The sequence below is a fragment of the Chiloscyllium punctatum genome, chromosome 23 (assembly GCF_047496795.1).
Source record: "Chiloscyllium punctatum isolate Juve2018m chromosome 23, sChiPun1.3, whole genome shotgun sequence".
Classification (NCBI taxonomy): Eukaryota; Metazoa; Chordata; class Chondrichthyes; order Orectolobiformes; family Hemiscylliidae; genus Chiloscyllium; species Chiloscyllium punctatum.
Genome location: NC_092761.1, coordinates 58,023,272 through 58,125,078, shown reverse-complemented (window position 1 = coordinate 58,125,078; position 101,807 = coordinate 58,023,272). Strand labels below are relative to the sequence as shown.

The 101,807-nt window shown below is 43.2% G+C and overlaps 2 protein-coding genes and 1 non-coding gene across 4 annotated transcripts; all 3 read left to right on the top strand.

Annotated features, from left to right (window-relative positions):
- The first annotated feature begins 13,109 nt into the window (after positions 1-13,109).
- tirap (toll-interleukin 1 receptor (TIR) domain containing adaptor protein) lies at positions 13,110-37,602 on the top strand. Of its 2 annotated transcripts, none has more exons than XM_072593050.1 (5): positions 13,110-13,236; positions 13,843-13,924; positions 24,408-24,545; positions 25,655-26,245; positions 33,534-37,602. In XM_072593050.1, the coding sequence occupies exons 3-5, from the start codon at positions 24,539-24,541 to the stop codon at positions 33,641-33,643; spliced, it is 708 nt and encodes a 235-aa protein (XP_072449151.1). In that variant the 5' UTR covers positions 13,110-13,236; positions 13,843-13,924; positions 24,408-24,538; the 3' UTR covers positions 33,644-37,602. The 2 variants fall into 2 exon arrangements, with proteins under 2 accessions (XP_072449151.1, XP_072449152.1); XM_072593051.1 differs by lacking the exon at positions 13,110-13,236 and adding an exon at positions 13,475-13,548.
- A 5,124-nt stretch (positions 37,603-42,726) lies between these two features.
- dcps (decapping enzyme, scavenger) lies at positions 42,727-97,858 on the top strand. The gene is made up of 6 exons (XM_072593038.1): positions 42,727-42,949; positions 48,542-48,710; positions 79,514-79,659; positions 87,491-87,604; positions 89,839-89,949; positions 95,146-97,858. Exons 1-6 carry the CDS (start codon positions 42,764-42,766, stop codon positions 95,410-95,412), a joined length of 993 nt encoding a protein of 330 aa, XP_072449139.1. The 5' UTR covers positions 42,727-42,763; the 3' UTR covers positions 95,413-97,858.
- Positions 86,565-86,748, top strand: LOC140494280 (U2 spliceosomal RNA). Its single transcript, XR_011963925.1, has one exon. It is a non-coding gene; the product is annotated as a U2 spliceosomal RNA (small nuclear RNA).
- Positions 97,859-101,807: the final 3,949 nt, after the last annotated feature.

The following is a 101,807-nucleotide window of genomic DNA, read 5'->3' as shown; positions in this document are numbered from 1 at the left end:
TGAATCCTAACTGATCAGCTGGAGTGGCAGTTAAAGGCAATGAGGAATTTACAGGAGTCAAGGGATGTGATGGATGGAGTTGCAGGGAGGGAGATAAACCAAAGACACACTCAGGTAGATGGGTGACCACCCGGAAGGGTAGGAGAGGGAAGCAGGTAGTGCAGGAGTCTCCTGTGGCTATGCGAACGTAGCACTGACAGGCTGGTTCTAATTTGGGGGGGGGGGGGGGGGTCGGACAGGCAGGAACAAGATAACAAGAACTGATAAATTAAACTGCACTTATTTCAATGCAAGAGGCCTAAAAGGTTAAGGCAGATGAACTCAGGGTATAGTTGGGATCATGGGACAGGGGCATCATAACAGTTACAGAGATGTGGTTCAGGGATGGACAGGACTAACAGCTTAATGTTCCAGGGTGTATTCCAGATGCTATAAGAAAGATAGAGAGGAGGGGTGTAGCATTTTTGATTCATATCACGGCTGTATTTAGGGAGGATATTCCTAGGAACGTATCTGGCGACATTATTTGGGTGGAACTGAGAAATAAGAAAGTGATAATCCCCTTTCTGGGGTTGTAGTATAGACCCCCAGATAGTCAGCGGGAAATTGAGAAGGAAATTTGTAAGGAGCTTGCAGTTATCTGTAAGAATAATGGAGTGGTTGTGGTCGGGGGATTTTAACTTTCCAAACCTAGATTCTGTCTTAGTATTAAGGGCTTAGGTAGAGAGGAATTTAAGTGTGAACAAGAAAATCTTCTGATACAGAATGTGGATGTCCCTAATGGAGATGGTAGGAGAAAGCAAGGACTTCAGATGCGGGAGAGTCAGAGTTGATGAAGCCAGGTGTTGGGAAAAGTGCATGAGTCAGGCAACATCCGAGGAGCAAAGAATTGATGTTTCGGGCAGGACCTTTCTTCAGAACTGTTGCTTCTGGGATCCTGTCTGACCTGTGCTTTTTTCCAGCGCCACACTTTATCCTACTGGAGAATGTGCAAAACTTGACCTCCTTTTGGGAAATAAGGCAGGCCAAGTAACTGAGGTGTCAGTGAGTGCATTTTGGTCCAGTGATCATAATTCTAAGTTTTAAAACAGTGATGGAAAGGGACAGACTTAAAGTTCAAAATTGGAGGAAGGCCAATTTTGATGGTGTTAGGCAAGAACTTTCAAAAGTTAATTGGGGCGGATATTCACAGGTAAAGGTACGGCTGGAAAATGGGAAGCCTTCAAAAATGTGTGTGTCCCGGGACAGTATGTCCCTGTTAGGGTGAAGTGCAAGGCTGATACATGAGATCACGGAATAGGGGGAGATCTAGCCATTTGTATACAGAACTGGCTTGAAGGTAGAAAACTGAACGGTGGTGGAGGGTTGCTTTTAAACTGGAGACCTGTGACCAGTGGTCTGACACAAGGATAGGCACTGGGTCCACTGCTTTTCATCATTTATATAAATGCTTTGGACGTGAACATAGGAGGTATGGTTAGTAAGTTTGGAGATGACACCAAAGTTGGAGGTGTAGTGGACAGCGAAGAGGGTTACCTCCGATGACGACAGGATCTTGATCAGATGGGCCAATGGGCTGAGGGCTGGAGTTTAATTTAGATAAATGTGAGGTGCTGCATTTTGGAAAGGCAAATCAGGACAGGACTTACACATTTAATGGCCTGGGAAGTGTTGGTGAATAGAGAAACTTTGGAGTGCGGGTTCATGGTTCCTTGAAAGTAGAGTCACAGGTAGATAGGGTAGTGAAGAAGGCGTTTGGTTTGCATTCCTTGTTTGGTCAGAATATTGAGTACAGGAGTTGGGAGGTCATCTTGCAGCTGTACGGGACATTTGTTCGGCCACTTTTGAATACTGCATGCAAATCTGGTCTCCCTGCTATAGAAAAGAAGCTCTAAAACCTGAGGTGGTTTGGAATAGATTTATAAAGGTGTTGCTGGGGTTGGACGGTTTGAGTGATAGTGAGGCTGAATAGGCTGAGGCTATTTTGCTTGCAGTATTGGAGGTTTATAAAATCATGAGGGGCATGGATAGGGTCAATAGACCAGATCTTTTTCCCTGGTTTGGGAAGTCAAAAATTAGACGGTATAGGTTGAAGATGAGAGGGGAAATATTTAAAAAGGGACCTAAGGGGCAACTTTTTTACAAGAGGGTGATGCATGTATGCAATAAGCTGCCAGAGGAAGTGGTGGAGGATAGTACAATGACAGCATTTAAAAGGCATCTGGATGGGTGTATGAATAGGAAGAAGGGTTTAGAGGGATATGGGCCAAGTACTAGCAAATGAAACCAGATTTGTTGAGGATATCTGGTCAATATGGACATGTCGAACCAAAGAGTCGTACAGCACAGAAGCAGACTGTCGTCTGAGTTTGAGTAAGCATCCTGAGAGGCAGACTTTGAGATTCACAACAACACAAAATCACTGAGCAGTGGCTGATAGCCAAGTTCTGTACCCATGAGCACGGCGTCAATTGTGATCTTGGGTTCTTGTCGCACTACAGGTCACCCTCTCACCCAAATTAACACACACTCTCGCTCTTGCACGATTAACCCTCTTGCGCTCTCTCTCTCTCTTGCTTTCTCTCTCTCCCTCACCCCGTCCCTTTCTCTCTCTCATACGTGCATACACTCCTTCCACTTTCCCTGAAGTTCACCTGCACAAGAATACCCACAAATCTGTGGGGTGAATTATTTCATCCAAGATGTTTGTGTAGTGGCAGATGCATTATATTTTTGTTCGAAATAAATAAAACCAGCTTGATTCCAGCTTAAAATGTAGACTGAGTCTAAGCATGGCCTCCCACTTAAAATGCATTGTCTGACCAGATACGCTGATATAACCTTTTATTATCTTGAGACAATGACTTGAAATAAATCTGGATTTTGCATTTCAACCAATAGAAAGTTGTCCCTTTTCTAACTGATTAAAGATTCAACAGGAGGTGCCAGTTTTAGGGTAGCTACCTTTTCTGCTAATAAATTTTATCAGTATTCCTTTCCCCCCGCCCCCCCCCCCCCCCCCCCGCAAACTACACCGAAGGATGGAGCAGAGCTCTGAAAGCTCATGTTTTCGAATAAAGCTGTTGGTATCATGTGATTTTTGACCTTGTCCAACCCACTCCAACACTGGCACCTCCACAACATGTTTATCATTCATGGCACAGATTAGTGCTGGGATGTTATCTGAAAGCTGTACAAATCTTTTTGTTTAGCCACAGCTAGAGTATTGTGCACAAATCGAATCACCAGACTATCGGAAGGATATGGTTGCATTGGAGGGGGTGCAAAGGAAATTCACTAGCATGTTTCCTCTGTTGGATAAGTTTAGCTGTGAAGAGAAGCTGGTTAAGCTGGGTTGTACTCTTTATTGCAGACAAGATTGAGAGGGAAATCAATTAAGGTTTGTAAGAGTGAATAGAAAGCTATTGCCCTTGCTTGTAGGACCAAAAACAATGGACATAATTTGAAGTTTAAAGACAGTTTGAGGAAAATTACTATTAACTGAGGGTAGGAATTTGAAATGCATTGCTTGGGAGGGTAGTTGAGGTGGGGAACTTCACAACCTTTTCAAAAGTTCTTGGATGAGCATTTGAAATGGTTAACATTCAAAACAATGCGCCAAGGGCTGGAAAGTGAGACTAGTGTGGATTTAAAGTTGTTCTCGGTTATTGTAGACTTTGTGAACCAAAGGGCCTCTGTACTTTCTGATTCTGTGAAGACTAATTGATGTTCAGCTTCTGTGAAACCTCTTGTAGTGGTTTGAGAGAAAGTGAAAACTGCAGACGCTGGAGATCAGAGTCGAAAAGTGTGGTGCTGGAAAAGCACAGCAGGTCAGGCATGGTCTGAGGAGCAGGAAAATCAACATTTTGGGTATAAGCTCTTCAGGAATGTGAGCTGGGGTGGGGAGAGATGGGGAGCAAGGGGTTGAGATAAATATGGTGGGGGTGGTAACTGGGAAGGCAACAGGTAGATGCAGGTAGGAGGGGGTGATGGTGATAGTTAAGAGGGGAGGGTGGAGCAGATAGGTGGGAAGAAAGATGGACAGGAAGAACAATTCAAGAGGACAGTGTTGAGTTGGAGGGTTGGATCTGGGATGAGGTAGTGTGAGGGGAGATGAAACTAGTGAAGTCACCCTTGATGTCACGTGGTTGGACGGCCCCAAGGCAGAAGATGTGTTCTTCCTCCAGGCGTTGGATGCCTTGGATTTGGTGGTGGAGGTGGCCCAGGACTTGCTTGTTCTTGGCAGACTGGGAGGAGGAGTTGAAGTGGTCAGCCACAGAGCGATGGGACTGTTTGGTGCGTTCCCAGAGGTGTTCCATAAAACATGCTGCGAGTTGGTGTCCTGCCTACCCAATGTAGAGGAGACCACATCAAGAGCAACAGACACAGTAGATGAGGTGCTTAGACATGCAGGAAAATCTCTGCCAGGTATGGAAAGATCCTCTGGGGCCTTGGATGGAGGTGAGGGGGGAGGTGTGGGCACTGGTTTTACACCTCTTGTGGCAAGAGCACGTGCCAGGAGTTGTGTGGTTTTGTGGGGGGTGTGGACCTAACAACTAAGTCGCAGAGGGAATGGTCTTGCAATGGTTTATCTATTAAAGTACAATATTCAATATTGTTTCAAGTTGTTATTGTACATTTGACAAATTTTAAAAGGATGTTGTGCAGGAATTTGAAGAAAATAAACTTGCAGGGCAACAAGTTGGAGAAGGGTCGCTGACTGTATTCCACCATGGCAAGCCTGTATGTTCCTGATGGGCTGAATTATGTCTTCTCGTGTTTGAAGTGATGCTATGAGAGGGGTTTTACTCAAGGGCGAGCTGAGTAACACTCCATTATGACTCAGGATTGAGTCTGGGTTTTGGTCACAACTTGGCATTTCTCATTGGAGCACTGTGATCTGTGAAATCAGGACCTCATCTGTACTGTTGCAGATACAAGTGTTCTTCCTACAACAGCACCTAATAAAAGTATTAATTTTAGTGTTAATTGGGTTGGCCAGACCCTGCATATGCAGCTGTTAGAAGTTTTCAGAATCGTGAAAGGTGTGGATAGGCAAGGAAAAACAGTTACCACTTGTAAAAGGATCAGATTTAACGATTTGGAAATGTGATGTGTGGCTAAGGTTTTTCACATGACAAATGGTTCAGGTTGAAGAAAACTGCCTCAATGCGATGGAGTCGAAGAGTGTGGTGCTGGAAAAGCAGAGCTGGTCAGGCAGCATCCAAGAAGCAGGAGGATTGACATTTCGGGCAAAAGCTCTTTGTCAGGTGACGTGCTGTAGCTGTATGATGTGGGAGCTGGCTGATTCCATTGTGAACGGCAGTGACCACATCTGCAGCAAGTGTTGGTTGCTGGAAGTACTCCAGCTCAGAGTTGGTGATCTGGAATCTGAGCTTCAAACACTGCAGCACGTTGGGTCGGTGGGGGGAAGGAAGGGAAGGAAAAGAGTTACCTGGACACTTTGTTTCAGGAGGCAGTCACACCCAGTAGATGAAGTAATTCGAATTCCGTTAGTGATCAGGAACAACAGGGTGTGACTGCAAATGAGACAGGTAAGGAGGATTCTGAGTTCAGGAGTGCAGGAGCCTCAGCCCTTGACCTTGTCCAACAGGAATGAGAGGCTCTCTGCCTTTATTCCTGATGAAGGGCTTTTGCCCGAAACGTCTATTTTACTGCTCCTCTGATGCTGCCTGCACTTACAGCACCACTAATCCAGAAACAGGTAAGATTCTTGCTTTCTGTACGGATGAGGGAAAGGGCTGACACATTTTAAAAGGAAGATGAGCCAGCTGACCACAGCACCATGGCGCAGAAGGCCATTCAGGAGGGAGGAACAAAAACACAAGTAGTTGTTATAGGGCATTCTATAATTAGAGGATAGATAGTATCCTTTGCAAGCCGGATCGGGAGTCCCACATAATGTGTTGCCTGCCCGGTGCCAGGGTACAGGACATTTCTGACTGGTTTGAAAGGATATTGGAACAGGAAGGGGAGGATCCGGTCATTGTGGTCCACATTGGGACTAGCAGCATAGACAAGGCTAGGGTGAAGGATCTGTTTGGGGAGTATCAAGCACTAGGAAGGAAATTGAAGTACAGGTCCTCAAGGGTCGTAATCTCCGGATTACTGTCTGAGCCACATGCTAATTGGCATTGGGATAAGAAATTAAGGAAGTAAACACGTGGCTAAGGGATTGTTGGAGGAGAGAGGCATTCCATTTCATGGGACATTAGCATAAGTTTTGGAACCGGGGCTGGAACCATTGTTCTGTGGTGCAGGGGTAGGGTGAAGGTAGCTGAGGATACGATAGGTAAATGAAGGTAGGGGTGAAGGTGATTGGTCCACCTTCTCCGACCTGAGAGGTGGGAAGGAAGATGGACGGGTCAAAAGGGCAGTGCTGGGTTGGATCTGGGATAAGGTGTAGGGAAGAGAAGTGAGGAAACTGGTAAAATCCACATTAAAACCGTGGGTTTGGAAGGTCCTAAGGTGGAAGATGAGGCATTCTTCCTCCAGGCACGGGTGGTAAGGGTCCGTGTCCTTGGTGGAGTGGGAGGGGGAGTTAGTGTTCAGCCACAGGGTGGCGGGGTTGATTTGAGTGTCTCCCAGACATGTTCTCGGAAGCATTCCGCAGGTCGGCATCCTGCCTCCCCAGTGTAGAAAGATCACATCAGGAGCAATGGATCCAATCGGTGACGTGTGTCAAAGTGCAGGTAAATCTCTGACGGATGAGGAAGGCTGCTTTGGGACCTTGGATAGAGGTAAGGCGTGAGGGGTGGGCGCAGATTTTGCAATTCTTGCGGTGGAAGGGCAAAGTGCCAGGAGGGGAAGGTGGGGTTTGTTGGGAAATGTGGGCTTAACAAGGGAGTCACAGAGGGAATGGTCTTTGTGGAAAGCAGTTAGGAGTGGGGAGGGAAATATATCCCTGGTGGTGAGGTCTGTTTGTAGCTAGCAGAAATGGTGGCGGATAATGCAATGTATCAGGAGATTGGTGGGGTGGAAGGTGCGGACTGGGGTGTTCTATCCTTGTGGGTGGAGGGGCGTGGTTTGAGGTCAGAGGTGTGGGAAGTGGATGAGATGCATTGGAGGGCATCATTGACCATGTGGGAGGGGAAATTGCAGTCTTTGAAGAAGGAGGCCATCAGGTGTATTCTGTGGTAGAATTGGTCCTCCTCGGAGCAGATAGAGTCATAGAGATGTACAGCACGGAAACAGATCCTTCAGTCCAACTCGTCCATTCTGACCAGATATCCTAACCCAGTCGAGTCCCACCCGCCTATGCCAGAGGCGGAGGAACTGGAAGTAAAGGTTAGCATTTTTACAGAAGGCAGGGTGGGAGGAGGTGTAGTCCAGGTAACTTGGAGTCGGTGGGTCCTAGATGACTGTAAAGTTGATCACTATTAATGGAGATGGGGAGGGAGTTGTCTGAGATGGTCCAGGTGAACTTCAGGTCAGGGAGGTATGTGTTAGTGAAGTTGGTGATCAGTTCAACTTCCTCATGGGAGCATGAGGTGGTGCCAATGCAGTCATCGATGTAGCAGAGGAAAGAGTGGGGATTGATGCCAGTCCATGTATCCAACCAAGAGGGCAGGCATAGCTACCCCTTTGGTCTGGAGAAGGTGGGAGAATTCAATGGAGAAATTATTGAGGGAAAGGACCAGTTCAGCCAAACGAATGTGTGTGTCAATGGAGGGGTACTGGTGGGGACGACTGGACAGGAAGAAACAGGGGGCTTGGAGGCCCTGGTCATGTCAGATATCTGTGTATAGGGACTGGATGTCCACAGTGTAGATGAGGCATTGGGGGCCACGGAAACGAAAGTCACTGACGAGGTGGAGGGCATGGGTGGTGTCCTGAACATAGGTGGGGAGTTCCTGGACTAGAAGGTTAGGACGGTGCCAAGGTATGTAGAGATGGGTTTGGTGGGGCAGGAGCAGGCAGAGACTATAGGTTGATTGGGGCAGTCATATAGGCACAGTATTTTTACTAACATTTACTAACTTAAAAGACAAAAGGACTAACACATCTTAATGCAAGCAAACCAGACAGAATTCTTAATCCCATCAGAAGTAGCAGTCAGCATTTAGCACGTTTCAACCCAGCTCCTGTCTCCCAGGACAGATGCCCTTCAAACCTTTGTGTACTTTAGATAAAACGATGTCACACCATAGTAATGGAATTGTAATATATGCAAGAGCTGTCTATAAAGGAGCTCTTATTAGAGCTATATTTCAGGATTCTATTGCTGCCTGCTACCTGTGCTATGATTCCTGAATAAAAGAGGATTTTCTCCGCCACTCACTGATTTTGGTTGTCATTTGAACACAATTCCACAGTGTCAAAAGATCATAGAAACAGAAATAGGCTCTTCAGCCCATCGAGTCGAGATTAGATTTTTTTTTAAGATTAGATTCCCTACAGTCTACTCTGTCTTTTAATGAGATCTTGGTTGACTTTGTAATCCTCAACTCCTTTTGCTCAGTTTTCCCCACCATCCTTGATTACCTTTCAGATTAAATATCTGCCAATCAGACCCAGCCTCAACAACGCTTTGGTACAGGATTCCACAGAGTAACAACCCCTGGAGACGAAATTCCTCATCTCTGTCTTAAATGTGCAATATTTTACTTTGAAATTATGCCTTTGGTTTAGGGTGTAGGTTTGCTCGCTGAGCTGTAGGTTTGATACCCAGACGTTTCATTACCTGACTAGGTAACATCATCAGTGGCGACCTCCAAGTGAAGCGAAGCTGTTGTCTCCTGCTTTCTATTTGTATCTTTCTCCTGGTTGGGGTTCCTGGGGTTTGTGGTGATGTCATTTCCTGTTCATTTTCTGAGGGGTTGATAGATGGTATCTAGATCTATGTGTTTGTTTATGGCGTTGTGGTTGGAGTGCCAGGCCTCTAGGAATTCTCTAGCATGTCTTTGCTTAGCCTGTCCCAGGATAGATGTGTTGTACCAGTTGAAATGGTGTTTTTTTTTCCCCCTCTGTGTGTAGGGCTACAAGGGAGAGAGGGTTGTGTCTTTTTGTGGCTAGCTGGTGTTCGTCGTGTATCCTGGTGGCTAACTTCATTCCTGTTTGTCCTACATAGTATTTGTGGCAGTCCTTTGGTCCTAAACTCTCCCATAAGGGACAAAAATATGCCATATTTACCTTGTCAAGTCATTTAAGTATCTTGTATGTTTCAATATGGTCACCTCTCATTCTTCTATATTTCAGTGGGTACAGGCTCAATCTACTCAAGCTCTCCTCCACCTACTGTAATCTAGTTAACCTTCTCTGGACTGCCTCCAATGTCATGTCTTTCCTAAGACAAGGGACCTGAACTGCTCTCAATTGTGCGGCTGTGGTCTGCCTAGTACCTTGTGCAGTTTTAGCTAAACCTCCCAATCTGGAGACTCCATTTTCTTTGAAATAAAGGACAGCATTCCATTTGCCTTCCTGATTACCCACTGAGAAAGTGAGGACTGCAGATGCTAAAGATCCAAGTTGAGAGTGTAGTGCTGGAAAAGCACAGCAGGTCAAGCAGTGTCTGAGGAGCAGGGGAATCCTGTTCTTGGATGCTGCCTGACCTACTGTGCTTTTCTAGCACCCCACACTCACCCACTGAACTTGGATGCTCGATTTTTGTGATTCATGGACGAATATTGTCAAATCCCTTCATTCTGTCACTTTCTACAATGTTTCTCCATAAATAGTCAGTTTTATTCTTCCTGCCAAGGTGCATAACCTCTCACTTTCCTACGATATATTCCATCTGCCACTAAACCTATTGGCTTTGCTCTGTAGACTGTCATCTTTACCACTTGCCTTCCCACCTGTTATGTCATCCACAGACTTTGCTACAGTCTATTCACTTTCCTCATCCCATTCATGAACATACATTGTAAATAATTATGGCTTCAGCATTGATCCCTGCGGCACACCAATAGTTACAAGTTGCCATTCTGAAAATGTCCCCCCTTTATCCCCCTTATTCCCCTTATCCCAGGACCTCCTGGGCCTCCTTCACCGCTGCTCCCTCACCACCAGATGCCTGGAGGAACAACGCCTCATCTTCCGCCTCGGAACACTTCAACCCCAGGGCATCAATGTGGACTTCAACAGTTTCCTCATTTCCCCTTTCCCCCACCTCACCCTAGTTCTAAATTTCCAGCTCAGTAACTGTTCCCATAACTTGTCCGGACTTGTCCTACCTGCCTATCCCCTTTCCTACCTATCCACTCCACCCTCTCCTCCTTAACCTATCACCTTCATCCCCTCCCCCACTCACCCATTGTACTCTATGCTACTCTCTCCCCACCCCCACCCTCCTCTAGCTTATCTCTCCACGCTTCAGGCTCACTGCCTTTATTCCTGATGTAGGGCTTTTTCGAAGCTCCATGGATGCTGCTTGAACTGCTGTTATCTTAAGTAGCCTAATGTGTGGGATCTTGTTAAAAGCTTTCTGAAAATCCAAAGGTTCTCATTTATCTATATTGTTTATTATCTTCTCAAACATTCCCTTAAATTTGTCATGCATGATTTCTCCTTGAAGCCATGCTGACACATGTCGTCATATCATTCTTAAATGCTCTGCTTTTATATCCTGTAACATTTTCTCAACAATAGACATTTAGCTAGCTGGCTTATAGTTACTTTTTTGTCTCCTTTCCTTTTTAGGTGTTATATTGGCAGTTTTCCAAACATCTGAAACTTTTCAATAAACTAAGAATTTCTAAAAGATTGTGACCAGTACAACCACAAATACTTCCTTTAATATCCTAGGCTGCGTCCCATCAGGTTCTGAAGATGTACTGGTCATTTGCCTTCTTAGTTTTCCTGGCACGTTTTTCTCTAGTAATGGTTATTGTATTTATTTCCTCTCCTCGTTTTTGCCCCTTGACTAAGTAATTTTGGGTTGCTATTTGTATCTACTCCAGTGAAGACTGATTTTGTATTTATTCAAGTCCTCTGCCATTTCCTGGCTTCTCATTATTATTTCCCTAGACTTATTGTCTAAGAGGCCAATGCTCACTTTGGCTTCTCTCTTTTTATATATTTGAAGAAGTCCTATACCATCCGTCTTGATATTATTTACAAGTTTACCTTCAGTTTATTTTGTCCCATTTTTTGGTTGGCCTTCCTCACTGAAATATGTCTTTGCTATGAGCCATGAACTGTTTTCTAAATTGCCTACCATTGTTCCTTAACCATCTTTGCTGCAAAGCTCCTTCCCCAGTTCACTCTAAACAGCTATCTTGTTATTCTTTTATACTGTTACCCATATTTAAATGTAGTTGTTTCCAACCCAAACTGCTGCTCCTCAATCTGAATGCTAAATTCCATCATGTTATGGTCACTGTGCCCGAGGGGATACTTACTTTGATGTTTATTAAAACAGCTTGATCACAGGTTGCAGCCACAGCATGATGTGCTCAGAAACGGTCCCAAATACATTTTGAATTCTTCCTCATGGCTACCTCTACCAATCTAAGTATCTCAATCTACATGAAGATTAAAGTCACTCAGGATTAATGTGCTGTTTTTCCTATATGTCTTCATTATCTCCTGATTTACTCTGTTTCGCTGCATTGCTACTGTTGTGGGCCTATAGACTGCTACCAGTGTCATCCCTCTTTTTTTTATTTTCTTCACCCATATGGATTTTGCCCCTTTCGATTCAAGATCATTTCACCCATTGCTACCCCAACCATCCTTTCCTTCCTGCTTGTTCTCTCAAAAAGTCACATGTCTCTGAATATTTAATTCCTGACTTCAATCTCCTTGTAACAATGTCTCTGTAATAGCTGTAAGATCATACCCAGTAAGCTGTATTTGTGAAGTTAATTTATCTATTTTGTTCCAAATACTATGTACATTCAAGTAAAAAGTCTTTAAGTTTTGTGTTCTGATGAGGAGACACTAGTTTTGAAATATTGACTGATTTTCTGTGTACATGCTGCCAGTCCTGCTGGGTTTCTCAATGAATTTCTGTTTTCGTTTCAGATTTCCATCAGCTGCAGTTCTTTGTTTTATTTTGGCCATTAACTTTGCCCTTTTACCATTTAGTCCCCTACTAGAGGGTATAGGTTTAGGGTGAGGGGGGAAAGATATAAAAGAGACCTAAAGGGCAACTTTTTCACACAGAGGGTGTACGTGTATGGAATGAGCTGCCAGAGGAAGTGGTGGAGGCTGGTACAATTGCAACATTTAAAAGGCATTTGGATGGGTCTATGAATTGGAAGAGTTTGGAGAGACATCGGCCAGGTGCTGGCAGGTGGGATTAGTTGTGTGATTTTTAACAATCACCAGGTTATAATCCAGCAGGTTTAATTGGAAGCACTAGCTTTCAGAGTGCTGCTCCTTCAGGTGGTTGTGATGACCAACTGATGAAGGAGCAGCACTCTGAAAGCTAGTGCTTCCAATTAAACCTGCTGGACTATAACCTGATATTGTGTGATGTTTAACTTTGTACACCACAGTCCAACACCGGCATCTCCAAATCAGGATTAGATTGGGTTCGGATATCTGGTCGGCATGGACTGAAGGGTCTGTTTCCATGCTGTACATCTCTATGACTCTACTTTGTTCCACTCTGAATATCATTATCCAAATTGCTGCCCTATAATACTGGCATACCCTTTGTAAGCCTACATTCTCTGCCCTAGGGTGGTGCAATAGCTCAGTGGTTAGCCACTGCTGATTCACAATGCCAGAGAGCTAGATTTGATGCCACCCTCAGGGTGACTCTGTGTGTAACCTGTACATTCTCCCCGTCTCTGTGTGGGTTTCCTCTGGGTGCTCCGGTTTCCTCCCACAAGCCAAAGATGTGCAGGTGAGATGGATTGGCCATGGGAATTTGCCCATAGTGCAGAGGGGTATGCAGGCTAGGTGGATTCGCCATGGGAGACGCAGGGTTACAGGGCTATGGTAGGGGAGTGGGTCTAGGTGAAATGCTGTTTGGGGTCGGCATGGACTCAACGGGCCGAGTGGCCTCCTTCCGCACCCAGGGTTCTATTGTTTATGGTTTGTTTTTTTTAACAAGTGTGTAAATCACAGCCGGGTTTCTATTCTGTGTAACCACCAGAGACACACACAGCGATTAGTTGAACAGCTTCTCTCTAACGCGAGCATTTCAGAAGAAATTCATTGGTTGAGGAAACGTCTTTGACGCAGTTTGTATTGAACGTATCTCAGTGGCACATCTTCCTGCTTTCAGGTTGGCCTGAAATTAAAGGAATTAGCATGGAGCAGGTAAAGCAGCATGGATTGTTGGGCGTGGGAGGGGTTCGCGATCTCTCTTTTTTAGGCGAGTTTGTTTCTTTTTATTTCAAGTATTTACTTTATTCATATTCACCTGCACAGAAGCAGTTGGGTTCGGCACAGCTGCATATGAAATGAACACCCACAACGCTGGGGTTGTTGACGAGATTATCTTTAAGTTGTTGTAACTTTGATCACACCTCTCTCTCCCTCCCCACCCCTGGTCAGTGTTGATGGGCTGTACCACACGCGTCACCAAGTTGCGAAGTAACTTGGCCATTTCCCAGCCTGAGCGGGGTCCAGGTGAGGTCCGGGTCGCTAGGCGAGAGTCGCGACTCCCAACACTGCACCCCAGTCTCTGGGGCTCGGTCTGAAAGCTCCCCACCTCCCCTGAGGCCGATCTGTACCGGGTGGCTGTCTCTCTCTCTTCTTCTCCCCCCACCCCACCCCTTTCCCCTCCGGCTCTGCTTCACTTTGTTTGTAATTCATTCCGGATGAAGATTGGGCCAAAATTTACAGCCCTGCATTGTCTGCCCTACGCTTTAAATGTGTTAAACTTGTGCTGTGAGACAAACAGAGCAAACTTTTCTTTCAAAGGTGAAATGGAGTGTCTTGGGAGTTTCCGACACTGTCTCTGATTCAAGCAGTGATCGTGCCTGAGAGTTCCTCTTGTACAGAGGTGAGTGTCCAGTACCAGATAACGTTGTTCACCTGACCACTGTTGTAGCTGAGCTGTGAACAAGCTAACATTCAGACATATCGTGAGGCTCCGTTTTGTCAATCAAAGCACCACTCAGACGCGTGATGTCTGCAACAGCTTTTTATAACTAACTTCCTATTTTCAGTTTATTTTTACATACCTAATCTTAGTCGCCATTACATAATGTTCATGACCCAGTTGCTGCATTGGATGATACATGTTCAGAAGATTTCAGTTATTCCAATTTTTAAGGTTTAATGATGGTCTAGTGATATTATCACAGGACTGTTTTAATCCTGGAGATCAGAGTTGAAGAGTGGTGCTGGAAGAGTTACAAATCTCTCAATACCAGGCTATAATCCAACAGGTTTATTTGGAAGCACTAGCTTTTGGAGTGCTGATCCTTCATGTGGTTGTGTAGTATAAGATTGTAAGACACAGAATTTGCAGCAAATGTTTACAGTGTGATGTAACTGAAATTATATATTAAAAAAGACCTGGGTTGTTTAAATCTCTCCACCTTTTAGAATGACCATGTTGGTTTCAGTGTTTTCATGTGTAAATCTGAGAACTTTTTTTAAAAATTACATTCTCAAGTCAATTTTAAAAATTGGTGTCAAGTCGGCCCAGATAATGCATTGAAGGTGTGAGGTGCTCTGTGTGAGGCTTTCTGTGCCACAATGGTCAGACTGATTCTAATCTAAAACACTGATTTATAGAATCTTGGATTCATGCAGTTTTTGAGCAAAATAAAATGTAATTCTGCAAGTACAAATTCACACCACAAATTTGTGAATGTGTGCATGTGAGGGGAGGTGGTGTTTGGGGGGGGGTGGGGGGGTGTTATGCGTGTCTGTGTGTGAGAGTGTATGTGTGAGCGTATGAGAGAGGATCTGTATGAGTGTCTGCGTTTGTGTAGTGTAGTGGGGTCGCCTGTAGTGTGACATGAACCCAACGTCCTGTTTGAGGCCATCCCCATGGGTACTGAACTTGGCTATCGGCCTCTTCTTGGCCACTTTTCGTTGTTGCCTGTCCCAAAGTCCACCTTGGAGGACGGTCACCCAACGGTCCGAAGTCCCGGACAGCTGGAGTGTCCTCGACTGGGAGGGAACACTCCTGTCTGTTGATTTGTTGTGCAGTGTCAATTCATCCGTTGCCATAGCCTCTGCTTGGTCTCGCCAATGTACCATGCCTCAGGGCATCTTTGCCTGCGGCGTATGAGATAGACAACGTTGGCAGAGGCATATAAGTACCTGCCACATACACGGTGGGAGGTGTCCACATGCGTAATCCATGTTGACAGTCTGACACGTCTTGCAGCTTCTACTGTGACAAGGTTGAATGGTGTTGTCCTGAAAGCCAGTATCTCCAAATCATGACTACCATCGACACAGCGTGTACAAGATGATTAGGGGTTTAGATAGGGTTGACAGTGAGAACCTTTTTCCGCGTATGGAGTCAGCTGTCACTAGGGGACACAGCTTTAAATTACGGGAGGTTGGTATAGGACAGATGTTAGGGGTAGATTCTTTACTCAGCGGGTTGTGAGTTCATGGAATGCCCTGCCAGTATCAGTGGTGGACTCTCCCTCTTTATGGTCATTCAAACGAGCATTGGATAAGCATATGGAGGTTATTGGGCTAGTGTAGGTTAGGTAGGCTTCGGTTGGCGCAACATTGAGGGCCGAAGGGCCTGTACTGCGCTGTATTTTTCTATGTTCTATGTTCTAAATCAGTGCTGGCAAACTACAGTCATTCGGGCTGTGTCGTAACGAGCTATGCTTTTCCAGCACCACACTCAACTGTTAATCCAAAGAGCCAGGTTTGAATCTTGCCATGGCAGTTGGTGGAATTTCAATTCAATAGAAATCTGGAATTCAGAATCATGGATCTATTGCCAATTGTCAAGAAATAAAAACCACCTGTTCACTATTGTCCTGCTAATTCAACTGCTCTAGGGAAACTGCCATCCTTCTGCTCAAAAGCTCGGAAGAGCTTATGCCCGAAACGTCGATTCTCCTGCTCCTGCTCAGCATGCTGCCTGACATGCTGTGCTTTTCCAGCACCACACTCTTGACTCTGATCTCTAGCATCTGCAGTCCTCACTTTCTCCCAAACTGCCAGCCTTACCTGGTCTGGCCTATGTGTGACTCCAAACCTGCAGCAATGTTGTTGACTCTTAACTGCCTTTTGGGGCATTAGGTGATGGATAATAAATGCTAGCCCAGCTGGTGAATGAATTTTTTTAAAAGTTTGGATGTTTCATTCTCAGAAATAGAGTATGAACTTCTGTTTGGCCGAGGTGACGAATATGACCACTAAAATAAATCCTAGTTCCTTTTTTTAAATTTTCATTTCAATCAACATGTTCAGAGACATAAAAATCACCTCCTGGAGCAAGTGGGACTTGAGTGCTGGCCCAGAGGCAGGGACACTGCCGTTTTTATATTATGCAATTTCATTTCTCTCTCTGCTGTGGTCTCACTTGAATCCACATTTCCGAGGGGAAAATGCAGACACAGCCAGAGCACTTCAATATTTAGCTTTTGAATATTTCTTCCTTTTTTATTTGCTTGCTTTTGTTCCGAAACTATTTATGCTGAATGTTGAATTAGAGTCATAGAGATGTATAGCACGGAAACAGACCCTTCAGTCCAACTCGTCCATGCCAACCAGATATCCCAACCCAATCTAATGTCATCTGTCAGCATCCGGCCCATATCCCTCCAAACCCGTTCTATTCATATACCCATCCTGATACTTTTTAAATGTTGCAATTGTACCAGCCTCCACCACTTCCTCTGGCAGCTCATTCCATACACATACCACCCTCTGCATGAAAACGTTGCACCTTAGCTCCTTTTATATCTTTCCCCTCTCACCCTAAACCTATGCCCTCTAGTTCTGGACTCCCCTACCCCAGGGAAGAGACTGTCTATTTACCCTATCCATGCCCCTCATGATTTTATAAACCTCTATAAGGTCACCCCTCAGCCTTCGACGCTCCAGGGAAAACAGCCTCAGTGTATTCAACCTCTCCCTATAGCTCAGATCCTCCAACCCTAGCAACATCCTTCTAAATCTCTTCTGATTCTTGCTGGCAGCTTTATCAGGTGGTCGCTTACAGTAAGTGACCTCAACTGCTTGTTATGATTGAAATAACTGCACGGTTCACTTGTCATACATGAAGCTGTGACAGGTCACCCACAATAAGCTATCTCCCTGCCGTTTTCTGGTCAGACACTCACAAGACTCAAAGGATCGAACGTTAAATGGGTGACTGTTTCCAAGAAAGAAAATTAGACTTCTGTTTGTATAGAGAGAGCCTTTACAACCTTGGGACAATTTGTGTCTCATGGGTCAATGAAGTGCATTTTGTTGGCAATATGGCAGCAACTTGGGCACAATAAGGTCCCAGAATCAGTGAAAGAGGTAGATACATGGCCAGTTCATTTGATTTTGGTTGTACTGATTGAGGAAGCACTCTTCACTCTCTTCCAATTGTGGCACAGGATCTTTTTAAAATCCATCTGAATAGACAGACAGGGCCTCATCCGAAAGTTAGCACTTTTGATAGTGGGATTTGCAATGAAATATCACACCGGGTTTTTCTGAAATCTGGGAACATTCTGACAATGTTCCGATGCGCGAGCCCCCAAGAATTGACTCGGGTTTAGCAGAATCAACATGATCTGCTGAAGTCAGATGTTGCGATGAGCATGAATAATAATGAAATACAATGTGTTGTAATATTGTGGTTCCATAAACCTAGAAAATCCACACCCTCTTTAAATTTGAAAATTTTATTCTGCTTTCCAAAGAACCTTAAATGCTTCAAAAATAGGTCTATTAAAAAAAATAGAGAATGATTAGGGTAAAGGGATGTTGATGGGGCCTGTCTCTATGCAGTAGTACTCTGTTACAGGCAGGTCCGTGGCTCAGCTGCAGGCACTAAGTTGCAAAGCCTCTGCGTCAATTAGATCCTCTGTCGATTACTGCTATCTTATCTGGATCAGGCAGCAAATCTCGGATGGGGTGTCCTACATTGCCAGCCCATGGGGACTGTAACATATCTCCTCTGTGGTGCAACTGACGATCAAACAGGTATGAGATGACTTGAAGTGCCACTCTGCTGTTCTAAGCTGAACTACACAGACTTGCGAAACTGGCATGTCTGAAAGGTCAATAAATCTCATGATTAAATGTTTCCTTCCATCATCTACCACATTATCTCCTGAGTGTAAAAGACAAGTCAAGAAACTAGGAGCCAACAGGACAAAATATTTTGGGGAATTCCCTCAGATGATCTTACCTGCTTTATTGCATGATCTCTGCCCCAGTCAAGATTTTGATCAGTGTTTCTCTTTGGTAAATAGTGGCAGCTACTGGTGCCAAATAGAACTTTGATTCGTTTTCAGTACTTGCCAAAACCATTGGTAGGTGTGTGTAAGCAGGAAGGATGTGCTGAGCAGCTGAGTGTACTTTAACTTCATGTCTGCTGTGCAGTAAATCAGCAAGATTTGTCACGTTCCAGGCCAGTGGAGTTCTTTTATTTACCCTTGCACATAGACACGTATTTGATTGTGACATTCACTTCTGCAAAAGTTAAAACTATTTTGTGCTCATTCTCAATCAATTGGAGCTATTCTAGCCTCCTGATTTCTTAATTTGACTAAAACATCCAAGTCAAACTGTTCAGTGAAAGGCACTGGTTGAAGATAAGGTTGAAAGAGTGGGAACAAGAATATCAGGTAAATCTGAAAGTTTTGAAAATACCAGGTATTGAATTTAAAATGTGGTGTGAGTGACGAGTTATGGTGATGAGGACCTAGTACGTTTTAGACAATAGACAATAGATGCAGGAGTAGGCCATTCTGCCCTTCGAGCCTGCACCGCCATTCAATATGATCATGGCTGATCATTCCTAATTAGTATCCTGTTCCAGCCTTATCTCCATACCCCTTGACTCCACTATCTTTGAGCTCTATCCAATTCTTTCTTAAAAGAATCCAGAGACTGGGCCTCCACTGCCCTCTGGGGCAGAGCATTCCACACAGCCACCACTCTCTGGGTGAAGTAGTTTCTCCTCATCTCTGTCCTAAATGGTCTACCCTGTATTTTTAAGTTGTGTCCTCTGGTTCGGCACTCCCCCATCAACGGAAATATGTTCCCTCCTGCCAGAGTGTCCAGTCCTTTCATAAGCCTATACGTTTCAATCAGATCCCCTCTCAGTCTTCTAAACTCAAGGGTATACAAGCCCAGTCGCTTCAGTCTTTCTGTGTAAGGCAATCCTGCCATTCCAGGAATTGACCTCGTGAACCTACGCTGCACTCCCTCAATAGCCAGAATGTCTTTCCTCAAATTTGGAGACCAAAACTGCACACAGTACTCCAGGTGTGGTCTCACCAGGGCCCTGTACAGCTGCAGAAGCACCTCTTTGCTTCTATACTCAATCCCTCTTGTTATGAAGGCCAGCATGCTATTAGCCTTCTTCACGACCTGCTGTACCTGCATGCTTGCCTTCATTGACTGGTGGACAAGAACACCCAGATCTCTCTGAACAGCCCCTTTACCTAATTTGATACCATTGAGGTAGTAATCTGCCTTCCTGTTCTTGCCACCAAAGTGGATAACCAGACATTTATCCACATTAAACTGCATCTGCCATGCATCTGCCCACTCACCTAACTTGTCCAGGTCACCCTGTAATCCCCTAACATCCTCATCACATTTCACCCTACCACCTAGCTTTGTGTCATCAGCAAATTTGCTAATGTTATTGCTGATACCATCTTCTATATCATTTACATATATTGTAAAAAGCTGCGGTCCCAGCACGGATCCCTGCGGTACCCCACTGGTCACTGCCTGCCATTTCGAAATGGAGCCGTTAATCACTACCCTTTGTTTCCTATTAGCCAACCAATTCTCTATCCAATCTAGTACTTTGCCCCCAATCCCGTGCGCCCTAATTTTACTCACTAACCTCTTGTGTGGGACTTTATCAAAAGCTTTCTGAAAGTCCAGGTACACTACATCCACTGGATCTCCCTCGTCCATCTTCCGAGTTACATCCTCAAAAAATTCAAGAAGGTTAGTCAAGCATGATTTCCCCTTCATAAATCCATGCTGACTCTGTCCTATCCTGTTACTATTATCCAGATGTGCCGTAATTTCATCCTTTATAATAGACTCCAGCATCTTTCCCACCACTGAGGTCAGACTAACTGGTCTATAATTTCCTGCTTTCTCCCGCCCACCCTTCTTAAAAAGTGGCACAACATTAGCCGCCCTCCAATCCTCAGGAACCGACCCTGATTCTATTGAACTCTGGAAAATAATCACCAGCGCATCCACGATTTCCCGAGCCACCTCCTTCAGTACCCTGGGATGCAGGCCATCAGGTCCCGGAGACTTATCAACCTTCAGACCTAACAGTCTCTCCAACACCAAATCCTGCCAAATAGAAATTCCCTTAAGTTCAGGTCCTTCAGCCACTGTTACCTCAGGGAGATTGCTTGTGTCTTCCCCAGTGAACACAGATCTGAAGTACCCATTTAATTCCTCTGCCATTTCTTTGTTCCCAGTAATATATTCCCCTGCTTCTGTCTTCAAGGGCCCAATTTTTGTCCTAACCATTTTTTTGCCTTGGACATACCTAAAAAAGCTTTTACTATCCTCCTTTATATTCTTGGCCAGTTTACCTTCGTACCTCATTTTTTCTCTGCGTATTTCCTTCTTACTAATCCTCTGTTGTTCTTTAAAAGCTTCCCAGTCCTCCGTTTTCCCGCTTATCTTCGCTAAGTTATACTTTTTCTCTTTTAACCTTATATGTTTCTTTACTTCCCTTGTCAGCCACGGCCGCCCATGTCTCCTCCTGGGATCTTTCTTCCTTTTAGGAATGAACTGATCCTGCATCTTCTGCATTATACACAGAAATATCTGCCATTGTTCCTCCACGGTCTTCCCTGTTAAGGTATTAAACCATTGAACTTTGGCCAGTTGCTCCCTCATAGCTCCATATTTCCCTTTATTCAACTGAAATATTGTCACTTCAGATTGTACCCACTCCCTCTCAAATTGCAGATTGAAGCTTATTGTATTATGGTCACTACTTCCCAATGGCTCCTTCACTTCGAGGTCACTGACCAATTCTGGTTCGTTACACAATACCAGATCCAGAATCGCCTTATCCCTGGTCGGCTCCAGCACCAGCTGCTCTAAAAATCCATCTCTGAGGCACTCCACAAAGTCTCTTTCTTGAGGCCCGATACCATCCTGATTCTCCCAGTCTACCTGCATGTTAAAATCCCCCATAACAACTGTAGTAACATCTTTGCGACAAGCCAATTTCAGCTCCTGATTCAACTTACCTCCAACATCCAGACTACTGTTTGGGGGCCTGTAGATGACTCCCATGAGGGTCTTTTTACCCTTAGTGTTTCGAAGCTCTATCCACACTGACTCTACATCCCCTGACTCTAGGTCCGCCCGCGCAAGGGACTGAATATCCTCCCTTACCAACAAGGCCACCCCACCCCTCTGCCCGTCAGTCTATCCTTACGATAACACATGTAGCCTTGAATATTCATTTCCCAGGCCCTGTCCCCATGAAGCCACGTCTCAGTTATCCCCACAATATCGTATCTGCCAATTTCCAAAAGAGCCTCAAGCTCATCCACCTTGTGTCTAATGCTTCGTGCATTCATATATAGAATTTTTAATTTGTTACTGCTCTCACCCTTCCCCTCAACCCTTATTTCACTCAACTTTACAGCATGATGCTTTTTCCAGTTTTCTGCCTCCTTGATACAGTTGTCTTTCTTGACTTCTCTTGTTCTAACTACCCCTTCAATTTCCTTTTTAAACATCCAGCTTGTCCCCTCCCCCCCGCTACTTAGTTTAAATGTAGCGGTGTTGCAGCAGAAAACCTGCCTGCCAGAATGCCGATCCCTGTTCTATTAAGGTGCAAGCCGTCTCTCTTGTAGAATTTTGAGAAGTTCTTGTTTTGTTTGAGAAGTTCTGAGAACAGTGCAAGAGTAGAGTCTGGTGTCTTAATTTTGCCTCTATTCTGAAACACAAGGACTTCTGTGACCTTCACACATAGGATTAGACTCGTGTAGTAGCACTGCTGAAGGTTTTTGAGGTCCGACTGCAGTCAGTGTATTGGTTGTGGCTTCAGACCGCACACTAAGCTAAGTCCAATACAGAAATTGTCATTCCTTTCCTGCTATCGTAGAAAGCACTGAGGGCAGGACAATAAAAGGGGAGGCAATGGCCTAGTGGTATAATCACTGGACTCTTAATCCAGAGACCCAGGTTCAAATCCTGCCATAGGGAATTTGAATTCAAAGAAGATCTGGAATCAGGAGCCGGTGATGACCAGGAATCCATTGTCGTTTGTTGGAAAAACCCATCTGGTTCCATAATGTCCTTTAGGGAAGGAAACTGCTGTCCTTACCTGATCTGTCCTACATGTGACTCCATGCCCACAGCGATGCCGTTGACTCTTAACTGCCTGCTGATATGGGCAATAAATGCTGGTTATCCAGTGACGCTGTCATCCCATGAATGAGTTTAAAAAACAGTTCAGAGTGCAGCATCTAGGGGCTGGTGTCAGATTCTGGATTAGTGGTGCTGGAAGAGCACAGCAGTTCAGGCAACATCCAAGTAGCTTCGAAATCGACGTTTCAGGCAAAAGCCCTTCGTCAGAGCCAAGCAAAGTTTTGACAACTCTTGCTGCCCAACATTATTTGTATATGATGCATCAGAAAGCTTTGGTGGTTCACTCAGAGAGTCTGAGATATTGTGAGAACATGCACCTTTCCATGTAGACTGGAGCTAGGCATAGTGATGGTACAGACAGTAATTACTTTGTGTCTCAACCGACCAGGGATCACTCCTCTCTCACCACCTATTTCTGGTGGGTGTTCAAAGGATTTGCAGATTGATGTTCACCTGCTTGGATACTTGATAAAATCTATTTTATTTGGCCGGCAGGTCCTGACTTGTGACTTGAACCCAGACCCTCTGGCTCAAAGGCAGGGATGTTACCCACTGTGCATGCAACCTTCACATTATAAGGTTATAAAGCTGGAATAGAGACTATCTTATACCAACAGGAAGTGGATAGCTCCCTGTTCTGAACCACTTAATACAGTATAGGCTGTGTAAAAGGCACTAGAAAAATGTGTAGAACAATTGGATAGAAGAGCCAGTGCTGACTGGCTTTGCTTTTGTGTTGGACAATTTGATGTTTATAGCTGAGGTATTTCAGTGACTTGGAAAGACTGAATAAGATGAGATTTTTATCCTCAAAGCAGAAATACGTAAGGAAGGATTAATAGATGTCAAAAATTATGAGGATTTCAATAACTGAGAAACTCTCCTTGTCCAAGACGGTGACTCAGCACAATTTGAGAAACAGATGCCTCTTTGTCAGCTGCTTGTTGGGTAGCTGAGAGTTATAAATAGCTACTGAACAGTTACTCACGATAAGCTTTTCTGGCAGGTTGCTAAGTTTCCCTTACCACAAAGTTAGATGCAAAAGTGAGACTCCAGTGCATTGGGTGTCCAGATCAATCATTCCCCAAATTGTTGGTTATTTGGGCCAATTCAATGGATTTCATTGCAGCTGCAGGTCAGCATTTTGTTGGTACATCTCATTCAGTTTCTTGAACATCAAATGACTAACGTGGATACATACTTATGGCTTGATAGTATCCATTTGTGCCCCTGTAGTATTCAAAATATTGCAATTGATGGAAGGGATATACTCCCAGGGCAGGTCCAGCATTGGATTAGATTAGGTTATTTAATGTGGAAACAGGCCCTTCGGCCCAATAAATCCACACCGACCCGCCGAAGCGCAACCCACCCAGACCCATTCCCCTAGATTTACCCCTTCACCTAACACTACGGGCAATTTAGCATGGCCAGCTTACCTAACCTGCACATTTTTGGATTGTGGGAGGAAACCGGAGCACCCGGAGGAAACCCACGCAGACACTGGGAGGATGTGTCACCTGAGGCGGGAATTGAATCCGGGTCTCCGGCGCTGTGAGGCAGCAGTGCTAACCACTGTGCCACCGTACCGTGGTATGGTGTAAATCTGCTTAACTGTTCCATCAAACGCTTGTAGGAGACACAACAGCGATTTGATCTGTTGTAAGTTTCCCATTGTACTGATCACATCAAAGAATCCTAGCACTAGTCCAGCTCTCCTTTTGGTACCTAATAAAGTGCTCTATATTCTATCGCATCAATATCCTCTCACAATGTCGAAGATGTTCTTTCTCCCATCGAGCACTCCTGAAGCCTCTTGGTGTGCTAGCATCAAATTTAAAGCTAGTTTTGCACTCTGGACTTATGTCCAGTGGAAATCAGCCTGGAAACAAGAGGACTGGTGTGAAGTTGTCAGTCAATAATCTTTTAGTCAAAGCTTCTGTGGTTCTTCATTACAGACATGACCATGTTTGGAGGGTGGATCTTCTGACTAGAACTAAGGCGTCAAACACAGGAAATGTCCCAGTCTGCCTTGAGGATTAAACTGACTGCTGCATTTTAATGTCGTGGCAGAGAGAGAGTGCTCCAGATGGCTCGTAAGTGAATCTTGGTAAAATATGCAAATAGATTGAACTATCCATTGGAATCCAACAATGCTAAGGGTGGGCTGAGCTACACATCAACCTTTAGGATAGGAGTTGCATGAAAGAGGACCTAAAACAGTTCTGTACAGTCTTTATAGAGAAAACTGAAACAATACATTAGAAGTTGACTTCCTCAGAGTTTCCCAGCTGTTTCTACTCAATTTACAGGAAACTATTTACACTCATTTTGAGGCAGAGGGGATCTGGGAACAGATTGGACCCTTGTTATACTTTGGCAGGAAGACCTTCGCGATCTTTCCTTACCAGGTGGTTGGATCCCAATCTGAATCTTTGCAGCAAGTTGCTGGCCTCAGGACAGTTACAAACAAAAAAAAACTTGTGCCTTTCAGTTTTGAGATGTTCCAAGGTACGCTGTAGCCATTTAAGTTATAATGCTGTATGTCCACCAGACTGAGTAGCCCATGTGTTTCACCTGAAAAACAATACTTCAGACAGTGCAGCACTCCCTTCATACTATACAGGACTGTTAACCTGGATTTTGGACTAACGTTCTGGAGATGGTCTTAAAACATCAACCTTCTGATTTGAGAAGTGCTACCACTGAGCTCCAGTCTGGTCCCTCCTTAAGCAGGATAAGTGGAAGGCTATGCAGGAAAATAATTGAAACAAATGATTTGTCAAACTATGTAGGCTACTGTGCCACCTGAACTGATTTGCAAATTGAGAAAAATGAACTTGTGTATGTGGAGCCAGCTGCTATTGAATAACTGTTGTACAATTTCTCTTGGTACTTTTCGAGAAGGCAAGTGGCAAATTCAGCCAGAATTCTCCAGCAATCTTGTATACACAAATGTTTGGAATCCATGTATGGAAGCTGTGAATCTGATCAGACCCAATGTGCAGCTTCTGTGTTGAATGGCCATTACGCAGTCTCTGTCCAAGCTCTTGTCTGATTGGCTACTTGGTGAGACTGGGAGGCAAGGAATTCTGTCCCTGACAGAACCTGTAATTTGAGGAATGGAGAGATGAGCAAACAAGGAGAAAAAAGAAAATCACTAACTAATTTTATTGTCTTGTTTCTTTAAAAAAAAACTTCACAGGCTTCTTCAGATGGCTCGTAGACTTTAAGAGGAACAGGAACTCAAGTCCGAACTCCAGGTTGAATCCATGTTCCAGCCTCCAGACGAGTGACAGGACGAAAAGTCCATGTGGAGATCTAAGATACTGCAGCACCTCACTGCCCACAACCACCTTGTCTTCATGGAAACTTGACAGCAGTGCCCGATGGAGTAAAGAGTACGACGTGTGTGTCTGTCACACTGAGGATGATATAATGTACGTACAGGACCTCGTGTCTTTCTTCGAATTGCATCCTCACAGTCTGCGCTGCTTCCTGCAGTTCAGGGATGCAACTCCAGGGGGTGCTGTCTGCACTGAACTTTGCCAAGCTGTCAGGGAGAGCCATTGCTGGGTGTTGGTCATCACACCCAGCTTTCTTAAGGACCCATGGTGCAGGTACCAGATGCAACAGGCACTGTCTGAATCGCCAATGGCTAATGGACGGATTATTCCTGTCCGCAAGCAACTGGAACGGAAGGATTACCCCCAGGAGCTTCGCTTTATGTTTGGTATTGATGTCAGGCAGGACAAAGAAAATGGATTCCAAAAGATCAAGTGTGCTATAATGCATTGTAAGTACTATCAGATGCAAATAAGTGTATACCTTCACTTTTTAGTCCATTGAGTTACTTGTTGACAACTAAAAACTATTATTCTTCATTGGTGAGGGTATGGTGGAGATTTCCCAGAATGATGCCATGCTGAGGAAACTGGGTGGAGACACTGGAAAAACTGGGATTGTTCCTTCAAGGAATACTGATGTGGAGGAGTCTGTGTTGGACTGGGCTGGACAAAGTTAAAAATCACACAATGTCAGGTTATTGTCCAACAGGTTTGTTTGGAACTACAAGCTTTCGGAGCACTGCTCCTTCATCAGGAAGCTGTGGAGCAGGACCATAAGACAAAATTTATAGCAAAAGATTGCAGTGTCATGCAACTGAAATGATATATTGAGCAAACCTAGACTACTGTTAAGTCTTGCATGATGAAGGAGTAGGGCTCAGAAAGGACAATGAGAGAGATATGCATGCATACTAAAGTGATAATCAAAGGTGAAGCAAGATTTGGGATTCTGTTTAGTTGCTTCCAAAAATCTTAACTTGATCCAAACATTAAACAAAGTCTTAAGAGACATGTGGAGCCCATTCATGCCAGGTGTAACAAACATCGTTTGTAGACCACTAACCTTGGACGTTGTGTTGGGTTTGAATACTTGATCTTAAAGTTATTGATGCATTGAAACAAAGATTATACTATGGGTTAAAACCTATTCTGTTACCATTGTGGAGCTAAAATTACTGAGGAAAAAAAAAGGATTGGGAGATAATCTGGTTCTTCAGAAAGTTCAAAAAGGATGGATAACAAGGTGCTTCAAACTGGGCTACCCACAGAACAAGACGACATTTTTTAGACCACCACTTTCAAATCTCAACCTTTGCTGTTTAGAATAGAAAGGACAGCACAATATACAAGATCATAGAATATCTTGACAGAAACTCCTTTCTTATCAACTGTGGTTGTCCCTCCACCATAGGGCCTGCGGAGTCCAAAGATGAGAGTCCATCACCTTCTCAAGGGCAGATAGGTTGGCTAATAAATACTGATCCAGCCAGTGGATGTCTAAATGTCATAAACAAAAAGGTTTGAGTTTGAGGGAAAAGTTGCCGTTTGTAAAAGAAGAAAGTCCCTCACTGAAAGATCCTCATGGCAAGAAATGGTTAACATGGTGTCAGTTTGTCCCTTGGATGATCTGTGAATGATGTACAATTGAGACCAGTTAGACATTACAGATAATTAGTGATTAAATATTTATACCATTGGCCAGGCCATAGATGTTGGAAATAATTACACAATGAAACTTGATGTGGATTAATGTAACATGAACTCGCTTGCAACACGGAGTTCTCATGGCTTCCAAATCTCTGCTCAGCCTGATCTGACTCCCTGTTCCGATTCAATTGCAACACAGTCATGGATCCTGACAAACTGTGATAACAGGCTCTCACTATGGAATACCGCTCTGGAATCACACTTTATCATGAACTTATGACAAGACTTGGCTGAAAATTGGGTAGGTTTGGCAGCTCAGCATTCCTGGTTATAGGGTATTCAAGGGAGAGTGAGGGGACTAGAAGGTGGGGGTGAGAGTTGCTATATTGATCAAGGAATCCATTATAGCAGTGCAAAGAGATGATTTGTTGGATGATCAACAAATGGGGCCTTATGGGTGTAAATTTACAAAATGAAATGCTATTTGGGTGTACTTATAGGTCCAAAATTGTCATGGAAAGATCGAAGATTACATTTCAGAAGTGAAATATTAAAAGGACGGTAAGAGGAGATTTTAGCTTGCCAAATATTACTTGGACGAATTTTAGTGTGCCAGGAAAAGAGGGATCAAAGCTCTTAAATTGCATTTATGAGAAGCTTTTCATTAGTATGGAGAAAGCCCAACAAGGGGGAGATCTGGACCTAATATTTTGGAAATGAGCCCAGGTGCGTGAAAAGCATGTCAATAGTGGAGCACTTCAGAGATAGTGACCACAGCTCAGTTAAATTTAGGGTAGTTATGGAAATGGATTAGGATGGGTTTGGAATAAAAGATTTTAAACTGATTAAAGGATAACTCTACTAAGATAAAATACAACCTGGAGCAAATGGACTGGGAGCAGCTACTTGCAGATAAACAGTCAGAACAGGGGGAGGAATTAAAAGGGGGCGAAAGAAATGTTTAGGGCAAATGTCTCCCCATAAAAGGACCAAGGCTGGAGAACCAGGATATCGAGGAGCACAAACATTTGGGATAAAGGTAAAAGAGAATTTTATTGTAGATCCCAATAGTTCGGTATGGCAGAAGAGTATTGAAAGTGTTGTGGGGAATATTTAAAATTAGGAAAACTAAGAGCGTGGATGAGATTGCATTGGTGTGTAGAATAGTGTTTAAATATATAAAGATCAAGAGAATATCATTGGTTATAATATCTCCCATAGAGTTAGTGTCTGTGGACTTGGAAAATGTGGGTACAGTCCTCAACAAATACTTTGAGTTGGTCTTGATAGTAGTAAAGGATGATGCAGGAGGATGGATGACTGTGAAATACAAGACTAAAGTAACAGAAGGGTGAGGTAGGGGTGAAATGGAGTTTAGCAATCTTTAAAAGTGGATAAGTCCGCAGGCCTGGATGAGTTTTAGGCCAGGCTGTTGAGGAAGGCAGAGAGGTCCAGGCAGTAATTTCCAAATCCTCTCTGGCCACAAGTGAGGTGCCATAAGACTGGAGAACTACTAATGTTGTTCCATTATTAAAAAAGAAAGCACAGACCGGGAAATTACAGGCCTGTCTCATCCAGTGATGGAGACATTATAAACAATTGAGTGACCGATAATCTGTTTCCGAATGCAGATATAATCAGGGATGGTCACCATGGATTTGTTAAGGGAATGTCATGTTTGACTATTTTGCTGAGGGTAAAGCCTGTATATGGGCACCACGGTGGCTCAATGGTTAGCACTGCTGCCTCAGCGCCAGGGACCTGGGTTCAATTCCAACCTCGGGTGACTGTGCAAACTCCACACAGACATTCTCCCCGTATCTGCATGGGTTTCCTCCGGGTACTCCAGTTTCTTTCCACAATCCAAAGATGTGCAGGTTTGGTGAATTGGCCATGCTAAGTTGTCCATCGTGTTCAGGGATGTGTTAGTTAAGTGTGAATGTAGGGGATTGGATTTGGGTGGGTTGGCGTGGGCTTGTTGGGCCGAAGGTCCTGTTTCCACACTGTAGGGATTCTTCTTTAAAATATCATCTGGATGAAGTTTGGCAAGGTTTTTCATGAGGCCCCAAATGACCACTAACTGGTCAAGGAAATAAGAGCCCACAGGATCCAAGGCAATTGGCACTTTGAAATCAAAATTGGCCAAGAGACAGGAAGCAGGGTATGATGGTAGAAGGATGCTTCTGTAACACACAGTCTGTTTCTACTAGGTTCCCCAGGGCTCAGTGCTGTTCGTGATGCAAATCAAAGATTTGGACTTGACTATAAGGAATATGAAAGGTGGAGCAGAAGCGATGAGTTGAATGGCCTAATTCTGCTCCTATGCCTTATGGCCTGTAGTGTGTTCAAGAAGTTCACGGATAGCATGAAAATTGCTAGGGTAGTAAATGTAGAGGACCATAGCTGAAAATTGCAGGAGGATCTTAACAGACTGGTCAGCTGGGGAAAGAAGGGGTAAATGGTAGGACACTGGAAAGGCACCTTGGTGCACATATCCGCAAATCCTTGAAGGTAGCAGGGCAGGTAGATAAGGTCGTCAAGAAGGCATTTGGGATACTTGCCTTTATTAATCGAGGTATAGAATACAAGAGCAGGGAGGTTATTCTGCAACTGGATTACAACAGTGGTTTACCACAACTGTGTTACTAGATGCAGTTCTGTTCACCATGTTATAGGAAGGATGTGATTGCACTAGTGTGCAGCACAATTTATCAGGATGCTCCCTGAGCTATGAGGAAAGATTGGATAGGCTGGAGCTGTTTTCCTTTGCGCAGCAAAGTTTGAGAGGGAGCCTGACAGAGCCATATAATATTGAGAGACACAGATAGGCTGGGATAGGACAGCACCTTTTCCATTAGTAAAGGGGGTCATTAACCAGGGAGCATACATTTGTAAGGTAGATGACAGAAGGCTGAAAGGAGAGCTGAAAAGTTTTTCAGCAGAGGTAGAGTGTGTCTGGAATTCACTGCCTGAAAAGGGTGGTTGAGTCAAAAGCTCTTTTAACATTTAAGCAGTATTTAGGTACTAACTTGCTTTGACATAGACTCCAAGGTTGTGGGCTATGGCCTGGGAAAATGGGATTAGTGTAATCAGATCTTTGACAGACCTGGACATAATAGGTGGCCAATTGATCAGAGATGACGAGCTCTATAGATCTGATGAGCAATGTAGAGGGGAGCAGAAGGAGTAGTTAACCTAAGCACTATTGGATGACAATGTCACTGAAAGGTTACAGACGAGCTCCAGTATATGGTTGAGGATGGAGCAAGAGACACAAGTGTGGCATATCATGACAAGATCTAATGGGAGTAGCTACAAACAGAGCTGTGTATACAATCTTCGGCATCCCATTGTGAAAAGATCTTTCAGAACAATGTGAATTCACCACAATAATGTCAAAATGGGAAACTACAGTTTTTTTTTAAAGGGGATACACCAGATTCTGTGCTTATTGTATGTGGAACAGAAAAGCTAATGCATTATGATATGAATTATATTGTTATTGGCATGTATACGTAAGATCCCAGGATACCCCATGACTCTCAATCAGTGCGCAGAACAATGTATCATTCTGCAGGAAGATGATGTTTCACTGGTGAAAGGAACAAAAACAAGAAGGCATTGATTTAAAGTGATGTGTAAAAGAAGCAAGTGTCATGGACAGCACTGCCTGGAGATATGGTGGCTGCAGATTCAGTCGAGGCATTCAAGAGACCGTTGGATGACTATTTGGATACAAATAGTGTGTAAGTGTATGTATGGTGGAAAATGTAGGAGGTTGGCACTAGGTATTGGTGGTGATCTTTCAAGAGTCACTGGAGTTGGGGAGGATCACAGAGGACTGGAAAATGGCTAATGTAACACCCCAGTTTAAGAAGGGAGGGAAGCAGGAGATAGGAAATGTTAGGGCAGTTCGCCTGACCTTGGTCATTGGTAAGATTTCTAGAGTCCGTTAACATTGAGTTTGCAATGTGCTTTGGAATTGCATGATAAAATATGGCTGAATCAGCACAGTTTCATCAAGGGGAAATCACGCCTGACAAATCTGTTAGAATTCCTTGGTGTTGAGCAAGTTAGACAGGGACAGTCAATGACATGATCTGTTTAGATTTCTAGAAGGCCGTTGACCAAGTGCTGCATAGGAGGTTGCTAAATAAGATAAAAGCCCACGGTGTTGGGGGCAAGGTACTGCCATGGTTAGAGGGTTGGCTGACTAACAGAAGGCAGAGACTAGGGATAAAGGGGTCTTTTTCAGGATGGCATCTAGTGATCAGTGGAGGTCTGCTGGAGTCAGTGTTGGGACTACAACTGTTCCAGTTATACATTAATGATCTGGACAAAGGAACTGAGGGCATTGTTGCTAAGTTTGCCGATTGCACAGTGAAAGATGTTGAGAAAGCAGGGAGGCTCAGAACAACTTGGATAAGCTGGGAGTGTGGGCAAAGAAGTGGCAGCTGGAATACAATGTGAAAAGGTGTAGGGTTATGCGCTTTTGGTAAGAATAGAGGCATAAACTATTTTATAAACAGAGAAAGACTTCAGAAATCTGAAGTACAAAGGGACTTGGGAGTCCTAGTTCAGAGTTCTCAAGGTTAACATGCAGGTTCAGTTGGCAGTTAGGAAGGCAAATGCAACGTTAGCATTCATTTCAAGAGGGCTAAAATACAAGAGCAGAGATGTACTGCTGAGGCTATATAAGGTTCTGGTCAGACCATATATGGAATATTGTGAGCAGTTTAAGACCCCATTATCTAAGGAAGGATGTGTTGATGTGGAGGGGAGTCCAGTGGAGACTTACAAGAATAATCCCAGAGATGAAGGATTTGTCAAATGAGGAGTGATTAGATTAGATTCGATTCCCTACAGTGTGGAAATAGGCCCTTCGGCCCAACAAGTCCACACAGACCCACCGAAGAGTAACTCACCCAGACCCACTTCCCTCTGACTAATGCACCTAACACTAGAGGCAATTTAGCATGGCCAATTCACCTGACCTGCACATCTTTGGACTGTGGAAGGAAATCCATGTAGACATGGGGAGAATGTGCTGAAAAATGTGTTGCTGGAAAAGCGCAGCAGGTCAGGCAGCATCCAAGAAGCAGGAGAATCGATGTTTCGGGCATAAGCCCTTCTTCAGGCTTACAAAATACTGAGAGGCTGGATAGGGTGGACATGGAGAAGATGTTTCCACTAATAGGAGAGTCTAGGACCCAAGGGTACAGCCTGAGAGTGAAGGGACGGCCTTTTGGAACTTAGATGAGGAGCAATCTCTTCAGCCAGAGGATGGTGATTCTGTGGAACTTATTGCCACAGAAGGCTGTGGAGTGTATTCAAGACATAAATAGGTTCTTGATTGGTCAGGGGATCAAAGGCTATGGAGAGAAGGAGGAAAATGGGGTTAAGAAACCTATCAGCCATGATCAAATGGCAGAGCAGACTCAATGGTCCAAATAGCCTAATTCTGCTCTTGTATCTTCTGTTCTTGGAGGTAATGATGCTCCTATGAAGAACTAGTGCAGGCACAATGGGCCAAATGTTCTCCTTTTGCGTTGCAAAAATTCTGTGATTGTTATTCTTCTAAATCCTGTCTTGGCCAAGTGATGCTACAAGAAGGTCTATCTATTTCCCCTGAGTCCCAGCTGTAAGAGCTTCTTCTACCCAGCCTTTTGTTGACTTTCACATTGCAATTGAATTCTAAACATGTTTTGATTTGGTCTTTGGCCATATATCCATGCCCTCCAACTCTAATCTCCTGAAGCATTTTAGTTTCAATAGGTAGCAGTATTGTCGGTCAACCCTTTACCCACTGCATCAACCCTTCGAAACCTTCAGCTTTCAACAAGCTTTGCATCAACTCTCCTAATTGCTCTGTAGTTCATCTCTGAAGCACCTTGTCATGTTGAACCAAAGGCAGGTTATCAAACTAGATGCAGAGAGCCCATGCACCTGAATTTCAGGTGTAACATTATACTTGTGTTCTAGCAACCTAATGTAGGTAGTATTTTACCTGCTATGAATTCTACCAGCCAGCAGGCCATGGTTACCTCGAACACAACATGGAAACTGATTTCTGTCTATTTATGCCTCCAGATCTCGAGGAACTCAGTAGGAAGGAGAGTGAGTACATTCCCAGTTCACAGGATGACCCAGAGTTCAACATGGACACTGCCAGTGAAACACTGGACTCAAGTGGGAGTTAACTTTTGCCTGAAACGTTGATTTCGCTGCTCGTTGGATGCTGCCTGAACTGCTGTGCTCTTTCAGCACCACGAATCCAGTATTTGCTTTCCAGCATCTGCAGTCATTGTTTTTACCTCAAGTGGGAGTTGTTGAGTGACTGAAGGACAATGCTTGCTGAAGTCTGCTATCGAGGAGATGGGATACTGAAAATGGAGTTATTTTTAATTTTTCCAATACTTGGGCGAGCTTGAAAACTGTGTTTATGTAAGGGTTTAGGTAACTGTCTGTTTTTGTTCTTACATGTGCGTCTCTGTCTTTATCTGTAATTGGTGTGATGTGTGAGTTTGCAGTGTTGTTTCTCCTTTTACTTTCCCGGTGGTGGAAATCTATTCCCAGTCAAGGGATAAAAACTGACTTTAAACTGACATGGTTCAATGCTTGGCTTACTGCTGAGTTTTGGCTCTAAGCGGCATTGAGTTCAGGTAATTAACAGTGGTGAACCTAGGAGATGGGGATTTTTGCAATGTGTTGTGGTGAGCTTTTCCTTGTAGTTGGCACTGATGGGAGAATATGATGGAGAGTCTTGATCAGAGAACCAAAGTTTATTTTTCCTTTATAATCTGTTGCGAGTGATGCATAAATGTCTTCCTCTGAGACAGGCAAGAAGGGATAGGATAAAGGAACCTTGGATGACGAGAGCGGAGGAGCTTCTCGTCAAAAGAAAGAAGGCAGCTTTCGTAAGGTGGAGGAAGTAAGAGTCTTGCTCAGCTCTAGAGGATTACAGGCAGGTGAGGAAGGAGCTCAAAAATGGTCTGAGGAGAGCTAGGAGGGGGCACGAAAAAGGTGTGGCAAGAAGAATTAAGAAGAATCCAAAGGCATTTTATATGTATGTCAGAAATAAGAGAATGATCAAAGAAAGAGTAGGGCTGATCAGGGATAGCATAGGGAACTTGTGTATAGAGTCTGAGGAGATGGGGGAAGCTCGAAATGAGTTTTTTGCTTCTGACTTTACTAAAGACAAGGACCTTGTAGTGAATGAAACCATTGAGCAGGTGTGCATGCTGGAATGGATGGAGATTGAGGAAGCTGATATGCTGAAAATTTTGACAAACATTAAGATTGACAAGTCGCCAGGGCCAGACCAGATTTGTCCTCGGCTGCTTTGGGAAACGAGAAATGTGATTGCTTTGCCGCTTGCAAAGATCTTTGCATCCTCTCTCTCCACCGGAGTCGTACCGAGAACTGGAGGGAGGCAAATGTAATTCCTCTCTTGAAGAAAGGAAATAGGGAAATCCCCGGCAATTACAGACCAGTCAGTCTCACATCTGTCATCTGCAAGGTGTTAGAAAGGATTCTGAGGGATAGGATTTATGACCATCTGGAAGAGCATGGCTTGATTTAAATGCAGTCAGCACGGCTTTGAGAGGGACAGGTCATGCCTCACAAATCTTATTGAGTTCTTTGAGGATGTTACTAGACAAGTTGATGAGGGTAGAGTGGTGTATATGGACTTCAGCAAGGCATTTGATAAGGTTCCCCATGGTAGGCTCGTTCAGAAGGTCAGGAGGAATGGGATACAGGGACATTTTAGCTGTCTGGATACAGAATTGGCTGGTCGACAAAAGACAGCGAGTGGTAGTGGAAGGAAAGTATTCTGCGTGGAAGTGAGTGGTGTTCCACAGGGCTCTGTTCTTGGGCCTCTACTCTTTATAATTTTAGTTCACCAAACTTGCTAACCCATCCTTCAATCTCCTCATCCAAGTCATTAATAAAAATTAAAGCTTGGAGGTGTCGTTGACAGTATAGAGGACTGTTGTAGGCTGCAGCGTGACACTGACAGGATGCAGAGGTGGGCTGAGAGGTGGCAGATGGAGTTCAACCTGGATAAATGCACAGTGATGCATTTTGGAAGGTCGAACTTGAAAGTTGAGTATAGGATTAAAGACAGGATTCTTGGCAGTGTGGAGGAACAGCGAGATCTTGGTGTGCATGTACATAGATCCCTTAAAGTTGCCACCCAAGTGGACAGGGTTGTTAAGAAAGCATATGGTGTTTTGGCTTTCATTAACAGGAGGGTTGAGTTTAAGAGCCGTGAGATCTTGTTGCAGCTCTACAAAACTTTGGTTAGATCGCACTTGGAATACTGTGTCCAGTTCTGGTTGCCCTATTATAGGAAAGATGTAGATGCTTTGGAGAGGGGGTTCAGAGGAGGTTTACCAAGATGCTGCCTGGAATGGAGGGCTTACTTTACAAAGAGAGGTTGACAGAGCTCGGACTTTTTTCATTGGGAAAAAAGGAAGAGAGGGGACCTAATTGAGGTTTACAAGATAATGAGAGGCATAGATAGAGTTGATAGCCAGAGACTTTTTCCCAGGGCAGAAATTGATAACACGAGGGGTCATAGTTTTAAGCTGTTTGGCGGAAAATATAGAGGGGATGTCAGAGATGGGTTCTTTATGGAGAGAGTTGTGAGAGCATGGAATGCGTTGTCAGCAGCAGTTGTGGAAGTGAGGTCATTGGGGATATTTAAGAGACTGCTGGACATGCATATGGTCACAGAAATTTGAGGGTTCGTACATTTAGGTTTACCTTACATGAGGATCAATGGTCGGCACAACATTGTGGGCTGAAGGGCCTGTTCTGTGCTGTACTGTTCTATGTTCTAATTTTTTAAAAAGGGAATAAACAGTTGTCAGAACAATTGTCTGTGCTGGAACAGAATGTCTGAGCACTGATTTGGGGACAAAATGAGGTTTACTCTGACCTGTTCTCAGTCCCAGCCTCTGAAAAGCGCCACCATATTACATTTGTGTAAAATATTCGACTTCCCTGCTCTCTGATGTCTGAACAAATAGATTGGAAAACCGAAAGAACTGGCTGATCTTATCTCTGCCTCAATTCCACTTTCCCCCTGCTCTCCATGGCCCTTTGACATGCTACTGATGAAAAAATCTGTATCTCCTTAAATTTACTCAACATCCCAGCATCCACCACATTCTGGGGTAGTGAATCCCATAGATTATTGACCTTTGAGAGAAGTAATTTCTCCTCATCTCAGTTTTAGGATAAGTGGGAAGCAGATTTAAAACAATGTTCTCTCATTGTAGATTGCCCAACATGTCTCCATTTCTCCTTTGACAATCCTCTTTAATATCTCATAAAGTTCATTTCGGTTTCCTCTCCTTCTAAACTCCAGAGAGTATAAATCTAAATTGATCATTGTTTTCATAATACAAACCTTTTATCTTTGAAATCAATCTAATGAACCTCCCATGAATTGTCTCCAATGAAACTGCATCCCTGCTCAAGTAAGGGAATGAAAATCATAGGCTTTGTTCCAGTTACAGTCTCACTTCTTGGCTTGTATTGTTGCAGCTACACTTGCCCTTGCCTATTTTTATACTCTCTTCCTTTACCAATAAATGCCAAAAATTCCACTTGCCTTTCTTATTACCTGCTCTAACTGCATACTCTTGCATGAGGATACTCTGGTCCCTCCGTCTCAATAATCAGTTGCTTTTCTACTCCTCTAACCAAAATGGATCATTTCACATTTACCCACGTTAAACTTCATCTGCCACATTTTGGCCCACTCACTGAACTTATCCAAGTCCACTTGCAAATTTCTTACTACTTCATTGCAATGAACCTTTTCATCTATTTTAGTGTCATCTGCAAATTTGGATATTGTACTTTCTATCCCTGTATCCAAGTCATTACCATGGATTATAAATAGTTGAGGCTCGAGGAGTGAACCCTATGGTACCCCACTAGTTACATCTTGCCAACTAGAAAAAGACCCATTTTTCTCAACACTCTGCTTTCAGATGGTTAGCCAAAGAGGTAGACTTTTGTCTTTTCCATTGAATGCTTCCAATGTACCTGAACTCTGGTCTTGGACTGAATTTGCTGAAACCTGGAGATGAAAACATACCGCATACCTGTCAGCATTTGTTGGAAAAATAAATGAATTATTTTGTCTGTGTTGAATTTCTCTTCATTGCCTTTCTCCATCCTACCAGTCTAGTTTTAGCTTCATTTTGGTACTTAAGTTCAAATTTATTGTGTAACCCAATGTAAGACCCAACTGACACTGGACGTTAACATTCCAAGAGGTATCTAACATTCATTTCTCAACCAGCATCTGGAAAAGAAATTGGTCATTTATCTGCCCATCTACAGAACTTCTCAGTCACGCTTTAGTTGCTTGCCACCTCAACTTTTCTAATGCTTTTTTGGCCAATACACGATCTGTAAGTTTGACTTGCACTAAATCTCTTGTCTCCTTAATTGGATCAACTGCAGTTAATTGATCATTGTGTTCACTGACATTCATTGTTTTCCCGTTCAGAATCCTTGGTTTCGAATCTTTCCACTGATCTCACTGCTCCCTTTCTATCTAACCAGCTCCAGACCTACAAACATTCAAGATGGCACAGCAATTATGTCGTGTTACGCATTCCGTTTTTTACTTTGTCGAATTGGTAGCTGTGCATTAAGCTCTCTTAGTCCCTCCTTACCATCTTTGTGTATATTTCTCTGCTCCTTTTCATCTTGTCCTTAAATGTGCTAACTTTCCATTGCATGTCCCTAATATTTCACACTCTGGCTCAGTGTCAAATTTCTGTGAAGCATGTTGGACTTTTGTTTTGAAGACGCTGTATAGCATCTGTTTTCACTACCACACCTGAATCCTGTGTATGTAATATTAAGTCTTTTCATCAGTCTAAGTTGCTTCATAAATACAAGTGCCTTCACTTTGGTTTTTGCTGACTTGGTTTCTGATATCCTGTTTTCCTGAGAACTCTCCACTACTGTCAGCAAGTAAAACAGTATGGTTTTACAGGTGACCTCCAAATGCTTTCAGTATTTGCTAGTGTGAGCAGGTTAGTCCCCTTATTTAAGGAGAGGCAGTTCAGAGAAGGTTCACTGGGATTGCTTTATGAGCAAAGACTGAACAGGTTTCTACTTTACTCACTGAAATTTAGAAGAATGAGAGATGATCTCATTGAAACATATAAGATTCTTAAGGGGCTTGACTCAGTAAATACTGAGAGGATGTTTCCCCTCTAAGACTAGAGGATATATTTGCAGAATAAAGGGGTGCCACGTTTTGATTTAACTGTATAGCAGTTAAATCAGTTTTGGTCTCTCTATCTAGGCACAGGTGTACTTGTGTCAGAGATAGTATAGCGGACATTGAGCAGATTGATTCCTGGCATGAGAGGACTGCACCATGTGGATAGATTGATTAGAGTAGTCTCAGGTTTAGAGGAATGAGAAGAGACCTTTTTGCATCATATGAGATACTAAGAAAGCTTGACATTTAGCACCAAGGACCACAGTCTTAATATTAACAGATCAGTTAGAACTGCTGGCACAAGATACTTTCTCAGAGTTCAGAATCTGTTTGAACGCTGCATCTTCAGAGAGCTGTGAATACTCCATCAAGAAGGTCAGGTCGGGAAATGGAGTTGAAGTAGATGATCAACCTGATATTATTAAATCGGGGATCAGTCTTGTAGGATTGAATTGGAAACTGAATTGATTTCTTGATTATTTTTATGTAAATACCTCAGCCATTAGCTCATTAAATGGCAGAACTGGCTCAAGGACATGTCTGGCCTACTATATAATTAGAGTCAAGAGAGTAGTACTGGAAAAGCGCAGCAGGTCAGGCAGCATCCAAGGAGCAGGAGAATCGACATTTCTGGCATAAGCCCTTCATCAGGAATGAGGCTTGTGGGTCGGGGCTGAAAGATAAATGGGAGGGGGTGGCGTTCGGGGGAAAGTAGCTGGGGAAGTGATAGATAGGTGAGGGAGAAGGAAATGGGTCGGGGGGAGTGATGGACAAGTCCAGAAGGCGATGCCGAGTTGGAGGCTTGGGACTGGGATAATGTGAGGGGAGGGGAATGAGGAAGCTGTTGAAATCCATATTTATCCCGTGTGGTTGCAGAGTCCCAAGCCAGAACATGAGGTGTTCTTCCTCCAGGCGTCAGGTGGTAACAGTTTGGCAGTGGAGGAGGCCCAGAACCTGCATGTCCTTGAAGGAGTGGGAGGTGGGGTTGGTGGGTGCGGGTGTCCCAGAGATGTTCTCTGAAATGATCTGCAAGAAGGTGTCCTGAATCCCTGATGTAGAGGAGACCACACTGGGTACAACGGATGCAGTAGATGACACTGGTATAGGTGCAGGTAAATTTCTGACTGATGTGGAAGGATCCCTTGGGGCCTTTTACAGAGGTGAGAGGAGTGGTGTGGGCGCAGGTTTTGAACTTCCTGCAGTGGCAGGGAAAGGTACCAGGAGTGGGGTGTGGGCCTGACTAGGGAGTCACAAAGGGAATGGTCTATCCGGAACTCTGTGATAGGGGTGGGAAGGGAATTATGTCTCTGGTGGTGGGGTTCATTTGGAGGTGGAGAAAGTGGCAGAGGACGATGCGTTGTATGCGGAGGATGGTCGGGTGGAAGGTGAGGACCAAGGGGGTTCTGTTTTTGTTGCGTTGGGAGGGGTGGGTTCAAGATCAGTGGTGCGTGGAGGAGATGTGCTGGAGGGCAACATCAACCACATGGGAAGGGAAGTTCCGCTCATGGAAGGAGGAGGCCATCTGGGACTTTGAGGTGGAATTGGTCACCTTAGGAACAGATGCTGTGGAGGTGGAGGAATCAGGAATAAGGGATGGCATTTTTACAGGAGGGAAGGTGGAAGGTGTAGTCTAGGTAGCTGTGGGAGTCAGTGGGCTTGTAGTATATATCTGTGGTTAGTTGTTCGCCAGAGATGGTGATGGAGAGGTCCAGGAATGGGAGAGAGGTTTCTGAGGGAGTCCTCTCTCTCTCCCTCTCCCTCCCCCTCTCTCTCTCTCTCTCTCTCCCTCCTGCTGTATAATTAGTCTACTTGAAGGTTGGTATAGAATCTGGTATTGGTATCCAATTAGTGAAGGGGATAGCTTCTGGATCTGTACCAATTTCCTCAATGGTTTTTAGAGGTAATGTCAAATAACTCCAGAGAGGTCTGAGTCTTGTCACCAAGTCACCTTTTATTTCTACATGGAGAGTCCTTGACCCTGATCCAGCTCACAGTGAACAGAATCTGACACTCCTGTTTTTTTTTACTTTTCTCAAGTTACTAAATGATATGAAAACTTAACAAATTGTGAAAGAAAGGTGGTGGTTACATCTGGGACTATTATATCTGTACCTTTGTAGCTTGGCCCATTCTTGTGTGTAGAATGGTGTATATTATCTTCATGACATTTTATAATGTACAGATCCACTGCTGTACAAACTCATGCGCCAGCAATACTTCAGCAGTTACTATGTTCTCCTGAAGCTAGGATCACTCCCGTTTACTTTTTTTCGCCTAACTGCGGTAGTGCTTATTTCTTCCCCCAGCCCCCCCCTGTTGTGTGTGTGTGTGTGTGTGTGTATATGTAGGTGTGAGACACAGTGAAAGACACAAGGTGCACAAATCTTTATTCAATTTCCACCATCAGGAAGGAAACACCCGAGTGGCCAGTAACAAGCAAATGCCCTTCTCATCAAAGGGTAATGCTGTGTGATCAAACAGTGAAGGAGAGGGCAGGGATTAAATCAAAATAAGAGTTGGAGGGGGAAATAATACACTCCACTCCCTGTGGCGCTTACCTCTCCCTGAACAATTCCAGCGTGTTGGTGGAGACCATGTTTTTTCTCCAGAGCCACCTGGGCTCTAACGTAACAGTGGAAGAGGGTCACTCTGGGTTTTTTTTTTCTGGTAACTTTTTAATATATATTCTTTTTTTAAAATTTTAACCCCTACACTATTGCCAAACTGCGGTAGTGCTTACTCTGCCCCCACCACCCATGTGTGTGCAGGTGGGAGAGACACCAGGTGCACGAATCTTTATTCAATTTCCACCAGCAGGAAAAAAAAGGAAACACCCGAGTGGCCAGTGACAAGCAGTGCCCTTTACAAATGGCAATGCTGTGTGATCAAACGGTGAAGGGGAGGGCAGGGACTTAATCAAAATAGAATTGGAGGGGAAAATAATGCACTCCACTCCCTGCGGTGCCCACCTCTCCCTGAACAACTCCAGCGTGTTGGTGGACACCGCGTGCTCTTTCTCCAAGGACACCCGGGCTCTAATGTAACCCCGGAAGAGGGTCACTCCTGTTTGTATGTCAGTGAGGGCTCCCTGATTGGACCAGATTAACAGCCCCAATCAGGGAACCCCTACTCTGTGATGTCCATCTGGCTGAGCTCACTGCTATCACTGTAGTATGTGCATTGACTTTACACCATTATCAGTTGTATAAAGGGAACTGGCAGAATCAGGGTAAAAATAATGACTGCAGATGCTGAAAATCAAATACTGGATTAGTGGTGCTGGAAGAGCACAGCAGTTCAGGCAGCATCCAACGAGCAGCGAAATCGACGTTTCGGGCAAAAGCCCTTCATCAGGAATAAAGGCAGTGAGCCTGAAGCGTGGAGAGATAAGCTAGAGGAGGGTGGGGGTGGGGAGAGAGTAGCATAGAATACAATGGGTGAGTGGGGGAGGGGATGAAGGTGATAGGTCAAGGAGGCGAGGGTGGAGTGGATAGGTGGAAAAGGAGATAGGCAGGTCGGACAAGTCCGGACAAGTCATGGGGACAGTGCTGAGCTGGAAGCTTGAAACTAGAGTGAGGTGGGGGAAGGGGAAATGAGGAAACTGTTGAAGTCCACATTGATGCCCTGGGGTTGAAGTGTTCCGAGGCGGAAGATGAGGCGTTCTTCCTCCAGGCGTCTGGTGGTGAGGGAGCGGCGGTGAAGGAGGCCCAGGACCTCCATGTCCTCGGCAGAGTGGGAGGGGGAGTTGAAATGTTGGGCCACAGGGCGGTGTGGTTGATTGGTGCGGGTGTCTCGGAGAATCAGGGTAAGCCTACTGCATCTCATCAGGGCTCTTCCATTAGTAAAGCACAGCTAGGAAAAGGTTGTACCGACCTCCAGCCGTCAGGGGGCAGCGTCCAGGAAGAGTTGAAAGTTGGTGCCTGTAGTCCATCTTTCAGCAACCAGTCCTTGTTATTTCAATAAGGTCCCTGCTGATTGGCTGGGGTTGAGTAAAGCTATCGCCTATTCACCTACTCTGTTAAGGCTCCCGCTGATTGGTGGAGCGGGTGTGGGTTTGAAAATGGCAGAACAGCAGAGCGAGCTGGCGCCGGCTCCCGATGAGAAGAAGCGGAAACTCTGCCAAAGCGGGCCCGAGGCGGCGGACTCGCCGGGCTCCGAAAGCACTGACTTCAACCTGGAGCGTTTCCGTTTGGAGAAGATTCTACGGGAGAGCGCGCGGGACAAACTAGTCTTCATCCACGGCAAGGTGAGAGGGGGCAAGGGTCATGGGGAGGGCGGGGCCTGTGTGTGATCGCGGTGGAGGGGGCGGGGTCAGTGTGGAGGGGGCGGGCGTTACGGCAGGGGGCGGGGTCAGTGTGGAGGGAATGGGCGTTATGGCAGGGGGTGGGGTCAATGCGGAGGGGGTGGGCGTTACGGCAGGGGGCGGGGTCAGTGCGGAGGGGGTGGGCGTTACGGCAGGGGGCGGGGTCAGTGCGGAGGGGGTGGGTGTTACGGCAGGGGGCGGGGTCAGTGCGGAGGGGATGGGCGTTACGGCAGGGGGCGGGGTCAGTGTGAAGGGGATGGGCGTTACGGCAGGGGGCGGGGTCAGTGCGGAGGGGCGGGGTCACTGAGGGGATGGAGGGGAGGTGGTTGTAAGCTGCTGCCTGTCACAGAGATGTACAGCACAGAAACAGACCCTTCGGTCCAACCTGTCCATGTCGACCAGATATTCCAATCCAATCTAGTCCCACCTGCCAGCACCCGGCCCATATCCCTCCAAACCCTTCCTATTCATATACCCATCCAAATGCCTTTTAAATGTTACAATTGTACCAGCCTCCACCACTTCCTCTGGCAGCTCATTCCATACACGTACCACCCTCTGCATTTAAAAATTGCACCTTAGGTCTCTTTTATGTCTTCCCTCTACTCCCCCAGACCCTCTAATTCTAGATTCCCCCACCCCAGGGAGATGCTGTGTGGTTGGAGTGCCCCAAGGTGGAAGATGTGGCATTCTTCCTCCAGGCATCGGGTGGCATGTATTTGGTGGTGGAGGAGGCCCAGGACTTGCATGTCCTTGGCAGAGTGGGAAGGGAGTTGAAGTGGTCGGCCATAAGGCAGTGGGGTTGTTGGGTGTGTGTGTCCTGGAGATGTTCCCTGAACTGTTCTGACATTGGGGAGACAGGACACCAAGGTAGGCCTTCCCAAGCCCCATCACCTCCTCCCATTAATCTCTCAGCCCCCTTGGACACCCCCCCCCCTCCCATTCCTGATGAAGTGCTTATGCCTGAAATGTCAACTCTCCTGCTCCTCAGATGCTGCCTGACTGGCTGTGCTTTTTCAGTGGTACACTTTTTGACTCTGATCTCCTGCCTCCATAGTCCTCAGTTTCTCCTAACAGTGACATAGAGCTCAGTTTCTAAGTGTGGGTGTAGATACCAGGCATCTTTTTATTGAAACTCATTGACTGATGTTGAGGTGGTTTCTGGTGTTGTATTGAAGGCAGCATGGGTTGAATAGTTTCTGAATGTTCTGTGGAGTTCCTGTGAAATATTTTCTGGAGATTAGATATAGTCTTTTCACAAGGTAGATGACAAACTGGTTAATGTAAAGACAGCCCTTTTTGATCCCCAGTCTTCACTCAGAAAATAACTATGCATGAACAGCAGGATATCTTGGAAGATAGTGACATATTCGTCAGGGCAATCAGTATTTCAGGAGAATTTCACAGATTCACGGCCCTTTGGGTGAAGATGTTGCTCCTCAACTCAGTCCTAAATCTGATTTGCCTTATTTTGAGGTTATGCCCCATAGTTCTAGTTTCACCCGTCAGTGGAAACAGCCTCTCTGCCTCTACCTTATCTATTCCCTTTATAATTTTATATGTTTCTGTAAAATCCCCCTCATTCTTCTAAATCCCAACGAGTCTACTCAACCTCCCCTCATGAGTCTCCCAGTCTATTCAACCTCTCCTCATAAACCAACCCCCTCAACTCTGGAGTCAAACTCATGAATCTCCACTGCATCCCCTCAGTGCTACTGTACACAGTACTTGAGGTGTGGCTTCAGTACTTTCTGCAGCTGCAGCATAACCTCCCTGTTTTTAAACTCCATCCTTTAGCAATCAAGAAAAATATTCCATTTGACAGGGTCAAGTGCACTCTTGAAGTGGGAAAAGTCTATGTGCAGGGATCCAGGTTGTACCATGCACTCTTTTTGGATTTGCCACAATGAAGATCATGTCTGTAGTACTCTTAATGGCACTGCCATTCAGGAAGGAGCTCTTTGACAGTTTGAAGGATCCTTACATGAAGTTCCCTTTTGAAGGTAGTGGAAATACGTCTCTATAGTTATTGCAATAGAATTTGTCTCCTTTCTTGAATAAGGTCAAGACGAATGTCACCGAAGGACTCCTTGCAATAACTCCATGCCAGGAATGTAGAGTCATAGAGATGTGCAGCACGGGACAGACCCTTCAGTCCAACCCAATCTAGTCCCACCTGCCAGCACCCGGCCCATATCCCTCCAAACCCTTCCTATTCATATACCCATCCAAATGCCTTTTCAAATGTTGCAGAAGTACTAGCCTCCACCACTGCCTCTGGCAGCTCATTCCATACACGTACCACCCTCTGTGTGAAAAAGTTGCCCCTTAGGTCTCTTTTATATCTTTCCCCTCTCACCCTAAACCTATGCCCTCTAGTTCTGGACTCCCCACCCTAAGGAAGAGACTTTGTCTATTTATCTTATCCATGCCCCTCATGATTTTATAAACCTCTATAAGGTCACTTCTTAGCCTCCAATGCTCCAGGGAAAACAGCCCCAGCCTATTCAACCTCTCCCTATAGCTCAAATCCTCCAACCCTGGCAACATCCTTGTAAATGTTTTTTGAACCCTTTCAAGTTTCACAACATCCTCCTGACTCCTGTACTCAACACTCTGACCAGTAAAGGAAAGCATACCAAACACTGCCTTCACTATCCTATCTACCTGTGACTCCACTTTGAAGGAGATATGTGCCTGCACTCCAAGGTCTCTTTGTTCAGAAATACTCCCTAGGACCTTACCATTAAGTGTATAAGTCCTGCTAAGATTTGCTTCCCCAAAATGCTGCACCTCGCATTTATCTAAATTACACTCCATCTGCACATTGGCCCATCCGATCAAGATCACGTTGTAATCTGAGGTAACCTTTTTCGCTGTCCACTGCATCTCCAATTTTGATGTCATCTGCAAACTTACTAACTATACCACTTATACTCTCATCCAAATCATTTACATAAATGACAAAAAGTAGAGGACCCAGCACCAATCCTTGTGGCACTCCACTGGTCACAGGCCTCCAGTCTGAAAAACAACCCTCCACCATCACCCTCTGTCTTCTACCTTTGAACCAGTTCTGTATCCAAATGGCTAGTTCTCCCTGTATTCCATGATACCTAACCTTGCTAACCAGTCTCCCATGAGGAATCTTGTTGAACGCCTTACTGAAGTCTATATAGATCACATCTACTGCTCTGCCCTGATCAATCTTCGTTGTTACTTCTTCAAAAAAACTCAATCAAGTTTGTGAGACATGATTTCTCATGCACAAAGCCATGATGAATATTCCTATCTGAAGTATATTTGAGAACTTCAGCTAGGATTTCATCGGTTCCAGAAGCTTTGTTGTTGTATTGTAATTTCAGATGAACATGGTCTTCTAAGATACGTTGTCCACTTGTGACCACATTGTGGGCACAAACGTGGAGGAAATTCCTGGCCATTATTTCCAAATGTGAGTGTGGTAACAGTAACTGGTGGGACTCTCTCTCCACTACTCCTTTCCTCACTTTCTGCCTCTCTCTTTGCTCCTCAGGCTCTCCTTTCTAACTTCCTCTCTCTTCCATTCCTCCCCCTCTCTCTTTCACCCCCTTCCTCCCTCTTCCGGCCCCCCCTCCTCTCTCTTCCGTTTCCTCCCCTCTCTCTTTCACCCCCCCCTTCCGTTCCCCCCTCCTCTCTCTTCCGTCCCCCCTCCTCTCCCTTCCATATCTTCCCCCCGTCTTCGTCCCCCCTCTTTTCTCTTCCACACCCCCACTCCTCCCACGTCCACCCTACCACCTCCCGCGTCCACACCACCTCCTCTTGCAACCACACCCCCTGTTTTTTCAGCACCCTGTCCTCTCTTTTTCACACCCTTTTTTCCAGCTCCCACTGTCCTTATAGTGCAGTCTCCCTCTTCTGCCCCCTCAATGCCCTCACTTTGCATCACCCCTTTTGCCATATTGTATTAATATCAGTTTGGTGCTGCAATAAATTGAGCCTTTTCATTTCTTGTTGCACAATGTGTAGTTTTTGGGGTTAGATATTTTACACCAAATAGGTGATTCTGAGGGCCCATATAACCTGAGTTGCACCTAGCAATTGTAAATCCCACAGCATATTTAGAATAATGTCTGATATACTGGACTATCTGCTTATTTGCCCAAGACTGGTTTCACAACAGAAAGGAGTAACTTTAATCCTTAATAACTAGTGGAAAAAGTTCAGCGTGATGAATCAATAACGGCGTAAGACGTATCACAAATATAAATACTTCTAGTTCAACCTCAGCTTGTTTATGAACAGTTGTTCTGGAAAGGCTGGTCAGCCTTTTATTAAATCTTCTTTCTTTGAGAGCAGTTTATACTTAATAACTTCAATTTGGGTCGAAGAAACCTGGCAACTAGAGGGCGCCACAAGCCTCAATTTTCTATGGATCATTCCCTGCAACTTCAACCACCACCAACATGGCCACCCCCACCAATACAAATTTCCAATCTCCTCACTTTCTGCATTCTGAAGGGCATGTTCTAAATTGTTACCCTGAACTACACCTCAATCATCTGCTGCAATATCTGCCCTTTCATCTCTTCTTCTCTTGCTATCCAAGGCACCAAACATTCCTTCGCATATACCACATTGGCTGCTCACAATGCGATTTGCTCAATACTAGGGAGACCAAACACAGATTAGACAACCGCTTTTCAAACACCTCATCTTCTGATTGTATTTAATCTTAAATCGCCACCTTAATGTCACAAGGGCAGCAGGTACATGGAATCACCAACCCCTGCATGTTCCCCTCCAAACCACTCGCCATCCTGACTTGGAAATATATCCCTATTCTTCCAGCGTCACTGAGTCAAAATTCTGACTGCCTGCCGAAGGGGATTGTGGGTCACAACTCTGTTTTCAGCTTGTTGGAATGTCCAAATGAAGCTCAATGTAATCTCAAGAGACAGCACCATGTCGTTCCATATTCAGCATTTAGTTTCTTTCAGACCATCATCTCTGACTCCATTTTGTTTACCAGTTTGCAGGTTTTGGTTTTACTCCTGTTTTTCTCCTGGTTGTGCTTCTGGACAGCATCTGTTCGTGATGTTGGCATTCATGTCTTCTCTAGCCATATCTTTGGTTTCTCTGTTTGTTCCATTCCCACTGCCTTTGGCCCTAAATATCCAACTCTTCTTTTTAAACTTAATTTCTCGTGTCTCCCATCCTTTAACAGATTTTTCCTTTTGTTCTTTTTCACATCATCCCACTCCCTTTCGTTTGCTTAAAACCAGCTACATTCCGAACTTTTTCCAGCTTTGCTGAAAAGTATTGACTATTTCTCTTTCCATGGACCTGCAGAGAATTTACAGCATTTTCTGTTCTTATTTCAAACTTAGTGTCTGCAATAACTTACACTTTTTCCGATGTAGTGATTAACCAGTAAAGATTTCCATTTGGCCAGTTAGGTTTGGATAGCATATGTTAGAGCAGACATGCTTCTTGTTCTGGTTGGGGCTGAAGACTTTGTTAGTTGTGGTAAACAGGTTTTTTTTAATACCACAGGTTGGACAGAACAACGGAGAAGCACGGGATGCTGTGATCATTTTAGAGAAGACGCCTTTCTCTGAGGAAACCTTGCCGCATCTTCTCAACAAGGATGCAGATCTCCGTCTTCAATTCAGGAATGACATTTACAGCACACACCACCTCCATCCCCTTCCAGCTTTCAATGGTACGGTGCAGTCCAGCCCAACCCAACCCCAACCCTGCTGTCCACTTTAAACAGGGTTGGGCTGTGGGTTAATTACAAGTATTGGTTAAAATTTGAGTGGTTTCTCAATGCGGTTGTATCCTTAGTACTTAGCTGAATTAATGAGGGTGAGAAACTTTCATATTTAAGTGAAAATGTCAGAAATGCAGTAAATCTTCTTGAAAACATTTGCAGAAAACCTCAGCTTAAAATACATTTTTATCACACTTGTACTGTAGTTAAACAACCAAAGGTGCATCATAGTATTTTAAAGCAGAGCATGACAACACCGAAGGAGATATTAGGACAAATGACCAAAAGCTTAGTCAATGAGGCAATTTTTAAGAAGCGTATATAAAGAAGAAAGTGATAGGAGCATAGGAATTAGGAGCAGGAGAAAATAATTCAGCCCTTTGGGTCTACGCTGCCATTTAACATGATCATGGCTGATCTTATCTTGGTCTCAGTTCCACTTTCCTGCACTGCTCCCCATCGCCCTTTATCCTGTTTTTCGACAGAAACATATCTATTTCTTCCTGAATCTGTTGATTGATTCTGCATTTACTTCTCTCTGGGGGCAGTGAGTTCCACAGATTTACAACTCTCTGAGAGAAGTAGTTTCTCCTCAGCTCAGTTTCGAACCTAGCTACTCTCGCTCTACATCAATGGCATCTTGTTTGAGACTGTTTTATAAGGGGAAACATCTTTCAGTATCCACCTTATCATTCCCCTTTAGCATTTTATATACCTCTCATTCTTCTGAACTCCACTGAGTACAAGCTCAAGCTTTTCAACCGTTCCTCGTACATCAGCCCTTTCATCCCTGGAATCAATCTAGTGAATCTCCTCTGAAACTGCCTCCAGTGCCAGCACATTCTTCCTCAAGTAAGGAGACCAAATTGGACATAATACTCCAGATATGGTCTTACCAACGCCTTATAAATTTGTAACAATGCTTCTTTAATATTCCAACAAACCAGCATCTACAGGAAAACAACACGTATGGACCACATACTGAACTACAGAAGCAATCATCCCAACACCTACAAACGAAGCTGCATCAGAACATTATTTCAACAAGCCACACCACATTGCAGCACAAAGGAACTACGCAGAGCAGAAGAAAATCACCCATACAGCGTATTCAAAAAGAACGGATATCCAATGAGCACAGTCTGCTGATTTCTCAGTAACAAACCCAAATAAGCAGACAAAATGCGCCCAGAAACCCTAGCCATTTTCCCCTACATCAAAGACTCTGAAATGTCTGCTAGACTACTCCGACTTCTTTGCATCATGGTAGCCCACAAACCCACCAACACACTAAAACAGCAGCTAATGAACTTGAAAGATCCTATACAGACAACAAGCAAAATGAAAGTCATTTACAAAATACTTTGCAAGATCTGTAACAAACACTACATTGGACAAACAGGCAGAAAATTAGCCACCAGGATACATGAACATCAGCTGGCCTCAAGAAGACATGACCCGCTCTCACTAGTATCCTTACGTACAGATAAGGAAGGACACCACTTCGACTGGTACAACACATCTTAGATTGGATTAGATTAGATTACAGTGTGGAAAAGGCCCTTCGGCCCAACAAGTCCACACCGACCCGACGAAGCGCAACCCACCCATAGCCCTTACCTAACACTACGGGCAATTTAGCATGGCCAATTCACCTGACCTGCACATCTTTGTGACTGTGGGAGGAAACCAGAGCACCCGGAGAAAACCCACGCAGACACGGGGAGAACGTGCAAACTCCACACAGTCAGTCGCCTGAGGCAGGAATTGAACCCGGGTCTCTGGCGCTGTGAGGCAGCAGTGCTAACCACTGTGCCACCGTGCCTCCCACATCCATCCTCCAACAAGCCAAACAGAGACACTCACAATAATTCCTAGAAGTATTGCATTCCAACAGTAACTCCATCAACAAACAATCGATTTGGATCCGATCTACCACCCTCTGAGAAAAAGAACGGGAAATGATATCACCATGAGAAATTACATCACCAACCCAAGGAAACCAAAACACATAAACAGAAAGTGAGCAATAACAACACTGCTTCACCGGAGGCTCACTGATAATGTTACATAGCATGGTGATGAAATGTCTAAAAATGAACCTTCTAGCTCAGTGATCAAACTAACATCAAACTAACATTTTCATTTTCTGGCCAAAATGGAAAACCTCAACCTTATCCACATTAAACTTCATCTGCCAGATTCTGGCCTATTCTCATAGCCTATCAATATCTACCTGTAAATGCTTTATCTCCTCATCACTGCCTGCTTTCCCACCTATTTTACTATCATCAGCGAATTTTGCTATGTTACATTCTGACCCTGCTTCCTGATCATTAATGTAAGTTGTAAATAGTTGAGATGCAAGAACTGAACCCTGTGGCACCCAACCAGTTACAGTTCACCATCCAGAGAAAGACACATTTATCCCAACCCTCTGCTTTCTATCAGTTAGTCAATCCTTTATCCAAGCCAAGACTCTACCCTCTGGGCTCTGGGCTCTAATCTCCTGGATCAGTCTTTTATGAGGCATCTTATCAAATGCCCTCTGGAAGTCTAGATATACCACAACAGCTGGATCCCCATTATTTCTTGCTGGTTACATCCTCAAAGAAGTCCAGCAAATTTGTGAAGCACTCCTCTCCCTTCATGAAGCTGTGCTGACTCTGGTGAATTGGGCTTTGTTTTTCCAAGTGTTTCTCATTCTTTATGATTGACAGAGGTCAAACTAACTGATCTGTAGTTTCTCACTTTGTGCATATTTCCATTTTTTGAATAAGGCTGTCTAACTAGCATGTTTCTAGTCCACTGGTATCTTGCCAAAATATAGGGAATTTTGGAATATCAACTATCTCTGGTACCACTTGCTTCAATACCCTAGGTTGCAGGCCATCAGGCCCTGGGACTTATCTGCCCTTAATCCCATTAGTTTACTTGATACTTTTTCTCCAGTTATAGTAATTTCACCAAGTTCCTTTGTCATAACTGCAGTTTTATCTTCCATGGTGAAAAAGTGCCAAAATATTGGTTTACTGCCTCTGCCATTTCTGAGTTTCCTATTATTACCTTGCTATTCTCTTCCTTTTTATATACTTTTAGCAGCAGTGATCATGTTTTCTGCTAGTTTTCTGTTGTAATTCATGTTAGATCTTTTGATTTTGTTTTTAGTGGCCCTTTACTGACGTTTAAAGTTCTCCCAATCCTCTAGAGCGTCACATTTGCAGCATGATAAGCCCTAACTTTTGCCTTTATGTTTTCCTTGACTTCTTTGTTAAGGCATGGATGATTTTTCACTTATTTACATTTCCTGTTCCTCTCAGCAATGTACTTTAATTGAGAAGTATTTAGCATCTTCATAAGCATTTGCCACCGTTCTCCAACTGTCCGGTCCTTTATTTTTGCCCGATCCATTGGGCCCAACTCCTTCCTGAGGCCTGTAAAATTACCTTTTCCCAACACCAATACGGTTGAATGTGACGCTGTATTCACTATTTAAATCTGAATTTGAAACTCTAGTATATTGTAATCACTCCTTCCAAGAGCATCCTTAACTACAAGATCATTTATCAATTCTTCTTCGTTGCATAATACCAAACTAAAGTAGCCAGTTCTCTGGTTGCTGTCAGAAACAATCCCTCAAATACTCCATGACCATTTCCTTAAAGCTACATTTGCCAAGTTGATTAATCCAGTTAATGTACATGTTAAAATCATCCATAATTACCATTGTGCCCTTCCCACAAGACCTCATTCTTTCCTGGTTTATTCTATGCCCTATTTTGCAAGTGCTGTTCAGGCACCCTAATTGTAGATGTAGAAACAAAATTCCAGATTCTAGGCAACTGAACACATTGTCACCAGTGTTGAAGCAATTAAAATTGGGATTGTCCAAGAAGGCAGAATTGAAGGATCAAATAACATTGAGGATTATGAGTCTAAAACAGTTTACAGAGCTGGGGTGGATTAGACTGGCTTCATCTCCAACTATTGCCAGGGAGAGGAAGGATTCGGGAGCTAATGTTATCATTGGTTTCTGAAAGCATCTCCACCATCTACGAGGCTTAAGCCAGGACTGAGATGGAATGTCCGCATTTAACCTAGATGAGTGTAGCTCCAACAACTCTAAAGAAGCTTGACACCATCCAGGACAAAACAGCCTGTTGATTGGCATCCACTGGTTCCACCACTTATGCTCCATAGCAGTGAAGTGTATCATCTACAAGATGCACTGCAGAAATTCACTAAAGATCTTTAGACAACACCTTCCAAACGTATGATCATTATGACCCTAGAAGGACAAGACCAATAGATACCTAGGAACACCACCACCTGCACGTTCCCCTCCAAGCTACTGACCATTCTGATTTGGAAATATATCACTGTTCCTTCACTATTGCTGGGTCAAAATCCTAAGTTCCTTCCCGAAGGCCAGTGAGATCTACCTGCAGCACATGGACTTTAGTGGTTCAGGAAGGCATCTCACCGCCATCTTCTCATGGGCAGCTAGTGATGGTTAATAAATACCAGCCCAACCATGTCCCACAAGTGAATGAAAGGAAAGTAGGCACATTTCTGTATAATATTGGAGTACAGAACTGATTGGTATACAAGAACAAAGAAAATTATAGCCCATCAGCCCTCCAAGCCTGCACCAATCCAGATCCTCCATCTAAACCTGTCGCCTATTTTCCAAGGATCAGTATCCCTTTGCACCCTGCCCATCCTGCCCCACCGAACTCATTTCTGCATACCTTGACACGGTCCTGTCCCCCTTAATCCAAGAACTCCCCACCTACATTCGGGACACCACCCACACTCTCCACCTCCTCCAGGATTTTCGCTTCCCTGGCCCCCAACACCTTATCTTCACCATGGACATACTGTCCCTATACACTTCCATCCCCCATCACGAAGGCCTCAAAGCCCTCTGCTTCTTCCTTTCCCGCCGAACCAACCAGTACCCTTCCACTGACACCCTCCTTCGACTGACTGAACTGGTCCTCACTCTTAACAACTTCTCCTTCCAATCCTTCCACTTCCTCCAAACCAAAGGAGTAGCCATGGGCACCCGCATGGGCCCCAGCTATGCCTGCCTCTTCGTTGGATATGTGGAACAGTCCATCTTCCGCAGCTACACTGGCACCCCCCCCCCACCTTTTCCTCCGCTACATTGATGACTGTATCGGTGCTACCTCGTGCTCCCACGAGGAGGTTGAACAGTTCATCCACTTTACTAACACCTTCCACCCTGACCTCAAATTTACCTGGACCGTCTCAGACTCCTCCCTCCCCTTCCTAGACACCTCCATCTCTATCTCAAACGACCGACTCAACACGGACATATACTATAAACCGACTGACTCCCACAGCTACCTAGATTACACCTCTTCCCACCCTGCCCCCTGTAAAAACGCCATCCCATATTCCCAATTCCTTCGCCTTTGCCGTATCTGCTCCCAGGAGGACCAAGTCCAATACTGAACAACCCAGATGGCCTCCTTCTTCAAAGACCGCAATTTCCCCTCAGATGTGGTTGACAACGCTCTCCACCGCATCTCCTCCACTTCCCGTTCCTCCGACCTTGAGCCCTGCCCCTCCATTCGCCACCAGAACAGAACCCCACTAGTCCTCACCTACCACCCCACCAACCTCCAGATACATTGGATCATCCTTCGTCGTTTCCGCCACCTCCAAATGGACCCCACCACCAAGGATATATTTCCCTCCCCACCCCTATCAGCGTCCCCGAAAGACCACTCCCTCCGCGGCTCCCTTGTCAGATTCACACCCCCCAACAACCCAACCTCCACTCCCGGCACCTTCCCCTGCAACCACAGAAAATGCAAAACTTGCGCCCACACCTCCCCCCTCACCTCCCTCCAAGGCCCCAAGTGATCCTTCAATATCCATCAGAAATTCACCTGCACCTCCACACACATCATTTACTGCATCCACTGCACCCAATGTGGTCTCCTCTATATTGGGGAGACAGGCCGCCTACTTGCAGAACGTTTCAGAGAACACCTCTGGGACACCCGCACCAACCAACCCAACCGCCCCGTGGCTGAACACTTCAACCCCCCCTCCCACTCCGCCAAGGACATGCAGGTCCTTGGCCTCCTCCATCCCCAGACCATGGCAACACGACGCCTGGAGGAAGAGCGACTCATCTTCCACCTTGGAACCCTCCAACCATAAGGGATGAATGCAGATTTTTCCAGTTTCCTCATTTCCCCTCCCCCGACCTTTTCTCAGTCCCAACCCTCAGACTCAGCACTGCCTTCTTGACCTGCAATCTTCTTCCCGACCTCTCCGCCCCCGCCCCCTCTCCGGCCTATCACCCTCACCTTAACCTCCTTCCACCTATCGCATTCCCAACGCCCCTCCCTCAAGTCCCTCCTCCCTACCTTTTATCTTAGCCTGCTTGGCACACCCTCCTCATTCCTGAAGAAGGGCTTCTCCTTCTCCTTTGATGCTGCCTGACCTGCTGCGCTTTTCCAGCAACACATTTTTAAAAACATGTTCCAGGTGCCACCACTCTCTGCGTAAAGAACTTTACACGCATATCTCCCTTAAACTTTTCCCCTCTCACCTTGAACTTGTGTCCCCTAGTAATTGAGTCCCCAACTCTGGAGAAAAAGCTTCTTACTATCCACCCTGCCTGTACTTCTGATGATTTTGTAGTCCTCAATCAGGTCCCCCCTCAACCTCTGTCTTTCTAATGAAAATAATCTACTTGACTTCTCTTCATAGCTAGCACCCTCTCTAACAGGCCCCTCTCCAAAGCAACCACATCCTTCTGTTAATGTGGTGACCAGAACTGTACGAAGTATTCCAAATGTGGCTGAACTAAAATCCTATACAATTGTATAGGACTTTGCCAGCTCTTGTACTCAAGACCGTGTCCGATGAATGAAAGCATGCCATATGCCTTCTTGACCACTCTATCGACCTGCATTATCACCCTCAAGGTACATTAGATCTGAACACCCAGATCTCTCTGTACATCAGTTTTCCCCAGGGCTTTCTATTTACCATATAGTTCACTCCAGAATTGGATCTTCCAAAAGTGCATCACCTCGCATTTTCCCAGATTGAACTCTATCTGCCATTTCTCCACCCACCTCTCCAATCTATCTATATTCTGCTGCATTCTCTGACAGTCCCCTTCACTATCTGCTACTCCACCAATCTTAGTGTCATCTGCAAACTTGCTAATCAGACAACTATATCTTCCTCCAGATCAGTCTTGCATATCACAAACAACAGTGGTCTCAGCACGGATACCTGTGGAACACCATTGGTCACCGTTCTCCATTTGAGAAACTCCTTTCCAAGACTACTCCCTGTCTCCTGCTGCCCAGCCAGTTCTGTCTCCATCTGGCTCGTACACCCTGGACCCCGGACATCTTCACTTTCTCCATCAACCTATCATGGGGAATCTTATCAAATCTTAACAAGGTATAATTCTGGGATTCATGACAAATCAGCATAAAAAGATGTGAGTATCAGCAATTTCTGATGAGTACAAGTTAAGGAGAACTTGGATTTTAACCTTATATGTTCTACTCAATGCACCATGTGATGCAACCTAAGTTATCTTAAGAGTTCATTTCTTGTGACTGGCTGTGCTGAAATTAAGCATCAAATTGCATCGTCTTGAGTTAGCTAGTTTATATGACTGAGTGGCATCAGTTATGGCACACAGGGCAGTACTATTTGATCTCTGAGTTTCAAGCTTTATCAAGATTTGAGTACAAAATCAATATGGCTCTGCAGTACTGTACTCGAGTGTTGTATTGTTGGAGGTGCCATCATTTAGTTAAAGTGTCAAAATGTAGTTTTGTCAGTGAATGTAAAAGATACTATATAATCATTCAAACAAAAGCAGAGTAGTTATCCCTCAACCAATACCACTAAGACAGATTATTGTGCCATCATCATATTACTGTTCGATGTCATCAGCTGAATGAGAACATTTGGTGCTTAGCACATACCCTTTGGAACTGATCAACTTTTTGATCTTATTCTCGTATTTCAGCTTGATACCGTGCTTCTCCAGCATCTTTCCAACTGTGATTCTATTGTAGTGCTTTTAAATTAACAAGATTCCAGAATTGTGTGCAAGGGAGGCGCTGGGTGGTTCGCGGAGAAAGGTAGGATTGCAGGTGTTGGAGATATGAGTCGAGAGTGTGGTGCTAGAAAAGGACAGTAAGTCAGGCAGCATCCGAGGAGCTGGAGAATCGATGTTTCAGGCATAAGCCTGATGCTGGGTGGTTCTAGGGCTGGTGTTGCAGCAATATTGAAATTGTCTTTTCCAGTGTCACCTACCTTTTTATACTAATTGATCCACAACATTGATATATTTGACATAGAAGCATACCTTAAAGCACCAATCTATGTTCTCCTGAAATCAAGTTTTTAAGCAATGAGGAGGGTAGCAACAAAATATACTGTTTCATCTATGTGGGGAGTTTCCCTGAATCTGTTCCAAATATAACTAAGGGAACATATTTCATTCTAGTGAAGTTCTATCAACCAGTTCAGTTGCTAAAATTGAATATTTGAAAACAGTATGGAGGTAAATAATTTCTCTTGGATTATGAAGCCTATGGGACAGTAAAAATGATTATTTTCTTCAAAAATCGTAATAAATGAGTAATTCCTAAACCCTGGGTCACGGCCCCCATTGGGGTTCTGCGATAAAAGTTTGGAGCTGCAGTTTGCAAGACCATAAAGGTAGCTGTGGCTGAATTACTTCCGGGTGTAATCTTGGCTGTTTGTCACGAGATGTCCTGGAGCCAGCTTCCATTCTGGTGCCTCAGGTCTGAACTAGCGCTAATCACCATTCAGTGATCTGAAAGAAGGCAATGATCTTTCTGTTTCAGGTAACTCTATTGCAGCCTAAATTATAACTGTTCTCCTTTCTGCTCTGGTACATCAGTTGACCCATGACATTGACATGCATACGGCAACTGAAATTAATGCACAGAAGTACAAAGAGAGGTAACATAAACTAAATGATACAATTTTAAAGGGTGTTCAGGAACAGAGACACATAGAAAATCTTTGGCCCAAAAGGAGACTATTCACCACATCACATCCGTGGCAACCAAAAAAGAACAAACCTCTGTAATCCACTTTTTTGGGGAAGAAGATGAAATGTGGGGGTAAGCTAGCCAGCAGTACAAAAGAAGAATGCAAGAGTGTTTTTAGATATATAAAAGTGAACAAAGAGAGAGACAATTGAATTGGTGGAAAGTAAAGCTGGCGAATTTGCAAAGAAATAGCAGAGGAAGTGCAGAAGTACTTTGCATCAGTCTTCACATTGGAAGACACCGGTAGCATACCAGAACTTAAGGAGAATCAGAGTAGAGATGAATGTAGTGGCCGTCCCAGAGGAGAAGGTGCTCAGGAAGTTGAAAGATCTGAAGCCTGATAAATTACTGGACTGGATGACCTACACTCCAAAGTTCTGAACAAGATAGCTAAGAAGATTGTAGAGGCAATGGTGGGGATCTTTCAGGAATTACTGGAGTCAGGAGGATCCCAGAAGACTGGAAAAAGGCAATGTAACACCTCTATTTAAGAAGGGAGGAAGGCATAAGGTGGGAAATTATAGGCGGTTAGTCTGAACCAGGTCATTGGTAAAATTTTAGAGTTTTGCAGATGATACAAAGATAGGTGGAGTTGTGGACAGTGAGGAGGGCTGTTGTCGGCTGCAGAGGGACTTAGATATGATGCAGAGCTGGGCTGAGGAGTGGCAGATGGAGTTCAACCCTGCCAAGTGTGAGGTTGTCCATTTTGGAAGAACAAATAAGAATGCGGAATACAGGGTTAATGGTAGGGTTCTTGGTCAGGTGGAGGAACAGAGGGATCTTGGGGTCTATGTACATAGATCTTTGAAGGTTGCCACTCAGGTGGATAGAGTTTGTAAGAAGGCCTATGGAGTATTATCGTTCATTAGCAGAGGGATTGAATTCAAGAGTCGTGAGGTGATGTTGCAGCTGTACAGGACTTTGGTTAGGCCACATTTGGAGTACTGTGTGCAGTTCTGGTCGCCTCACTTTAGGAAAGATGTGGAAGCTTTGGAGAGGGTGCAGAGAAGATTTACCAGGATGTTGCCTGGAATGGAGAGTAGGTCGTACGAGGATAGGTTGAGAGTTCTCGGCCTTTTCTCGTTGGAACGGCGAAGGATGAGGGGTGACTTGATAGAGGTTTATAAGATGATCAGAGGAATAGATAGAGTAGACAGTCAGAAACTTTTTCCCCGGGTACAACAGAGTGTTACAAGGGGACATAAATTTAAGGTGAAGGGTGGAAGGTATAGGGGAGATGTCAGGGGTGGGTTCTTTACCCAGAGAGTGGTGGGGGCATGGAATGCGCTGCCCGAGGGAGTGGTAGAGTCAGATTCATTGGCGACCTTTAAGCGGCATTTGGATAGGTACATGGATGGGTGCTTAATCTAGGATAGAAGTTCGGCACAACATCGTGGGCCGAAGGGCCTGTTCTGTGCTGTATTGTTCTATTTTTACTTAGGATGAGATTGTGGAGCACTTGGTAAAATAGAAAATCACATAACACCAGGCTATAATCCAACCGGTTATTTGGAAGCACTAGCTTTCAGAGTGCTGCTCCTTTATCAGAAACCACCAATGAAGGAGCAGCACTCTGAAAGCTAGTGCTTCCAAATAAATCTGTTGGACTATTACCTGGTGTTGTGTGATTTTTTTTAACGTTGTACACACCCCAGACCAACACTGGTACCTCCAAATCATGGTAAAGTAGCATTGATTCAGCACAACTTTGCCAAGTGTAAGACATACCTGACAAATTTGTTTGGATTCTTTGAGGAAATAATGAGCAAGTTAGACAAAGGAGAGCCAATGAATGTGATCTACTTGGATTTCCAGAAGGCTTTTGACAAGGTGTTGCAAAATGAATTAAGAGTGCATGGTATTGGATGCAAGGTACTGGCAGGGATAGTGGATTGACTGACTGACGAAACGATGGATGCTGGTGACTAGTGCAGTTCCACAAGAGTCAGTGTTGGGACCATAACTACTCAATACAACTATTATATAACTATTTAAGAAAGGTGGTAAGGTGAAGCAAGGGGACGATAGACCAGTGAGCCTGATGTTGGTGGTGGGGGATAGCACATAGACGTATTTGGAACGGCAAGGACTGATTAGAGATAGTCAACATGGCTTTGTGCATGGGAAATCATGTCTCATGAAATTGATTGAACCTTTTGAAGAAGTATCAAAGAGGATTGATGAGGGCAGAGCAGTGGACATGATCTCAGTAAGGTGTTCGACAAGGTTCCTCATGGGAGACTGGTTAGCAAGGTTAGATCTCATGGAATACAGGGAGAAGTAGTCACTTGGATACAGAACTGGCTCAAAGGTAGAAGACAGAGGGTGGTGGTGAAGGATTGCTTTTCGGACTGGAGGCCTGTGACCAGTGGAGTGCCACAGGATTGGGGCTGGGTCCAATACTTTTTGTCATTTATATAAATGACTTAAATGTGAACATAAGAGGTATAGTTAGTAAGTTTGCAAATTACACTAAAATTGGAGGTCTAGTGGACAGCAGAGAAGGTTATCTCAGATTACAACAGAATGTTGATCAGATGGGCCAATGGGCTGAGAAGTGCCAGATGAAGTTTAATTTAGATAAATGCAAGGTGCTGCATTTGGAAAAACAAATCTTAACAGGACTTATACACTTAATGGTAAGGTCATAGGGAGTGTTGCTGAACAAAGAGACCTTGGAGTGCAGGTTCATAGCTCCTTGAAAATGGAGTTGCAGGTAGATAGGATAGTGAAGAAGGTATTTGGTATGCTTTCCTTTATCGGTTAGAGTATTGAGTACAGGATTTGGGAGGTCATGTTGCGGCTGTACAGGACATTGGTTAGGCCACTGTTGATATTGCATGCAATTCTGGTCTCCTTCCTATCGGAAAGATGTTGTGAAACTTGAAAGGGTTCAGAAAAGATTTACAAGGATGTTGCCAGGGTTGGAGGATTTGAGCTATGGGGAGAGGCTGAACAGGCTGGGGCTGTTTTCCCTGAAGCGTCGGAGGCTAAGGGGTGACCTTATAGAATCATGAGGGGCATGGATAGGATAAATAGACAAAGTCTTTTCCCTGTGGTGGGGGAGTCCAGAACTAGAGGACATAGGTTTAGGGTGAGAGGGGAAAGATATAAAAGGGACTTAAGGGGTGACATTTTCATCCAGATCGTGGTATGAGCTGCCAGAGGAAGTGGTGCAGGCTGGTATAATTGCAACATTTAAAAGGGATCTGGATGGGTATATGAATAGGAAGGGTTTGGAGGGATATGGGCCAAGCACGGTGGCACAGTGGTTAGCACTGCTGCCTCACAGCGCCAGAGACCTGGGTTCAATTCCCGCCTCAGGCGACTGACTGTGTGGAGTTTGCACGTTCTCCCCGTGTCTGCGTGGGTTTCCTCCGGGTGCTCCGGTTTCCTCCCACAGTCCAAAGATGTGCAGGTCAGGTGAATTGGCCATGCTAAATTGCCCGTAGTGTTAGGTAAGGGGTAGATGTAGATATAGATGTAGATGTAGATGTAGATGTAGGGGTAGGGGTATGGGTGGGTTACGCTTTGGCGGGGCGGTGTGGACTTGTTGGGCCGAAGGGCCTGTTTCCACACTGTAAGTAATCTAATCTAATCAAAATGGGATATCTGGTCAGCATGGATGAGTCTGTTTCTGAAGGGTCTGTTTCTGTGCTGTGCATCTGTATGGAACTGAGGTTGTTATTGCTAAATTTACAGACGATGAGAGTGGGCAAAGTGTGAGATAATGCACTTTTTTTAAGGACAAATAGAGCTGTAGACCATTTTCTAAATGGGAAAAGGCTTTGGAAATCTGAAGCACAAAAGGATTCAGGAGTTCCTGGTTCAGGATTCTCTTCAGGTTAATATGCAAGTTCAGTAGGCAATTAGGAAGCCAAAAGCAATTTTAGCATTCATTTTGAGAGGGCTGCTCAGGTTGTGTAAGACTCTGATCAGACCACATTTGGAATCCTGTGAGCTGTTTTATGCCCCACATTTGAGGAAGAATGTGCTGGCCTTGGTGGTGTCCAGAGGATTTTCAGAGAATGACCCCAAGAATTGAAGGACATCGTCATATGAGGAGTGTTTGAGGACTTCAGATCTGTATTCAGTGGTGTTTAGAAGGATTTGGGAGGATTTCATCAAATCTTACAAAATCCGATGAGCGGATGTGGAGAAGATGTTTGCACTAGTAGGACACAGCCTTAGAGTGAAGGGATGACCTGTTCGAACTGAGATGAGGAATTTCTTCAACCAGAGGGTGGTGAGATGTGTGGTGCTCATTGCCACATAAGGCTGTAGAGCCAATTTAAGTCAGAGATGGATAGGTTCTTGAGTAGAAAGAGAATCAAGGGGTAAGTGGAGAAGGCAGGCGAATGGGTTTGATAACATATCAGTTACGCTTGAACGCAGAGCAGACACAAAGAATAGTACAGCACAGAAACTGACCTTACAGTCCAACTAGTCCATGCTAACCGTAATCCCAAACTAAACTAGTCCCACTTGCCTGCATTTAGCCCATATCTCTCCAAACCCCCTCTCCTATTAATGTACTTAGGAGAAAGTGAGGACTGCAGATGCTGGAGATCAGAGTCAAAGAGTGTGGCACAGCCGGTCAGAAGGCATCCAAGGAGCAGGAAAGTCGACATTTTGGGCCTGGGCCCTTCATCAGGAATGAGGCATGTGTGCTAAGGGGGCTAAGAGATAAATGGGAGGGGGGGGGGAGGTTGGGGCGGGGGGAAGGTAGCTGGAAATGTGATAGGTAGATGAAGATGGGGGTGAAAGTGATGTCAGAGAAGAGGGTGGAGCAGATCGGTGGGAAGGAAGATGGACAGGTAGGACCTCTTGAACAGTCCTATCTGTCCATCTTCCTTCCCACCTATCTACTCCACCCTCCTCTCTGACCTATAACTTGCACCCCCACCTTCTTCTACCTATTGCATTCTCAGCTACCTCCCCACCAGCACTCTTCCAATTTATCTCTCAGCCCCTTGGGCCCTCAAGCCTCATTCCTGATTAAGGGCTTACGCCCGAAACGTCGACTCGTCTGCTCCTCGGATATTCATGTACTTATCCAACTATCTTTTAAATTTGTAATTGTACCTGCATCCAACACTTCCTCTGGCAGTTCACACAGGAACTACTCTCTGTGTAAAAAAAAAAGTTGCTCGTCATGTCCTGTTTAGAACTTCTTCCTCTCACCTAAAAAATATACCCCCTAGTTTTGAACACCCCCACCCAAGGGAAAAGACCAATGATATTCACCTTATCCATGCCTCTCATTATTTTATAAGCGTCGAAAAAACCCTCATCTTCCTACGATCCAATAAAAAAGTTCTACCCTGTTCTTATAACTTGAGCCCGCCACTCTGGACAATATCCTGGTAAATCTTTCCTGAACCCTCTCCAATTTAATAATATCCTTCCTATAATAGAGCATACAGAACTGCACACAGTATTCCAGAAGAGGCCTCACCAATGTCCTGTACAATCTCAACGTGATGTCCCAACTCCTATACTCAAAGGTCTGAGCATTGAAGACAAGTGTGCTAAATGCCTCTTAACCAATCTGTCTACTTATGATGCAAATTTCAAAGAACTATGTACCTGAGTCCCTAGGTCTCTCTGTTCTACTACACTACCCAGGTCCCTACCATTAATTGTATAAGTGCTGCCCTTGTTTGTTATCTCTCATTTATCCAAATTAAACTCCATCTGCCACTCCTCAGCCATTGACCCAATTGATCAAGATGTCTTTGTAATCTTAAATAACCTTCCTCACTGTTCACTACACCACCAATTTTGGAATCATCCTCAAAAATACTAACCATGCCTCCTAAATTCTCATGCAAATCGTTTATAAAAATGACAAATAAAAGTGGGACTCATTACCGATCCCTTTGGAACACTGCTGGTCACAGGCCTTCAGTCCAGAGAGAAAACTCTCCACCACCATCCGCTGACTTCTATGGTTAGTCCAATTCTGTATCTAATTGGCAAGCTCTCCCTGAATCCCATATGACTTAACTTTACTGATTAGTCTACCGTGCGGAACCTTGTCAAAGGCTTCACTAAAGTCCATGTAAATAATATCCAGCACTCTGTCCTCATCAATCTCTTTGGTTACTTCTAAAAACGCAATTAAGTTTGTGAGACACAACTTCCCTCACACGAAACCATGCTGACTATCCCTAATCAGCCCCTGCCTCTCCAAATGCATGTAAATCCTTTCAGAATCACCTCCAACAACTTATCCATCACCGATGTCAGGCTAACAGCTCTATAGTTCCCAGGCTTCCTCTTACAACCTTTCTTAAATAAAGGTACAACATTGATAAAATATTTCCTCAAATCCTCCATAAAACAATTTTGCACCTTACCTTAAAGCTGTGATCCCTTTTACTAATGTGAAAAGCTTCTCCCTGTCTACCTATCAATGTCCCTTATAATTTTGTACCTCTCAATTGGATCTCCCTCACCTTCTCTGATCTAAGGAAAACAACTCCAGCCTGTCTAGTTTCTCTTCCTAGCCTAATCCTCTTGCCCAGACAACATCCCGGTAAATCACCACTACATTTTCTCTATTGCATTCACATCCAAAGTGACTGAAAAAAAACTAAGAATTTATTTTGATGCAACATTATTCTATGGTTCTTGACTGCTGCAGTATCTTTTCCTTGGCAGAAGGTATTAATCTAGTCAAATATACACCTCTTCATGGCCACCAGATGGTGGTATACACGTACTTGGGTGGTTGCTGCTGGCATCAAGTGTGTCTGCCAGCAATAATACAATGGTAATTACAGTGCAGATGATCAATGGTGCAAGATTCTATGGCGTGTCTCCACACTGGCAAAGGAAAAAATAAGTTTTAGTGTAAAGCAGGAGTGAAGCCAACAATTTATAAAAACAAGAATACAATTTGGCCCGCTAGCTGTGGAATTCATATTTGGCTTTAATTAAGCAATTCAAAGTGTCACACAATAACATTCTGTGCTTTTCATCTGATTTATGAGGCCTGTGTGTGAGGAATACTTGTCTATAAATAGTACATTATTGAGTTAATGGCCTGGAAGATGTTTTTAGTCTTTCATGGGGTATCAGCAGTGAAGAAAAGACCACATTTGTTTCTGTCCCGAATTGCCCTGGAGAAGGTGGTAATGAATTACCTTCTTGAATCATGTGGTCTAAATACACCCATAGTGCAATTACAGAAGGAATTCCAAAATGTTAAGCCAGGGATGGCAAAAGAATGTTGATATAGTTTTACATAAGCATGGAAAGGAACTTGCAGGTGATGGTGGTCTTTTGTTTAAATCCATTCATCAGACATCAGCATCGCTGGCTGCCCAGCATTTTACTGCCTGTCCTGAGTTGCACTTGAGAAAGTGGTTGTAAGCTGCCTTCTTGAACTGCTGCAGTCCATGTCATAGAGTCATATAGATGTACAGCACAGACACAGATCTTTCGGACCAACTCATCCATGCCAACCAGATATCCCAACCCAATCTAGTCCCACCTGCCAACACCCGGCCCATATCCATCCAAACCCTTCCTATTCATATACCCATCCTGATGCCTTTTAAATGTTGCAATTGTACCAGCCTCCACCACTTCCTCTGGCAGCTCATTCCATACATATATCACCCTCTGCGTGAAAACTTTGCCCCTTAGGTCCCTTTTATATCTTTCACCTCTCACCCTAATCCTATGCCCTCTAGTTCTGGACTCTACCACCCCAAGGAAGAGACTTTGTCTATTGATTCTATCCATGCCCCTCATGATTTTATAAATCTCTATAAGGTCACCCATCAGACTAGGGGAAAACAGTCCCAGCCTGTTCAATCTCTCCTTTTAACTCAAATCCTCCAACCCTGGCAACATCTTTATAAATCTTTTCTGAACCTTTTCAAGTTTCACAACATCCTTCCAATAGGAAGGAGACCAGATTGCACACAATATTCCAAAAGTGGCCTAATCAATGTCCTGAACAGCTGCAGCATGACCTCCAGCTCCTATACTCAATACTCTGACCAGTAAAGGAAAGTGTATGTTCCAATGTATCTGCTCCATTTCCTTCTAGGTGGAAATGGTTGTGGGTTTGGAAGGTGTTCGAAGGGTTTTTGGTGAATTCCTGCAGTGCACCTTGTGGATTGTACATACTGCTGCTTCTGAGCTTTGGTGTTGGAGGGAGTTGATGTGCTGTGGATGTGGTGCTAATCAAGCTTTGTCCTGGAGCTGCACCCATCCAGGCAAGTAGAGTGTATACCATCTACTCCTGACTTGTGCCTTGTAGATGGTGGACAGGCTTTGGGGAGTCAGGAGGTGAGTTACTCGCTTCAGTATCCCTAGCCTCTGACCTTCTCTTGTAGCCGCTGTATTTATGTGAAGAATCCAGTTGATTTTCTGTTCAATGGTAACCCCCAAAATGTCAATAGTTGGGGACTCAGTGATGGAGGTAGTTGGATTGTCTTCTATTGGAGATGGTCATTGCCTGGCATTTACTCGGCATGAATGTTTGTCAGCCCAAGTCCAGATATTGTCCAAGCCTTGTTTTATTTGAATATGGAGTGCTGTGGTATCTGAGGAGTCATGTATTGTGCAGAACATTCTGCAATCATTGGCAAAGATCCTCACTTCTGACTTTATGATGGAGGGAAGGTCATCAATGAAGCAGTTGAAGATGGTTGGGCCTTGGACACTAAGTGAAGAATTCTGCACAGATGTCCAGGAGCTGAGAGAACTGACGTCCAGCAACTTTCTATGTGGCAGTACAACACCAAGCTGTTTTTACTCTTCTAGGTGGTAGGTGTTGAGGGTTTGGAAGATGATGTTTGCAGAACCTTTGCACTGCTGGCACATCTTGTCCTGTTTTCTCTTCATTTATCAGCCCCCTGTTTGGGCTAGTAGTTTAGTTGTCTACCATCATTCACAATTAGACGTGATTGGATTGCGGAGCTTCAGTCTCATCCATTGGTTGTGAGATCATTTAGCTAAGAGCACATGCACAAGATGTTTCTGTTTCTGTCCTGTTTTCTAGCATTCTTCCTTGAAACCCAGGCTGATCCCCTGGCTTGACAGTAGAATAGATTTGCCAGGCCATGCTTGTCAGATTGTCGTGGATGGTAGTGGACAATTCTGTTGCTGATTGCCCCACAGCACCTTATGAATGCTCAATTCTGAGCTGCTGGATCTGTTTAAAATCTATCCCATTTTGCACAATGGTGGTGCCATGCAGCACACTGGAGGATATCCTCACTGTGAAGATTGTTTGCAAAAGGACTGTATGATGGTCACTTGTACCATACTGTAAAGGACAGATACATATGCAAAACGTTAGTTGGTGAGCAGTCAAATAGATTTTTCTCTCCTTTTGGTTCCCTAACCAACTTCCAGTGGTCAACACAGGCACATATGTTTTTCTGGACTCAGTCAGCTTGGTCACCATGGTGCAGTCGAGCCACTTTTGGTGATGTGTACTGAAACCTCTCGCCCAAAATACAGTCTGTGCTTTTGCCATCCATCGTGGGACTTCCAGGTAATATTCAGTATGGAGCAAGTCAGGGGGAGGTTTCCTTGACTACGCTTGTCCAGGTATTATGGTATTTCATGGAATCTGGAGTCATTTGAGGATCACCAGGATCTCAGCCTCCTGACTGTATACCACTGTGCTGGTGGATCTACCCTGTCAATGGGACAGAGTGTATCCAGAAGTAATGATGGAGGATTCTGGGTCATTGGCTTAAGGTATGATTTGAGAAGTGCAGATCAGGGGTGGGACATGGCAAGCAGGAGAATCTGGAGTGAGAAGCAATGAGCAGGAAGTAAGTCGAAAGAGTTTGTTATTAATAGTTGGTAAAAGGGTTTTTGACTGTATTAGACTCAATCCTAATAGGTTTTAATGTCAAAATTATAGGTCAGGAACATAATCCATCCTATTACATTTTCTTATTGGCAAGTGATTTTCATTTAACACATTTTTGTTTCGAGTTATAGAATCATTCATTAGAGAAAAGTCACCAGTCACCATTGGGTCTGTACTGCCAAAAATATACTCAATCTATAGTAGTCTCACTTTCCAGCACTAGGCCCATAGCCTTGAATGTCATGACATTTTGTGCTCATCCAAGTACTTTTTAAGTGTAATGAGATTACCTGCCTCAGCTGCCCTCCCAACCAGGGTATCCCATACCCTTACCACCTCGCTGGGTGAAAAAGTTTTTCCTTTTTTTAATGATAACATATTTGGATTGCTAAACAGGGGATAGTTCTACTTAAATAATGATCAGTTCTGGGTTTGAAACCTGTTGAAATATTGAACCTATGTGATGACCTCTGGATGCCAGCTCCATAGCAGCAGACTGGTGACATCCAGTGCCAGACAAGTAATGCTGCAACGGAACCTTTCACATTTGAAGCTTAGGCTAAATGGCCTACTTCTCTTTCTGTCGAAGGTTTTTCCCCATTCAGAGAGATCACGGTTGATTTTTCATCTCCTTTTGGTTAACCTGTTTACCTGCGTCGAGTTATATTCGTTAGTACTGGAACTTCCTCTTCACCCTACCCAGGGTATTTCTGATTTTCATTGGTCTTGATTGTGTGAGAGGTCAGGTTGATGAATACGAGAGACTCTTGGCAAACACAAACTTGCTGTAGTTGTCTTTGGCAGAATGTGCTTTCTTCTTTTGACCATTGCAAACCCATTGCATCATGATCTGCATCATTTATTTTATTTGGCTGCAGTGTTTCTGTTCTCTCCAGGGTGTTGATCACAGTATGTTGGACAGTACTCAATTTTGAAACAACACTGGTGTTTTTATTTGCAGCTGTTTATAGTTGTTGTGCTATCAATGCTTGTAAATTTTCAGTTCATCTGTAATATGTCACAAATAGCAAATAATCTAGAATTGACCTGCTAACCATGAAATTACTCCTGCCACTCTGAATTATGATGTCTGAAGTGTAAAGCAGTCATGGCTCAGTTGGTAGTACTGTAACCCTAAACAGGCAGCTTATGAGCTTTGGTCCCACTTCAGAGATTGGGGCAAATAATCCAAACTGATGTTCAATCCAGCGCTGAGAGAGCACTGCACTATTGAAATATATTTTTTGAAATAAGACACTTAACTAGGGATCACATCTAATCTCTGAAGTGGGAGTAAAATATCCCATAGTTCTATTTTACCAAAAAAGAGCAGGGCATTGTCCCTATTTTCTGAGGCAATATTTATCCCTCAATCAACAACTCTCCCTTCAGCATTAATGCCGCCATTTCCCAGTTACTTATGGTTCTGATGAAATGTCTGTGAACTTAAAGCTTTAACTCTGCCTTCTCTCCACAGGTGCTGGCAGACCTGCTGAGTTTCTCCTGCAATTTCTGTTCTTATTTGTTTTAGATCTCCAGGCATCTTTGGTTCATTGTTTTATTTCAATAAAGTAGATGATGTGGTCGTAATCACATTGCCGATTTGCGTGGTTTGGAACCTTGTACTCCATAATTTTGCTGCTGCATTTCCTCTGTTATAATAGTGACAATGCTTCTACAGCATTGAAAAGCACTTTAAGATACCCTCAAGTTGTGACAGTCAGTATGTAAGTGTAACCTGTTTTGGAGTATAAGGTCACTGAGAGAAGCTGAAATACAAATACAAACACAAACCTGTAAATAGAAAAAGCAGCTTGAAGCACATGAACGTGTGCCAAGAAGTACAGGTGAAAGCCCAGGAACTCTTGCTATGGTTACCAAGTGAGTATAAATGCTAAAAGCTGAAGCAAATTACATGTTCAGAGATTACTAAAAATTTTCAGTGTCTCAAAATTCCCAGAGGGGTTTTGGAACAAACTGCAATGTGGATTGGAGTTTGTCGAAGTGGTTAGGCAATGAGATTGCTGTTTGTGGACACAATGTTGGGTGCTTTTTTGGCTGCACCTGTGATGTAAGCATCTGACAATTGCCGTCTGTAAAGGAAATTGCTAACTACATTACAACCATTCAGACTCCAGAATGACACATCAGGTAAGAAGGAAGGTGAGATTACATATAATTTCATGAAATTATAGATATTTCATCACTTTCTATTCTGGCTGCTGGACCTGATTTAAGGAAGATAATAGGAGAAGTAACTATAATCAACTGTTTTGATGAGCAACCAGCAAGTTCACTACAACAGTAGAGTCTGATCTACATAGTAATGTACCTGTTGACTTGATAAAACTAAACTTTCCAAGTTTGTACCTTTCCCACAGTCTTCAATCTGATCCAGATGTTTTAAATTACTGTTTTGTATTGCGATCTAAAGCTAATGAATTCTCTGGCTTCTTTCCTTTAATCCTTCCTAATTCTGTGCCAGATTTAATAACACATTTTCTTTAATTTTGCATCCAACCTCTGACTTTAATCATCTCTGTTTTCCTTTTTTATTGCTCTAGTACTCCCCTCTATGTTTCACAGTGCTAGGAATTGCTGTTTAAATTATCCCAGTAGGATACTGGGAACTGAGTCTTTAAGACTTTCTGCCTTTATTTTAATGGCTTATATGAGGACTAGAGACAAGATGGGCAAACAATGTAAATTTCAGAGATTAAAAGATTGCTAAAAAAAATAAATGTGTTATAATTTACAAACTCCCCCAGTGGATCACGATTTCATTGAGTGATTAACAGCTTTACAAAACCTAGGTGGTCCAAGGTTCAGCAGCTGGACTGTGCTGAGTTTAATATACTTCAGCTGAAAGAACCAAGCAGCATGTCTCTCCCTGATGACTATGTATTGGCCCCTGCTGTACATACATGGATGTCACAGAATCATGATGAACGCCTATGTTCAAAGTGAACACAAAGCTGTTTAATAATACTTACATGAGAATAATGGCTGAGAGTATTTACAGTAAATTCAGTGTTTTCCATTTTTCTTCTGGTTTGGCACTTACAACACTTGAAACTGATGCTGATTATAAGTAAATGAAAACACAGCTGCAATACCATGACAGCCATGTAATATTAATGAGGTTTGAGCAGCAGCTGTGGCCCAGTAACATGAGATCTTTCAATTAAAAACAGCACAGGAAAATTATTCGCAACTCTTAACTACAAATCTTGTTTCTTGTGAAGACAGAGGGATGAGCAGTGACCTAATAAAGACCTTTGAACTTACAAAAGGTTAAAATAAACACAGATTTTGGAGAGGGGCAAAATGGTTTGAAGAAATTCTATGGTGCTACTTCTGCAGGGTGCTTTCCTTTTTTCATTACAACTAACCAATTAAATTCTCCTTTACATCATCAATATTGATCACAGTAAGGTCTTCTGGCTGCTAAACATTGGGAAGGTTAAAGCCATTGTTTTCGGTCAGTGCTACAAGCTATGTTCCCTAGCAATCCATGTTCGTTTATCAGACATTTCGTCATCATAGTACAGAACACCTTCAGTGAGCCTCAGGATGAAGCACTGGTGGTGTAGCCTGCTTTCTATTTATACGTTTGGTTTTCTTTGGGTTCGTGATGTCATTTCCTATGGTGACGCCATTTCCTATAGTGATGTACTTTCCTGTTTTTTTTCTCAGGAGTTGGTTAATGGGAAATTACAACTCCCAGGATGTGGACAAGAATTTTTTTTTAGCAGCATTAGAAACAACACTGAAAGATAACCAACTCACAGAAGACACCTGCCAAACCATCAGACAGGAAGTTGCACCAACACTAAGCAGGAAAAAGGAAGGAAACACACTCAATACACAAGAAAGGAAAGCACTAAAAAGACTAAAAAAAAGATAAAAACATTGTTATCCTACCTGTAGACAAAGGACGCTTGACAGTCATTTTAAATTAAAAAGACTACATTCAGAAAGCAAATGCACTACTTGCAGATACCAATACTTACCAACTGGTGGCGATAGACCCGACCCCACAACTACAGAACCAAATCACAGCCCTACTCAAAACACATCAGCAATCTGGAGAAATAAGTCTGACTTTCAAAAAATAAAACCAGACGGATCCAACACAACACGCTTCTATGGATTATCCAAAATTCACATATCAGTAGCTCCCCCTCAGACCCATAGTCTCGCTACCTGGAACACCAACTTACAGACTGGCCAAGGAGCTACACCAAAGACTAAAACACTTATGCCACTCCATCCACTCCACCCAAGAATCCCTGAAGACCATCAAAGACACTAAGATAGAAGAGGGCGAAATAATGGTCTCCTTTGAAGTAACAACCCTGTTCACATCCATCAACATCAAGCTGGCCAAGGAAACACTGACTACACTGTTAGAAGCCCCAAAGACACTTGTACCAAACAATATCAACTTCATCAGCAAGGACAGTATCATCAAGCTCATGGACCTATGCCTTACCTCACACTTCACCTTCAACAACAAAACCTACAGACAAACCAAAACACCTGTGAGATCTCCAATATCAGGGTTCTTAGGAGAGGCAGTAATGCAGAGACTTGAACTAACCATCCAACCCAAACTTTGGGTCCGCTACATAGATGACACCTTTGTCATTACTTAATGAAACAAATTACAGGAAACCTTCAAGACCATCAATAACACTCTTACTGGCATAAAATTCACTAAAGAGGAAGAAAAACAACAAACTGCCATTCCTAGATGTCGCAGTAGAGCGAACAGCCAATGGAGAACTTCAGACCAGTGTCTACATGAAAACAACACATATGGACCAAATATTGAACTACAGAAGCAATCATCCCAACACCCACAAACGAAGTTGCATTAGGATATTATTTCAACGAGCCACTACACACTGCAGCATAGAGGGATTACGCAGAGCAAGGAAAATCACTTACACCGTACATTCAAAAAGAATGGGTACCCAATGAACACAGTCCACCGATTTCTCAGCAACAAACCCAAACAAGCAGACAAAACATGTCCAGAAACCCTAGCCACTCTCCCCTACATCAAAGACATCTCAGATATGACTGCCAGACTACTCAGACCCCTTGGCATCATGGTAGCCCACAAACCCACCAACACAATAAAACAGCAGCTAATGAATTTGAAAGACCTTATACAGACAACAAGCAAAACTAAAGTCATTTACAAAATACTTTGCAAGAACTGTAATAAACATGACTTTGGATAAACAGGCAGAAAACTAGCCACCAGGAAACATGAACATCAACTAGCCACAAAAAGACATGACCCACTCTCGCTAGTATCCTTACATACAGATGAGGAAGGATGCCACTTCGACTGGGACAACACATCCATCCTAGGACAAGCTAAACAGAGAGACACACGAGAATTCCTAGATGCATGGCATTCCAACCGGAACTCTATCAACAAACACATTGACTTGGATTTCATTTATCACCCCCTGAGAAAAAGAACAGGAAATGACATCACCATAGGAAATTACATCACCGACACAAGGAAACCCAAACACTAAATAGAAAGCGGGCTACACGGCCAGTGCTTCATCCCAAGGTTCACTGAAGATGTTACCTAGTGTAGTGACGAAACATCTGGAAATGAACCTTACAGCTCAGTGAGCAAACCTACATCCAGAGCCTTGTAACATTAAGGACAGAGAGGATCTAGTAAAATGAAACCAAAGTTTAATAGGTGCAAAGTGGTGAAACAATCAATGATACTTAAGGAAGAGTTGTTTTTGACAGATGGAACATACAATCCAACAAGAGGGAAGGTCAGGGGAACCAAAGCCAGAGCTCCATGGATGTCGAGGTTGTTAGAATTTAATGAAACTGCAAAAGGATAGACTATGCCTGTCAATTAAAATCTTCAAGTGAGAACTGTGCCAAGAACTTTGGAAGGGAAAGTAAGTAGAAAAATAACACTGGTAAATGGAGAGCATGCGGATAGAACAGCAATAGATATAAAAAGAAACACCAAACTTTTCTGTGAATCTTGAACGTAGTAAGAGATAATAGAGCCTGTTAAGAACAGAGAAAGTGATACATGCATGGACGCACAAGGGACAATCCTAGAATATTTAACTTGTAATTCGTGCCAGTGTTTACTCAGGAGCTAGATGGTTATAAAATATCGGTGAAAAGTGGGAGTATATGGATGGGGTGAGAATTAAGCAAAGCCATGATTAACTCGAAAAGCTAGGGTGTGTTTAAAGGCTTCCTGGTCTGGATCCCATGTTGCCAAGGAAAATGGAGTTTGAGGTAGCAGAAGAATCTGCCAAAATCTTCCCAAGGTACAGGGAAGATGATAAAGAAAAGACGTAAATTTAAAACTCTTGTTCAAGAAAGGGTGATAAAGTCTGTCCTAGTGACTACAGTTTGGTTAGTTTAAGCAGTGGTCAGTAACAGTTTGAAAACATTAATCAGTGGAAAAGATTATCAAGCACCTGGCGAGGTTTGAGTTAATTCAGGGGAGCCATCACAGACCTGAAATGACTTTTTATGTTTGACTAATGTAAATGCATTGATTGATGAAGTACAGAAGAAATAAAAGGAATAAAAGAAATAAAGACAACATGGCTTTATGCTTAGGAATTTTAATGGGTCTGGGTGGGTTGCTCTTCAGAGGGTCAGTGTAGACTTGTTGGGCTGAAGAGCCTGTTTCCACATTGGAAATAATCTAATCTAATCTAAAAATAGGGGCAGCACGGTGGCATAGTGGTTAACACTGCTGCCTCACAACGCCAGAGACCTGGGTTCAATTCCTGCCTCGGGCGACTGACTGTGTGGAGTTTGCACATTCTCCCCGTGTCTGCATGGATTTCCTCCAGGTGCTCCGGTTTCCTCCCACAGCCCACAAATGTGCAGGCTAGGTGAATTGGCCATGCTAAATTGCCCGTAGTGTTAGGTATAAGGGAATGGGTTTGGGTGGGTTGCGCTTCGGCGGATCGGTGTGGACTTGTTGGGCCGAAGGGTCTGCTTCCACAATGTTAGTTATCTAATCTAAATATCATGTCTCACAACCTTGATTAAGTTTTTTGAAGAAGTAACAAAGAGGCTTGATGAGGCCAGAATGGTGGACGTGATCTATATGGACTTCAGTAAGGCGTTCGACAAGGTTCCCCATGGGAGACTGATTAGCAAGGTTAGATCTCATGGAATACAGGGAGAACTAGCCATTTGGATACAGAACTGGCTCAAAGGTAGAAGAGAGGTTGGTGGAGGGTTAAACCAATGTTGTTAGTAAATACATAATCTTGCTGTTGTATGCAATATCTCTGTTTATAAAGACTAAGAATCTTTACGCCTTTCTAACCACCTTCTAAGCCTGTCCTCCTACTTTAGCAATCTAAGAACTTAATGCGCCCAGATCTGTCTGATCCTCTACCCCCTTTAGACCTGCATTCTTTGTTTTACATTGCCTTCCCGTGTTTTTCCTACCAAAATGTATGACTTCACATTTCTCTGAATTAAATTTCATCTACTACGTATCTGTCAATTTCATTATCATCTATCCTTATCAACCTTCAAGCTCAGCCTTAGTAGACAGCTCCTCATTATAAATTTATAGTTCATTTCGTATCTGAACTGCCTTCCCTTTCACCAGTGACTTTGGCATTTCTCTTGGTGAAGTCAGTTGTGGAAGTAGTTATTTAGTTCTTAGCCATGCTTTCTGCTTTTTTGATCCCAAATCTATTCCATTCTTCTGACCCTTTTGATATTTATGTGACTATAGTTGATTTTTGGATTTCCTTTTCTAGTCAATACCAGTCTCTTCTGAAACTCTCTCTTTGCCTCACTTACATCCTTTTCTGATTTTGCTCTGAACTTTCCAAATCCTTTCTGGCTCTCACTTATATTGTGAACTGAGCATCTGACAGATACTCCTTTTTCTGCTTCATCTTACTCTAAATCCAAAGTCATCCAGTGTGCTCTGGTTTTGTTTTCCCTTCTTTTCCCATTTGTGCATTGTCTCTCAAACTATCTTCTCTTTTAAAGACAAACAATTGATTGATGACAGTTCTGCCTGCTAATCTTTGATTGTAGTTTACCTTGGACAGACTTGTTCTTGTTCCACTGAAATTGAAAGTGGACATGTTTGTGGAACCGCCACATTTAGGTTTTTTTTCAACTGATGTGTCAGTATTCACAACCGGATATGGAGGGACTGCAGAGCTCAAATTTAATCCATTTGTAGAATAACAGTGTGATGTCGTATGTTGTTTCCATTATGGCCCTGTGTTGTAAATTCACTGGGTTGGCAACTCTGTAGATTCATTATTGGGCCAGTGTTGATAATCTAACATGATTGTGAAGGGCAGGATAAGTAGACTTTGCAGTGAAAGATTGGTATAGAATTGTGCTGCTGGTGGTCTGCAGTACCTTGTTGATTCCGAGCACTGAATCGCTGAATCTCTCCTGTTAAACACACTTGTGATTGTAACGAAGTCAGCCAGGCGGGTCTCATAGAATATGAGTTCCCTGATTGGAACTGTTCACCTGGTCCAATCAGAGAGCCCTGGCTGACAGGTATAAATGGGAGTGTCGTGTACGGTAGGGTTTGGGGTCTGGCCTTACCTCCCCTTTTCCCTGTAAATTGCTGTTTCTTGTAAACTGCTCTTCATTGTTAACTGTTTGTAATTTGTACCGGTTAATAAAATAAAAATAAACAGATTCAGAAAATAATAATAAACAGTAGTGTCAGAGGTGGCCCTGAGGAAGCTTGCTCAATGTCAAGTACTATACACAGGTAAATAAAGGGTGACTTGGTGATGGGATACTAGCCTCTGTGGGGTTACTTCAATGGTTATGCACCTAAACAGGCTCTAACTGATTTCTACTAGCCTATGTTATTCGAGACTAGTGCTTGATCCATAATAATGAAGAGAAAGGTAAAGTTGGCACCATCCCAGAGGACCATATGGGCATTCTCTCATTGGAGGGAGATGACTTGTGGTACGTTTAACCTGAAGGTCACCATGCATCAGGTGCGGGATGAGTTTAAGAAGGCAGGACCTTCATGGTAACCTCAGAATATACATTGCTAGAATGTCATAATCCACTTTATATCTTTGTGGATGCTCTCAGAGCTGTCTACTTCTAGCATTTTCTCTACTCATTTCAGACTTGCAGGTTTATCTTCAGCTGCTTGATCTCTCCAACCACAATTTTCATTGTGAGCTGATTTGGTTAGATTACAGCCAGAAACTGTTTAAGAAATATAATGAGTTGATACTTTTTCACTGTGTTTACATTTCTGAATCTATTGTTACATTACTCTTAAACATTTTGACTGCAAGACACATCAGAGGTTGGGAGGTCTGTGGCGAGTAACTCCCCTTTCAGCTTCAAACAAAACTGTTGCCCATCTCCAACACACAAATCAGGAGAGTGATAAAATATTCTTAAATTTGCTCGGATATATGCAGCTCCAAAAAACTCAAGAAATTCAGTACCATCAAGCACAAAAGAGTTTATTGATTGGCACCCCCCACCCTCCATCTTAAACATTCACACCTTTCACCATCATTCCACAGTGACTGCAGTGTGTGCCATATTACAAGATTGACTGTAGCAACTCATCAAGACTTTTTGATTACATGTTGCAAACTCATAGCCTCCACCACCCAGAACAACAAGGGCAGTAGATGGATAGGAACACCACCATTTATAAGCCTTCCAAGCCACAAACCATCCTGACTTGTGAAACAGTACTGCGGTGTACCTACACTACATGATAGTTATGCAAGAAAGTGGCTCACAATCACTTTCACTAGAGCAGTCAGGGGCATGTTATAACCTTGCCAATCATGACTGAATTTAGAAAATGAATATATAAAATGCAGACAAGGTGAAGCTAACAGTTAAACAATAATCTTTTTGGAGGCTAAGTCTAGCATTTTAAGCCCTCCCCTCGTTCCAAGTTTGGTGGAGTAGGCATTTAATCAGATGAAAGGGTGACGAATGTTATCCTCTTGCCTCTGCCTCAATTAACATCAGAGCTCATAGACATGAAGCCTAATGGTATCACTTGCAATCTCCCCTGTTACCACACGGCAGTAAACTCCTCTGCTAATTCAGCCAAACACCCAGACTCACCTCATCTCATAATCTGTTAAAGTGTGAGTGACAGAGAACTCCCACATTCCTCTATTTGAAGAAATAAATCAATTTATTCTCTAACTCTAAAAGTGAACATTAAGCAACAACTATTTACAACTCTAAGTCTCCTTTCTCCTAACTGCTTGTTATCTGCCTCCAACTCTATAACAATATACTCTTCCTATACATACCACTACTAAAATTGCATCAACTTAATTTTCAAAACCCTACAGCGGTTGTCGTCTCTGGTGAATGTCTTCCTCTGACTGTAGATCTCCCTGTGTCGTCTTTGGTCTTTTGCTGCAAAGATGTTTCACATGAAAAGATACTTTTGATAGAGAGTGTTTTGCTAACAGATACTCTGACAATGGCAGTTGGTCGCTCTGTCTGGCTAACTCTCAAAATACCAGCTTCTTTATACCTCAAACGTCTGATGTTGACAAGACAGTAAAATTCTAATTTGGTTTAGTTTTAGTATCCTGGAGCATAGTTTAAACCAATTGGCTAAATTCAAACTGTTGTGAAAGCATAGCAACCAAAAGTCAGGTATTTGTTTCACAGCCAAATGTTACAGATTTTCAATTTTCTAGTACACGCTGAGACTGCTAGTCAGTCACATGGTGTGTCCCTGCAACCTTTCAGTGCAAAACAGCTTTCACTGTCTCTTAAAGTATAGTTCACACCTTCAACTCCATAGCACCCCGCATTCAAAAATCTCAGTGCTAAGCGAGGAGCATAGCGTCATGTTTGGAGTAGCTGCTGAGACCCTGCTACAAACATTCCTGAAGCAGGAGGCATGGTGGTCATGTTATTGGAATGGTAATCCATGTTAATGTTTTGGCGACATAGTTTCGAATCACTCATGGCAAATGGTGAAATTTGAGTTCAATAGAAAAAAATATGAAATTAATATTTTTAAAAACTGGTCTGATGATAGCCATCTATCTATCTTGATTGTCATTTTGAAAAAAACAGATTTACTAATGTGATTTAGGGAAAGAAATCTGCTGTTCGCCACATGTTCATTGACAAAAAGATCTGCAGATGCTAGAATCCAAAGTACCAAGCAGAGGGCTGGAAGAATACACCTAGGCAACAGCAGGAGGTGCAGAAGTCGAAGTTTCGGGTGTAACCCTTCTTCAGGAGTGGCTTGCTGTGTCCTTTCAGCCTCCTGCCAGTCCTTACGTGTTCTGGCCGACATGTGACTCTAACAATTTGCTTGAATCTTAATTACCCTTTGAAATGGTATGGAGAGCCAATCAGTTCTAAGTCAATGGAAGATAGGCAACAAATGCATACCTTGACAACCCAAAAGTAAAATAAAATCTATTTTCCTTTTCCCTGCAACCCTCAACCTGCCATTACTCACCCGAGGCCTTGATTGTTTGCATTCCTGGCATTTGCTGCTGCTTTCCCATTGGCTGCGTGCAGTCTGTTGCTGGCCAGTTAAGTGCCTGATTAGAGAAAACTAGGGGTCTTAGCAGCTCTTAATATGTGTGAACTTTGTTGCTTCCAGTAAATACCGCCCTAAGAAATGAGCCTAATGTTTAATGTCATGTCCAACAAACATACCATGGTAAGTGAAGAGCAAATAACAGTTGATTTAAAGAATGTAAAGAAGTACATTTTTCTCATTCTAAAATGAAGTCTGCATTCTTTCGCAGAGATAAAGACTACAGTGGTATATCCAGCTACAGAGAAGCACATCAAGAAATATCTAAAGCAAGAGATGTACCTCATTAATGAAACAGCAGAAGACTACAAAACCATCACCAGTCCATACATTGAGTCCCAATCCTTTAGTATTCAGGTATTTTTCATTTCAGTTAATTTCTCCCTCTGCCTTTTGCTTTTTTTTGAAGATACTGTCACAAGTGAATGTGCAGACAGGCTTGAGTTCTGTCCTCTGTCCTCGGTATCTCCCAACACCATGGCTTGTTAGGATATTTGGAGATATATAAAAACAACATTGAGATTGCTTTCCTTTTTATTAATTTTCCTGCTGGAAAGTGGGGCTACTGTAGATTTATTGTAGTTTTTTTGTCATGGGGGGGGGGGGGGGGGGGGGGTGCAGATGGATGGATCAAAGGGCTTTTGCGATTTTAATGCATTTTCCAAATCTGATAATAGTGATTCATATTTGCTGACACAAACCTATCTAATCCTTTGTGAACTCTTTCAGGTCAATCTATTACATATCATCATTCTGTGTTTAACTGAGAATATTTTGCCTAAGTTCCTTTAATGTCATCCTTTATATGGAATGATTGCCCTTTGCTCCTGATGTTCACACAAAACATAATGTCTCTAAATCCATATTTTGCAAAATCTTAAATATTTTCATTAAATCATCCTTTAACTTATCTTCAGAGGAGTATGTCCCAGGGTAAACCATTTGTTCTGAACTCTATGCTTCTTTTGTTCTGGAGTGAATCGAGTCATACTTCATGTATGTTTCATCCAATAAATGAATAGTTTTTAAATGAAGAGACAAAAATTTCACAGTACTCTTAAATGTTTCACTGAGGCCAGATATAACCTCAGAATTATATCTCTCAACATATAAATTATGTCCCTACTTAAAGATCCCAACATTCTGTCTGTAGTTAGGGTATGATTGAAATACATATTTAAGATTTGAGCCTATCACTAAACATGGATTAGGAGAAGGTGATCTGCCAAATATGGACTTAAGGAATAGTAGACACAGCCAGATGCATAATCCAGAGGCCTGGCTAGTACTAGGAAAATGAGCTTAAATCCTTCCACAGTAGCTTATCGCATTTTCCAAATTCAGGTACTAAATAGGATCATAACAGTTATACAGCACGGAAACAGACCCTTCAGCCCAACTCATCTGCATTGACCAGATTTCGTAAACTAAACTAGCCCCATTTGCCAGTATTTGGCCCATATCCCTCTAAACTCTTTCTCTCATATACCCATCCAGATGCCTTTTAAATGTTATAATTGTACCTGTCGTCACTACTTTTCCTCTGGCAGCTCATTCTGTACACGTACCACCCTATGTGTGAAAAAGTTATCCCTCAGGCCCCTTTTAAATCTTTCCACTCTCACTTTAAACATATGTCCAACAGTTTTGGACTCCCCTATCCTGGGGAAAAGACCTTGACTATTCACCCTATCCATGCCCTATGATTTTATTAACATCTATAAGATCACCCCTCAGCCTCTGATGCTCCAGGGAGGAAAGCCCCAGGCTATTCATCCTCTCCCTGTAACTCAAACCTTCTAGTCCCAGCAAAATCCTTGTAAATCTTTTCAGCACCCTCTCACATTTAACACCATCCTTCCTGTGGAAATGTGACCAGAATTATATATAGTATTCCAAATGTAGCCTCACCAATGTACTATACAGTCACAACATTGCATCTCAACTCTTGTACTCAGTACACTTATCAATGAAGGCAAAGGTGCCAAATGCTGCCTTTACCACCCAGTCCACCTGCAACTCCACTTTCAAGGAACTATGCATCTGTACCCACGTATCTGAAATGTAAAGCTAGTTTCAGTAATGATAACCATGACAACCATTATTGGTTGCAAAAACCATCCAATTCAGTAATGTCCTTGTGAGAAGGAAATCAGCTCTTATGTGGTCTGGCCTCAATATATTCCAGTAAGGACAAAAGATTCTAAGAGAGGGATAAACCAATCATGGTTAACCAAGGAAGTTAAGAAGAGTATCCGCTTGAAAGGAAAAGCATTTAAAGAGGCAGTAGTCAGTGATAGTCCTGAAGGCTGGGATAATTTCAGAATCCAGCAAAGGAGATATAAAAGATAATAAGAAGAGAGAAAATAAACAATGAAGGCAAATCAGTGAGCAATATAAAAGCTAAGAATAAAAGCTTCTTTAAATATAAATAAAGGATTAGAGAGGACAAAAAGTGAAATAGGCCCTTTAGAAAATGAAACTGGAAAGTAGTTTTGGGGAACAAGTAAATGGCAGAGGAGTTAAACAGAAACTTTGTGTCAGTCTTTACAGTGGAAGACACTTCAAACATTACAGAATATGGAGGAGGAATTAAGTGCCATCACCATCACTAGAGCAGTAGTACAGCAAACCTTTTATTATCTGGCACCTATGGGACCAGGAGTTGATCAAGAGGTCTACATAATCAATGTAAAAACACACACTAAGTAATAGAAATGTAATGCAGGGGGTGTACACATCACTGTTGTACTATATTTACAGCAGAAATCATTTAAATAATAATGCAATTTTGCCTTAAATAAACTTAGTGGCAGAAAGCTTCTCACTCATACCCTCAGCCGACTACACGGACATTGTGGAAATTGTGATAATACAATAAACTTCCGGTATTTAATGTATATGATTTTTTTGGCCTGTTTATCGAGAATGCTGGGTCATAAGGTGCAGGTTAAAACTAAGTTTTCTGAATTAGAGGCCAATGAGGCTAAAGTTAGATAAGTCCCCTGATGGCTTGCATTCTAGGATCCTAAATGGAGTAGCTTTAGTGATAGTGGATACATTAGTTGTATTTTTTGACTCCCAACTTGTTTAACCTTTCCTCATAAGATAATCCGTCTATATCAGGGATTACCCTAGTAAACCTTTTCTGAACTGTTTATAATGTGGTGATATATTTCCCTAAAAAAAAGAGGACCTACACTGCTCTCAGAATTCCAGATTTGGTCTCACCAGCATCTTGTATAGTTGTGGAAAGACTTCCCCTTGTCTTATGCTCCATCTTCCTTGAAATAAGGGTCAATATTCCGTTAGCTTTCCTGATAACGTGCTGTACTTGTTGGACCAAAGGGTCTACTTCCGTGCTACATGACACTACAACGAGTCCATGCTGAACATAATCCTAAACTAAGCTAGTCCCGCCTGCCTGTTCCTGGCCCATATCCCTCCAAACCTTTCCTATTCATGTACTTATCCAAATGTCTTTTAAACATTGTGATTATACTCACATCCACCACTTCCTCAGAAAATTCATTGCACACATGAACCACCGTCTGTGTAAAGAAAAATTGCCGCTATTGTGTTTTTAAAATCTCTCTCCTCTCACCTTTGAAAATGTGCCCCCTAGTTTTGTAATCCCCCATCCTAGGGAAAACAAAACAGCAACCATTAACTCTATCTAAACCCCTCATTACTTTATAAACTTCTATGTGGTCATCTCTCAAACTCATAGACTGCAGTGAAAAAAGTCCCAGCCTATCCAGCCTTATTTTATAACTCAAACCTTCTATACTCCGCAACATTCTGGTAAACATTCTGCCTCACAGTGCCAGAGACCCAGGTTCAATTCCCACCTCGAGCAACCGTCTGTGTGGAGTTTGCACATTCTCCCCGTGTCTGCGTGGGTTTCCTCCGGGTGCTCCGGTTTCCTCCCACAGTCCAAAAATATGCACGTTAGGTGAATTGGCCATGCTAAATTGCCCGTAGTGTTAGGTGAAGGGGTAAATGTAGGGGAATGAGTCTGGGTGGGTTGCTCTTCGGAGGGTCGGTGTGGACTTGTTGGGCCAAAGACCCTGTTTCCACACTGTAAGTAATCTAATCTTGTAATCCGCTCCAGTTTAATTGTGTGTTAGCTGTTTGTGTTTCATGCACAAGTACTGCCAGGTCCCTTTGTGTTGCAGCTTTCTCCAATTCTCTCCATTTAATTAATATTCTATTCTTTTGTTCTCCCTTTCAAAATGAACAACTTCACATTTTCCTACATTATACTCCATTACCTTTATCCACTCTCTCTAATTCAGTCACATCCTTCCTTTATCACACCCTTCATCAGAGCTCGATGCAGTAATCTTCCTGGACCTAATTAGTGGTTTAAACAACAGCTAGCATTACCCCATGACTTTTGTTCTTACTTTGGCTGTTAGAGTAAACCTCAATTTCCTTAAGTGAAACATTAAAGGCTAATGTCTTAGCCTTAATTACAAACTCCACAACCTTGCCATTGATCCTGTTATCCACCCAGTCATTATATCAAGTCAAAACAGATTATTTGAAAGCTGTTAAACTTATTTAACACGGAGTTGAATTTCTATATGCACATTTCTCCCACTATAAAGACTAGAATTCCCTTCACAGCTCACTCTGCCTTTGAGCTAAAACCTTTCTTATAGCCCACGTCGTTGGAATATTTTAATTGGCCCTCCTCATCTCATTCTTCCATGTTCAGTTATTTTTCATTTTGGTTTTGTGGAGCACCTACATAGAACATAGAACAATACAGCACAGAACAGGCCCTTCGGCCCACGATGTTGTGCCGAACATTTGTCCTAGCTTAAGCATCCATCCATGTACCTATCCAATTGCCGCTTAAAGGTCGCCAATGATTCTGACTCTGCCACTCCCACAGGCAGCGCATTCCATGCCCCCACCACTCTCTGGGTAAAGAACCTACCCCTGACATCCCCCCTATACCTTCCACCCTTCACCTTAAATTTATGTCCCCTTGTAACACTCTGTTGTACCCGGGGAAAACGTTTCTGACTGTCTAAATGACTGTCTGACTGACCTAGGGATTTTTTTTCTGTACTAAGTGGGAGATAAATGCAAATTGTTAGTGTGCAAGATCATGTTTTACAGCAACCCAACAGTCTCTCGCTCACCATTACTGAGACCTTAATTTTAGATACATTTTTGTTCCAGAATTTTTGGAATTAGCTGTGTTTAAGTTTGCTAGCTGCTGTGAGGGGGTTGAAGTCAAATCCCCAAATGTTAGTACAGGCCATTGAGACACTGGTCAAGAAACATAACTCCTACCTATGATAGATTGAATGCATGTTGTAGGTGTGCTGCATTTACATGTTGGATATGTTTTGTTGAAGTTACTGATTAAATGTCCAAGCTTTGGAGCTGAATCTTACTGTAGTTCGGATTAGCACCTGGCAGAGACTAAAACTGAATCGCGTTCAGAATGTTGACTGTAAATGATTTCCAGTGCTGGTCTATCACATGCTGATAATGTTTTGGCAGCTTCACCTAATAAAAAAATTATATAATCTGTCATCTGCCTCCCCCATAATTTTCTTTCCAGGTACCAGGTGAAGGTTTTAATGTAGACCGACACAATAGCAGTTGCATCAGCATCGCTCCACGGCTTTTCATAAGCAACGATTCTTTCCCATTCATAAACAAAAAAAACCGAAGGATTGCAAATGCTGGTAATCAGAAGCAAAAATTAAAATTGCTTGAGGAACTCAGCAGATGTAGTGGTATCTGTGGGGGGAAAGCAGAGTTAATGTTTTGGGTCTAGTGCTCATTCTTCACTTTTGAAGAAGGGTCACTGGACCCAAAATATTAATTTAGCTTTCTCTCCACAGACACTTTCCTATAGTTTCCTTACCTCTGAGTACTGCCAGGTGACGAAATTGGAAAAAAAGAGTCTGTTCTCAGGGTGTGTATGATGTAGGGAAGCCTTCAAGGTGCATAACTCAGTGAAAGTACAGTAGAATATCTGTCCATCAGGTTTGTACGTGACTTAAGGGGGAGTTTAGAGATGATAAAGTTCATCCCAACACCAGGAGCTATTTTCGACAAAAACATTGCAGCCGATGGATGTGGGCTCCATTGACAAGGATCCTGGTCCGGAAGGTTGTCCTGAGTAGTGTTCAGTGCTTTTGAGGGACCTGTGTGTTTACAGCTACTGCAGTCATCCAGGGAAGGAGCTGACATTCCCTCACAACTGTGTTGACTTCTAACTGATGGAGAAACTTCATGCCTTTCAATCACAACATTGATATGGTTTGTTCACTTAAGGTTCAAGGAAGTTATGTGGGAACCTGGTGATAAAGGTGTTGCTGTCCGATAGGGTGAGATGGATCAGTCATTTCCTGTTGGATATGATTGCCTGATACTTACGTTGCTTGTTTTTTATCACCTTAAGTCTGGATGTTGTCCAACACTTGTTTTAGATTGCAGTGGGACATCTCCTTATCAGAGGGTTTAAAATTGGAGCTGAACATGGTGAAGTTGTTCATGATCAAACCCTCTCAAATCTTATGATGATGGGTAAGATCTAATGCAGCTGAAGGTGATTCATCACAGCTATTGTCCTTATGTTGCATGAGGTAACCTCTAATGACCATGCTAACTTCATTTTGTGTCAAGTGTTAAAGTGTCGGTCTACATTAAAACCTTCACCTGGTACCTGGAAAGAAAATTATGGGGGAGGCAGATGACAGAATATATAATATTTTTATTAGGTGAAGCTGCCAATAATTTCCTTTTAACCCCTGTTGACCTTGGTTTTGGTCCAGCTTCTGAGGGCCATGCTCTCAATGTCATGCTGCCTTAAGGCCATGGGCAACTGCTCACACCTCTTCTCTTGCATCATCCTCTTATATTAAAGGGAAACAGCTATCCATCTTGATTCAATATTTACTTAAAGTCTACGCACACTCATTTTTTGGGGAAACGGATGTGTTGTTGGATTGTCAATATGAGTGAGAATCATTGCAGAATATTCAATGACAGCCTTGGCAGTTCAGAGATTGAAGCTCTGACCTTCCTGGTCTGTAAAGCATTAATACATTTGCTCTTTTTGGAAATGAAGAAGCTAATTTTAAACCTAAATTATTGTGTTTGAGAGAGGATGAAGGTCATTAGCATTGTGCAACCATTTTAAAAAGTGAAGTATTAATGATTGCACAGTGGTATCAGAAACATTATAGAATCAGGCTCATAGTACAGTTACAGCATAGATGGACATTATTAGTGCTTCACCATCTTTTGGCTAAGATCCAGTCAGTATTTTCTTATCAGTGTAATATCTGATACATCCCTTAATTGGGGATCATATTAAATTGATTTTTCGAACAAGGACATGGTTAGGAGACTTCAGAAGACCCTGTTCTGAAGAAGGGTCATAGGACTCAAAACATTAACAGTTTTCTCTCTACAGATCTGAGTTTCTCCAGCAATTTCTGTTTTTGTTTGTTTCAAATCTCCAGCATCTGCATTTAATTTTAAGAAAATGTTTCTACTAGTTTTGTGTTTCTAGTCCTCGAGGGGCATCAAATGGAGAAAGATCTGGTGAAGAGTGGCACACATGTGACCTGGCAGTCTGTCTGGTTTTAAATGCAATTGAGATCCATTAGTTGAGCATGCTTCACCGTTTCCGACTTCCCTCCATTAAGAATACTCAGGTGATCCAAAAACCCATGAACCAAAGGAACTGATTTTCTGATTAAGTTTTAAAAGTGCTGGCAGCTTTTAAAATGCTGATATGTGCAAAATGGCTTGCTTGTGAAGTGCATGAATTGAAGAGCAATTGCAGATGCACCAAATGGCTCCCTCCTGCATATGCAAGAGATATTGCACGTGCGGTTCATTTTGCATTGTAGTATACAAAAGGTCAGCACCCTAATTTTGATGGTAGATTACTTGGTGATTGTGACAGTTTGGATTCAAAAACAATTTGAAGAGCAAAGATCTCTTTCACTTACTTGGTTTATTCTCTGGAGATAGATGTGGTTAAGTAAATGTTTTTTAGTCAAAAACAAGCTACAGTTCCCTTTTTCCCCTCCCGTGTCATAATATCATTCAGGGGTTTTCCTAGCATTGTAATGTATAATGGTTTCTGTTGATCTTTTTCAAGTTTCCTGAGGTCTCCCACATTGATTTATGTGCTTTCTTTCAGTGGGTGTATAACATTCTGGAAAAGAAGGCAGAAGCTGACCATATAATTTATGAAAATCCAGATCCACAAGATGGTTTTCTCCTGATCCCAGACTTAAAATGGAATCAGAAGCAGGTAGGATTGTGTATGAGGAGTCCGTTTGTTCCTTCTGGGATGTGTGAACTGGCAAGGCCACATTCATTGTCCAGCCCTAGTTACCATGAACAGGTGAGAGTCATCTTCTTGAATCACTTTCGTTCTTGTGGAGATGACCATCCACTTTTACATGGAGCAGTCCTGAACCAGCAGCAAAGAAGTAACTTTAATTTAAAATCTCATGGGAATGATATGGATAAGCTATCACTCTAACTTTGCTGCATTTGTTGTTCCCAACAACAGTCAACAAAGCTGAAAGTTCTGTTGAAGTTTTTTTTATGTAAACTACAAATACTCATGTTTGTGCAGAAAAACATTTGTATCTTATCCTGGGCCCAGATGTTGCTGGCTCCCTTCTAAAATACCACTGCGATGATCCGTGTGCTGGGAATAACTTCATTTGGAGATGTATTGGTAGTGTCACTGTTGATCCAGAAGCCCAGGCTAATGTTTTAGAAACATGTATTACATGGCAGATGGTGGAAATTGAATTTAGTAAATACTTGGAATTAAAACCTGACCCTAATGATGACCAGACATGTACTGTTGGTTGTTATAAAAACTCATCTGTTTCACTGATGTCCTTTAGGGAAGGAAATCTGTCTCCATGTAGCTCCAGTCCCACAGAAATCTGGTTGACTCTTAGCTGCCCTCTGAACAATTAGAAAATAGGCAATAAATGCCAACCTAAAGAGTGTCACTCATATCCAGCGAATAAAAACAGTTTTTGTGTAAAGTCCCTTTAAAAGCAAAGTGGACTGCAGAGTATTTTGAAAGAGGGTTTCATGATATGATGTTATTAGATTCCAAGAAATGCTTGTGTGATCTGGGAGATGTTGTGGAAATGAACAGCTCGGAAGCAAAGGTTAAGTACAAGGTATAGGATCAGCCTGCTGGGTAGTCCAGAAGACTAGTAATTTGTGAAAGGAGAAAGGCTTTACAACCAGAGGACTCCACTGGCACACTTGTAGAAGCAGGAAAAAAAAACTTTCCAAATTTCCTCTGGGTGAGCTGAGTTCCGTCCAGCTTAATGTTGGGGATTGGAATTGAAAGAAGATGGTGATGTCAAAGGCCACTGACTGAAGAAAAAGAATGGATAGTTTGCCATTACCGAGTCATATAGAATGTCATTTATGTCTTTAATAAGAGCCGTTCAGTTATAGCATGGATGGAGACTGACTTGGAAAAAGCACATTCAAGGACTTTAGTGAAGAAAGAGGGTTTGGAAATAGGCTATTGTTTAGATTTCAGAGGTGTCAAGAGGAGATTTACTAAAATGTTGCTTGGGCTGAACTGTTTTATCTGTGAAGAGAGATTGGAGAAAGGAGACTGAGGGGGCGACGTGATTGAGACGTATAAAATTATATATAGATAGGATAGACAGGAAAGGAGCTTTCTCCTTGATGGAGAGATCAATGATTGGGGCATAGATTTAGTATACAGACCAGGAGGTTTAGATGGATATAGGGAAAAAAGTATGTCACCCAGAGAAAAATGAAAATCTGAATTCTGTCACTTGCAGATTGGTAGGGGCAGAAACCCTGTTAACATTTAAGTATTTAGGTGTGCACAAGGCTATGGGCCAAGTGCTGGTAAATGAGATTAGAATAGTTATGTTCTTGATTTAGATGGGTTGAAGTGCTTTTGTCTGTGGTATAGTCTCCTATGACTAAAAGTGAGTTTTTTGAGGAGTGGATGATGATGAAAGGTTTCAAGGAAAGAGCAACAATACTTGAGAACTATTAACAATATTGGGGTTTATAGGGTCAGAAATGGAAATTAAGTGGTCAGTTGGATTAAGCTGGGTCACTGATGAGCTCAGTGAGTCTAGGGTTGAGAAACAGGAAGTTGGTGTCATGGACAAATGAATTTGTACAGGAAGTCAGCACAATAGGAGAGAAGCTAGAGAAGAATGCAATATTAGAGTGAATATTAGGGAAAGTTTGGCCCACTCAGACAGAAGAAAGCTCTCAATGTCAGTGATAGAGCTTCAGGTGATCCTTGTACTTCCTGTTGAAGGTGAGGGGATGGGACAGAAGTTTGAAGATGTCAGCTTGCAGATGGTAATAAGGAAACAAAGCCAAGGATTATCGCTGCATTCCAGGGTGACAATGATCAGTTTTTATGGAGAACCTGTAAGTGATGAGTAACTAAAGTAGTTGTCTGCCATACATGTTATGAAATCTATTCACCAATTCTGTTGTGTACTGTAGGTGGATGACCTGTACCTGATTGCTATTTGCCAACGGCGTGGGCTGAAGTCCCTGCGGGACCTAACAGGAGAACACCTGTCAATGTTGCAGAATATATTGCAGGAAGGACAGGTGAGTGTGAAAGTGTCTGAGGCTGAACCAGACCATCCATTATCTTGTTGTTATGTTTGATCATAGGATGGACCTTCTTCAATCATTCGTACAGTCTCTGACACCAGCTGTTTCTACCCCAGTAACATCACCCAACTCCAACCTTGCCTCAGCTTACATATTGCTGAAACCCTCATCCATGCCTTCGATACTTCAAGATATAATCATTCCAATTTGCCACTGGCTGGTTTCCCACATGTGATGCTCCACAAACATGATGTAATTGAAAACTTGACTGCCTATGTTTTAACTTGCATCAACCCTGTCACCAACCCTCTCTGTGTTTGCTGATCTACATTGGTTCCTAGATAAGCAACATCTTGATTTCAAAATTCTCAGCATTGTTTTCCAATGGCTATCTAATCTTGACCTTACTTCTTCCTACGTCTGTATTCACCTCTAGCCTTCTGCCCAATTGAGCATTCACAATTTTACTCCCTACATCACTGGTGGCTATGGCTTCAGCTTTATTTGGAGGCAACAGCCTAGTGGTGTTATTGCTGCACTGTTAATCCAGAGAACCAGGTAATGTTCCGGGCACCCAGGTTTGAATCCTGCCACAGCAGAGGGAGGAATTTGAATTCAATAAAATGTGGAATTACGATTCTAACGATGACCATGAAACCATTATCAATTGTGGGGAGCAAAAAACCATCTGGTTCACTAATGTCCTTTAGGGAAGGAAATTTGTGCCATGCTCACCTGATCTGGACTACATATGACTTCAGACCCACAGCAATGCAGTTGGCCTAGCCAGTGCTACCCTTATCCCATGAATGAATTTTAAAAAATACCCTAATGTAAAATTTTCTCCTTATTTCTGTTTGCCTCTCTTCCTTATTTTCCTCCTTTAAGTTTTTCCTTCACCCCTTTCTCCGTGATGAACTTGTCTTCGTTGCTTGACACTTCTGAAACATTTTATTATGGTGAAGGTACTGTAAATGAGAAAGGATTTGACTGCTCAATTTTGCTTTCTTGGGGAAGTAAAGAAGGCTGAGGGGTGACATAGTAAGACTGTTTAAAGTTATACAATTATTTTAATAAGATGGAAAAGAGTGTTACTTATTGGCCTTGAATGTAAGAATATATATAATATATATATATATATATAGGGATATAAAAAGAAACCTGTTCATCCAGTTAGTTGTTGAAGTGAACAGTGTAGATTAATTTCAAGAAAAGCTACACAGCAGTTGAAGGACAAGGGAGCAGAGAGCTACAGTTGTGGATTTATTAAAGAGGATGAACTTGGAGTAGAACATGGATTGATTGGATTGAATGGACTATTTCTGTGTTATATATCCTGCGTAATTCATGTTGTTGTCTGATCAATGTATGGCTGATGCTGTTAGAATTTATCAGCCAGCTTTCAGCTTGCAGCTGGCTACATGAGATCCATGTAGAGAATTAAACTACTGAGGTTTACAGCTCAGACAAAGTCATTATGCATGTTATGTCTGTGACAGCTATGGGTTAGAGCAGTCCAAAAACTGATCCCACTCTCCATGCTGTCAACACGTTCCTTTATATTGTGTTCAATTTCTGGTAATTTTGCTCTGGCTCATGCTCAGCCAGTTTTGGAAAAACAGCCAAAATCCACTGTCCCTTTCTTCTCTTTAACGGTCATTGTGGCTTAATCTTGTGAATGGGTCGTGTGTGTAAATGTTACTGAGGGGATAAGTTAACCCTGTCCCTGAGGAATTCACTCATGTATGTGTGACCATATTTTACACCAACTCCGAAAAATATACTTGCTGCAGTTTGTGGGCAGTATGGTGGCTGAGTATTTAGCACTGCTGCCTCACAGTGCCAGGGAGCTAGATTTGAAGCCACCGCAGGCGGAGTGGTGTGGAGTTTGCACGTTCTCCCTCTGTCTGCAAGGGTTTCCTCCTGTTGCTGTAGTTTCCTTCCAAAGTCTAAAAATGTATAGATTAGATGGATTGATTGGCCATGCTAAATTGCCCAGTATGTCGAGGAATATGTAGGTTAGGTGGCTTAGCAATGGGAAATTTAGGATTACAGGGATAAGGCAGAGAAGTGGGTCTGGGTGTGCTGCTCTTTGGAGGATTGGTATGGATTTGATGGGCCGAAAGGCCTACTTCCACACTGGAGCTTCTATAATTGAAAAGCCGATTGAATGATACAGGAAGACCAGCTACAATCATTTTTGAGCTGAAAGCAAGGTTTTTGTTTTGATTTTTAAAATGATTAAATACATTAGAGAGCACTAGGCCACAGTGCTGCTGGCTGAAAAAGAAGTCAGGCATGCCCTGAAAGCGAGGCATTAGGATTTTAGACACCTAAATTTCTAACTATACGGAAATTGCCAGGAAGGATGCCTGATGGGCATTTACCAGATATTTGGAATTGTCAATAAAGAACCCCTGATTATGAGTTAGATTTGGAGACTTCAGAGGGTGCTGAATCCCTTAGCTGAATAGTTAGCCACGGAAGGTTAGAGGAATAACCTGCTGTAATTCTTGGGTACTAGAAAACTGAGACCCTGACCTGCAATCACTCACACCAATCCCCCACTGTCCCACAAAACCTACATGACTCCATGCCACAGCCCATCCCCCATTACTCAATCAACCCGCCCCCAACCCTTCCTCCTGTACAGTATCCAAAAGCTGACCCCGACCAAGTCCAACCAGACACGATGACGCAGTGTACACTTCGAGCCAACTCTGATTCATCTGTGGCTCCACCTTTTAGCAAAATGTGGAGGATTTAAAATGAAAAGGAAGAGTATTGCAGGTTTTTCCATCCTGCGAAGCATGAACACTAATGACATTGTCATAGTCGCAGGATGAGGATGCGAAACGGGAGTGTTAACACATAGAATAGCTGAGATCGTTTTCTCCCCACAGTTTACCACTTCAAAGTTCTTCAAGTTATTTTGGGCCATTAGAACGAGGCAGTTGTAAATTGAAGGGTAAGAAGCAACTTCTTGTTGATTAGGAAATGGGTGGCTCTGGGAATTAATGTTAAACATATTAATTAAATACTGAACAGCTATGTCAAATCAAGCATGGGGACCTCGCACCTGCTTCTGTGCTGTAAGGTTTTAACATTCTGGATATAAGTTTGCTCACTGAGCTGGAAGGTTCATGTTTGGACGTTTCGTCACCACACTGGGTAACATCATCAGAGAGCCTCCGGTGAAGCATTGGTTTTGTGTCCTGCTTCCTATTTATATGTTTACGTTTTCTTGGGGTGGTGATGTCATTTCCTGTGTTGGTGATGTCATGTCCTGTTCTTTTTCTCTGAGGGTAGTAGATGGCATCCAAATCAATATGCTTGTTGATGGAGTTCCAGTTGGAATGCTATGCTTTTAGGAATTCTTATGTGTGTCTCTGTTTGGCTTGTCCTAGGACGGATGTGTTGTCAGTCAAAGTGGTCTCCCTCCTCATCTGTATGTAAAGATACTAGTCATAGTGCATCATGTTTTTTTGTGACTAGTTGATGACCATGTATCCTGGTGGCTAGTTTTCTGCCTGTTTGATCGATATAATGTTTGATACAGTTCTTGCAAAGTATTTTGTAAATGACATTCATTTTGTTTGTTGTCTATATAGGATCTTTTAAGTTCATTTGCTGCTGTTTTAGTGTGTTGGTAGGTTTGTGGGCTGCCATGATGCCAAGGGGTCTGAGTAATCTGGTAGTCGTTTCCAAGATGTCTTTGATGTAGGGGAGAGTGGCTAGGGTTTCTGGATGTGTTTTGTCTGCTTGTTTAGGTTTGTTGCTGAGAAATCGGTGGACTGTGTTCATTGGGTACCCATCTTTTTTGAATACACGGTATAGGTGATTTTCCTCTGCACTTTGTAGTTCCTCTGTGCTGCAGTGTGTGGTGGCTCATTGAAATACTGTTCTAATGCCGCTTTGTTTGTGGGTGTTAGGTTGATTGCTTCTGTAGTTCAGTATTTGGTCCGTATGTGTTGTTTTCCTGTAGACGCTGTTTTGATGTTCCCCATTGACTGGTCAATTCCCAAGTCAATGGAGAACTTTAAACCACTATCTACAGAAAAAAACCAACACATACAGACCAAATACTGAACTACAGAAGCAATCAACCCAACACCCACAAACAAAGCTGCGTCAGAACATTATTTCAACCAGTTACCACATACTGCAATGCAGAGTAAAATCACCTATACAACATATTCAAAAAGAATGGGTACCAAATGAACACAGTTCACTGATTTCTCAGCAAGAAACCCTAGCCACTCTCCCCTACATCAAAGACATCTCGGAAATGACTGCCAGACTATTCGGACCCCTTGGCTTCATGGTAGCCCACAAACCCACCAATACACTAAAACAGCAGCTAATGAACTTAAACGACCCCATACAGGTAACAACAAAACAGACGTCCTTTACAAAACATCTTTCAAGAACTGTATCAAACACTACATTGGACAAACAGGCAGAAAACTAGCCACCAGGATACATGGACATCAGCTGGCCACAAAAAGACATGACTCACTCTCATTAGTATCCTTATATACAGATGAGGAAGGATACCACTTTGACTGGGACAACACATCCATCTTAGGCCAAGCCAAGCAGAGACACGCACGAGAATTCCAAGCATGGCAATCCAACTGGAACTCTTATCAACAATCATATTGATGTGGACGCCTTCTACCACCCTCTGAGAAAAAGAACAGATGATGGCATCGCCAATACAGGAAATGACATCACCAACCCAGGAAATGGCATCACCAACCCAAGGAAACCTGAACACATAAATAGAAAGCAGGACGTAACACCAGTGCTTCACTACGAATATGGTGACAAATGTCTTAAAATGAACCTTCCAACTCACCAATCAAACTTACATCTAGAACCTCAATCTGAGCTACAAATCTTCTCAAAACTCAATTTTGACTTTCTTTAGGGGAGAAATCTGGCACCCTTACCCAATCAAAACTATGTGTAAGTCTGAATCAGCTCCCAGTATCGTGGTTAACTTCTAGGTTTTCTCTAAAATGGCCATTTAGTTTTTTTGGAAATTAAGGATGGGCAGCAATGCTGGCCTTGCCAGTGATGTACGCATCCCATAAAAAATATACAAATTTGGATAATCTTAACTTACATACCAAAGTATCTTTAAGGAATCAGTTCTATAACTCTTGGTTTTTTTTGATCCTCCAGGTTGCCATCTCCAAGCGTTATAATATTCCCGGAAGCCAACTGAGGATTTACTTTCATTATCAGCCCTCCTACTATCACCTTCACATTCACTTCACTGCTGTTAGCTATGATGCTCCAGGAACCATGGTGGAACGTGCGCATCTACTTTCCAGTGTCATAGAGAACCTACAAACTGACCCAGAGTACTACCAGAAGCGAACTTTAACTTATGCCTTGAAGGCTGATGACCCACTTCTACAACGGTTCAAAGAGGCTGGAAGGATGTAGCAGAGAAATTACTTGTTCACACACTGTCCTTTGAATAGTATCAGCCTAGAATCTATCCTTCTCTTTCACTTGCATTCTCTCTCTCTCTCTCTCTCTCTCTCTCTCACTCTCACACACACACACACACACACACACACACACACGTTGAGCTGAGTTGTTGAGCTGAATTACACAGCTTTAGAAGCATCAACATTAGAGACAGAAAGCTCTTTCAGTGAACAGACAGTCAGTCTGACCTCCATTCATTCAGAACACAGATCTTCAAAAGGTTCATTTTTAACAAAATCAATGTCGTTGCTATGGCATTAAAATGTTCCTTGCTATAAATTAGAGAGAGCAGAGTAAAATCCAAGGGTGGTTTTAAGAAAAACAGAAGTAAATTTGTTTTGTCTGTGCAATTAGGCATGACTTTCAGATCTCCATTATGGTGTTCTTTATATAGAAGTTGGCAAGGATAGAGTCAGCAGAGGGGGGACCCTGCAGGCATTCGTAAACTGACGCAAAACCCAGCCAAGATTGTTAAATCAAAATTGTATTCTGGTTTGCTCATGCAGAAATACATGGAAGTCTTTGTCCTGAAGAAGCAGGGGTTATGCTGGGTGAGGGCTGCTTAATAGAGCTATCCCCACTATTCATGCTTCTAAATCCGGGTAACCCACTCAGCATATGTTTCCTTTTGTGTGGGTGAATCCACATTTTTGATGTTCATTTTCCTGTCATGGAGGGTTTCCTGCTTCCTGTTCAAGGAAAAAAAGATCCATGAGCTTGTTTATAAAGAAATTGTTAACAGTTTCTGTAGTAGTATAGTAATTCTATGTATCCCTTCTCCCTCCCTTCTGAATTCCTGCGTTTTGCTGGGAAATATTCTACAAATAGTTTCGGCACTTGGCCATTTTTCACATGCAAACCAATATGTAAGTGATGCTGTGCTAGTCAGTCAAGGGGATGTCACCCCCCTTCTCAGGCCTTCAGACAAAGTCCATACTTCCTCAGGATGGGAGTGAGAGCTTCATTTGTTTTTTTCCTCCTTCACCAAGGTGATGCAGCTTCTGCCTCCTCCCCCAGCACCCTGTAGTTGTGACATCTCCCAATATGTATCTCTCACACTAGGAGACTTAGAAACTGTTGCGGAGGCTTGTTACTCTAGATTTTAGGTTTCAAGTTTAGTGTCACGTTTACTCAAGTACAGAAGTATAGTGAAAGGATTATAATGTTGCCATCATAGTGCCATCTTAGGTACCTAGGTACAAAAAAAAACTTGGGTACAAAGTAGGAAGAGAAATGGGAGTTAAAATGTTCACCGTTACTTCATAATAAGGTAGATTGTATCCTCTGGTGGTGTCAGCAGCTCACCCTGGTAACTGACTCTTACACTGTTCCCTGGGGTTTGCTGCAGAATGACTTTCTATTGAAAACGGGAAGCCCCCTTTCCAATGGAGAAACCATTGACTTCCAGCTGACTCAATGGGGGAATTGCCCGGTGTATGCCAATCAGGGGGGACATGGGGTTCAATTTTCAGAATAGATTAGAAAGAGATTCAACATGCCAGCTGAGAATCTGTGATTCCCTTATTTGGCAGTCTTGTTTTCTTCTGTTTTCACATGCCCAGAAGATGTTTCCTTTGGATGGGGTACTGTGACCAATGTACTTTCCTGTACTTCAATGGTGTGTGACCCAACACAGTGTGTGTTGATGAGTAAATCAATAGAAAGGAATAAAAAGCCAGATTCTCACATGATCCACAGACATGCATTTCCTGACAGGGTAATTTGATAGATATCAGGACTAAGGACCAAGGTCAGCTTTCTTTCTTCCCTCGGGTCACTTGTAGACTGGGGCGGCATGGTGGCTCAGTGGTTAGCCTCACAGCGCCAGGGACCCAAGTTCGAATCCAGCCTCAGGCAGCTGTCTGTGTGAAGTTTGCACACTCTCCCCATATCTGCATGGGTTTCCCCCAGGTGTTCCGGTTTTCTCCCACAATCCAAAGATGTGCAGGTTAGGTGAATTGGCCATGCTAAATTGCCCAGAGTGTTAAGTGCATTAGTCAGGGGTAAATATAAGATAGCAGAATGGGTCTGGGTGGGAGGGTCGATATGGACTTGTCAGGCCGAAGGGCCTGTTTCCATACTGATGGGAATTTAATCTAGATCCCAATTTCCCATCTGCCTCAGAATGTGGATGTTCCAGATAGTAGGAAGCAAACCCTGCATGGAGACCTCCTGCTCTCCAAGGCTGAGAAGAGCATTTACCGAGTGGAATACTGTCCAGATCTGTCCTGCCTTTTCCTCCACCAAAGCCCAAATTGAGTTGCTTGCAAGAATCTTAGATGGTGTGTTATAAATTAATACAATCAGAATGGGAACTTTTTGATATTGACAATTTTAATTTTTTAAATGCAGCTTTATAGAAAGTTTAAGTATCAATAAACATTTTTTGAACAAATAAGTCCACTTGTGTATTTCCTTCATAACTACCACTCTGCCTTGCTGCAATACATCTGCTATCTAATTACCTATAGTGTATGCTCGCTGAGCTGGAAGGTTCGTTTTTCAGACACTTCATTGCCATGCTAGGTAACATCCTCAGTGAGCCTTCAGATGAAACACTGGTAGTGTAGTCCATTTTCTATTTATATGTTTGGGCTTCCTTGGGTTGGTGATGCCATTTCCTGTGGTGATGTCATTTCCTGTTCTTTTTCTCATGGGGTGGTAAGTGGGATCCAAGTCAATGTGAGTTCCAGTTGGAATGCCATGCTTCTCAGAATTCTTGTGTGTGTCTCTGTTTGACTTGTCCTAGGATGGATGTGTTCTCCCAGTCGAAGTGGTGCCCTTCCTCATCTGTATGTAAGGGTACCAGTGAGAGTGGGTCATGTGTTTTTGTGGTTAGTTGATGTTCATGTTTCCTGGTGGCTAGTTTTTTTTACCTGTTTGCCTAAAGTAGTGTTTGTTACAGTCCTTGCACGGTATTTTGTAGTGACATTAGTTTTGCTTGTCTGTAAGGGGTCTTTCAAATTCATTAGCTGCTGCTTTAGTGTGTTGGTGGGTTTGTGGGCTACCATGATACCAAGGGGTCTGAGTATTCTGGCAGTCATTCCCGAGATGTATTTGACGTAGGGGAGAGTGGCTAGGATTTCTGGACATGTTTTGTTTGCTTGTTTGGGTTTGTTGTGAAGTTGGTGGACTGTGTTCATTGGGTACCTGTTCTTTTTGAATACACGGTATAGGTGATTTTCCTCTGCTCTGTGTAGTTCCTCTGTGCTGCAGCGTGTGTTGACTTGTTGAAATAATATCCTAATGCAGCTTTGTTTCTGGATGTTAGGATGATTGCTTCTGTAGTTCAATATTTGGTCCGGATGTGTTGTTTTCCTGTAGACACTGGTTTGAAGTTCCCCATTGTCTGCTCGCTCTACTGAGACATCTAGGAATGGCAGTTTGTTGTTGTTTTCCTCCTCTTAAGTGAATTTTATGCCAATAAGGGTATTATTGATGGTCTTGAAGTTTTCCTCTAATTTGTATCGTTTATGATGACAAAAGTGTACCAGACCCAAAGTTTGGGTTGAATGGTTGGCAGAGCTGTTTGTTTGAGTCTCTGCATTACTGCCTCTGCTAAGAACCCTGAAATCAGAGATCCCATGGGTATTACGTTGGATTGTCTGTAGGTTTTGTTGTTGAAGGTAAAGTGGGTGGTAAGACATAGGTCCACGAGTTTGATGATACTGTCCTTGCTGATGAAGTTGATGGTGTTTGGTACATGTGTATTTGGGTCTTCAAATAGTGTAGTCAGTGTTTCCTTGGCCAGGTTGCTGTTGATGGATGTGAACAGGCTGTTACATCAAAGGAGACCGTTATTTCATCCTCTTGTATCTTGATGGTCTTCAGGAATTCTTGGATGGAGTTGCGTGAGTATTCTACTAAGTGTTTCAGTCTTTGGTGTAGCTCCTTGGCCAACCTGTAAGTTGGTGTTCCAGGGAGTGAGACTGGGGTGGTGGGGGGTGTGGGGTGTGCTGCTGCTGATATGTGAATTTTGGGTAATCTGTAGAAGTGTGCTGTTGGATCCATCTGGTTTCATTTTTGGAAGTCAGCCTTATTTATTTCTCCGGATTTCTGAAGTTTTTTGAGTCAGGCTGTGATTTGGTTCTCTAGTTATTGGGGTCAGGTCTATCGCCACTTGTTGGTAAGTGTTGGTTGACTTGGATTCCATTTACCTCCCCTGAGAAAAAGTACCGGAAATGATGTCACCACAGGAAATGATGTCGCCAATCCAAGGAAATCCAAACATATAAAGCAGGCTACACCACGCGTGCTTCATCTGGAGGCTCACTGAAGATGTTACCTGGAATGGTGAACCTTCCTGCTCAGCGAGCAAACCTACATCCAGAACCTCAAACTGAGCTACACATCTTCTCAAAACACACTAACATGTCACCGTTGAGAAGTTCAGCTGTCACTATAAAGTGAAAGAGCAAAAACTGACCTTGTACGGGAGATGTCTCACTTGCATGAGGCACTAATCTAATCCTGGACCTTCATAACATTTTGCTATGAGAATACAGGTCAAGGAGGTGAAGAGGTCATTCAACTCTTCAATGTTTGTCCCTCTAGCACTAAGCAATGTTCCCTCAGCTGTGCACATGCAACAATCATGAAGATACTAAGGTGCTGAAACTGCAGCCATGGATCAGAGTTTGTGTGTCATGGTTAACTGGATTTATATTCTTATTTAGAGTTTGTCTTGTTAACTTTGGAAAGTTTTTAAAAAGTGTTTCTTGCCAATTGCATCTCTGTAGGTAAGCAAATTATAATTCCAGACAGTCAAATCTGTTTGTATCAGTGTCTGCCATTCGTGGTACATACTGAAGAGGCCCAAGAGACAAAATAATAGAATTTGTGCAGTGTGGAAGTAGACCATTCAGCCCATCAAGACTACACCAACCCGCCCAAGAGTATCCCACACAGACCCACTACCATGTGCCCCTACATTTTCCACAGCTAGTCCACCTAACCTGCATATCTCTGCACACTGGGCAATGGCCAATCCACCTAAATTGCAGATCTTTGGACAATGGGTCAGATGTCACTATAAAGAAAAAGAGCAAAGTCTGACCTTGTACAGATGATGCCTCACTTGCATGAGGACTAATCTAATCCTGGACCTTGATAATATTTAGCTATGAGAATACTGGTCAAGGATGTGAAGAGGTCATTCAACTCTTCAATGTTTGTCCCTCTAGCACTGAGCAGTGTTACCTCAGCTGTTCCACCTGGAGGAAATCCACAAAAACACCGAGAGAATGTGCAAACGCCATTCAGATAGATACTAGACGCTGGGATCGAGCTTGTGTCCCTGGGACTGTGAGGCAGCAATGCTAACAACTGAGCCACCCTGCCACCCAAAAGGGTGCTTCAACCGCCTTCATCTTTTGTCAAAATTCATCCCTTAATTCCCTGAATGCTCCAACTGAAGTCCGTCTTTTACATTTGCATCAGGGCCCATCCAGCAATTCCTTTGACTGAAATGGTAGTATCCACATCCATAATATTTTAGCCTTTATTTGTATGGAAAATAATGAAGGATATGACCATCCTCTGTAGTGCAAAATCAAATGACCCTAAAAACACAATGTGACATTAATCTGTAATATATGAATAGCCAAAATTCAACATAAAATGTCGAGGTGATCTTTATTAGTTTGAAGAGGTTAATTTTGCAAAAACTTGAATCAGGTAAACTTTAGATTGTCTTGGAACTGGATGCAACATCGTCATACACAATACTGCAATGTAGCAGACATTGCCCAACGCAATTAAAAGCCTGGAAGAAACATTCTCATAAATAATACAGAAGGAGCATTCACACATTCATTCGTCCTGGTGTCAGTTATCCCCCACATTGTGCTAGGGGTTGTATAACTTTCTGTCACGGAAACTACATTATGTCCACCCTGTCTTGACCATGGCGTGGAATAAGCCAAGGGAAAAGGAGATGTTAATGATTCAGCAAATGATGTATTTATGATATTAAGGTCAACACCAAGGCATGGTTACTGCAGGCAGGAAGACAGGAACAAGACTGGATATTTCTAGATCCTAGCTGAGAATCAACACTGGGAATTACCCACTGTGCGAGTGATTGTAAGTTGCAGTCAGATTGTAAGTGGAAACAGACCCTTCAGTCCAACCCGTCCATGCCAACCAGATATCCTAACCCAATCTAGTCCCACCTGCCAGCACGTGGCCCATATCCCTCCAAACCCTTCCTATTCATATACCCATCCAAATGCCTCTTAAATGTTGCAATTGTACCAGCCTCCACCACTTCCTCAGGCAGCTCATTCCATACCAGTACCCACCCTCTGTGTGAAAGAGCTGCCCCTTAGGTCTCTTTTAGTGATCAT

Coding starts and splice junctions, on each gene's coding strand:
- tirap (XM_072593050.1), top strand. Junction 26,246..33,533: donor CAAGTGTGCTATAATGCATT/GTAAGTACTATC, acceptor TTATGCCTCCAG/ATCTCGAGGAACTCAGTAGG.
- dcps (XM_072593038.1), top strand. CDS start 42,764: ATGGCAGAACAGCAGAGCGAGCTGGCGCCGGCTCCCGATGAGAAGAAG. Junction 48,711..79,513: donor TCCCCTTCCAGCTTTCAATG/GTACGGTGCAGT, acceptor ATTCTTTCGCAG/AGATAAAGACTACAGTGGTA. Junction 87,605..89,838: donor TAAAATGGAATCAGAAGCAG/GTAGGATTGTGT, acceptor TGTGTACTGTAG/GTGGATGACCTGTACCTGAT.